Source organism: Phyllobates terribilis, unplaced genomic scaffold (genome assembly GCF_046119375.1).
Source record: "Phyllobates terribilis strain yellow unplaced genomic scaffold, ASM4611937v1 Scaffold_10__3_contigs__length_209671492, whole genome shotgun sequence".
In the NCBI taxonomy this organism is placed as follows: domain Eukaryota; kingdom Metazoa; phylum Chordata; class Amphibia; order Anura; family Dendrobatidae; genus Phyllobates; species Phyllobates terribilis.
In genome coordinates, this window is record NW_027362770.1 from 146,422,637 (window position 1) to 146,553,624 (window position 130,988).

General features: G+C 49.6%; 2 protein-coding genes and 2 long non-coding RNA genes across 4 annotated transcripts; 2 read left to right on the forward strand and 2 right to left on the reverse strand.

Moving 5' to 3' along the window:
* The first annotated feature begins 35,023 nt into the window (after positions 1-35,023).
* Positions 35,024-39,686, forward strand: LOC141164529 (gastrotropin-like). The gene is made up of 4 exons (XM_073649889.1): positions 35,024-35,183; positions 35,534-35,706; positions 38,098-38,187; positions 39,571-39,686. The coding sequence occupies exons 1-4, from the start codon at positions 35,117-35,119 to the stop codon at positions 39,622-39,624; spliced, it is 384 nt and encodes a 127-aa protein (XP_073505990.1). The 5' UTR covers positions 35,024-35,116; the 3' UTR covers positions 39,625-39,686.
* LOC141164530 (uncharacterized) lies at positions 35,066-41,279 on the reverse strand. Its single transcript, XR_012250924.1, has 3 exons — positions 41,180-41,279; positions 40,769-40,896; positions 35,066-35,236 (listed from the first exon to the last, which is right to left on the reverse strand). It is a non-coding gene; the product is annotated as an uncharacterized lncRNA (long non-coding RNA).
* Positions 41,280-47,544: 6,265 nt separating this feature from the next.
* On the forward strand, positions 47,545-50,629 carry LOC141164528 (gastrotropin-like). Its single transcript, XM_073649888.1, has 4 exons — positions 47,545-47,706; positions 48,469-48,641; positions 49,458-49,547; positions 50,510-50,629. Exons 1-4 carry the CDS (start codon positions 47,640-47,642, stop codon positions 50,561-50,563), a joined length of 384 nt encoding a protein of 127 aa, XP_073505989.1. The 5' UTR covers positions 47,545-47,639; the 3' UTR covers positions 50,564-50,629.
* On the reverse strand, positions 48,479-89,445 carry LOC141164531 (uncharacterized). The gene is made up of 3 exons (XR_012250925.1): positions 89,353-89,445; positions 48,860-48,925; positions 48,479-48,726 (listed from the first exon to the last, which is right to left on the reverse strand). It is a non-coding gene; the product is annotated as an uncharacterized lncRNA (long non-coding RNA).
* Between the last annotated feature and the right edge of the window lie 41,543 nt (positions 89,446-130,988).

A 130,988-nucleotide genomic window follows, 5' to 3' on the forward strand; every position in this document is an offset into this window, starting at 1 on the left:
TCCAGCCCCTGGTCTTCAGCTACTGCTCCTACAGAGCTCCTGCTGTTTCTCTCCCTGTGTCTGGAACTGTCTCCAGGCTCTGACTCCTCTCTCTAATCCCGCCCCAGACCCAGTTTATAAGGGCAGATTCCTCCCCTCCCAGGTCTGGGCAGGAAGTGTTGCATGCTTAAGGGCTCCTGACCAGAGAAACCTCCCACTTGCTCTCAGACGTAATATTTCTATTACTGTGGTAACCAGACCCCTGGGGTGCCACACATAAACAGTAATATCTCTTGGAATTTGCAATTTCGGGTTAAAGAAAAATATTTTCAAACTTTGTAAAATTCCTTTCCTTGACCCATGATCAGAAATATTTTTTTTAATCCTGCTGCTGAAAGGGGTATTCCCAGATTTGAACATTGCCTTTCTGAGAATGGGGTTTAACTAATTCCATCATTCCCATAAACAATTAATGACGTCAAGGTGGAGCATATGCACCTCCATGACGGGGCACCCAGTAAATTTGTCCCACTAAGCATAACAAGTTGTATTACAAATGAAACAAGCACCACTCTGTAAATGTGTAGGCTTTTAGCCAGGAGATGGATGTTTGATAAATATAAGGTTTAGGGTCCCATCAAAGAAAGGTCACATTGTTGCAGCTGATGGGCTCTCATGAATTGACCAATTTATGCGCTAAGTATCTTCATTTTTACATTTTTATAAGTATATTCTATACAGCAGTAATGCAGTCCAAATGTCATATAGTCAATGTTTGCATACATCTTAGCACTTACAGAGTGCTGCTGTATGCTTTATTTTGTATGTTATGCAGTCACAGAAGCTTGCACCTGTTCACACTTGCTTTATTCTGTTCGAAGGTGCTGATCAATTTTTTGTAGCTATAGAAAATATGTCTTGTTTAGACTAGCCATGTCAAATACCACTTTTAGAGTGATGTATTGGAGGCATGTACCCTGATCAAGACCCCTTTGCTCAGCTAGCTATATTCAAGCAGCTAAAAATTGTAATAATTCATATATAGGTATTCTAAAACAATGGGTTCTTGCAGTTACAGTACGTCTGCTTTCCAGCAGGTTTTGGGTGGCTTTGGCAGTGTTCTGGAGATTTGCCAACTTTTCCACGAGCTCAGGAGGTCTCCCCTTTTTCCGGGAGCCTCACAGACTTTCCAGGAGGGACTGCAAGTATGATTTAGGTATCACTTTGAGAGGTGATGTTACAAGCATGCCACCTAAGTTCAGATAGGGGCGAGACCGGTTACATGAATTCGTTGGAATCCTGGGGGAACCAATACTCAGGGCGACAATAGGCTGCAGGTTCTCTCAGGCACACAATAGAGTCAATTGCTGACCAGACACATCTGACAAGAGTCTTCATAAACGGTAGAACAGTAACATGTAATGAGGCACGGCCCGTGCAGTGCAAATGTCTCTTTGAGCAACAGGCTCCAGTAATAACAGTACAGTCTCCTTTGCAGCACAGCAGTACACAGTCTATTATCCGGTAGCACAGTACAGCACAGTTTTAATGCATACACAACCACAGGCTTTTCCTTCACAAGCACTCAATAGTACACAGCATTCTTTATCCTGCATGGAGATGGAGGGGGGGGTGTGATGAGGGAGATGATCTCTATGACAGGCTTCCTTCCAGTCCTTATCTTCCTGGCTGATCATACTCCACACTGTTAGCTCAGGGAGTCTAACTGACCTGTGTTTAGCTTCCCTCCTGACCTGAATTCTGTTCCTGTGAGATACAGATCATACACCACCTTTCTCTTTGGCTCTGGCCAGACAGTAAACAACTTCCCCACAATCCCCCTGGGGCTCTGCTAAAACACTGCCCTTCTCCTGTGACTGTGTTAACCCCTCTAGTTGCTGGATGCTTCTAAAGCAACAGCACTACTTCTGCATGTCACACTCTGCAACATCACTACTTCTGCATGTCACAGTGATACCACAGCATGGGATTTTGCTTTTAAGAGAAATATTATGCCACCAGTGCTGACCACACAGATGATTGTTTGGAAACCTGTGGAATATATAAATTGCAGGGCAGGTTTTCTACAAATTGTGATAGGGTTCATTTTATATTTCCTGGTGATCTAGGGCAGTTCTAGAGCAGCGAAGAGTTCAATGGTAAATTCAAGTTGCTTCTATAATTGTCCACTTTTCTCCTCTATAGCAAAGTACAACTGTGAGCAGGAGGCAAATATCAAGAAGAAATGATTACGCAGCATCAGTCTACATGTAGAAAGAGCTAACATACAGGACTATTAAAGGAGACAGCAGTACCGAAGAGCATGGGGGACCAGTAGGTCACCTGTCATAAAATTGGAGTGGGGTTTACATAAGTCCCTGCTCTTAAATTGGTGTTCCAAGGTAGACCCAGGGGTTTACTGGGAAGGGTAGGTTGTTCCAGAAGGGTTTTGGGAGGAGATTAAACATCCCCAGAAATGTTGGCAACTATTTGGTAGGTGATTTTTTTTTTAAGACCACCATAAACCCATTTTTAAAGTGATAAAAAGTAGTGGTCAATACTGTTAAAATATAGGGGGTTATTAGAAGTAGCTTTGAAGTTTCGTAGCATGTTTGAACATACCTGCACTGTCTTTTGTAGACAGAGGTGTCAATTTACACCCAAGGGCCTCAAAACAAATTCTGTAACATGCCCCCATATATCAGGTGGCATTTATAATGCTAGTTAGTCACTGTGGTCAGTCATAGTGATGAGCGAGCACTAAAATGCTTGGGTACTTGTTGCTCGGGTCGAGCACATTGGAATACTCGGATGCTCGACCCGAGCAACGAGCCCAATGTAAGTCTATGGGAAACGCGAGCATTTTTTAGGTGGCTTTCCCCGGCGGTCTGCAGAGGGCCTAAAAATTGCCCAAATCGATGGGGACTATGCTCAAATTACATGGGAACAGCATGGGGAAGACCCCTGGAAGCATTTCTGACTCCCAGGTCACTGCTGTCAACAACGCTGTCAGAGTATTACGCCACTTTTACGGACTCACAATAAAACATACAAAACAAAAGCAAAATGGATTTTCCTGGGAATTATGTTAAGGAACATCCTTTCCAGGGTAATGACTTGTATATAAGGCAAAATAAATAACCAAAACCAAAAATACTCCTCCACACCTTGGGCTATATTCACACGTAGCATTTTTGATGCATTTTTGCACTTTTGCATCGCTTTCAACAAAGACGAATGCATTCACTGGGAGATGTCATTTTAACATTTTACAACCTTATCTGGCCATGTGGTGTGTGACACATCATCAGACACATACATACAGTGCTGAAAAGACATGGGAACAGCATGGGGAAGACCCCTGGAAGCATCTCTGATTCTCAGGTCACTGCCTAAAAGTGTGCTCATCATAAGTGATCCTTGGCGCATGCAAAGATGCCTCCCGCCATGCACCTGTTGTTGCAGACTTGCAACAATCACCATCCACGTCCTTGTCCCAGTGCAGCATTCAGTTGTCCCTAACCCATTTCTTGGAATGCAAGCGCAAGTATGCAGCCAGCCACCCACCCTCCCACAGGCTGCAGTACTGTCCTGCCAAATTTTTGACAGCTGTTTGCACTTGAAATGTGGCCTTTTAGGCTCGTGGAGACAGAAGCTGTCCACAATCTTATGGCGCAGGCGACCGGGTATCCATACTCGGTCCCCAGACGCCACTACTTTTCCCAGTATCGTCTCTGCCTTCCACAAGCACGGGTCCCGCAACATTACCCGTGCCCTCCCCAGTGCACTTACTGGGAAGGACCGCCTAACCACAAACACGTGGACAGGTGAATGTGGCCAGGGACGGTACAGAGCCAGTCCACAGCTTTTTTGCTGAGTTGTATTTAACTCGGTGAAAGGACTGGCATAGAGGGAAACCATATCTACCCTGGGTGTCATTTCTCCCAGGAAGTCTTCTAATGCAGCCTGTTGCAGAAGCAATGGCAGCCCGTCCAACATCAACTCGCACTTGTCGGTGGTGCTTTGACACACACACATCTTTCTTTGCGCATTTAATTTTATGACTACAGAGTTGGGCAATGGCCTGATCTGCAATGCAGTTTGAGAAATAACTTGCATAAGCACGTCCGATCCACATTAAAAAAGCAGCCATAGTGTCCGGGAACCTTCCCCCACACTTTTCTTAGCCAGGGCTGTTTAATCTCCTCCCAAAACCCTTCTGGAACAACCTACCCTTCCCAGTAAACCCCCGGGTCTACCTTGGAATACCAATTTAAGAGCAGGGACTTATGTAAACCCCACTCCAATTTAGGACAGTTGACCTACTGGTCCCCCATGCTCTTCGGTACTGCTGTCTCCTTTAATAGTCCTGTATGTTAGCTCTTTCTACATGTAGACTGATGCTGCGTAATCATTTCTTCTTGATATTTGCCTCCTGCTCACAGTTGTACTTTGCTATAGAGGAGAAAAGTGGACAATTATAGGGATGCCCTGGACAGACCCACCAGAAAACCGGAGACTCCTCCAGTGGGCCCTGGCTTCTCCTTCAGGAGAGTTCATAGTGCCAAGGTGAGGCCATGATGATGATAGAGACCACCATCTGCTTAGTTTTCTGTTACTTGGAATGCAAGCGCAAGTATGCAGCCAGCCACCCACCCGCCCACTCACGGGCCGCAATACTAAACTGCCAGATTTCTGGGCAGATGCTTGCACTTGAAATGTGGCCTTTTAGGCTCATGGAGACGGAAGCTGTCCACAATCTTATGGCGCCGGCGACCAGGTATCCATACTCGGTCCCCAGACGCCACTATTTTTCCCGGTATAGAGGAGAAAAGTGGACAATTATAGGGATGCCCTGGACAGACCCACCAGAAAACCGGAGACTCCTCCTGTGGGCCCTGGCTTCTCCTTCAGGAGAGTTCATAGTGCCAAGGTGAGGCCATGATGATGATAGAGACCACCATCTGCTTAGTTTTCTGTTACTTGGAATGCAAGCGCAAGTATGCAGCCAGCCACCCACCCGCCCACTCACGGGCCGCAATACTAAACTGCCAGATTTCTGGGCAGCTGCTTGCACTTGAAATGTGGCCTTTTAGGCTCGTGGAGACGGAAGCTGTCCACAATCTTATGGCGCCGGCGACCAGGTATCCATACTCGGTCCCCAGACGCCACTATTTTTCCCGGTATTGTCTCTGCCTTCCACAAGCACGGGTCCCACAACATTACCCGTGCCCTCTCCAGTGCACTTACTTGGAAGGACCGCCTACCCACAAACACGTGGACTGGTGAATGTGGCCAGGGACGGTACGGAGTCAGTCTACAGCTTTTTTTGCTGAGAGTTGTATTTAGCTCGGTGAAAGGACTGCATAGAGGGAAACCATATCTACTCTGGGTGTCATTTCTCCCAGGATGTCCTCTAATGCAGCTTGTTGCAGAAGCAATGGCAGCCCATCCAACATCAACTCGCACTTGTCGGTGGTGCTTTGACACACAGACATTTTTCTTTGCGCATTTAATTTCATGACTACAGAGTGTTTAGTGATTAGTGATCCCACTGTACCATGAGCCGAGGAGTGACTGGAGGGGCGTAACTAAGTATCAACCCGATCCGACCAACTAAGGAGGAACCGAGCAGAGGGACCAGGTGCTACTCCAGGTCAGACCCCGGTCACAGCTGTTGACCCACACCAGGGAATGCAGGAACAGGCAGGTTAGACTGGCATGTAGACAGGTGGGTACTGGTAAACACGGCTGGTATGCAGACAGGTGCATATTGAGAGGCTCAGCTGGTATGCACACAGGTGGGCACTGGCAGGCATGGCTGGCGTGCAGACAGGTGGGCATAGGCAGGCACGACTGACATGCAGAGAGGCGGGTACTGGCAGGTAGAAACGCAGGCAAGATAGGAACCTGTACAGACTGGGACACAGGAACGGAGCAGCAGGTGCGGTAGAAGAGGAGAGCAGAGCAAAACCCGCAGATGCAGTAGACAAGCTGAGCAGAGCAAAACCCGCAGATGCGGTAGACAAGCTGAGCAGAGCAAAACCCGCAGATGCGGTAGACAAGCTGAGCAGAGCAAAACCCGCAGATGCGGTAGACAAGCTGAGCAGAGCAAAACCCGCAGATGTGGTAGACAAGCTGAGCAGAGCAAAACCCGCAGATGTGGTAGACAAGCTGAGCAGAGCAAAACCCGCAGATGCGGTAGACAAGCTGAGCAAAGCAAAACCCGCAGATGCGGTAGACAAGCTGAGCAGAGCAAAACCCGCAGATGCGGTAGACAAGCTGAGCAGAGCAAAACCCGCAGATGCGGTAGACAAGCTGAGCAGAGCAAAACCCGCAGATGCGGTAGACAAGCTGAGCAGAGCAAAACCCGCAGATGCGGTAGACAAGCTGAGCAGAGCAAAACCCGCAGATGCGGTAGGACAAGCTGAGCAGAGCAAAACCCGCAGATGCGGTAGACAAGCTGAGCAGAGCAAAACCCGCAGATGCAGTAGACAAGCTGAGCAGAGCAAAACCCGCAGATGCGGTAGACAAGCTGAGCAGAGCAAAACCCGCAGATGCGGTAGACAAGCTGAGCAGAGCAAAACCCGCAGACGTGGTAGACAAGCTGAGCAGAGCAAAACCCGCAGATGCGGTCGACAAGCTGAGCAGAGCAAAACCCGCAGATGCGGTCGACAAGCTGAGCAGAGCAAAACCCGCAGATGCGGTAGACAAGCTGAGCAGAGTAAAACCCGCAGATGCGGTAAACAAGCTGAGCAGAGCAAAACCCGCAGATGCGGTAGACAAGCTGAGCAGAGAAAAACCCGCAGATGCGGTAGACAAGCTGAGCAGAGCAAAACCCGCAGATGCGGTAGACAAGCTGAGCAGAGCAAAACCCGCAGATGCGGTAGACAAGCTGAGCAGAGCAAAACCCGCAGATGCGGTAGACAAGCTGAGCAGAGCAAAACCCGCAGACGTGGTAGACAAGCAGAGCAGAGCAAAACCCGCAGATGCGGTAGACAAGCAGAGCAGAGCAAAACCCGCAGATGCGGTAGACAAGCTGAGCAGAGCAAAACCCGCAGATGCGGTAGACAAGCTGAGCAGAGCAAAACCCGCAGATGCGGTAGACAAGCTGAGCAGAGCAAAACCCGCAGATGTGGTAGACAAGCTGAGCAGAGCAAAACCGCAAGCGCGGTGAGCAAGCAGATCGGAGCAAAATCGCAGGCGCGGTGAACAAGCAGAGCGGAGCAAAACCGCAGGCGCGGTGAACAAGCAGAGCGGAGCAAAACCGCAGGCGCGGTGAACAAGCAGAGCGGAGCAAAACCGCAGGTGCGGTGAACAAGCAGAGCGGAGCAAAACCGCAGGCGCGGTGAACAAGCAGAGCGGAGCAAAACCGCAGGCGCGGTGAGCAAGCAGAGTGGAGCAAAACTGCCGGAGTGGTGAACAAACAGAGCAGAACAGAGCAGAAAGTGAAGGCAGACAGGACAGTGCTCTGTTCACATGGAACAGACTGGAAAATACAGGAAGATGGTTAAAACACAGGAGGTAAATACGGAGGAAGGGAAAGGGGACAAGCAGAACCAGATACACACAAGGTACTTACAATGAAGTAGCGAGTGGACACAAAACTCACAAACAGAAGTACTGAGACAACGAGTTGGAGTTAGGTGCAAGTTCAGACACTGCAGGCAAAGGGAAGGTACGGACATAGAGACAAACAAGTAACGGGCTAGGACACTGTTCAGACAGGAACTGAACCGGGAATAATATACAGGAACGAGCCTGGGAACTCAGCCCCCAGGGTGGCGGAAACAGACTAGAAGTCAGAGATACAGGTAGTGGCCTTGGGTACTCGGCCCCTAGGGTGGCGGAAACAGAGTCAGGACAGGACCTGACAACTAACAGTTGCACAGAACACAGACTGTAAGAAAGTGTTGCTCAGGCACCTCCCACTGGGTGGAGGGGGTTTAAGTATCCAGTGACTCACAGCAATAGGCTGGGGATACATTAGAACTGTGCACACAGTAGCTATAAGAAACAAGCAGAAAGCCGCGCCGACGCAGTAAGCAATCGGACAAGAGACATGGACAGAGCAGGTACTGGAGCTAAGAGTGAAGCATGGACTGACAGGTAAGATTGCGGTCTGGCATAGTGAGAGGTGGTGCACTATGCAAGCACACCGCCAGGGATGTTACACAGAGTTGGGCAATGGCCTGATCTGCAATGCGGTTTGAGAAATAACATGCATAAGCACGTCCGATCCGCATTAAAAAAGCAGCCATAGAGTGTCCAGGAACCTTCCCCCACACTTTTCTTAGCCAGGACTGCTTCTCGGAAGGGTTGGACAGTCCCACCAGAGAATCCTCTGGTGTGCCTTGGCTTCTATCTCAGGAGAGTTCATGACAGCTCTAACTTTGCAGCTGCTATGGGGCTCTTGAGCGGGGGAGAAAGGTGAGCCCTCAGAATCAAATCTTCTGGTGGGCACAATGTTTTTTAATCTGAAACAGCTTCTCAGTGGAAGTTGTATTTCTCCACAGCCATATTTTTTTGCTCGGTGAAAGGACTGGCATAGAGGGAAACCGTATCTACTGCGGCTGTCATTTCTCCGTCACCAGCTTCCGCCCATTGTCACACACGACCATGCCTGGCTGTATGTTCAGCGGTGAGAGCCACAAATCAGGCTGCTGTGTTACAGCTTTCAACAACTCTGCAGCGCTGAGTGGTTTGTCACCTAAGTATTAAGCATGTTATCTTCAGCACAGCCTGTTGCCGCTTGGCCAAGGCAGTGCTGCAGTGCTGTCAGCTTGTGACTGATGTGGTCATTTCGGAGATGGAGGAGGAGGTGCAGGAGCTGAACAATGTGATTACATTGAGGTTAAATTGATGACGCTGTTTTTTATACTAAAGAAAGATCCTATTGTTTTGGAGGTTTTTTACGTTATTTTTTAAGACTAATGCATTCACCGGGAAATGTCATTTTAACATTTTACAACCTTATCTGGCAATGTGGTGTGTGACACATCATCAGACACATCCTGTTTTATTTATGATGGAGGGACTCTGAAAGTCATAAAGCCTATTTTTATAGGGCCATCAGACGGCCCTTACTATTCTTAAAAGGCCAGCAGTCGGCCTTCGCTATTAGAGAGCCATCAGCCGGCTATGCTTTGTTGTTCCCATTATTAATAAGTGGGTCTCCTATACTGTTATTGCGTATCCAGTGACTGCAAGGGCTGCCAAAAATTTGGACGCAACCCAATACCCCTTTGAAGAGACGTAGAGGAGGGTCTCAGTAAAAAAAATGTTAAAGGAGCGGGTCTCCTATAGTGGTAATGCCCATGCTGTGACTGCAAGGGCTGCCAAAATTTGAGAAAAACCCCACTAAGAATTTAAAGACACATAGAGCAGGGCCACAGTAACGACAAATTCCCATTAGAAAGGAGAGAGTCTGCTATACAGTTATAGGGTATGCAGTGAGTCCAACGGCTGACCAATTTTAGGAAAAACCCCTCTAAGAATTTAAAGACACATAGAGCAGGGCCACAGTAACAAGAACGACATGTTCCCATTAGAAAGGAGAGGGTCTGCTATACAGTTATAGGGTATGCAGTGAGTCCAACGGCTGACCAATTTTAGGAAAAACCCCACTAAGAATTTAAAGACACATAGAGCAGGGCCACAGTAACGACAAATTCTCATTAGAAAGGAGAGGGTCTCCCATAGTTTTGGCCTATGCAGTGAATGCAAGGGCTGCCAAAAATTGGGGGGTATGCCAATGCCCCTTGGAAGAGACTTAGAGGGCCTCATAAAAAAATGTTCCCATTAGAAAGGAGCGGGTCTCCTATACTTGGAATGCCCATGCACTAAGTATATGGGCTAACGAACATTTACCCCTGGGGGGTATACATGAACATACTGTATATATATTTTTTTTTACGGGCATCATAAACACCCTTTAAAAAAATGATGTGGGTGTTGTATCACGGACCACGGTCACACTGGTGATATGGTGATGGAGGATGAGAATGAGGAGAAGGAGGAGGACAAGAGCAAATAACCAAAATCAGGAAGCGTATACCCATGTGTGGCTGTGAAGAGGTGCATGGGAATACACCTCCCAAAAAAGACACTGGATTTGAGTTTATGTTACGTTGCTATCATTCGGTGGTGTTGAGAAGTCTGGCCCAATCCAGCCCTTGTTCATTTTTATAAGAGTCAGCCTGTCAGCATTTTCAGTTGACAGGCGGATGCGCTTATCAGTTATAATTCCACCAGCGGCACTAAAAACCCGCTCAGATAAAACGCTGGCGGCAGGGCAGGCCAGGACCTCCAAGGTGTAGAGAGTCAGTTCATTCCACGTATCCAGCTTGGATACCCAATAATTAAAAGGCACAGAGGAATCACGGAGGACGTTGGTACGGTCGACAAGGTACTCTCTCAGTATCTTCCCCAACTTTACACTCCTTGTGAGAGTACCCCGCACTTCAGGGCCTGTGCGATGGAAGAGTCTGAGAAAACTGTCCCAGAACTTTGACAGTGTTCCCCTGCCTCTGCTGGATTGCATTTGTGTCTCTCTCTCCTGTACTCCTTGGTTGTCCAACGAACTGTGACCTCTGCTGCCAGCTTTTTCAGATGGTATGACAGTAGTGCAGGTAGTACCATCTATAGCGCATGAAACTAGCTCCTGTTCTTCCTCCTCCTCCTCCTCTTCCTCATTGTCACCCAATCCATGTTGGGATGAGATGAGGCTGGGCTGTGTGTAATCACCCTGTATGGTTCCTTGCTCCATCTCATCGTGCTCCGCCTGCAATGTATCCTCTTTGATTGTGAGCAGAGAGCATTTCAGAAGACGGAGAAGCGGGATGGTGACGCTAATTATATGCGTCATCGCCGCTCACGATCTTGGTGGAGTCCTCAAAGTTTTGGAGGATGGTACATATGTCTGACATCCATGTCCACTCCTGAGGTCTTATGTGTGGAGTCTGAACTGAATACCGATGGCCTTGATGCTGGTACTCAACAACTGCCCTCTTCTGCTCACAAATCCTTCCCAACATCTGCAGTGTAGAGTTCCAATGCGTGGGGACATCACATACCAGTCTGTGAGCCGGAAGCTGCAAACGCTGCTGAAACACGGCAAGGGAGGCGGGAGCTGTAGGTGACTTTCTAAAATGGGCACACAGGCGGCGTACTTTAACAAGCAGATCCGGCAGCTCCGGGTAGGATTTGAGAAACCGCTGAACCACGAGGTTAAGCACATGGGCCAAGCATGGTACGTGTATGAGCTCGCCTCGCCTCAGAGCCGCCACCAGGTTCCGGCCATTGTCACACACGACCATGCCTGGCTGTAGGTTCAGCGGTGTGAGCCACAGATCTGCCTGCTCTTTCTGAGCTGTCCACAACTCTTCAGCATTGTGTGGTTTGTCACCTAAGCATATTAGCTTCAGCACAGCCTGTTGCCTCTTGGCCGAGGCAGTGCTGCAGTGCTTCCAGCTTGTAACTGATGTGGTCATTTCGGAGATGGAGGCTGAAGGGGAGGAGGAGGCGGAGGATGAGATGCAGGAGCTGTAGACCGTGGGGGCAACCCTGATTGACCTAGGGCCTGCAATCCTCGGCGTCGGGAGGACGTCTTCCGTCCCAAGGTCCGACTGGGTCCCGGCTTCCACTATGTTAACCCAGTGTGCCGTCAGCGAGATGTACTGTCCCTGCCCACAAGCACTTGTCCATGTGTCCGTGGTTAGGTGGACTTTCCCGGTAACTGCGTTGTTGAGGGCACCGCTAATGATTTGGGACACGTGCTTGTGTCATGCGGGGATGGCACACCGGGAGAAATAGTGGCGGCTGGGGGCCAAGTACCGAGGGACGGCCGCCGCCATCAGGTTGTGTAATGCTTCCATTTCCATGAGCCTAAAAGGCAACATTTTGAGCGCAAGCAGTCGTGAAATGTGGGAATTTAGTACTGTGGCCTGTGGGGAGTTGGCTGCGTATTTGCGCTTGCGTTCCATGGACTGGGGTATGGACAACTGAACGCTGCGCTGGGACAAGGACATGCTTCCTGATGCTACTACTTGAGAGTGTGCAATGACAGGTGCAGGGCAGGAGGCATCTTCGCATGCACCATGGACAGGGGATTGGCTTGCATGCACAACAGCGGAAGAAGCAATGGTGTAACCCGCAGACACTGTTCCTGGACCCTGGGGTTCGGCCTACAAAGTCGGGTGCTTTGCTGCCATGTGCCTGATCATGCTGGTGGTGGTCTGGCTGATCGTTTTGCCACCCCTGCTGATGCTGGCCTGGCAGGTGGTGCAAATGGCCTTTTTGGGGTTATCGGCAGAGTCTTTAAAAAATAACCAGACTCGGGAAGACCTAACAGTTGTACTGGCAACTTCCTTCGTGTTGGCGTTACGGGGAACGGTTGCCTGCCTTCTTTCTGTGGCCACCACACTGCTTCTTCCTGACTGTTGGGGTGCTCTGCCTCCCTCCCGCTGTGTGCTGCTGTCCTCACTCTGCATGTCCTCCTGCCAGGTTGGGTCAGTTACTATATCATCCACCACCTCGTCTTCCACTTCCACACTCTGGTCCTCCTCCTGACTTTCTGGCAATTGTGTCTCATCATCATCCTCCTCTTGGGACACTTTCCCACCGTCGCCTTCGTGTGGCTGCTCAAATATTTGGGCATCGCTACATGCGATCTCCTCTTGCCCCGCTTCAAGTGGACCGGGCGAGAAGCCCGAATCTATAAATGGGAAAGTAAAGAGCTCTTCGGAATGTCCAAGTGTGGGATCAGTTGTCTCTGGGCACTCGGCATGGTGGGAGAAAGGAGGTTCAGGGTGAGGAATATGCGGTCCAGACTCACAGCTACTGAGACTTGACCGTGTGGAAGACAAGGTGGTGGTGGTGGTGGCTATGTGACTGGAAGCATTATCTCCTATCCAACCAATAACCTTTTGACACTGCTCTGTGTTCAATAGTGGTGTTCTGCATTCCCCTATTAATTGGGACAGGAAGGTCGAGCGAGAAGATGTGGGTGTTTGTTGTGGCACAATTTCAGCTTGCCCACAGCCTCGGCCTCTGCATGCACCATCATCACCATCACGTCCAGTTCCCCATCCCTTGCCACGTGCCTTGCCCATTTTAAATGTAGGACAATATCTTCCACGCTTACGGCAAATGACTGAATTTGGAGCGAACTTATATGTGATCCATGTGACGGATAAACCATAGTTTTAAATACCTGGCCTGTAGGTAACTATTTTGAACAGCAAACTGGTGTCAATTGCTTCACTGACACACTGAAGGAAATTTTTAATGGAGGCCAGAAATGGCAGTATTTTCAGAAAACGTATATGTGATCCGTGTGACGGAGAAAACACAGTTTTAAATACCTGGCCTGTAGGTAACTATTTTGAACAGCAAACCGATGTCAAAAACTTTGCTGACACACTGAAAAAAAAAATTAATGGAGGCCAGAAATGGCAGTATTTTCAGAAGACATATATGTGATCCGTGTGACGGAGAAAACACAGTTTTAAATAGCTGGATTTCTAGCGCTGTAATATGGAAAGGACCTGGCTGTATTCTGCAGTGCCAACAAGCAAATGGCGCAGAAAAACGGTGTTCTCTGGATTGCTTTTTAAGCAAATAATGAGGATTAAGATCCAAAAAAAAGGATTCCTGGTCCCTGAGACCTGGGCCTTTGTATAGAAATATCTAACGGCAGCAGAAGGCAGAATTGGAATGGAACCTCTTGTGCTATATGCACTGGAGTCTGCTATATACACTGCCTGCCTGATATCTCTGCAGATGGATTAGTCCTCAGAAGGACTGTTAGTTTAGATGGATATGTGTCTCTAATATAGTTTGGTACACCTACACTAACTAGAAACAAGCGAATCTCTCCCTAGCTCAGCAGCAGCTCTCCCTACACTGTCTGATTCCGGAGTGACTGTGACGAGCATGGCGGCCCCAGGTCTGATATAAACCTGATAACGCTGTGCGGCCAGCCAATCACTGTAATGCCACAACCAACATGGCTGCGGCGTTACAGTGAGTAGCAGGCAATCCCTGCATGTTGATTGGCTCTCTAAAGAGCGCCAAAGATGCAGGGAGGAGACCCGAGCTCCCGCCGAGCAACCCCGGAAATACTCGGCGAGCGCCGAGCATATCGAGCAGTGAGATGCTCGGGCGAGCACTGAGCAGTAGCGAACATGCTCACTCATCACTAGTTAGTCACTATGGGCTGTGCATAATAGTACATGGATGGACTATGGGCTGTGTATTATACTACGTGGAAGACTATGGGCTGTGCATTATAATACATGGATGACTATGAGCTGTGCATTATACTACATGGATGACTATGGGCTGTGCATTATACTAGATGGATGACTATGGGCTGCACATTATACTACATGGATGTCTATGGGCTGTGCATTATACTACATGGAAGACTATTGGCTGTGCATTATACTACATGGATGACTATGAGCTGTGCATTATACTAGATGGATGACTATGGGCTGCACATTATACTACATGGATGTCTATGGGCTGTGCATTATACTACATGGAAGACTATTGGCTGTGCATTATACTACATGGATGTCTATGGGCTGTGCATTATACTACATGGATGACTATGGGCTGTGCATTATACTACATGGATGACTACGGGCTGTGCATTATACTATATGGATGACTATGTGCTGTGCATTATACTACATGGATGACTATGGGCTGTGCATTATACTACATATATAACTATGGGCTGTGCATTATACTATATGGATGACTATGGGCTGTGCATTATACTATATGGATGACTATGGGCTGTGCATTATAATACATGGATGACTATGGGCTGTGCGTTATACTATATGGATGACTATGGGCTGCACATTATACTACATGGATGACTATGGGCTGTGCATTATACTACATGGAAGACTATTGGCTGTGCATTATACTACATGGATGTCTATGGGCTGTGCATTATACTACATGGATGACTACGGGCTGTGCATTATACTACATGTATGACTATGGGCTGTGCATTATACTACATATATAACTATGGGCTGTGCATTATACTATATGGATGACTATGGGCTGTGCATTATACTACATGGATGACTATGGGCTGTGCATTATACTAGATGGATGACTATGGTCTGCACATTATACTACATGGATATCTATGGGCTGTGCATTATACTACATGGAAGACTATGGGCTGTGCATTATACTACACGGATGTCTATGGGCTGTGCATTATACTACATGGGAGACTATGGGATGTGCATTATACTACATGGATGTCTATGGGCTGTGCATTACACTAGATGGATGACTATGGGCTGCACATTATACTACATGGATGACTATGAGCTGTGCATTATACTACATGGGAGACTATGGGATGTGCATTATACTACATGGATGTCTATGGGCTGTGCATTATACTACATGGATGACTACGGGCTGTGCATTATACTACATGTATAACTATGGGCTGTGCATTATAATACATGGATGACTATGGGCTATACATTATACTACATGGATGACCATGAGCTGTGCATTATACTATATGGATGACTATGGGCTGTGCATTATACTACATGGATGACTATGGGCTGTGCATTATACTACATGTATAACTATGGGCTGTGCATTATAATACATGGATGACTATGGGCTGTGTATTATACTACGTGGAAGACTATGGGCTGTGCATTATACTACATGGATGACTATGGGCTGTGCATTATACTAGATGGATGACTATGGGCTGCACATTATACTACATGGATGTCTATGGGATGTGCATTATACTACATGGATGACTACGGGCTGTGCATTATACTACATGGATGTCTATGGGTTGTGCATTATACTATATGGATGACTATGGACTGTGCATTATACTATATGGAGGGCTATAGGCTGTGCATTATACTACATGGATGACTATGGGCTGTGCATTATACTACATGGATGACTTTGGGCTGCGCATTGTACTTTATGGATGACTATGGGCTGTGCATTATACTACATGGATGACTATGGGCTGTGCATTATACTACATGGATGATTATGGGCTGTTCATTATACTACTTGGATGACTATGGGCTGTGCATTAATCTACATGGATGACTATGGGCTGTGCATTATACTACATGGATGACTATGGGATGTGCATTATACTACATGGATGATTATGGGCTGTTCATTATACTACTTGGATGACTATGGGCTGTGCATTAATCTACATGGATGACTATGGGCTGTGCATTATACTACATGGATGACTATGGGCTGTGCATTATACTACATGGATGATTATGGGCTGTTCATTATACTACTTGGATGACTATGGGCTGTGCATTAATCTACATGGATGACTATGGGCTGTGCATTATACTACATGGATGACTATGGGCTGTGCATTATACTTTATGGATGACTATGGGCTGTGCATTATACTACATGGATGACTATGGGCTGTGCATTATGTTATATGGATGATTATGGGCTGTACATTATTATACATGATTGACTATGAGCTGTGCATTATACTACATGGATGACTATGGGCTGTGCATTATACTACATGGATGACTATGGGCTGTGCATTATGTTATATGGATGATTATGGGCTGTACATTATTATACATGATTGACTATGAGCTGTGCATTATACTACATGGATGACTATGGACTGTGCATTATACTACATGGATGACTATGGGCTGTGCATTATGTTATATGGATGATTATGGGCTGTACATTATTATACATGATTGACTATGAGCTGTGCATTATACTACATGGATGACTATGGGCTGTGCATTATACTACATGGATGACTATGGGCTGTGCATTATGTTATATGGATGATTATGGGCTGTACATTATTATACATGATTGACTATGAGCTGTGCATTATACTACATGTATGACTATGGGCTGTGCATTATACTACATGGATGACTATGGGCTGTGCATTATACTACATGGATTAATATGTAGTGCTGAAATCTTTGGCAATGTACTATACCTATACTTCTCTGTGGTATCTGTGCATCATGATTCGTGATATGTGTTATAGGGGCCCACTGAGACGCTTCGCCCGGGGCCCACGAAAACCTGGAGCCAGTCCTGCCAGTGATTTCCTTTATGGCTAAGGGGCCTCTAGGGCTCCACAGGCACAAGGGACCCCTGTGTGTAACCCCCTAGATCTACTGTCCTATTGTCTGGATATGAAGAGCTTCATCTGACTTGTTACTTTGTAACAAAGTTTCTCCATTACTGTTTAGTTACTTTATCTCAGATGTATTACTGTCATGGTTATTATTTTATTTTAGATAATCATTAACCTTCTTTCTTTACATGACCGTCTGAATAATGAGTGATTCATTTTCACTACAGAAATGTTTAATGGCAACGACTGTAATTATAGAGAACTTGCATAGTTCACCTTCGGCCCATCTACCCGCATTGGGTTGGTCTTATTTGGATAAGTGTGGATACGTGCACCTGTCTGCTGGCGTATAACAGCAATGGAAAAAAAAGATAAGGAAATATTGATTAGTATATTTCATTAGGATCCTATGAAAGAACAAAGGTCTCTGCTTCCTGGGAGATTAGATGTAACTATTGACAATGGGCTGAAAGCCAACATAGCACAATCTATAGGGGTTTCTCAGTATTATCAGCGTGAGACAAGGTGACCTTGGGCTCACAGCTGTCTAGCTAAGGGTCTCTGAAAGGATACTCTCTGCCACAGCCTACCCAACCTAATTGCAACTTGTGGCATAGGATTAACGCTGCGCTTCGGGGGGTCCTCATGGCAGTCACAACCCTCCCTTTCATGGATACTAACTACCTGAACTATGAACGTTCCGGTAGATAAAATCCTTATGCCTGAATTTCATCACTGTGAGTTCATTTCACCTTCCACTTCTGGAGAAATCTGGTTCCTGACTGATAAGATCTCTGTTAACACAGCATTTTGTCTTATCTGATTTCGCAAGGTAGAACTGTTATAGAATATAATTTGGATTGGGGGCATAACTGTACTTGCCAACTTTTCAAAAATTGTCTTCCAGGAGATGAGGTCCTGCAACACAAGCTGACCATACCTCTTTCTATAGGCAATGCCTGTTTCCATGCCCCTTTCAAAGCCGATGAATGTCCCTGTGTGTGCCGGGGCTGAGATGAGCTCCAGAACAATGATTATGGTTAATAGAGAACTGCTTTCCAAAATTTACGAGAGGCTTTGGTGGTGCCCAGGAGATACTTCAACTCTTTCTGTAGTTTGGTAGGGTTTGTTTTTGCTCCTTGGACATTCCGGGTAGAGCTGGCAACTATGATGTAGCTATACACGGTGGAGAGATGGCATCCAGTGGATAAGGTGACCTAACGATCCCTCTGAGGATCCACCTCATAGATGACAATCAGTGGAGAACTGCTTTCCAAAAGTTCTGGGAGGCTTTGGTGGTGCTCAGGAGATTGTTCAACTCTTTCATTAGTCCAGGACAGTTTACTTTTGCCGTAGACATTCCAGTAAAGTTGACAAGTATGATATGGCTATAGGCGGTGCAGAGATGGCATCCAGTGCTTAAGGTGGTGCTATGATCCATTTGCATCATAAGAAGACACCAGTTTTTTAAATAGTACATGGAAGGTGTTGGAGCTTGGTATTAGGGGCAGGAGTATCACCAAGTTACATCTCTGTTGCCAATTTATTGTGAATTCTATGAATATAGATCCTTGAATTTAAGCAAACACTACGTTTAGTTATGGCAGCAAATAAAAGAGACCTATGCCTTAACTACTATGGCCAATATGTTCAACGTCAAAGGAATTGCATACTTTTAAAAAGGTTGTATAGGATTATAAAAATGTGGCTACTACCCACAGTGCCATCCTATTTTCAGGTTTTGTCTGGCTAGATCTTTTCAAATAAGCTCATCTCTATAAGACAAATCCTTTACCCTGACTAACATTATACAGCTGGCCATATAATCCCTATCTATCCATTTTTTAGTGGAGTTGCTCATTGCTTTATATTTCAGCATCTTAGTATTGTGTGCCGCTCAGGTAACACAGCAGTTAGACAGGACAAGAGACAGTTAAGCTATTCAACATACTCACACAAATGTGTGTCCTGTTCAGCTTTAAAATGTTGCTCTCATATCCATTTGCTCCATCCATGTTCTTTGCTGTTTTTGCTTAAATATACTGCCCTTCCACACATGCAATGGACTATTCACATCAGTCCCCCTCTCCTCTTCTTTCCAGTGTACAGCTCACAGGCTCTACTCACGTTCCTAAAACACTGAAAGCCATCCTCTTCCACCATAAAATGCAGAAGATGTTCTCACAAATCACTAAACCATCAGCTCATTCTCTTGATTTTCCTCTCAGTTGCAGGAATCATCTTTCCTAATACTGTTCCTCCTTGTACTAGTGAAATTAGCTCCTTTCTTGGTGCACACAGAAACCCTGATAATCTAATTAACATTTTCTGCATGTTTTATCATGTCTCTTTTAATTGTGCCCTCTGAAACTCACAGTCAGCATGTAACAACCATCTCTACAGCCAAGACTTTTTTCCTTTCAAGCTCTATTAACCTTCTGGCTCTCACTGAAGCCTGTATTTGACAATTGGACACCGCCTAAACTGTAGCTCTCTCGTGAGGTGGGCTACATTTTTCTCAGAATCCCAGACCTGAGAACAGACATAGTGAAGGTGTTGGTCTGGCATCTTTCATTAAAATGTGCTTTTCATGTTATCCCCCCCCCCCAGTAACTTCACTTATGTTCTCCTCTTTTGAGGTACATGGCGTTAAACTTTTCCACCCCTTCTCCCTGCGAGTGATGGTTGTATACTTCCGTCGGGGCCAATGACACCAGTTCATGGATCACTTTGCCATCTGGCTTCCACACTTTTTAACATGTGACATTCACACTCTCATCATAGGGGACTTTAACATCCATATTGATATAATTCATTTTCCTGATCTGCCACTTGTCTCTTGGCATTTCACAGCTTTCTTACTCTCCCACACATGGAGATGGCAATACTCTGGATGTGATCTTCTCCTGGCTCTGCTCAGTGCATGATTTTACTAACTCCCCACTCCCACTTGCTGATCGCAACCTTTTTTCTTTCTCTATTAAGATTTGTTGCCCCCACTCAGGACACCCCCAGATACTGCAAATTTAGAAATCTACATGCCCATCAATACCCAGCAACTTATGCCTTTTCATGTCCTGACTTAGATTTGATACATTATAATAAGACACTGGAATGAAGGGGTACCCCTACATGCAGAATGATCCTGCACAGATGGCGGCAACCCTGGCATACGGTTTGCCAGCGGTGCTCCATGTGTAACGAACATCTGTAGCAGGGGCGGACATATCATTGGTGCAACCTGTGCAGCCACACAGGGGCCCAAGAGGTAAGGGAGCCCATTTATACCTCCAAAGCAGGTGCAATTTTGCACTATTAGGAGGTCTTGGGCTGCAAAGGGCCCATATATGGTTCTTCCGCAGGAGCCCTTTTCTGTCTGTGTCTGCCAGTGGTCCGTAGAGAAAATCAAAATCACTTTTCACTGAAGACTTCATCCATTATAAGATTTTGCTTACAGAAACATATAACTCTGCCATTTATCTTCCCAAACAAGCCTAATTCACCACCCTCATCACCTCATTTTCTAAAAATCAAAAATGACTCTTTGACACTTTTCAATCTTTACTTAGTCCTAAAGTGCAGGCTCTGATCAAAAACCTCAGCGCTGATGATCTGGCCAATTATTTCAATGAAAATAATTGACAATATCCAATAGGAAATAATACCCCAATCCCCCAATATCCTGGATCCTGCTCTCCCACAATTCATCAAGTTCACTTTCCGTCCTTGAACCAGTCATAGAAGAAGAAGTTACCAAGGCTACTCAGCTCTTCTCACCCTACTACCTGCACTATTGACCCTCTTCTCTCACATCTCCTTCAGTCCCTTTACCTTTTTGTCACTGTCCACCTGAGATACTGTATTTACCCTCTCTTTTTCATCTGGAATCTTTCCCTCCTCCTTCAAACATGCCATCATAACCCCTTTACTAAAAAAAAATAATTTTCGATGATCTGCTAATTACAGATCTGCTAATAACCTCCTCTTCATCTCTAAACTGCTGGAACACTTGGTCCAGTCTTGTCTTATCCACTAACTCTCAGATAACGCTATTTATAATCCAGTTTCCGTGACTTATTCTCTACAGGAATTGCACTTACTAAAGTCTCTAACGGTCCACTCACAGAAAAATCGAATGGCCATCACTCCCTGCTGATTCTCCTGGATCTCTCGGCAGCTTTTGATACTGTGGACCACCAGCTCCTCCTCACTATGCTCCATTCTATCGGCCACAAGGATATCAGTCTATAGCACACAAACTCTGGCCCGCGGACCAAATCTAGCCAGCAGCGTGATTATATTTGGCCCGCGACGCCTGCACCGCCCCCCCATTATACTGTATGGAGGACTATGTTGGGCCCTTACACTGTATGGAGGACTATGTGGGGCCCTTACACTGTATGGAGGACTATGTGGGGCCATTATACTGTATGGAGGACTATGTGGGGCCATTATTCAGTATGGAGGTTTATGTGGGGCCCATTATTCTGTATGGAGCACTATGTGGGGCCATTCTACTGTATGGAGGACTATGTGGGGCCATTATACTGTATGGAGGACTATGTGGGCCCATTATACTATATGGAGGACTATGTGGGGCTCATTATACTGTATGGAGGACTATGTGGGGCCATTATTCAGTATGGAGGTTTATGTGGGCCCATTATTCTGTATGGAGCACTATGTGGGGCCATTCTACTGTATGGAGGACTATGTGGGGCCATTATACTGTATGGAGGACTATGTGGGGCCATTATTCAGTATGGAGGTTTATGTGGGGCCCATTATTCTGTATGGAGCACTATGTGGGGCCATTCTACTGTATGGAGGACTATGTGGGGCCATTATACTGTATGGAGGACTATGTGGGCCCATTATACTATATGGAGGACTATGTGGGGCTCATTATACTGTATGGAGGACTATGTGGGGCCATTATTCAGTATGGAGGACTATATGGACCCATTATTCTGTATGGAGCACTATGTGGGGCCATTCTACTGTATGGAGGACTATGTGGTGCCATTATACTGTATGGAGGACTATGTAGGCCTATTATACTGTATATAACACACCCTCTTTTCCCACAGGAAATTGATCCCCCAAAAAAGATTTTGTACGAGTATATTGTTTAACCATAAAATAAACGTTATTGTATCAAAAAATAAATTAAAAACTGTAAAATGCAGTGCTTCACAGAAAAGGAGGGCAAATATTAACATGCACAATTGTAAAAAATACTAGATAAATACCTTTGAAAAAACCTAGGAGTCTGAACTGAAACGTAACTTGATGTGCATGCAAAATGTAAATGCATGTTCACATAAGGCCACTAGACAGAAAAAAACCAAAGACAAGCAAAATGCCCAAGTACCTGGAAGTAAATGGATAAATCGCACAGTGCATAAAAATATGTGAATATGTGGCCTTATGTGAACATGCATTTACATTTTGCATGCACATCAATTTACGTTTCAGTTCAGACTCCCAGGTTTTTCTTTGTAGTTTAGTGTGCTTCAGTGCATATAAGGGTGTGGCCGCCCTTTGTCTGAGCTGAAAGGTACATTCTGCCTCTCAGGTCCATGCTTCTACTAGGCGTTCAGTCTCTCTGCCCTTATCCATATGTATGTCACTTGACAAATGGTAAGGTTTTAATATTAAAGTTAGGACTGTCCCATAAGGGTTGCCGTGACGTGGCGGGATGGCTTTTACATTATTTTGATCAAAATTTATGTTAACTAAATACCCTTTTTATTTATCATTATTTTTATGCACTGTCGATTTATCCATTTACTTCCAGGTACTTGGGTATGTTGCTTGTCTTTGGTTTTTCTCTAGATAAATACTTATCAAAAAGTGGAATATTTGATATGAAAAAATGCAATGATAAACATATTAGTCTGTTTTCATTTATTCCTGTATTTATACAGGTAGTGCTTAATTTTCAATACATTTTCTATTATATGCACATAACATGTGATCCAGCCACAATTTGGGTTTGTGCTCATCCAATAGGTTACCATGTTCAAATATATTTTTTAATTCATTTTATTGCAATGGCATACCATTTTTTGGGATTGTTGAACAGCCAATCATGATTGCATTTTTTCATATCAAATATTCGACTTTTTGATAAGGTATTTATCTAGTATTTTTTACAATTGTGCATGTTAATATTTGCCTTCCTTTTCTGTGAAGCACTGTATTTTACAGTTTTTAATTTATTTTTTGATACAATAAAGTTTATTTTATGGTTCAACAATATACTCGTACAAAATCTTTTTTTGGGGATCAATTTCCTCTGGAAAAAGAGGGTGTGTTATGTTATGATTGAGTTTACGATCAGACCTATTATATAGGATGCCATTATACTGTATGGAGGACTATGTGGGGCCCACTATTCTGTATGGAGGACTATGTGGGCCCCATTAAACTGTATGGAGGACTATGTGGGGCCATTGTACTGTATGGAGGACTATGTGAGCCCCATTATACTGTATGGAGGACTATGTGGGACCCTTATACTGTATGGAGGACTATGTGGGGCCATTATACTGTATGGAGGACTATGTGGGTCCCATTATACTATATGGAGGACAGTGTGGGGCCATTATTCTGTATGGAGGACTATGTGGGTCTCATTATACTGTATGGAGGACTATGTGTTGCCCATTTTACTGTATGGAGGGCTATGTGGGCCCCATTATACTGTATGGAGGACTGTGTGGGGCCATTATTCTGTATGGAGGACTATGTGGGGCCCATTATACTGTATGGAGGGCTATGTGGGCCCCATTATACTGTATGGAGGACTATGTGGGGCCATTATTCTGTATGGAGGACTATGTGTGGCCCATTATACTGTATGGAAGGCTATGTGGGCCCCATTATACTGTATGGAGGACTATGTGGGCCCCATTATTCTCTATGGAGGACTGTGTGGGGCCACTATTCTGTATGGGGGACTATGTGGGGCCATAATACTGTATGGAAGACTATTTATTTTTTGATACAATAAAGTTTATTTTATGGTTCAACAATATACTCGTACAAAATCTTTTTTTGGGGATCAATTTCTTCTGGAAAAAGAGGGTGTGTTATGTTATGATTGAGTTTACAATCAGAATTATTATATAGGATGCCATTGGTGGAATTCTGTAGTTACTATTATACTGTATGGGGGACTATGTGGGGCCCATTATACTGTATGGGGGACTATGTGGGGCCCATTATACTGTATGGGTGACTATGTGGGGCCCATTATACTGCATGGGGGACTATGTGGGGCCATAATACTGTATGGAAGACTTTGTGGGACTATTATACTGTATGGAGGACTATGTGGGGCCCATTATATTGTATGGAGGACTATGTGGGGCCCATTATACTGTATGGAGGACTATGTCTGGCATATTATACTGTATGGAGCACAATGTGGGGTCTATTATACTGTATGGAGCACAATGTGGGGCCATAATACTGTATGGAAGGCTATGTGGGACTATTATATTGTATGGGGGACTATGTGGTCCCATTATGCAGTATTTACATAAAGTTGAAAAATTTCATATTTAAGGTAAGTGGAAGTTTCTGTTTAAGAGTCTCTTGCATCATACTGTACCACCATTTGTAGACTGCACCCCCACGTAACTGAAAGATCTGGCACTTAATGCCAAAAATGTGAGATGAAGAAAATGCATGTAATACATAATAAAGAGAAAAAAAATGTTGCACATTGTTCTATTTTAATAGATGTTTTTTTTTCCTGTAGACAGAAGACTCCAGCGATGAGAACAGTTTATCCATCTTTACACTCCCGCTTGATTGCAGGTCACAGACCTTGTGAAATAAAACTGAACTTTTCGGCAATTAAAAGTCCTATGTCTGAATGTATCTGACTTCAGCAAGTTCATTCCACTTTGGAATAATTAAGGCTCTGAAAGATAAAAAGAAAGATCAGTGTTATCTCTGTTCCTTATCTTATCTGATTTTCTAGCACAAAAGTATAATGTGCACCACCATGCAACAAGTTATCACCTATCCACTGGAAAGATTCCCCCCCATAAATCACCGGAACGGGGGTGTCAACAGATAAGTGATCATTCATGGAACTGATGCCCTATGCAATCTCTGTGGGACTGATAGAAATTACAGAACACAACGCTAAGCTTTTTCCAACAGTCGCGTAGAAATCAAACTGAGCATCAATGAACATGTACCGTCACCTCTCTATTAATACTAGGAACCCAGACCACTGTTCTTGTCATAAATGAGGGTCTGATAGGTTGGACCTTCACTAAACTTCCAAGGACCAGAAAATGAGGAGGTAGTGTGACACTCACTTGACAACATATAGGGAAAAGCTGGCACACTGCTAGTAGAAGAGTTTGTACCTGAGGAAAGGACTGTAGTCATGTAATACTGTAGCGTAAATCTCAGCAATGAAATGAGAAGAGTAGAAATTCTTGCTGAAAAAGTAGTTTATTGTGATCTGGCACCAAAGAAAAGACAGACGTTCGTCCAACGTTTCAACCGACAAATGGTCTTTCAGCATATGACTGCCCACCAAATGGAGAGCTCGTCTACAGATGTCCTTGAGAAAGACCATTTGTTGGTCAAAACATTGGACAAACGTCTGTCTTTTATTTGGTGCCAGATCAGAATAAACTACTTTTGCAGCAATAATTTCTATACTTTTCATTTTGGTGCTGGGGTTTACTCACGTGACCAAAGCGGACCATACACAGAACACAGTACAGACATAGTAATATATATAGCCAAGCTGTATCTGAGACTGAAGCCCAGCCAAAAGCCAGACACACCCATGAGTGCATGGACACCACTGTATCAGATGCCACAGTAAATCAGCTACAGTTTTTGTTGACCGATCCTAAGGATAGACCATCAATTTTAAATCCCCCAAAAAATTTTGAAATGAAATATTTTTTAGCGAAAAATAAAACAAAGCTAAACACAAAAAGTTGAATTTCTTTCTTTCTTCCTCCCTCTAACTCCCAATTTTTTTCCTTCCTTTCTCTATCATCTCTATCTCTACATTCTTTCCTCCTTTCTTTTTTCTTCCTTCTATACTTCCTTTCTTCCTCTTTTCTTTTTTTCACATTTCTTCCTTATCGCTTCCTCCCTTCCTTCCTGCCCTCCTTTCCTCCTTTCTCCTTAAATTTTCCTCATTCTTTCCTTCTTCTCCTCCCCTTATTACTTTCCCACCTTCTTTAAAACCTTCTTTTCTTTTTTCTTTTCTTTCCATGTTTAATTCACCAGGTCTCCCATTCATCTTCCTTCTTTTCTTGCTTCTTCCTTTTCTCCACTTTCCTTACTTCTTCCCTTTTGCCTCCATCCTTCCTTTCACCTTTCCCTCCCTCCCTTCCCTCCATCCTTCCTTCCTTCCTTCCACTTTTCCCTACCTTCCCACCATCCTTCCTTCCTTCTCTTTTTCCTCCTTTCCCTTCCTTCCTCTGCTACCTCCCTTCCTTCCGTCTTTCCTATTCTTTAATTTACTCTTAATTCTATTTCTGAGTTCCTTCCTTCCTCTCTTTTTTCCCAACCACATGTTCATATTACATGCTTCAATGTTCCAATGGTTTATTTAAGAAAGAAAGTTTCATACGAGAAAGTAATAAGAGACTTCTCATCACTGCTGACTGGCTGAGATTGCTCATCGATGGGAGCTATCACATATAACCCTTCACTCCAATCAGCATTTTATAGGGTAGTGGGTATATAAGTGCACCCCTTGGTTCACCATTGGTGACAGTACTGTGAGATGCACCCCTTGGTTCACCATTGGTGGCAGTACTGTGAGATGCACCCTTTGATTCACCATTGGTGGCAGTACTGTGAGATGCACCCTTTGATTCACCATTGGTAGCAGTACTGTGAAGAGCACCCCTTGGTTCACCATTGGAGGCAGTACTGTGAGGTGCACCCCTTGGTTCACCATTGGTAGCAATACTGTGAGGTGCACCCCTTGGTTCACCATTGGTAGCAGTACTGTGAAGAGCACCCCTTGGTTCACCATTGGAGGCAGTACTGTGAGGTGCACCCCTTAGTTTACCATTGGTATTAGCACTGTGAGGAGCACCCCTTGGTTCACCATTGGTGGCAGTGCTGTGAGGAGCACCCCTTAGTTTACCATTGGTATTAGTACTGTGAGGTACACCCCTTGGTTCACCATTGGTGGCAGTATTGTGAGGTGCATCCCTTGGTTCACCATTGGTGGCAGTACTGTGAGGAGCACTCCTTGGTTCACCATTGGTGGCAGTATTGTGAGGTACATCCCTTGGTTCACCATTGGTGGCAGTACTGTGCGGAGCACCCCTTGTTTCACCATTGATGGCAGTACTGTGAGGTGCACCCCTTGTTTCACCATTGGTGGCAGTACTGTGAGGTGCACTCCTTGGTTCACCATTGGTGGCAGTACTGTGAGGTGCACCCCTTGGTTCACCATTGGTGGCAGTGCTGTGAGGAGCACCCCTTAGTTTACCATTGGTATTAGTACTGTGAGGTACACCCCTTGGTTCACCATTGGTGGCAGTATTGTGAGGTGCATCCCTTGGTTCACCATTGGTGGCAGTACTGTGAGGAGCACTCCTTGGTTCACCATTGGTGGCAGTATTGTGAGGTACATCCCTTGGTTCACCATTGGTGGCAGTACTGTGCGGAGCACCCCTTGTTTCACCATTGATGGCAGTACTGTGAGGTGCACCCCTTGTTTCACCATTGGTGGCAGTACTGTGAGGTGCACCCCTTGGTTCACCATTGGTATTAGTACTGTGAGGAGCACCCCTTGGTTCACCATTGGTGGCAGTGCTGTGAGGTGCATCCCTTGGTTCACCATTGGAGGCAGTACTGTGAGGCTCATATCTTGATTCACCATTGGTAGCAGTCCTGTGAGGTGCATCCCTTGGTTCACCATTGGTGGTAGTACTGTAAGGTGCACCCCTTCATTCTCCAATGGTGGCAGTACTGTGAGGCGCCTACCTTGATTCACCATTGGTAGCAGTACTGTGAGGTGCATCCCTTGGTTCACCATTGGTGGTAGTACTGTGAGGTGCACCCCTTCGTTCGCCATCGGTGGCAGTACTGTGAGGAGCATCCCTTGTTTCACCATTGGTGGCAGTACTGTGAAGTGCACCCCTTGTTTCACCATTGGTGGCAGTACTGTGAGGTGCACCCCTTGGTTCACCATTGGTGGCAGTACTGTGAGGTACACCCCTTGGTTCACCATTGGTGGCAGTACTGTGAGGTACACCCCTTGGTTCACCATTGGTAGCAGTACTGTGAGGTGCACCCCTTGGTTCACCATTGGTGGCAGTACTGTGATGTGCACCCCTTGGTTCACCATTGGTATTAGTACTGTGAGGAGCATCCCTTGGTTCACCATTGGTGGCAGTGCTGTGAGGTGCATCCCTTGGTTTACCATTGGAGGCAGTACTGTGAGGCGCATATCTTGATTCACCATTGGTAGCAGTACTGTGAGGTGCATCCCTTGGTTCACCATTGGTGGTAGTACTGTGAGGTGCACCCCTTCGTTCACCATTGGTGGCAGTACTGTGAGGTGCCTACCTTGATTCACCATTGGTAGCAGTACTGTGAGGTGCATCCCTTGGTTCACCATTGGTGGTAGTACTGTGAGATGCACCCCTTCGTTCGCCATTGGTGGCAGTACTGTGAGGAGCATCCCTTGTTTCACCATTGGCGGGAGTACTGTGAAGTGCACCCCTTGTTTCACCATTGGTGGCAGTACTGTGAGGTGCACCCCTTGGTTCACCATTGGTGGCAGTACTGTGAGGTACACCCCTTGGTTCACCATTGGTGGCAGTACTGTGAGGTGCACCCCTTGGTTCACCATTGGTATTAGTACTGTGAGGAGCACCCCTTGGTTCACCATTGGTGGCAGTACTGTGAGGTGCATCCCTTGGTTCACCATTGGTGGCAGTACTGTGAGGTGCATCCCTTGATTCACCATTGGTAGCAGTACTGTGAGGTGCATCCCTTGGTTCACTATTGGTGGTAGTACTGTGAGGTGCACCCCTTCGTTCACCATTGGTGGCAGTACTGTGAGGCGCCTAACTTGATTCACCATTGGTAGAAGTACTGTGAGGTGCTTCCCTTGGTTCACCATTGGTGGCAGTACTGTGAGGTGCACCCCTTGGTTCACCATTGGTATTAGTACTGTGAGGAGCACCCCTTGGTTCACCATTGGTGGCAGTGCTGTGAGGTGCATCCCTTGGTTTACCATTGGAGGCAGTACTGTGAGGCGCATATCTTGATTCACCATTGGTAGCAGTACTGTGAGGTGCATCCCTTGGTTCACCATTGGTGGTAGTACTGTGAGGTGCACCCCTTCGTTCACCATTGGTGGCAGTACTGTGAGGTGCCTACCTTGATTCACCATTGGTAGCAGTACTGTGAGGTGCATCCCTTGGTTCACCATTGGTGGTAGTACTGTGAGGTGCACCCCTTCGTTCGCCATTGGTGGCAGTACTGTGAGGAGCATCCCTTGTTTCACCATTGGCGGGAGTACTGTGAAGTGCACCCCTTGTTTCACCATTGGTGGCAGTACTGTGAGGTGCACCCCTTGGTTCACCATTGGTGGCAGTACTGTGAGGTACACCCCTTGGTTCACCATTGGTGGCAGTACTGTGAGGTGCACCCCTTGGTTCACCATTGGTATTAGTACTGTGAGGAGCACCCCTTGGTTCACCATTGGTGGCAGTACTGTGAGGTGCATCCCTTGGTTCACCATTGGTGGCAGTACTGTGAGGTGCATCCCTTGATTCACCATTGGTAGCAGTACTGTGAGGTGCATCCCTTGGTTCACTATTGGTGGTAGTACTGTGAGGTGCACCCCTTCGTTCACCATTGGTGGCAGTACTGTGAGGCGTCTACCTTGATTCACCATTGGTAGAAGTACTGTGAGGTGCTTCCCTTGGTTCACCATTGGTGGCAGTACTGTGAGGTGCACCCCTTCGTTCGCCATTGGTGGCAGTACTGTGAGGAGCATCCCTTGTTTCACCATTGGTGGCAGTACTGTGAAGTGCACCCCTTGTTTCACCATTGGTGGCAGTACTGTGAGGTGCACCCCTTGGTTCACCATTGGTGGCAGTACTGTGAGGTACACCCCTTGGTTCACCATTGGTGGCAGTACTGTGAGGTGCACCCCTTGGTTCACCATTGGTATTAGTACTGTGAGGAGCACACCTTGGTTCACCATTGGTGTCAGTACTGTGAGGTGCATCCCTTGGTTCACCATTGGTGGCAGTACTGTGAGGCGCATACCTTGATTCACCATTGGTAGCAGTACTGTGAGGTGCATCCCTTGGTTCACCATTGGTGGTAGTACTGTGAGGTGCACCCCTTGGTTCACTGTTGGTAGCAGTACTGTGAGGTGCATCCCTTGGTTCACCATTGGTGGTAGTTCTGTGAGGTGCACCCCTTCGTTAATCATTGGTAGCAGTACTATGAGGAGCAGCACCCCTTGGTTCACCATTGATGGCAGTACTGTGAGGTGCACCCCTTGGTTCACCATTGGTAGCAGTACTGTGAGCAGCACCCCTTGGTTCACCATTGGTAACAGTACTGTGAGGAGCACTCCTTGGATCACCATTGGTGACAGTACTGTGAGGTGCACCCCTTCGTTCACCATTGGTAGCAGTACTGTGAGCAGTACCCCTTGGTTCACCATTGGTGGCAGTACTGTGAGGCGCACACCTTGGTTCATCATTGGTGGCAGTACTGTGAGGTGCATCCCTTTGTTCACCATTGGTAGCAGTACTGTGAGGTGCATCCCTTGGTTCACCATTGGTGGTAGTACTGTGAGGTGCATCCCTTCGTTCACCATTGGTGGCAGTACTGTGAGCAGCACCCCTTGGTTCACCATTGGTGGCAGTACTGTGAGGAGCACTCCCTTGGTTCACCATTGGTGACAGTACTGTGAGGTGCACCCTTTCGTTCACCATTGGTAGCAGTACTGTGAGCAGCACCCCTTGGTTCACCATTGGTAGCAGTACTGTGCGGAGCACTCCTTGATTCACCATTGGTGACAGTACTGTGAGGTGCACCCCTTGGTTCACCATTGGTAGCAGTACTGTGAGCAGCACCCCTTGGTTCACCATTGGTGGCAGTACTGTGAGGCGCACACCTTGGTTCATCATTGGTGGCAGTACTGTGAGGTGCATCCCTTTGTTCACCAATGGTGGTCGTACTGTGAGGTGCATCCCTTGGTTCACCATTGGTAGCAGTACTGTGAGGAGCACTCCTTGGTTCACCATTGGTGACAGTACTGTGAGGTGCCCTCCTTCGTTCACCATTGGTGGCAGTACTGTGAGCAGCACCCCTTGGTTCACCATTGGTGGCAGTACTGTGAGGCGCATACCTTGATTCACCATTGGTAGCAGTACTGTGAGGTGCATCCCTTGGTCCACCATTGGTGGTAGTACTGTGAGGTGCACCCCTTCGTTCACCATTGGTGACAGTACTGTGAGCAGCACCCCTTGGTTCACCATTGGTGGAAGTACTGTGAGGAGCACTCCTTTGTTCACCATTGGTGACAGTACTGTGAGGTGCACCCCTTCGTTCACCATTGGTGGCAGTACTGTGAGGCGCACCCCTTGGTTCACCATTGGTAGCAGTACTGTGAGGAGCACTCCTTGGTTCACCATTGATGACAGTACTGTGAGGTGCACCCCTTCATTCACCATTGGTAGCAGTAATGTGAGGAGCACTCCTTGGTTCACCATTGGTGGCAGTACTGTGAGGAGCACTCCTTGGTTCACCATTGATGACAGTACTGTGAGGTGCACCCCTTGGTTCACCATTGGTGGCAGTACTGTGAGGTGCACCACTTGGTTCACCATTGGTGGCAGTACTGTGAGGTGCACCACTTGGTTCACCATTGGTGGCAGTACGGTGAGGTGCACTCCTTGGTTCACCATTGGTAGCAGTACTGTGAGCAGCACCCCTTGGTTCACCATTGGTAGCAGTACTGTGAGGAGCACCCCTTGGTTCACCATTGGTGGCAGTACTGTGAGCTGCACCACTTGGTTCACCATTGGTGGCAGTACTGTGAGGTGCACCACTTGGTTCACCATTGGTGGCAGTACGGTGAGGTGCATCCCTTGGTTCACCATTGGTGGTAGTACTGTGAGGTGCACCCCTTTGTTCACCATTGGTGGTAGTACTGTGAGGTGCATCCCTTGGTTCACCATTGGTAGCAGTACTGTGAGGAGCACTCCTTGGTTCACCATTGGTGACAGTACTGTGAGGTGCCCCCCTTCGTTCACCATTGGTAGCAGTACTGTGAGCAGCACCCCTTGGTTCACCATTGGTGGCTGTAGTGTGAGGCGCATGCCTTGATTCACCATTGGTAGCAGTACTGTGAGGTGCATCCCTTGGTTCACCATTGGTGGTAGTACTGTGAGGTGCACCCCTTCGTTCACCATTGGTGGCAGTACTGTGAGCAGCACCCCTTGGTTCACCATTGGTGGAAGTACTGTGAGGAGCACTCCTTTGTTCAACATTGGTGACAGTACTGTGAGGTGCACCCCTTCGTTCACCATTGGTGGCAGTACTGTGAGGCGCACCCCTTCGTTCACCATTGGTGGCAGTACGGTGAGGTGCACTCCTTGGTTCACCATTGGTGGCAGTACTGTGAGGTGCACCCCTTGGTTCACCACTGGTGGCAGTACGGTGAGGTGCACCCCTTGGTTCACCATTGGTAGCAGTACCATGAGGTGCACTCCTTGGTTCACCATTGGTGGCAGTACTGTGAGGTGCACACCTTGATTTATCACTGGTGGCAGTACTGTGAGGTGCACCTCTTGGTTCACCATTGGTGGCAGTACTGTGAGGAGCACACCTTGGTTAACCATTGGTGGCCGTAATGTGAGGAGCACCCTTTGATTCACCACTGGTGGCAATACGGTGAGGTGCACTCCTTGGTTCACCATTGGTGGCAGTACTGTGAGGTGCACATCTTGGTTCACCACTCGTGACAGTACTGTGAGGTGCACCCCTTAGTTCACCATTGGTGGCAGTACTATGAGGAGCACCCCTTGGTTCACCACTGGTGGCAGTACGGTGAGGTGCACCCCTTGGTTCACCATTGGTGGCAATACTGTGAGGAGCACTCCTTGGTTCAACACTGGTGCCAGTACTGTGAGGAGCACCCCTTGGTTCACCACTGGTGGCAGTATGGTGAGGTGCACCCTTTGGTTCACCATTGGTCGCAGTACTGTGAGGTGCACTTCTTGGTTCACCATTGGTGGCAGTACTGTGAGGAGTACCCCTTGGTTCACCACTGGTGGCAGTACGGTGAGGTGCACCCTTTTGTTCACCATTGGTCGCAGTACGGTGAGGTGCCCTTCTTGGTTCACCATTGATGGCAGTACTGTGAGGTGCACCACCTCCAAGTGATAAGTAGTCTGTAGGCAAATTAATTAAAATTATTTTGGTGTTTTTGAATTGTGCATTTTGGAAATGGGTTTACCATAAGTGTTTTCTATTCCAGTTGTATGAAGTCTTAAAGTGACCCTTTCACATTCAGTAATGTCTGCCCTACATGTACCATGTTATAGAGGATGAGGAGTTGAGAAGATTGCTGAATATTTTAGTGAGAAACTATGAAAGATGTCAGCTGATGTGTAAAAAAAAAAATATACAAACTGCAGGGTTTTTTAAGGAATAAACTAAGGCATACTCATCTGCTCTTACCCCAATGGATCCAGCCCAGACCACTCTGTAACGGGACCGTAGGCATTGACATCCCATTCTTTTGCCACTCAGCTTCCTACGCCTGTGATTGGTTACAGAGGTCAGGTGGCTGGATGTTTCTCTGATGTCTTACCATTCTAGTCAACTGGCTGCAGCCTATCAATGACCTCAGCAGTCAGATGACCAAAGTATGGTACACCAAAAGGTCTTCCAAAAGGGAAGCCCCAAAAGGTCCCATATGTGATGACCAATACTATTAAAGACCTGTGATAGTTGGGACCCTTTTGGAGATTTTGCACTGAAGCCAACAAGTGTAGAGTAACACCATTGAATGCGAGAAAATCTTCTTCAAAAGGGCCTATCTCATGTAGACAAACCCTTTTTATGTAAAAGTCCCAGTGATCAGTTGATCATTACAAGTCCCGGCCAGCATCTCTAATCCCCTATGATCTTCTAATATGGGGTGAAGTGGTTGGTAATGCATTTAGGGACGAGCATGCAGAAACTTGGATAGACCAAGCAATCCATCGTGAACCTAGCTTTGAACCTCAAGTGCAATATTTCTACCAATCTGGGTGATTAGGCACCTGTTAAATTTAAGGTGACCCACTTAAAAAGTTGAACATTTTTATTATGCAAATTGCCTCTTCAGAGAAAAAGAGGACTTGTACTCTATAGCGCCACCTATTGGAAGTAGCAATCCTACAAGTCACAATCAACCCTTTAACAAGTCGTGCAATATGACTTAGAATAAAATTTTTATCCTAACATTTTTATTATAAATCATGGACTAGATATGTACTACATTGTTTCTTTTATCACCGTATGTCATTATTCCTTCTATGCTCATACATTTCACAGTACCTTTAGCATTTACAGGGTATAGCAACTATATTAGTTATCATCCCAAATCACATTATCAGCGCCTAATCACTGACAACCAGGTCACCAGATAATGAAGCTCAATTTACATGTCCATGGTTGGAGCTGAGTTGTTTGAACCTGGTTTTCCCCACAGGTCACTAACACTGATTTATCAGTGATTTATCTGTTTGATATACTCTACATTACTCAATTCTTAGATGAAGAAAGATAATTTTGATGGGAAGAGTGCCTTTATCAGTCTTCATGAGGTATATAAAGAGGAGCTAACAGACGTACATTACTCACTGCTCTTCTCCTTCCCAGTCTCCAGTGGACCTTCTCTGCCGCTCCAACCTCACCATGGCCTTCTCTGGAAAATATGAAGTTGAATCCCAAGAGAACTATGAATCATTCATGAAACTTATCGGTGAGTCTTTTCATTCCATTTTCTGATGTAGAAATATTTTTAGAAACCTATATCTGTAAGAAAATTTAAGGGAAGGTGTTTGAAGAAGTTCAACACAGGAGGTCTTGGTGAGGCAAGACAAAATGGTCGGTCAACCTGGTCTTCAAGTTTATTGATGCCTCTTTAAATCCCTTAACAAAAGTTTAGTTTTGCTATTTTTCCCTACGATCGCTATTTTTAGTTAAATATAGGCAATACTATATTGATTTTTACAACTTTTCAACCAAAATTGACAATTTTGGCTTCATCTATACAACCCAAAGATTTGGATAAATACTGCTTTTGTCTAACCAAGTATTCTTTCTTCCTAGGCATCCCCGAAGCCCAAATTGAAAAGGGAAAGAGTTTTAAATATACCACCGAAGTAGTCCAAAATGGAAACGAGTTCACCTGGTCTCAGATCTACCCAGGACACACAACCACCAATAAGTTTGTTGTTGGCCAAGAATCCGACATGCAGACTATGGGCGGCAAGCAGTTTAAGGTAATGAATTGTTCACCAGCTAAACTCACTTATGTATTCTCATTGTACAGTTCTTTAATTTATAGGGACTTTATACAGTAGATGATGTTATGATGACTTTTTCTTATATATATATTTTCTGAGAACATACACAGAATTCTTGGCCAAGCCATAAAGTTATCAGCCCCATACTGAGCATGAACGCAAGAAGTGTCCATCAGCTCAACTTCCAAGTAGCTTCCATGCGTGAAACACGTTGAAACAGTAGAAGTGAAATTTTCACCTCTATTGGTCTTCTTAAAGAGTTGGAGAGATACTTATAAGGAGTTGAAGGAAAGCTCTGGAACTGAATTCTACTGCTTGTACCTTAATTAACTTTGTTTTAGAATATTTAGGTGACCTTGCTTGCAAAATAAGCCGATTATCCATTAGACCAGTGAATATACTGTATGTTATTGGAGCTATCAGGACCTTTAGTAGGATATTTTATGTCTATGGCCAGTTTAAAAGGGTTGACCAAACCAGATGACCCCTTTAAAGATACAGCCACCAGGGTCTTGGCTAATCTCCATGAATCCAATTTTATTTACACCATACAATCAGGTATATTGCATTGCACTTATTCTAATGAATGGACAACCAAGCATTACACCAATAGTTGTCTCCGTAAGTGATGACTAAGGAAAAATTGACTGTGTCTTCTGTCTTTTACTATTGAACATCCTGACCACCACCCATGTTGAGTTTCTTATTCTTTGTCTGCATTATTACTTTTTGTTATGTGACCTCATATATAACTGCATGTGACAGCAATGTAAGTTTATGTCCATATACTGTGAGGTCAGAAGTGCATGGTGAGATTTTAGTGTATGATGTTCCTGTGCATTGATATGCAGATGTCATTATCCCTGTACTGCTGACATCACTGTTTGTATAATTCCTGTGCTGTAACATCACCGAGTAGATTAACTCTGTACTTTGACATCACTGTGCTATAACTTTGTGTGTATTGCCCTAATATTGTGACATCACTGTGTGTATTGCCCTAATATTGTGATAGCACTGTGTGCATTATCCCAATATTGTGAAATCACTGTGTGCATTACAATAATATTGTGATATGACTGTGTGCATTACCGTAATATTGTAATATCATGGTGTGCATGTTCCTAATATTGTGACATCATGGTGAGCATTTCCCTAATATTGGGATATCACTGTGTGCATTATCCCAATATTGTGATATCATTGTGTGCATTTCCCTAATATTGTGATATCACTGTGTGCATTACCCAAATATTGTGATATCACTGTGTGCACTTCCCTAATATTGTGATATCACGGTGTGCACTTCCCTAATATTGTGATATCACTGTGTGCACTTCCCTAATATTGTGATATCACTGTGTGCACTTCCCTAATATTGTCATATGACTGTGTGCATTACCCAAATATTGTGATATCACTGTGTCCATTACCCTAATATTGTGATATCATGGTGTGCACTTCCCTAATATTGTGATATCACTGTGTGCATTACCATAATATTGTGATATGACTGTGTGCATTATCCTGATATTGTGATATCACGGTGTGCATTTCCCTAATATTGTGATATCACTGTGTGCATTACCCTAATATTGTGATATGACTGTGTAAATTATCCTGATATTGTGATCTCACGATGTGCATTTCCCTAATATTGTGATATCACTGTGTCCATTACCCTAATATTGTGATATCATGGTGTGTACTTCCCTAATATTGTGATATCACTGTGTGCATTACCATAATATTGTGATATGACTGTGTCCATTACCCTAATATTGTGATATCATGGTGTGCATTTCCCTAATATTGTGATATCACTGTGTGCATTACCCTAATATTGTGATATGACTGTGTAAATTATCCTGATATTGTGATCTCACGATGTGCATTTCCCTAATATTGTGATATCACTGTGTGCATTTCCCTAATATTGTGATATCACTGTGTGCATTACCCTAATATTGTGATATTACTGTGTGCATTACCCTAATCTTGTCATATCACTGTGTGCATTTAATGGCTTTTCACTACCTTAACGGTGCTATAAACCTTAAGTATCTCAGGAGTTGTTTCATCCCATCTCCCAATACACGAGCACACTCGTTTCCTTTGAAGGTAAATGTGTTTTCAAAGGAGAAAGGAGATTGAGCTGCTGCCAGACTCCTCCGGCATTGGTTTATCTCCCATGTTAACAAAAAGATCAGGCATTCATTTTCAATATGCTCCATCCTTCTCTCCTTCTCCATAGACACAGGGGGTTCGCATACACCTAGCATTATCATCTGGTCTCATCAAAATTGATGGGTTTGTCTAATGCGTATGGTACAACTTTCATTATTTTATTTTTTTAACTCTTTACAGACAACTGTGAAATGGGAAGGTGATAAGATAGCTGTGGATTTCCCTAATTACCATCACACTTCCGAGATTGCGGGTGGGAAGCTTGTTGAGGTAAGCTTCTTCTAAGTGAAAATAAAATAAGGTGAATAAGAAATATGCAAAATGTCATATAATATCCAGTGCCAAAACCACAATCCTGTTTTTTTTCCACTTCCTGTGGTCTTCAAGATCGCTGCGTTATCTCATTTTATTCTTTTAGGTTCTTTAGTATGTGGCCTAACTTTATGCTTTGATTGTGCATAGAGTATATTGTATCATAAGAGACAATTAGGAATTTTCAGAAATAAGATATATATATTGGTATGAGTGTTGACCCTCAGAACGAGTTAGTCTAGGTCTTGACCTCTAAGGGTCACATTTTCCATTTATGGGAATGGAACTTGTGGGTGGGTTCAGATGTGAACTCTGGGGCCTCACAGAGTGTCCATGTGCGTTCTACTACTTCCCCAATTCCCCAGTGGAACAGGCGGCCACGAGAGGTGGCGAGTTCTCCTTCAATGGAAGTCTTCAAACAGAGGCTGGACAGACATCTGTCTGAGATGGTTTAGTGAATCCTGCATTGAGCAGGGGGTTGGACACGATGACCCTGGAGGTCCCTCCAACTGTAACATTCTATGATTCCATGAGAACATTCTAGGATTCCATTTTGTCACTAATTTAACTATAACCCACAATGTTATGTGTATCGAGGGTTGTGTAACTTAAAGCGATTGAGCCCAATGCAAAATCTGTAACAGCCCTCCCCCTACTATCCGCCATTATAGCATTAGTGCCCAAGGTGTCAGATGAGTCAGTCTTTGTTCCCCATACCCTGTAGAGCCAATGTGAGACTTCTACCTCTGCACCCCATATAGGGAAGCCACTGTTGCCTTGTCACCATGCAGGTCCATAATCAATACTTATTTCTTAAAACACCCCAGTGAATAAACTTACTTAGCCCATAACCAAAGTGGAGAAAATAATTTATGTATAGGCTAACCCCAATCGCGGCTGCACAGTCAACACATACTGTAGAGCTCAGAATAGGAGCCACATATAGATTATCCCTCCAGTGACAGTAATAAAGAGCCTTGATTTATATGTCTGGAGTAGATAAATGATGCTTCAAAATAAACAAATGGAACACCATATCCAAGTACATTGCAACAAATCATTTCCAAGACTGAAATAAAACTTTTCAAAGTTAAGAGTAAAAATCTATTTAATTTTCTTGGAGAGTAGTACTCTTCTATGACCAGCAGGTGGCTCTGTTGTAACTCTTGCTTTAAGACATGAATAGCGTCACTTATTCTGCTATTCTTCTGTAAGTTTAGGGAAAGTAGAATAGAAAAAATATATATATTTTTTTAGAAAAGATAAAGAGCTGATTGTTTTCACTGTGACTTTACTATAATACTCATTTCCATGTTCCTCTAATCTACTTTTATTTTACAGACCTCAGTGAGCGGAGGAATCACCTTCAAGAGGATCAGTAAGAAAGTGGCATAAACTCAAGATTTCCACTTGCTCCTCCTATAGCTTTCAAATAATAAAGATGATTTGCATGAAAATTTGTCTATTTCCTTTTATTTCGGCATAAGTAAAAAGAAAAACAGCAACATAAATGAACTAGAGCATTTTTACTAATATAAAGTATTTGCCACAAACTTGTAGAGCTCAACTTGTTTCTACCACAAAGGGGCTATATATGTAGTGCGGATGTAGAAGAACACATTGAGCCTAGAGACTTATGGGACCCCAAAACTTTTCTGACATATTTTGGCACTGATTTTATAAATAGCCTAAGCTGTGACAGATTTCGCATTAGCACCAGGAGCTTTAAGAGTTTTTCCCATTTTTAGAAGTTATCACTAGGGATGAGTAGATCCGTAGAAGTTTGGGTTCTGGGATAGGACCCGAACTTTATTCCATAGTTCAGTTCGGGTACCAGAACCATACAGGAGCTTGAACCAGAACCTGAACACCATTGAAAACTACGAGGACCCGAATTCTCTCCCTCTCTCTCTCTGCAACGGACTTCCCCGTTACTCTGAACATTGCAACGGATTTCCGGAAGAAGTCCATGTTCAGCGTTTGGCACCCGACACTAACTGTCCAGTACGAACCCCGAACATATAAGTTCCGGTTCACTCATCTCTAGTTATCACTAATCCATGGGATAAGTGAAAACTTTCTGATCAGGAGGGATCCAATCGCTGGGGCCCTCACAGAACCGAAAAACAGGGCTTTGCTGTTCCCCATGTGAATGATGAGGTAGTAATATCTGCTCTTTCCAGTTTCTATGGGACAATGAATGAAGTAGCAGGGCACATTTCCGGCCATTGCTCCATTCAGATGAGGCTCTGTAGGATCAGTGAGGGTCCCAGCAATCGGCCCCCCAAGATCAGCAAGTTATCACCTATACCATAGATAGATGATAACTTCTAAAGATGGGAATAAACCTTTAAGTTATGCCTTTTTAAGGCAGTAATGTTATATAAAAAAGGCCAAACAAAACTTTTGGTAATACTCTACTATAGGGGTCTAGAACCTGTGGCTCTTCAGCTATTTGGAAACTTCAACCAATAATTATTTGCTTTACCCCCATGTATGAAAAAAAAATAGAATTCAGTATTCATTGTATGTAAATTACCCAAGAAGAGTCATGTGGGCGGTCTCAGACTCCTGAAGAGTCATGCAGTCCTGACCTGATTGATGACAAGCTCATATGGCACTTTTTTCTTGGACATCATCCAACAGTCATCTTCACCCTTAACAAGTCTTTGTTACATATCAAATAGATAGTTAGAGATAAATAGATAGATAATAGATAGATAGATAGACATAGATAATAGATAGATGATAGATAGATAATAGATATTAGATAGATAATAGATAGATAGATAATAGATGATAGATAGATAATAGATAGATAATAGATGATAGAAAGATAATAGATAGATGATAGCTAGCTAGATAATAGATAGATATGAGGATAGATAGATAGATAGATAGATAGATAGATAGATAGATAGATAGATAGATATTTTCATTCTTTCTCTACCTGCTTCTTCTTGTGTCTGAGGTTAATGACAGGTAATAAAAGATCAGACGGCCTGGTCATAGTTGAGTCTGCCTTTATATGACAGCTGATCTGCAGATTGCTGAACAAGATAAGAGAATAAAACCTGTATCCTAGATAAGAACATGTATTACGACATGTGTGATAATGGTAATTTCAGAAATCAGATAACATAAATTCAGGCTCAGGCAAAAGGTATATTTATTTTTTAGTTTGAAATGTGAATTAAGTAATGTCTATGATGCGCCCCTGGGCCTGCTGCGTCGCGCGGCATCGCGCGCACGGGGAAGCTTACCCGGATCCGGATCAGATGGGGGTAGTAGTCTCGTGGCGGTGACCCGATCCGTGCCCAGGGAGTCAAACTGAGTGGCAGCGTTTAGCAGTAGATGTTAGAAATGTTCGACTACGCCACCCGTTGATTGCGGCTATGAGGCCGCCGCTGCAGGGCAGACCGCTGAGGCCGGTGATATGGTTATGCAGCGTAGATGGTATAACCCCCAACGGGAGGGGTATGGCCTCAGGGCAGCAGATGAGGATGATAGTGGTAGTGATGGTGCAGCAAGGAAGCTCAGAGACGTGTGGTGCAGTTTCAAGGCTTTTACTCACAGGTGTTGCTCCGGTCACTTCGGCCAAGAGTGACCACCCGAGCCGTGCTGCGTCCACCAGGTGCGGGACTCGGCCAACTCCCAGGCAGTTCCGGAGCGTGGTCCTGAGCTCCCCTCTCTTCCTTCCTACTGGCCGTCCTCACCAGGGACCCACCTATGTCCGGCTCCCTCGGGCCTTTTGGTGGCGAAACCTTTCTCGGCTTCCCTGACCCTATGCGTGGTATGCCTTCCGGGTGGATATGGTGAGGGGTCGCGCCAAAGCTTATCCACGACCTCCGGTTCCTGGCTAAGGATGATTAGCCTCTGCCAGTTTGGGATCCGGTACCCTTTTCTGCCAACCCTTCACCCGTCTTAGTTCACTTGTGGGATCTCAGGGTTCCCTCTGCTTGCGTCTCTGGGCCTTTCACTGGGTCTTAGTTCTTCTTCCTCTTTCTCTGCGCTTCAGGCCTGGCCCTGGAGCTGGGCCCAGCCGGAGCCACAGTTCCCTGTCAGCCCTCTCTGGCTGAACTCTCCCTCAGCTTCTCCCCAGGCTCAACACTCTGTCTCAAGATGGTGCCCACCTCTTATACTCCCTCTGACACCCGAGCCCAGGTGACTAGCACCCAATGGGCTCCTTCCTATGCCCAGAGTCCCTCCCCTGACTGCTCCTACACTACTGGGATGTTCCTCCCCCCCTCCCACTCCAGCCAGGGACAGACGCTGTCGTACCTGCACATCTACCTAGTGGGAGTACCGTTGTTCTGTCCCCCGGAAATGGGATGAGTGTAGTGCATGTAGCTAACTGAGCTCAGTCCCACACTCCATCCTTACCCGGGAGTGGAATACCACACCTCTGGTTTGAGGTGCAATACCCCTGTAGCAGCCGAGTCCTCGGGGTGCTACATTCCCCCCTGGTAAATCACAGCACGTCCTCGGGCTGTAAAAGAATAAAACAAAACATACAAAATTTTTATTTTTTTTTTAAAATATACACTAACATGTAAAACATTATAAAAACATTATCGGAAGATATAACATTACAGGTAACTTTTTAGATTACTATCTTAGCAGCATAAACTTTTGATATAAAACTTTTCCATATAAAGCATTCTTGTTCCTCCGGCCACGGTGCAACTTGTGACCGGGTAAAGTGCAACAGTCACTAGTAGAAAAACAGTTCTTTATAAAACCAGAAGGGGGCGCTTTAGGAAGCGCAACTATTTACAGGGTATGGCCGCTCTCAGTCCTCGGCCAGTGGGGAATAGGGGAATGGCTGCTCACAGTCCTCAGCCTGGTAAGGGATAGGGGCACACAGGAAACAGTTCCTTTAAACAGTTCCACACTAGTCCCAACGGGGACCACACTCTGATTAGCAGCATGTCAAGTACCCTTACGGGTAACTATTTACAGTACTTTATTTGGGCTACTTCCCTTCAGTAGCGGTGTCTTCTCCTTGTCTCCTCCTGAGGATAGTCTTCAGACCCGTCCGGGTCCTCTTGATCTTCCTCCCACTGTAACTCCTCCTCAGTCAGCCGGTGCACGTGAAGGGCGTACGGTCCCTTGGCACACTGATGCCGGGTGAAGGTGACCACATCACCCGGATAGAGATCACGTCCGCGGTGCCCGTCCGGGCTGGTATGTTGTGCGAAAAGATCTGCGCCCAGGGGTGGCACTGTGGAGGTAGAGGGCGCCGTAGGGGCGGCAGCGCCCGGGGGTACTCGGCCTTGCGACCAAGCCGGGGGAATTCTGTTCTGTAATAGGGATGGCACCATTGAGGCAGAGGGCGCTGGAGGGGCAGCGGCGCCCGGGTTCACCAGGCCTTGCGACCAGGCCGGGGGCGCTTTGGAGGTAGAGGGCGCTGTTGGAGCAGCGGCGCCCTGGTTCACTAGGCCTTGCGACCAGGCCGGTGGCACTTCCTGTTTCGCCGCGCTCAGGGTCAAGGGGCGTGGCGCGGAAGGGGGTGTGACCGCGGCTCCTGCCGCTTGAGGCCTAGTTGGGAGCAGTGGCGGCGCGGCAACGGGCACGGTGAGTAGGACTTCGGGCTCTGCGACGGGGAGCTGGGGCAGGCTTACGGCTACTGGGCTCGGGGTAATGACGTCCCCATTACCTGCTTCCATCCTTGCAGCTCCCTCCGCGGCGTCGTCTCCGGCCTTCGTCCCTCCTGCACTATCCTCAGAGGCGGACATGCTCCTCGTTGCGGTTGGCTGTGGCAGTGAAGCTCTCCTCCGTATCCGACATCCTCCTCCCCCCTAGTGGACCGTGGCCTACCTTGCGCTGATCCTCTTCCGTAGGCCGCGGCTCCGCAGTGGATCGTCAGGGTTGAGGACCTTCCGTCGCGCTCCTGTGACGTCGGCGTCTGCTGGGCTCCTTCCAGGACCTTACGCAACGTCCTGACGTGAGGCGGGGCTTCAGTTCTCGCGCGCTTTCAGAGTCCACGCCCCTCTTCTTCCCGCGCGGCGTCTTCAAGATGGCGTCCAACGGCGGGAAAACTCCACGGATGGCGGGAAGAAGGCAGAAGATGGCGCCGGATGGCGGGAAAACTTCACGGATGGCGGGAAGAAGGCAGAAGATGGCGCCGGATGGCGGGAATCTTCACCACAGGTAAGTTTAACAGTCTTTTTCAGGCACGCAGTACCCGGTGGTTGCGGGCACGAGATCCTGCCGACTACGCCAAAGGTGACGCGCCCCTGGGCCTGCTGCGTCGCGCGGCATCGCGCGCACGGTGAAGCTTACCCGGATCCGGATCAGATGGGGGTAGTAGTCTCGTGGCGGTGACCCGATCCGTGCCCAGGGAGTCAAACTGAGTGGCAGCGTTTAGCAGTAGATGTTAGAAATGTTCGACTATGCCACCCGTTGATTGCGGCTATGAGGCCGCCGCTGCAGGGCAGACCGCTGAGGCCGGTGATATGGTTATGCAGCGTAGATGGTATAACCCCCAACGGGAGGGGTATGGCCTCAGGGCAGCAGATGAGGATGATAGTGGTAGTGATGGTGCAGCAAGGAAGCTCAGAGACGTGTGGTGCAGTTTCAAGGCTTTTACTCACAGGTGTTGCTCCGGTCACTTCGGCCAAGAGTGACCACCCGAGCCGTGCTGCGTCCACCAGGTGCGGGACTCGGCCAACTCCCAGGCAGTTCCGGAGCGTGGTCCTGAGCTCCCCTCTCTTCCTTCCTACTGGCCGTCCTCACCAATGACCCACCTATGTCCGGCTCCCTCGGGCCTTTTGGTGGCGAAACCTTTCTCGGCTTCCCTGACCCTATGCGTGGTATGCCTTCCGGGTTGATATGGTGAGGGGTCGCGCCAAAGCTTATCCACGACCTCCGGTTCCTGGCTAAGGATGATTAGCCTCTGCCAGTTTGGGATCCGGTACCCTTTTCTGCCAACCCTTCACCCGTCTTAGTTCACTTGTGGGATCTCAGGGTTCCCTCTGCTTGCGTCTCTGGGCCTTTCACTGGGTCTTAGTTCTTCTTCCTCTTTCTCTGCGCTTCAGGCCTGGCCCTGGAGCTGGGCCCAGCCGGAGCCACAGCTCCCTGTCAGCCCTCTCTGGCTGAACTCTCCCTCAGCTTCTCCCCAGGCTCAACACTCTGTCTCAAGATGGTGCCCACCTCTTATACTCCCTCTGACACCCGAGCCCAGGTGACTAGCACCCAATGGGCTCCTTCCTATGCCCAGAGTCCCTCCCCTGACTGCTCCTACACTACTGGGATGTTCCTCCCCCCCTCCCACTCCAGCCAGGGACAGACGCTGTCGTACCTGCACATCTACCTAGTGGGAGTACCGTTGTTCTGTCCCCCAGAAATGGGATGAGTGTAGTGCATGCAGCTAACTGAGCTCAGTCCCACACTCCATCCTTACCCGGGAGTGGAATACCACACCTCTGGTTTGAGGTGCAATACCCCTGTAGCAGCCGAGTCCTCGGGGTGCTACATCTACATTTGATTTGCTCTGCATCGTATCTTCATCCATTACTTTCCAGTATGGTGGACAATGGTGGACAACCTGGTACAATGGTGTAGGACCAGATATTGGTTTTAATAAGAACAGTGCAATACTTAGTTTTCTCTATGGTGCCACAGTGACTGTTGTAGAAATGAACACTTACTGCTAGGTTCTTCTATGGATTACTCTTTATCCATAGTTGGGACACCCTGTGAGCGGCTTATTTTCAGGCACTTTCTTAGGCTATGTGCCCACGTTGCGGACCTGAAGCATATTTTTTACGCTTCTCCCTGGCGGGAAAATCGCATGCGGATATTACATGCGGTTTTCCCGCCAGGTAGAAGCGTTTGTGAGGCGTCTTTGCATGCATTTCCGCATGCGGGTTATCAAGCACTTCTCCAAGCATCACTTGGAAAAGTGCTTGACAACTTGTTCAGAATGGTAAAAAATAAAAAAATAAACTTTATACTCACCTTCTGATGCATTCTCTGCCCCGTCCGGAGTCTTGAGCGGCTCACGCTGTTGTGTGCAGGACCTGCGGTGACGTCATTGAGTCATGTGGTGGGTCACATGACTCAATGACGTGGCAGGTCCTTCAGACAACAGCGCGACGGAGGGAAAACATCAGAAGATAAGTATAAACTTTATTTTATTCTTTTTTTTACAGGTTCTTTGGTACCCAGGTCTGGAGGAGAGTCTCCTCTCCTCCAGACTTGGGTACCATCCGCACATTGATTCCGCTGCGCTTCCGCAAAATTAATGAACATGCTGCGGATTTTTGACTGCAGCATATACGCTGCGTAAAAATCCGCAGCATGGGCATTGACATTGCGGAATGCCATTGGGGACCATGGGGTGCGGATCTACATGCGTTTTTCAAGCGTTTACGCTGCGGAAATTCCGCAGCATATACGCTTGAAAAATGCTACGTGGGCACACAGCCTTAGACTTCAGTCCTTAACTTTTGATACCTTCATAAGTGTGACCCAAACTACACAATAGGCACACAGAAAAAGCAAAATCTAGTGTGAACCCTTGAAAAGGGTTCTTCAATTTGGACAAATAATTAGCTGATAATTTTGACAAGAAGATGATCCAAAGTTTGGAACCCCCCAGTGATCAGCTCTAGTTGGTGGGGAACACTGACATTAAAGGCCAACAAACACATCAGACTAACCTCCGTCAAACCCTAGATGTTAGGGTAGATAAAAATTTGGCTTATTGGATCCCTTTGTTGTCAGTGGGATAAGCCACTGATGGTGGAGTCTGATAGTGGCTCTCTCGTAGAGAGCATAGGAGTGCCTTGCAAAGTATGGAGGAGTTAAGAGAGATAGTTGCCGGCCGAACGATCGGCCAAACCATCATTCGACTGACAGCTATCTATTGCTTTTTGAGTCCTTAAGGATAACATTTTCTTACGGCGCCACCACAGCAGAAGTTAAGTAATACATAAGATCATTCAAATTAATAGATTGTCTATGTAATTCAGGACAGGGTGGGTCCTCCAGAGCAAGAGACGCTCTTTGTAACCGCTCTCCACTCTGGGTCCCTAGAATAATGTAATAAAGTAAATGGGTTTTCTAAAATAAAAAATTCATCTGTTTGTCTCCATTGCACAAAATGTATGAAAACTAAACATCATTTCTGTCTAGTTGGATAAATTATAACCACAGTAATCAAATATACATAAGACAGTAAAATTCCACTGCCTCCTTAGTTGATTGTTTTACAGCCTTTCGAACCTCACTCTTACCTAGAGGTCAATAACACTCATTTATCAGATTACACAAATGGGTGATGTCAGAAGATCCTTGTGAAGGCAGGGCCACAGAGTATTAGGAATATAAGGAGGAATCTCGAGCCCTTCAGAACTTTCTGTTGGGTCCATTCTAAGGTCTGTACCTGCAGCAGTCACATCACCATGGCTTTCTCTGGAAAATATGAGGTGGAATCCCAGGAGAACTATGATGCCTTCATGAAACTCATTGGTGAGTTATCACAGATATATTTATTACTGTTACACTTTTTTTTATGATGTTTTGGTACCTGTCCTGGAAAATATCCCATAATGGCCAAATTACAACACATGTATATCTACAGGTAAGTGTGAAACCTCTTTTAGATGGCCACCCAAAACTGTGTTTAATAGACAGAGATAGCATTGGGCTTCTCTGAAAACCCAATCTTGTTCTTAAATTGTTTGGTCAATTTTGGTCAAAGCTACTGTCATTGTTTATGTCCAATTCAACAGATAGGTTGATGATGGAACCATCTATGGTGGCCAAATTTGCAATCAATGAAAAGGAGATCTTCTAACATGTCGATTCATTTCCTTTCAAACGTGTCCTCCAATCTTTTCATTTTTTCAAAGAAATGTATTAAACCCCCACACCATTTAGCAGGGGCTATGAGAATGAGAAATTTAGAATTGATGCCATCAACCCATTGCTTAAAAAAACATTTCTTCTTCGACTTGTAAAGCATAACATTTTGTGCATCCCCTCTAGTGACATTAATCCTTCTTATGGATATTGTATTGCATTAAAGTGGTTTACCCAATGGGATCGCCCACCTTTAGGGATTTTTTTTTAACTTAAAGGCAAAAATAATTTTTGCTATTGGGTTTAATCACAAATTTTTCACCGTTTGCCTTCTATAGTCTCTGTGTTGCATTGTCTATTGCTAGTTCTGAGGGTCTGACGGGAGAGTTTGTAACACTTATTTAAATATTTGAATTATTTTTGTGATAGGAATTCCCGATGAGCAAATTGAAAAAGGAAGAAATTATAATTACACTGCAGAAGTTGTCCAAAATGGAAATGACTTTACATGGTCACAGATCTATCCAGGATTTACACTCACCAATAAATTCAGCGTTGACCAAGAGTCAGATCTAGAAACAATGGGTGGCAAGAAGTTTAAGGTAAGTCAACAATGGTTGGGTTTGAATTAGTTCTTGACTGAGTTCTTGAAGGACTGATAGAGAATAATTTTTCAACCTCATAAACCTAGTCAAGGGATGTGCAAAAAAAAAAAAACAGGAGCAATCAAATGTATGTGGTTGAATGGTCTTTAGCTTCTCAAAAATACCAAAGTTAACAAACTACAATAAAAATGTTGAACTGGCTAAGAATAATTTACCTTTTCATGCACTCGAGGTTGGAGTATGGGTCATCCCAATTGAGAAGGAATCACTTCCAGGGTTGTCTATATAGTACAACAAAAAGTTGAGGATCACTTTTCAACTTTTCAATTTAATACAAGTATCATTTTTTTATGTTTGCATTATATTCATGCTATATACAGTATGGGAATTGTAAAGCTGTTGTCCCAACTAGACAACCTTCTTGAAAAGTGGGTGTTGTTGAGTTCTCGAGAAAGTGAAGTGTTCATTGTACCCACTCTCGGATGTGATTCAGTTTTCACAACCCACTCGATCAGCTCTTAATACCTTTATGGGACAAAGGTTGTCCAGATGGGCTTATCCATAGAGTTTACACAGGTAGTAAACTGACCCAGGGCATTGCACCCCATGGGGTCGAAAGGCCCATCTGCCACATAAAAAAGACACCATTATTACATATGGCACATGGTAGGAGGGGGCCTTTCTATAAATTTTGCACTAGGACCTAAGAAAGTCAAGGTGTATCTATAGTTAGCATATTTATTATATTTATTTGTCTATTCTTGATGTTGTTTATCAAGTCTGGGAAACTAAAAAGAAACATTTTCAATTTAGGCAACTGTTCGACAGGAAGGTGGTAAACTGGTTGTGGACTTCCCCAAGTACAGTCACTCTTCGGAGATTGTTGGAGGGAAATTAGTGGAGGTAAGGCTACGGTAGATAACATTCGACATCGTATCTCTTATCTATCCCCAGACATGGTGATATCTTATCATTTTTTTTCCGATATGTAATGACTACCAGATGGCTGTTGTCACAGACAATAAATGATATATGGTTGGGTGCATCATAAATGAGATAACCTCATGACAATATTAATGGGAACACCCACCCATAGGGAGTTTCGTGCCTTAAGCCAGCAGTACACATGAGATGGCTGTCGGCTAAATGGAGCTTTGGTTGCTCGTTCCGCTGGGCAGCCATCTTGGCCGTCTCTCCCATACACAGGAGCACTCACTCGGCCTTGCGTTCATGTGTTCTCCATGAGACATCTCTCGACACAGCTTATCTACGGGGGAGAACAAAAGGATCTGCAGTCTGAAATCGGACATTTAACAAAAGGATCTGCAGTCTGAAATCGGACATTTAACAAAAGGATCTGCAGTCTGAAATCGGACATTTCATGGCCGAAAAAGGGTATTCCCATCTCCAAGATCCTATCCCAATATGTAGTAGTTATAATAATAATAACATTAACAAATACCTCCAATTAGAAATGTACTATAGTTCTTCTGATTGGCTATGTCTCTTACCTTGTGTGCAGGACATTGCTGTAGCTTAGGTGTCCATGGTTACGACCACTCATCTAGTGACAGATGGTTAGTTAGTGGTTGTAACCATGGATACCTAAGCTTTTGCAATGCCCTGCACACGGGGTAAGCGACATAGCGAATCAGAAGAACTATACTACATTTACTAATATGATCATTATTACACCTACTACATATTGAGATAGGATCTTGGAGATGGGGATACCCCTTCAACTTTAATTCCTCTTCATTCACTTATAGCAAGCAGATATCTTGTAAGTTGTATATGGTATTGAAATGTAAAGTATATTACTCAGAGCCTATTAACTTAATTTTTATTTTTTTTTTCCCTCGTAGACATCAGTTGCTGGAGGACTTACATTTAAGAGAATTAGCAAGAAGGTGGCATAAAGTGGTGGAGCCCAATGTGTCTGAGGAGCCATTTTTTAAAAGCAAATAAACCATTTTATTAATGAATGACTTCTGTATTTATCTCGCTGCACATTACTATGTTTAGGCCTCATTACAGGGCTGTGGTATAGCTCTGTAAAACTTTGTTTCCCATAGCAACCAATCAGAGCTCAGCTTTTATTTTCCCAGTGCTGTTTAAAAAATGAAACCTGCGCTGTGATTGGTTGCTATGGGAAACACAGTTTTTCTTATAGATAGTTTAGATAGACGAAGGCCATTGTTTCAAGGGGACGATAACTAGTTTAGACCATACAGTATTGAGGTGCCATATGTCAGCACTTAGATTGTTAAATTCAGCTCTAATTGGACTACATTACCTGCCTAGATATAAAAAGTAAATGATGTGTTTGCCTGGCTTAAAGGGGTTGTCCATAACTTGTTAAAATGGCCAGAAAGCAAGGCTGTATTAAAATAAAAAATAAAATTATACTAACCCAGTAAAATGGCTGATAATCAGGCATAGTCACTCCGGAGTTTCCACCTATTCTGCATGATGATATTCTAATTATCTTCAGGTAACCAAAGCAGCCGATCAATGGCCTTGACAGTAATGGTAGCATGATCAGGACATGACCACTGAATCCAATGATTGGCTGGAGTAGTCACCTGAGTGTAATCAGAATGTCATGAATATACCAGTTGAGTATAGGTTATTTTGAAGCATCCCCATGTTTTTTAGACACTTGAAAAATCTTAAACAACCCTTTTAAGAGCTCCTGGTATTTCAGCTGTACTACAGACTCTATAACCTGAGACCATTATATATTCAGCTGTACTACAGGCTCTATAATGGCCTCAGCTTCTAGCTATCTGAAAGTGGTCAAAGAGTAGAGCTAATTGATTAGAGAGACTACTAGTGAGGAATTCTGCGCTATGGAAGTGGAAATTGCAGGATAGAAGCAGGATAGAAACTGTGATGATATATTAGCTACTAAAAACCTCAGTGCTCTGTATACAAACATACCAGCCTTTAATACTGGAAAAAAACACAGAGCTAACATCCAGCCTACATTACTGGGAGAGACACTCAGAGCTCACATCCAGCCTATGTTATTAGGAGAGACTCATAGAGCTCACATCCAACCTATATTACTTGGAGAAACACACAGAGCTGACATCCAACCTATATAACTGGGAGACACAGAGCTCACATCCAGCCTATATAACTGGGAGACACACACAGAGCTCACACCCAGCCTATATTACTGGAGGAGACACAAAGAGCTCACATCCAGCCTATATTACTGGAGGAGACACGAAGAGCTCACATTCAATCTATATTACTGGGAGAGAGACACAGAGCTCATTTCCAGCCTATATTAGTGGAGAGACACACAGAGATTATATTCAGCCTATATAACTGGCGAGACACAAAGAGCTCACTTTTATCCTGTATTACTAGGAGCGAAACACAGAGCTCACATCCAGCCTATATTACTGGGAGAGACACACAGAGCTCACATCCAGCCTATGTTAATGGGAGACACACATACAAAGCTCATATCCAGCCTATATTACTAGAGGAGACGCAAAGAGCTCACACCCAGCCTATATTACTGGAGGAGACACATAGAGCTCACATCCAGCCTATATTACAGGGAGAGACACACAGAGCTCACATCCAGCCTATATTACTGGGAGACACACACACAAAGCTCACATCCAGCCTATATTACTGGAGGAGACACAAAGAGCTCACATTCAACCTATTTTACTGGGAGAGACACAGATAGCTTACTTCCATCCTATATTACTGGAGACACACAGAGCTCGTATCTAATATGTATTACTGGGAAAGGCGCACAGAATTCACATCCAGCCTATATTAATGGAAGAGACACACAGAATTCAAATTCAGTCTATATTACTTGGAGAGACACACAGAGCTCACTTTCAGCCTATGTTACTGGGAAAGACACACAGAGCTTATTTCCAACATGTATTTCTGGGAGAAACACACAGAGCTCAAACCAACCCAACATGTATTACTTGAGAGAGACACACATAGCTTACATCTAGCCTGTATTACTAGGAAAGACACACATACCTCACATCTACTATATAATTGTCTTATCCCGTCTGTCTGTCTGTCTGTCTGTCTGTCTGTCTATCTGTCTGTCTATCTGTCTGTCTGTCTGTCTGTCTGTCTGTCTGTCCTGGAAATCCCGCGTCGCTCATTGGTCCGGCAGCGGCCAATCAGCGCCGCGGGATTTCTGAAAAAAGATGGCGGCCGTTAGCGGCTCATTTGGCGGACGGAGGTCAGCGGCGATGCAGCGGGGAGATGAGCGGCGCTAGCAGCACAACTACCCCGACCGGCGCCGCTAACCTCCATGCGGCTAACGTCGGAAGATCAGCCGCTTGGCCCGCTGATCTCCCGACAGCAAGTGTGAACGGAGGACCGGGGAGCGGCGCCGCCGGTCGGGATGCTTCTGCTGCGAGCAGCCGCTCATCTCCCGGCTTCTCACAGCAGAAGGAGCCGCAAAGGCAGCGCCGCCCCCGGTCCTCGCTAATACGGAGCCGCACAAGCAGCGCCGCTCCCGGGCCCACACTAATACGACGCTGATTGGTCGCGGTGGCCGGCCGCGACCAATCAGCGAGATGGGGGGCAAATTTAAACACCGCTCTGCTGATTGGTCGCGGTGGCCACCGCGACCTATGAGCGAGATGGGCGGCAAATTTAAATGCCGCTCTGCTGATTGGTCGCGGTGGCCGGCCGACCACGACCAATCAGCGAGATGGGCGGCAAATGTAAACGACCAATCAGCGATTTTGGTGCCAATTTGAAACACCGCTCTGCTGATTGGTCACGGTCGCCGTCCGCGACCAATAAGCAGTATTGGCGCCAAATTTAAACCCCGCTCTGCTGATTAGTCGCGGTCTCCGGCCGCGACCAATCAGCAATATTGGTGCCAAATTTAAACACCGCTCTGCTGATTGGTCTCGGTCGCCGGCCGCGACCAATCAGCAGTATTGGCACCAAATTTAAACCTTGCTCTGCTGATTAGTCGCAACCACCGGCCGTGACCAATCAGCGATATTGGCGCCATATTTAAACACCGCTCTGCTCATTGGTCGCGGTTACCGGTCACGAATAACCAGCATTATTGGCGACAAATTTAAACACCGCTCTGCTGATTAGTCGCGGCTGTGACCAATCACCATTATTGGCGCCAAATTTAAATAACGCTCTGCTGATTGGTTGCGACCGCTGGCCGCGACCAATCAGCATTATTGGCGCCAAATTTAAACTCCGCTCTGCTGATTAGTCGCGACCGCCGGCTGTGACCAATCTGCGATATAGGCGCCAAATTTTAACACCGCTTTGCTAATTGGTCGCGGTTGCCGGCCTCGACCAATCAGCGATTTTGGCGCCAAATTTAAATACCGCTCTGCTGCTTGCGCCCGGTCGGCCGCATACCTATTCTAGAATACCCGATGCGTTAGAATCGGGCCACCATCTAGTTTAGACTATATTATTGGGAGAGACACTCAGAGCTCACATTCAGCCTATTTTACTGGGAGAGATATACAAAGTGCTCACATCTATAAATATAATCGTCTTATCCCGTCTGTCTGTCTGTCCAGGAAATCCCGCGTCGCTCATTGGTCCGGCAGCGGCCAATCAGCGCCGCGGGATTTCTGAAAAAAAATGGCGGCCGTTAGCGGCTCATCGGCGGGACGGAGTTCAGCGGCGATGCAGCCGGGAGATGACCGGCGCGAGGCGCTCATCTCCCGACCACCGGCGACGCTGACCTCCATGCGGCTAGGGTGTCAAGGGAGGACCGGGGAGCGGCGCTGCGGGTCGGGATACTTCTGCTGCAAGCGCCCGCTCATGTCCCGGGTTCTCGCAGCAGAAGTAGCCGCACAGGCAGCGGCGCTGACCTCCATGCGGCTAGGGTGTGAAGGGAGGACCGGGGAGCGGCGCTGCGGGTCTGGATACTTCTGCTGCGAGCGCCCGCTCATGTCCCGGGTTCTCGCAGCGGAAGTAGCCGCACAGGCAGTGGCGCTGATGTCCATGCGGCTAGGGTGTCAAGGGAGGACCGGGGAGCGGCGCTGCGGGTCGGGATACTTCTGCTGCGAGCGCCCGCTCATGTCCCGGGTTCTCGCAGCGGAAGTAGCCGCACAGGCAGCGCCGCTCCCCGGTCCTCACCAATATGATTCCGCTCCCCGGTCCTCACCAATACGATTCGCTGATAGGTCGCGATCTCTCGCCGCGACCAATCACTGATCTTGGCCCAAAAGTTAAACACCGCTGTGCTGATTGGTCGCGGCCGCTGCCCACGACCAATCACTGATTTGGGCGCCACATTTAAATATCGGCCGCGACCAATCAGCACAGCGGTGTTTAAATGTGTCTGCAAGATCGGTGATTAGTCGCGGACGCTATTTAAATGTGGCGCCCAAATCGGTGATTGGTCGCGGGCAGCGTCTGCGACCAATCAGCACAGCAGTGTTTAAATGTGGCGGCCAAATCGGTGATTGGTCGCGGGCAGCGTCCGCGACCAATCAGCACAGCGGTGTTTAACTTTTGCGCCAAGATTGGTGATTGGTCGCGGCCGCCATTTAAATGTAGCGCTCAAATCGGTGATTGTTCGCGGGCAGGGTCCGCGACCAATCAGCACAGCAGTGTTTAAATGTGGCGCCCAAATCGGTGATTGGTCACGGGCAGGGTCCGCGACCAATCAGCACAGCAGTGTTTAAATGTGGCGCCAAGATCGGTGATTGGTCGCGGCCGATATTTAAATGTGGCACCCAAATCGGTGATTGGTCGCGGGCAGCGCCCGCGACCAATCAGCGATTTTGAACACAAATGTTCGGACCTTAGTAACACCATGCGGCTAGTGTCGGGAGATCAGCGGCTAGGGTGTCAAGGGAGGACTGGGGAGCGGCGCTGCGGGTCGGGATACTTCTGCTGCGAGTAGTCGCTCATGTCCCGGCTTCTCGCAGCGGAAGTAGCCGCATAGGCAGTGGCGCTCCCCGGTCCTCACCAATACGATTCCGCTCCCCGGTCCTCACCAATACGATTCGCTGATTGGTCGCGGTCTCCGGATCCGACCAATCACCAATCTTGGCGCCACATTTAAACACTGCTGTGCTGATTGGTCGCGGACGTCAGCCACGACCAATCAGCGAGATTGGCGCCAAATTTAAACAACGCTCTGCTGATTGGTCGCAGTTGCCGGCCGCGACTAATCACCATTATTGGCGCCAAATTTAAACCCCGCTCTGCCGATTGGTCGCGGTTGCCGGCCGTGACCAATCAGCAGTATTGCCGCCAAATTTAAACACAGCTCTGCTGATTGGTCGCGGTTGCCGGCCGCGACCAATCAGCATTATTGGCTCCAAATTTAAACCCCGCTCTGCTGATTGGTCGCGGTTGCCGGCCGCGACTAATCAACATTGTTGGCGCCAAATTGCCGGCCGCGACTAATCAGCATTATTGCCGCCAAATTTAAACACCGCTCTGCTGAATGGTCGCGACTGCCGGCCGCAACCAATCAGCGTTATTGGCGCCAAATTTAAACCCCGCTCTGCTGATTGGTCACGTTCGCTGGCCGCGACCAATCAGCATTATTGGCGCCAAATTTAAACCCCGCTCTACTGATTAGTCGCGACTGCCGGCCGTGACCAATCAGCGATATAGTCGCCAAATTTAAACCCCGCTCTGCTGATTGGTCGTGGTTGCCGGCCGCGACCAATCACCGATTTTGGCGCCAAATTTAAACACGCTCTCCAGTCCTCGGCAACCGCGACCAATTAGCGATTTGGGCGCCAAATTTAAACACCGCTCTGCTGATTGCGCCCGGTCTGCTGCATACATATTCTAGAATACCCGATGCGTTAGAATTGGGCCACCATCTAGTCTAGCTTATATTAATGGGAGAGACACACATTATTCACTTTCAGCCTGTATTACTTTGAGAGACACACAGAGCTCAAATGCAACATGTATTTCTGGGAGAAACACACAGAGCTCATATTCAACCTATATTACTGGGAGAGACACACAGAGCTCACATCCAACATGTATTACCTGGAGAAACACACGGAGCTCACATCTAGCCTGTATTATTATGAAAGACATATAGACCTCACATTCAGCCTATGTTACTGAGAGAGATACTCAAACCTCAAATTCAGCCTGGAAGAAATACAAAGCGCTCACATCCAGGCTATATTAATGGGTGAGACACACAGAATTCACTTTCAGCTTGCATTAATTGGAGAGACACACAAAGCTCAAATCCAAAATGTATTTCTGGGAGAAGCACACAGAGCTGAACCCCAACATGTATTACTTGGAGAGACATACAGAGCTTACATCCAACATGTATGACTAGAAGAGACACACTAAGCTCAAATCCAACATTTATTACTGGGAGAGACACACAGAGCTCAAACCCAACATGTATTACTCGGAGAGACATACAGAGCTTACATCCAACATGTATTACTGGGAGAGACACACAGAGCTCAAATACAACATGTATTACTGGGGGAAACACCTAGAGCTCAAACCCAACATATATTACTAGGAGAGACACATAGAGCTCAAATCCAACATGTATTACTGGGAGAGACACATACAGTTCACATCTAGCCTAAATTACTGGGAAAGACACATGACGCGCCCCTGGGCCTGTGTCGCGCTGCGTTGCGCACGCGGGAGCTTACCCGGATCTGTTGAGGGTTGTAGTCTCGTGGCGGTGACCCGGTCCGTGCCCAGGGAGTCAAACTGGACGGCAGTAGATGTAGTACGACTACGCCACCCGTTGAATGCAGCTTATGGAGCTGCCGCTACAGGACAGTCCGCTGAGGCCGGTGGATGGATGGTGCAGCGGGGATGGTATAACCCCCAACGGGAGGGGTATGGCCTCAGGGCAGCCGACGTGGATGATGGGGGTAGCAGGAACCACTCAGAGACGGTGCGGTGTAATTCAGGGTCTTTACTGGTAACAACGATAGACCCTCCCGGAGTACTTGCTAGCGAACGGGGCCTGGTCAGTCCTTGAGCAGATGGGATCTCCCCTGGCCAGGCGGAGTTGTAGGCCTCCCAAACTGACTGTACTCTTCTGGCTACCTTGCTAGAAGCGGATATAAGTAGCCCACGTCCCTGAGTGTACCGTGTGGTGCTCACCCGTATGGCCGGTGACTCGGGGCCTTCTAATGGCTTCCGCTCCACGATGGCGGTGCTGGTCCCACGCGTGTGACCGTGCCTTCGGGCTTCTTGGCCAGAGGACCTGAAATCCCCTGCCTGACGGATTCTGCTGCTGGGTAGGAATTAGTCCCCACAGCCTCGGACTCCGGGTCCGGTAAGAAATCTTCTCAGTCAGGGCGAGCTCTGCAGCTGCCAGCCCCTGAATCGTAGTAGTATTGCTCCCACTGAGCTTCTGCTGTTTCTTCCTATGCTGCTTCTTGTCTCTACTCTCCTTGACTCCTAACCCTGCTTCAGCCCCGGGTTTATATAGGGGAAGTTCTTCCCCTCCCAAGACTGGGCAGGAGGTGTGGCATGCACAGGATCCCTGACCAAAGGACCTCCCACCTGCTCTCAGACATAACATCTCTATCACTGTGGCAACCAGACCCCTGGGGTGTCACATTCCCCCCTAGTGAAATTTAGTACTCCGGGACTAAACATATTTTAGAAAAACATAACAAGATAAAAACAATAATAATACAATAAGAAAAACATATAAAGATGGTTACGGCATGTCCGTAACCGGGTGCAGTCTTTGAAGAAAAGCAAGGTGTCCATTTCACCAAAACAGGGAGATGTAACCAGGTAGGGATCTGTCCTACCCCGAGTCCTTAACAGTCTCTAGTCCATCCTGGGTTACGCTCCAACTATGTACAAGGATTCCCGGTAAATCCACCAAGGATTCCTAAAAGTAACTGGAAACACAAAATTATACACAAGCAACAATACACAGGTAAACATAAAGAAAACAATTTATACACTTCAAATCCTCCACCGTGCGGGTAACTGGCCTCTAGTGGCCCTAGTGGACCTACGGAGCTGACTGCCTAGCCCTGAACTACAGGGTGTAGGAGCTGTCAAGGGTAAACTGGGCAGCTGTCTACCGGCTCTTTGGCTCACTAGGGATATGGCAGGCTCACTGCAAGCAGAGGGTTGATCCTCCTGGTCTGCGGGTGTGGGGTCTTCTGCCTCCTGGACCGGCTGTTCTTCCAGCTCTACCTGTTGCTCCGTAGGTGCTTGGGATGCTGGTTGGAGGAAGGTGAGTACGGGTACCACAACTGCACCATTGACTTGAGTCCAAGACCGAGGGAAGTCCCCGAGCACAGTACTAACCATATCTTCCCTTTCCTCTACGGGTCGATGGTCTTCTTGTTCCTCTTCAGGGTTCCTCAGTTGTTCGGGACACTTCTTCAGGTGGTCCCGGGATACAATAGCTGTGGTTTCCCCTCCGTCTTTACTGATGGTACAAACCTTCGGGTTCTCGTGGCTTGAGGGCAGTACGGTGTACGGGTCCTTTTCCCACTGGTCGTCCAACTTGTGGAGCCGTCTCTTCCTCTTCAAGACCTGCTCTCCGGGTACCAGGGGAACAGCGGGAGCATACTGGTTGTAAGTTTTCTCTTGTCTTTCCCTAGCCTGACAGAGACTTCGCTCCACGCTCTCCTGTACTCTCCGGTACTGCTGCTGCCTCTCGGTGTCCCAGTCTGTTTCTGGTGAAGTGTCCTCGGGTGTCAGGACTCCCATTTCCAGGTCAACAGGTAACTTACCAGGTCTTGCCCTCATTAGGTAAGCCGGGGTACAGTTGGTGGAACCTACCGGGATGTGGTTGTATAGGTCCACCAGATCGGGCAACTTCTCAGGCCACAGACTGCGTTCTTCCAGGGGCAACGTTTTTAAAAGATCCATTACCACCTGGTTCATTTTCTCACAAAGTCCATTAGTTTGCGGATGGTAGGGTGTCGTCCTTATCTTCCGGCAGCCATACAGATTGCAGAATTCCTGGAAGACCTCCGCTTCAAAGGCAGGTCCCTGGTCCGTCAGCACTTGGTCCGGGTACCCGTGTGGACGGCAAAAGTGCTGCTGGAAGGCTCTAGCTGCTGTTTGAGCCGTTAAGTCCTTGACGGGGACGACAACCAAGAACCGGGAGTAATGATCCACGATGGTTAACGCGTAGACGTAGCCACTTCTGCTTGGGGTCAGTTTTACATGATCCAAGGCTACCAGTTCCAACCGTTGCCGGGTGACGATGGACTGCAGGGGAGTCTTCTGGCTGGCACGGTCCTTCCTTCTCAGGTTGCACGGGCCACAGTCTCTGCACCACTTCTCAATGGTTCCCCTCATGCCTACCCAGTGGAATCGCTCGCGCAGCAGGAACTCCAGCTTCTTCCACCCGAAGTGTCCAGCTCCGTCGTGGTATGCCTCCATCACCATGGCTGCGTCTCTTCGTGGCACCACTACTTGCCAGAGTAGCTCATGCGTCCGGGAGTTAACCATTCTGCGGCACAACTTCCCCTTGTAAAGGAACAGTCGACTCTTCTCTGCCCATAGTTGTTTGGCTTCCTCCGGAGCGTCTGGTTCAAGGCAAGCCTCCGGGCGAGTCAGCATCTCCTTCACCAGTTGGACGGCAGGGTCGCTGTCTTGCGTTTCCGCCCAGTTGTAGTGAGGTAAGGGGTTCAACGTAGCAGCCTGCTTACTCCTTACCCGGTGGGAATACTGGATGGTCCCATGACGGTGGAACGCAGGGAGTTCAACTTCTTCCAGTCCCTCCGGATCTTCTCCTTCGTCCGGCAGGTTGGGCATCCTGGACAGGGCATCCGCGTTGGTATTGGAGCGTCCGGCCCGGTATTTGATTGTGAATTCGTAGTTGGACAGACGGGCCATCCACCTCTGCTCCAGGGCACCGAGTCTTGCCGTGTCCAGGTGTATCAACGGGTTGTTATCCGTGTACACGGTGAACCGGGAAGAAGCGAGATAATGCTTAAAGCGCTCGGTGACTGCCCATACTACGGCCAGGAACTCTAGCTTAAATGAGCTGTAATTCTCGGGGTTCCTTTCGGTGGGTCGCAGTTTTCGGCTGGCGTAGGCGATTACTCGTTCCTTCCCCTGCTGGATCTGGGACAGTACGGCTCTTAGCCCGATGTTACTGGCGTCGGTGTAGAGGATAAAGGGCTGGCTATAATCCGGGTACGCCAGGATTTCGTCCCCCGTGAGGGCCATCTTCAGCTGGCGGAAGGACTCTTCTTCCAGCTCCTCCCATTTGAAGGGCGGCTTCTGGTTCTTGGCCTTCCGGGACTGGCCTATCAGGAGGTCCTGCATAGGTGCTGCCTTTTTGGTGAAACCGGGAATAAACCTTCGGTAGTAGCCTACCAACCCGAGGAACTGCCGCACTTCTTTTACGCTGGAGGGGCTTGGCCATTCCTTAATTGCGGTGATCTTATCAGGGTCGGGAGCCACTCCGTCAGCGCTCACCACGTGTCCCAGGTACTGCACCTTTGGTTTCAGGAGGTGACACTTGGAGGGTTTCACCTTTAGGCCGTAACTCGCCAGAGCTTCGAACACTTCCGCCAGGTGTTTCAGGTGGTCCTCATACGTCTTAGAATATACGATGACATCGTCCAGGTACAACAGGACCGTCTCGAAGTTTCTGTGGCCCAGACAACACTCCATTAGTCGTTGGAAGGTTCCTGGTGCGTTGCAGAGTCCGAACGGCATGCAGGTGAACTCGCTAAGTCCCATCGGGGTGGTGAATGCGGTCTTCTCCCGGTCCGCCTCTGCTACAGGAACCTGTCAGTACCCGCTAGTGAGATCCAAGGTAGAGAAGAAGTTAGCAGATCTTAAAGCAGCCAATGACTCCTCTATCCTTGGTAAGGGGTACGCATCCTTGTGTGTGATACGGTTGATTTTCCGGTAATCTACACACATCCTCATGGTGTTGTCTTTTTTTCTGACTAAGACTAGTGGAGCTGCCCAGGGGCTACAGCTATCCCTGATCACCCCAGCCTCCTTCATGTCTCTAAGCATCCCCTTGGCGTGTTGGTAGTGGGCAGGGGGTACGGGTCGATACCTCTCTTTTATAGGAGGATGGTCTCCCGTGGGGATGTGGTGTTCTACCCCCTTGACTCGCCCGAAGTCTAACGGGTGTTTACTGAACACTCTCTCGTACTCCTGAACCACCCGATAGACTCCTTGTTTCTGGTGTGAGGGAGTGGAGTCAGTACCCAGATGTAGTTGCTGACACCAGTCCTCCATGTTTTTCTTAGAGCCGTTACCTTCCTCCGGGTGAGATGGAGGCAAGGGTTCCACAGATTGTATAGAATTTTGGTTAATGGTATATAATCTGGCTAGCGTGGCATACCGGGGCAGGTACACTTCCCTCTCCCCGATATTTATTATGCGAACGGGCACCCTCCCATGGCGTACATCAACCACCCCCCGTGCTGTCAAAATGGTGGGCCTACTGTCCGAGTAAACTGGTTCTACCATTGCCTGGTAATCTCTACCTCTCAGACCAATAGCTGCCCGGCACCAAATCATCATTTCACTTTTTGGGGGCATGGCAATAGGAAAAGGGTCACACATTCTTACGCTACCAATCTCACCGCCGGAGAGTTCCACCTGTTGCCGTCGCATCAGTGCCCGGATCTCTTTCTGGAGCACTCGCTGCTCGCCGGAGCTGGCGTTCTTGGCAACCTGCTGTAAAAGGAAAATCACCTCTGCAAGACAATTTTCAATTACATTAGTTCCTAGAGTTATTTTTGGGTGACTCTCATGTTTGTAAATATCTACAATGATCAGTCCCTGTGCTGCCAGTTCGACTCTACCGATTTTGATGGTCACCTCTTTAAATCCGATCTGTGGCACGGGCTGGCCATTGCTGGCGATGATACTCAAGTCGTCGTCAGGGTAGCGGGTAATATCCGAGTCATTCCAGTACTGCTTAAAGAGCACGTACGGGATGGTGGTGACCTGTGACCCGGTGTCCAGTAGGGTACTCATGGGAATGCCATCCAGTACCACAGGCAAGACTGGACGTCCTCCCACATATCTGTCGTGCCAGTTCGATGGGCCTGGTGATCTTTTTCCTGGGGGTTGGCCCTCTACCCCAGGTTGTGCCCGTTTAAAGAACAGTACCTTGCCATATGTCCAGGTTGATTGCAGCGGCGGCAGATGGGTCGTCCGTCCTCGCTGTATCGGTCACTGGGTCTTCCTCTGGCCGGTGGGGTCCTCCTTGGTCGACGCCACGGGATATCCTCCGGTCCGGATGCCAGCTGGACCTTCCCTGGGGTGGAAGCCTGTAAAGACTGCACAGTTCGGGTTAGCGCAGCAACGCTCTTAGCTAGCTCTTGGACCTGATGGTGTAGGTCTGGAGCCGGGTCATTGTCCAAAGCCTGCGCATCAGCTCCCACAGGCCCTGCCGACAAGGGCGCCGCCTCCTGGTGGTAAGTGATAGCAGGGCGCTTGTGGGTCACAACGCCACCCGGTGCCGGTTCTCGGAGCACCCGGATGGCTCTGTCCTTGAACTGTGCAAAGCCCAGATGGGGATCCTGTAAGGCCATTGCCCGCAACTGGGTTCGGTGGGTATTACAATACAGTCCCTCTATAAACTGTTCGGTCAACAGCCTGTCCTCGTTTCCCACTCCATCAGGGTCGGTCTGCTTAATGGCCCTCAGGGCCTCTTGTAGGTTTAGTGCATAGTCCCTTATACTCTCATGCGCTCGCTGCTTGCACCCGTAGAATCTAAGCTTAATCTCGGCTGAGGTGCGGGTATCAAAGGTGTCCTTCAGCCGGGTTAGTATCCCTGCGACAGTCTTCCTCCCAGGTGGCCAGGATTTTACTTCCCTTTTGGCTGCCCCGGTTAGTTGGGCCACCAGGATGCTCACTTTTTGCTCTTCTGTGAGGGGGTACACCTGGAAGAGGCTATCCAGCTTTTCTCTAAAGTCATGCAGGGTATGTGACTCCCCTGAGTACTGGGGTAGCCAAGCTGCTCCCGGGATATAGGGCATGGTGAAGGGCATCACTGCAGCAGCGGTAGCGCTGGCGGGGGTTGAGGCAGTGAAGCTCTCCTCCATATCCGACATCTTCCTCCCCCCTAGTGGACCGTGGCCTACCTTGCGATGATCCTCTTCCATAGGCCGCGGCTCCGCAGTGGATCGTCAGGGTTGAGGACCTTCCGTCGCGCTCCTGTGACGTCGGCGTCTGCTGGGCTCCTTCCAGGACCTTACGCAACGTCCGGACGTGAGGCGGGGCTTCAGTTCTCGCGCGCTTTCGGAGTCCACGCCCCTCTTCTTCCCGCGCGGCGTCCTCAAGATGGCGTCCAATGGCGGGAAAACTCCACGGATGGTGGGAAGAAGGCAGAAGATGGCGCCGGATGGCGGGAAACTTCACCGATGGCGGGAAGAAGGCTGAAGATGGCGCCGGATGGCGGGAATCTTCACCACAGGTAAGTTTGAAAAGTCTCTTTTTCAGGCACGCAGTACCCGGTGGTTGCGGGCATGAAATCCTGCCGACTACGCCAAAGTTGACGCGCCCCTGGGCCTGTGTCGCGCTGCGTTGCGCACGCGGGAGCTTACCCGGAGCCAGATCTGTTGAGGGTTGTAGTCTCGTGGCGGTGACCCGGTCCGTGCCCAGGGAGTCAAACTGGACGGCAGTAGATGTAGTACGACTACGCCACCCGTTGAATGCAGCTTATGGAGCTGCCGCTGCAGGACAGTCCGCTGAGGCCGGTGGATGGATGGTGCAGCGGGGATGGTATAACCCCCAACGGGAGGGGTATGGCCTCAGGGCAGCCGACGTGGATGATGGGGGTAGCAGGAACCACTCAGAGACGGTGCGGTGTAATTCAGGGTCTTTACTGGTAACAACGATAGACCCTCCCGGAGTACTTGCTAGCGAACGGGGCCTGGTCAGTCCTTGAGCAGATGGGATCTCCCCTGGCCAGGCGGAGTTGTAGGCCTCCCAAACTGACTGTACTCTTCTGGCTACCTTGCTAGAAGCGGATATAAGTAGCCCACGTCCCTGAGTGTACCGTGTGGTGCTCACCCGTATGGCCGGTGACTCGGGGCCTTCTAATGGCTTCCGCTCCATGATGGCGGTGCTGGTCCCACGCGTGTGACCGTGCCTTCGGGCTTCTTGGCCAGAGGACCTGAAATCCCCTGCCTGACGGATTCTGCTGCTGGGTAGGAATTAGTCCCCACAGCCTCGGACTCCGGGTCCGGTAAGAAATCTTCTCAGTCAGGGCGAGCTCTGCAGCTGCCAGCCCCTGACTCGTAGTAGTATTGCTCCCACTGAGCTTCTGCTGTTTCTTCCTATGCTGCTTCTTGTCTCTACTCTCCTTGACTCCTAACCCTGCTTCAGCCCGGGTTTATATAGGGGAAGTTCTTCCCCTCCCAAGACTGGGCAGGAGGTGTGGCATGCACAGGATCCCTGACCAAAGGACCTCCCACCTGCTCTCAGACATAACATCTCTATCACTGTGGCAACCAGACCCCTGGGGTGTCACACACACATAGCTCACATTCAGCCTGTATTACAAGGAAAGACACTCTCAGAAAAGGAAAACTCTGAAACTTGGATTAGGCAGCAAAATACTTATCAGGGGGTCTGAAAATGAATGAAGATACTTCTTTTCTAATCGTGAACATAGAGAACATCTATGGAAGGTGCACATCACCCTGCACCTTTCTATTCCTGACATATGGCCAAGTACATAATTACATTTATACAAGATAACGTGTATATAAGTGTCAGTAACTGATCACTTGGGTGGGTTCATTACTAGATAAAGAGATATTTACTCTCTAATGTACCTTAGCCATGTTACAAGAATTCAGAACATCTGTTGTGGTCAAAGTTCAAACTCACGTACTCTTCTAGAACTGTAGGTTTACTACTTTAATCAATGGGCTTCAATCGATTTCAGTCTCACGAATCGAGTTAGAAGTTATGGGGGAGTGGGGATTGTAGTACCTGGAGCCCACCATTGAGAAGTTCACAAGAGATCGCTTCATTTCAGCAAGTGGAAAGTGGGGTGGATCACACGTGGTACATGCATGCCTTGTAATAAATGTTATTTTTTGAGTTTGGCTTAGAAACATTGGCCCTAACCGGTCATCCCCCTATATCACATTAGAAGAACTAGTATTATATATTAACTAGATGGTGGCCCGATTCTAATGCATCAGGTATTCTAGAATAGGTATGCGGCCGACCGGGCGCAATCAGCAGAGCGGTGTTTAAATTTGGCGCCAAAATCGCTCATTGGTCGAGGCCGGCAACCGCGACCAATCAGCAAAGCGGTGTTAAAATTTGGCGCCTATATCGCAGATTGGTCACGGCCGGCGGTCGCGACTAATCAGCAGAGCGGGGTTTAAATTTGGCGCCAATAATGCTGATTGGTCGCGGCCAGCGAACGCGACCATTCAGCAGAGCGGGGTTTAAATTTGGTGGCAATAATGCTAATTGTTTGTGGCCGGCGGTCGCGACCAATCAGCAGAGCGGTATTTAAATTTGGCGCCAATAATGGTGATTGGTCACGGCCACGACCAATCAGCAGAGCAGTGTTTAAATTTGTCGCCAATAATGCTGGTTATTCGTAACATAGTAACATAGTTTTTAATGTTGAAGGAAGACTAAGTCCATCTAGTTCAACCCATAGCCTAACTTGTTGATCTAGAGGAAGGCAAAAAAAACCCATGTGGCAAACACTAAGCTCCACATTGGGGAAAAAAATTCCTTCCCGACTCCATACGACAATCAGACTAGTTCCCTGGATCAACGCCCTATCAAGGAATCTAGTATTTATAACCTGTAATATTATACTTTTCAAGAAAGGCATCCATGCCCTTCTTAAATTTTAGTAGTGAATCACTCATTACAACATCATGCGGCAGAGAGTTCCATAGTCTCACTGCTCTTACAGTAAAGAATCCGCGTCTGTGATTATGATTAAACCTTCTTTCCTCCAGACGTAGAAGATGCCCCCTTGTCCCCGTCTCAGGCCTAAGAGTAAAAAGATCAGTAAAAGGTCTTTGTACTGTCCCCTCATATACTTGTACATAGTAATAAGATCACCCCTAAGCCTTAGTTTTTCTACAGTAAATAACCCCAAGTGTAATTGACTCGCCCCCTGGGCAGTGGGGCACCCGGAACTGGGCAATAGGGAGACGATGGGGGTAGTAGTGGCGACCCGGTCCCGTGGCTCAGGGTGGTCAGACCGGTGGCAGTCTTTTAGATGTTTTAGATAATGTCCGACTACGCCACCCGTGGATTGCGGTTATTAGGAACCGCCGCTGCAGGGCAGACCGCTGGGGCCGATGATGTGTGCAGCTGGGATGGTGTGACTCCCCACGGGAAGAGTGCGGCCCCAGGGCAGTGTAGTGGATGGTGGGAGTGATGGTGGTGAGAGTCCCAGTACCGGTAGTGCCGGAGGAGTGAAAAAGCACACAGACAACGTACTGCAGTCCAGGGTCTTTACTCACGGTTAATATCCAAGTCACTTCTGCAGGGAATGACTGCCCGAGCCGTGCTGCGTCCACCAGGTGAGGGGCTCGGTCAACTCCCAGACAGCTCAGGAGTATGGCTCAAGACCCCCTTTTGTCCTTTCTCTGGCCTGCCTCACCAGTGACCCACTTTTGTCCAGCTACCGCGGACTTGTGCGGTTAAACGTGGGCCCCGTCCTCCGCTGTCCTATATGGTGCCTTCCTAGCAGGTTTGATGAGGTGTTGCACCAATAAATGATCACGACCTCCGGTCTTTGGCTGAGGGTTGTTTCTCCTCCACCAACTTGGGATCCGGTACCCTTAATCTGCCTGACCCTTGACCCTGGATTCTCGTGGGTTCTTAGGGTCCCTTCCACCTTCTTGTTCCTGAGCCCTTCTGTTTCTTCCTCTCTTTCTTTGCTGTTCCTTTCTGTTTCTGTTCCTTTCTGTTCTTGTTCCTTTCTGTTCCTGGCCCTCTCCTCAGGCCTACCTCATGGAGCTGGGCCCAGACTGAGCCACAGCTCCCTGTCAGCCCTCTCCGGCCGAACTCCTCTCTCTTCTCCTCCTGCTTGAACTGACCCAGAACTAAGATGGTGCCCACCTTTTATACCTCCCTCTAGAAACATGAGCCCAGGTGACCAGCAACCAATGGGCTCCTTCCTACGCTCAGGAACCAACCCCTATCTGCCCCTACAGCACTGGGTGTTCCACCCCCCTCCCCACTCCAGACAGGGACATGGTCGGTCGTGCCTGCACTTCTGTCTAGTGGGAGCACCGTTGAGCTGTCCCTCAGAAATGGGGTGTGTGTGCTGTATGCAGCTAACTGAGCCCTGGTCCATACTCCATCCTTACCCGGGAGTGGAATACCACACCTCTGGCAGAGGTGCAATACCCCTGTAGCGGCCGAGCCCTCGGGGCGCTACATAATAACCTGTCTTGGTATTGCAGACCCCCCAGTCCTCTAATAACCTTGGTCGCTCTTCTCTGCACCCGCTCTAGTTCAGCTATGTCTTTCTTATACACTGGAGACCAAAACTGTACACAGTATTCTAAGTGTGGTCGCACTAATGACTTGTATAGAGGTAAAATTATGTTCTCCTCATGAGCATCTATGCCTCTTTTAATGCATCCCATTATTTTATTTGCCTTTGCAGCAGCAGCCTGACACTGGCCACCAAACGTGAGCTTGTTGTCCACCAATACACCCAGGTCTTTTTCAGTTACAGTTTTGCCCAGTGTTTTACAATTAAGCATATAATTATACATTTTATTTCCTCTGCCCAAGTGCATTACCTTACATTTATCCCCATTAAAGCTCATTTGCCATTTATCAGCCCAAGCTTCTAGATTACATAGATCCTCCTGTATTATAAATTTGTCCTCCTCTGTATTGATTACCCTGCAGAGTTTAGTGTCATCTGCAAATATTGAAATACTACTCTGTATGCCCCCTACAAGGTCATTAATAAATATGTTAAAAAGAAGCGGGCCCAATACTGACCCCTGTGGTACCCCACTGTTAACTGAGACCCAGACTGAGTGTGTTCCATTAATAACCACCCTTTGTTTCCTATCAATGAGCCAATTCTTAACCCACATACATATATTTTCCCCTATCCCCATTGTTCTCATTTTATGTATCAACCTTTTGTGTGGAACCGTATCAAAAGCTTTTGAAAAGTCCATATACACAACATCCACTGCATTTCCTTGGTCCAGTCCAGAACTTGCCTCCTCATAAAAACTGATCAGATTAGTTTGACAGGAACGGTCCCTTGTAAACCCATGTTGATATTGGGTCATGAGGTTATTCTTCTTCAGATACTCTAGTATAGCATCTCTTAGGAAACCCTCCAGGATTTTACCCACAGTAGAGGTTAAGCTTACTGGCCTATAATTTCCAAGTTCAGTTTTTGTCCCCTTTTTGAATATTGGCTCCACATTTGCTATACGCCAGTCCTGTGGTACAGACCCTGTTATTATGGAATCTTTAAAGATTAAAAATAATGGTCTATCTATGACGTTACTTAATTCCTGCAGTACTCGCGGGTGTATCCCATCTGGGCCCAGGGATTTGTCAACTTTAGTGATTTTTAGACGCCGCCGTACTTCCTGCTAGGTTAAGCAAGTGACATTTAATGGAGAATTTTTGTTATCACTAATCATGTTTTCTGTCATGCGATTTTCTTGTGTAAATACAGTTGAAAAAAAATTAGCATATTGGCTTTTTCCTCATCCTCATCCACCATTTCACCCAGACTATTTTTAAGGGGGCCAACACTATCATTTTTTAGTTTTTTACCATTTATGCAGTTAAAGAATATTTTGGGGTTATATTTACTTTCTCTGGCAATGATTCTCTCTGCCTCAATCTTTGCTGCCTTGATTTGTTTTTTACATAATTTATTTAATTTTCTATATTTATTTAATGCCTCATCACTACCTACTTGCTTTAGCTCTCTAAATGCTTTCTTTTTGTCACTTATTGCGCCCCTTACAGCTCTATTTAGCCATAGTGGTTTCCTCCTATTTCTAGCATGTTTATTCCCAAGGGGTATATATTGTGCACAGGTCCTATTCAGGATGTTAATAAATGTCTCCCATTTGCTTTGTGTAGCTTTATGTCTCAGGATATCGTCCCAGTTTATTGCACTAAGATCATCTCTTAACCGTTGGAAATTTGCCTTCCTGAAGTTTAGTGTCCTTGTAACCCCTCTACTACTTATCTTATTACTTGAAAACTTATTATTTTGTGATCACTATTACCCAAGTGACCCCCAACTCGTATATTTGATATGCGGTCTGGCCTATTGGTTAATATTAGGTCTAGCAGTGCCCCCCTTCTTGTTGGGTCCTGAACCAGTTGTGAAAGGTAATTGTCTCTCATAGTTGTCAAAAACCTATTTCCTTTGCTTGAACTACATGTTTCTGTCCCCCAATGTATTTCAGGGTAGTTGAAGTCTCCCATAATAATGACTTCTCCTTGAGTCGCTGCTTCATCTATTTGCTTTACAAGGATATTCTCCGCTACTTCCATTATTTTTGGAGACTTATAACAAACCCCTATCAGTAATTTATTATTTTTTCCCCCTCCCCTTATCTCCACCCACAGGGACTCTACATTTTGATTAGATTCAGATATATCCTCCCGCAAGACAGGTTTTAAGGATGATTTTACATATAAACACCCCCCCCCCTCACTTGTTTGTACGGTCATTTCTGAACAGACTATAGCCCTGTAAATTAACTGCCCAGTCATAGCTCTCGTCCAGCCACATCTCAGATATCCCTACCATGTCATAATTATTTTCCAACAAAATTAATTCTAATTCCTCCATTTTGTTGGTGAGGCGTCTGGCATTAGTGTACATGCATTTTATGTATCTCTCTGTACCTCTATTCCTTCTTACTTTATTGACTGTTCTAACCCCACCCCCAATTTCTTTATTTGTGCCCAGGCCACTATCTGCACTATCTTCCCCACCTATAAAATGAATACCCACCCCCAATCCCTAGTTTAAACACTCCTCCAACCTTCTAGCCATTTTCTCCCCCAGCACAGCTGCACCCTCCCCATTAAGGTGCAGCCAGTCCCTAGCGTAGAGTCTGTAGCCAACTAAGAAGTCGGCCCAGTTCTCCAGGAACCCAAATCCCTCCTTCCTACACCAGTTCTTGAGCCACTTATTTATCTCCCTAATCTCCCGTTGCCTCTCTGGCATGGCACGTGGTACCGGTAGTATTTCAGAGAATACCACCTTGGAGGTCCTTGCTTTCAGCTTGCAGCCTAATTCCCTGAAATCAGCTTTAAGGACCTTCCACCTACCTCTAACTTTGTCATTTGTGCCAATGTGCACCATGACCGCTGGGTCCTCACCAGCCCCTCCCAGTAATCTGTCAACCCGATCAGCGATGTGCCGGACTCGAGCGCCAGGTAGGCAGCACACTGTTCGACGATCCCTGTCTTTGTGACAGATTGCCCTATCTGTTCCCCTAATAATTGAGTCCCCCACTACCAGCACCTGCCTGGCCTGCCCTACTCTCCTATTTCCCTCTTTACTGGAGCTGACACTCCTCTGGCTTTCAGGGGACATGCCTTGCTGCAGTAGTGCTACCCCTGTACCGTCACTCCCCTCATCTGCCAACTTTGCAAACTTATTGGGGTGTGCCAGATCAGGACTAGCCTCCCTGGCACTCTTCCCTCTACCACCCCTTCTAACTGTCACCCAACTAGCGACCTCACTGTCCTGCAGCTCCCGACTACCACCCTCCCCCACATCTACCCCAGTGAGCTGCTGCTCAGTGAGCAGCAGACTCCTTTCCATATTGTCAATGGATCTCAGTGTTGCCAGCTGCTCATTTAGATCCAGTATCTGGGCTTCCAAACACACAACGTGCACACATCTCGCGCAGCAGTAAGCAACCTCGACCGGCTGTTCAAGGAATACATACATGTGGCAAGATGTACACTGGATAGCATTGTCAATAATGGAGCTCATTTCCTAATGGGGATTGCAATATACAGAATGTTAAGTAAAAAGAAAAGTAAAGAATTAATGAAATACAGTCAGCAATTCAGTCCAAAGTCCTCCCTTCCAAACTCCCTGAATACAAAGTCACTGAAAAACAAGTCACACACTTACTATCGTTCGCACTTATGCTCCGGACACACGCAGCTCGTTCACACTCGCAAACTAAGAGATTTAAAGAGGTTTTTTTTTTTTTTTTTTTTCCAGCAATGCACCCTTCACCTCAATGCACTTCCAAAGGACTGGATGCCCAACCAGATGCCCCTTATAAACCCTTAATTATGACCCCTTCCCCTTAATTAACCCCTTGTGAGTAAAGCTACACCTCAGGATTTTAGTGCAATGTAGTTTACCCTTAAATACACAGGTAGTAAACTAAGAAACTGTAAAACTGTAATGAGAAAATAGGTTCTAAAAAGCCCAATAAATCTAAACAGGTAGAAAAGCACGCAGCAGGTCACAATGCAGCACTCACCGCAATTCACACAGGTATTTTCTGCAGGATTCCCAATAGCTCTTCACTGAAAAACAAGTCACACACTTAATTCGTGACCGGTAACCGCGACCAATGAGCAGAGCTTTGTTTAAATTTGGCGCCAATCTCGCTGATTGGTCGAGTCTGCCGTCCGCGACCAATCAGCAGAGCATTGTTTAAATTTGGCGCCAATCTTGCTGATTGGTCGCGTCTGCCGTCTGCGACCAATCAGCCGAGCGTTGCTTAAATTTGGCGCCAATCTCCCTGATTGGTCGCGTCTGCCGTCCGCGACCAATCAGCAGAGCGTTGTTTAAATTTTGCGCCAAAATCGCTGATTGGTCGCGGCTGGCGGTCGCGACCAATCAGCAGAGCGGGGTTTAAATTTGGCGGCAATAATGCTGATTGGTCGCGGCTGGCATCCGCGACCAATCAGCACAGCAGTGTTTAAATGTGGCGCCAAAATCGCTGATTGGTCGCGGGCAGCGGCCGCGACCAATCAGCACAGCGGTGTTTAATTTTAGCGTCAAGATCACTGATTGGTCGGGTGCGGAGACCGCGACCAATCAGCGAATCGTATTGCTGAGGACCGGGGAGCGCCGCTGCCTGTACCGCTACTTCCGCTGCGAGAAGCCGGGACATGAGCGACTGCTCGCAGCAAAAGTATCCCGACCCGCAGCGCCTCTCCCCGGTCCTCCCTTGACACCCTAGCCGCTGATCTCCCGACAGTAGCCGCATGGTGTTACTAAGGTCCTGACATTTGTGTTCAAAATAGCTGATTGGTCGCGGGCGCTGCCCGCGATTAATCACTGATTTGGGCGCCACATTTAAATAGCGTCCGCGACCAATCAGCACAGCGGTGTTTAAATATGTCTGCAAGATCGGTGATTGATCGAGTCCGCTATTTAAATGTGGCACCCAAATCGGTGATTGGTCGCGGGCAGCGTCCGCAACCAATCAGCACAGCAGTGTTTAAATGTGGCGCCCAAATCGGTGATTGGTCGGGGGCAGCGTCCGCGACCAATCAGCACAGCGGTGTTTAACTTTTGCGGCAAGATCAGTGATTGGTCGCGACCGAAGATCACCAATTTGGCGACCAATCACCAATTTGTGCGCCACATTTAAATAGCGGCCAATCATCACAGCAGTGTTTAAATGTGGCGCCAAAATCGCTGATTGGTCGCAGGCAGCGGCCGCGACCAATCAGCACAGCGGTGTTTAAATGTGGCGGCCAAATCGGTGATTGGTCGCGGCGAGAGATCGCGACCAATCATCGTATCGTATTGCTGAGGACCGGGGAGCGCCCCTGCCTGTGCGGCTACTTCCGCTGCGAGAACACGGGACATGAGCGGGCACTCGCAGCAGAAGTATCCCGCTCCGCAGCGCTGCTCCCCGGTCCTCCCTTGACACCCTAGCCGCATGGAGGTCAGCGTCGCCGGCGGTCGGGAGATGAGCGCCTCGCGACGGTCATCTCCCGGCTGTATTGCAGCTGAGTTCCGTCCCGCAGATGAGCCGCTAACGGCCGCCATCTTTTTTCAGAAATCCCGCGGCGCTGATTGGCCGCTGCCGGACCAATGAGTGATGCGAGATTTCCTGGACAGACAGACAGACAGAAAGACAGACAGACAGACCGGATAAGACGATTATATGTATAGATGCCACATGATAGTTGGGGGGCGCTGTTACTGATTATCAATTTGCGCTCAGGAAGTTAAAGGGGTTGTCCACTGCTCAGACAACACCTTCTGAATCCCCATGTTTCCCCCCAGTAAAATAATAACACTTATACTCGCCTCCGGTGCCAGTGCTTTTCCAGCTGTGTCGGCACTGGCTCTCCCAAGGCTCGTGACATTGCTATGTCATGCAATCCCTGCGTCTAATCAGCAGTGGCTTCACTCTCCTCTCCTACAGACATAATGAACATTAGGAGGATGTGAGAAAAGAGCAGACGCTCTCATTTCCTCTGGATGTCTTGATTTGTCTGGAGGAGGGGAGAATAAAGCCATCGCTGAATGGCCGTAGGGATAATGTGTCACCCTGGCCTGGATGCCACAAAGTGTAATTAAAGCTGCGTCTGAGAGCAAGGGGGAGGTTCTCTAGTCAGGGGAACATTAGCATCCAATGCCTCCTGTCTCAGGCCAGTAGGGGGAGCAGGCTGCCCCTATAAAAGCTGGTACTGGGGGCAGGGTTAGAGAGAACTTGATGGCCTGTCTCAGCACTGAGACTTGTCCCAGAGCAGAGCAGGGACAGACAGTTGCACTGCACCTAAGAGGAAGTGTGGCAGGAGGAGAGCCACAAGCCAGAGACAAGAGGCGAAGCAAGCCTGTCTTGGCAGATAAGAGACTGACTTTACCAGACTTTGGTGTCTGAGGCTGGGAGGATTCTACATCCTCTAGCAGAGAACCAGTCCGCAAGGGACTGTATATCCCTTGGCCTAAGAAGCCTGGAGGCCCTGCCACAACCGAAGGGACCAGTAAAGCCGTACAAGGCTGGGAGCAGAAAGGAACCCACGTCGCAGGCCATACAGGCGAGAATACACGGAAAACTCGGAAACGTGGGCTGTTACCCTATAACGAGGAGATAGCCAGAAGGAGAGCAGAAAGCATGGTAGGCCTACACCCTCACCCTGACCAGGGCCAATTTCCCAGTTCCTCTCAGACATCCAGGTCCCCTCCTAGCTGGGACTGTTTGTGGGTCAATTTACCTGTTCTAGTAAAGACCCTGGACTGCAACCTGTTGTCTGTGTGCTCCTTGCTCCTCCAGCACTATTAACACTGGGACTCTCACTACCATCACTCCCACCATCCATTATACTGCCCTGGGGCCGCACTCTTCCCGTGGGGAGTCACACTACCCTAGCTGCACACCTCATCAGCCCCAGCGGTCTGCATGCAGCGGCGGTTCCTAATAACCGCAATCCACGGGTGGCGTAGTCGGACATTATCAGCAGAACGTAGCAGACTACCATTGGCCTGACCACCCTGAGCCACGGAACCGGGTCGCCACTACTACCCCCATCGTCTCCCTATTGCCCGGATCCGAGTGCCCCACGGCCCAGGGGGCGAGTCAGCTTTGGCGTAGTCGGCAGGATTTCGTGCCCGCAATCACCGGGTACTGCGTGCCTTCTAAAGACTGTCATACCTGCCGTGGTGAAGGTTCCCGCGATCCGGAGCCGTTTCCCGCCATCTTCAGTCGGTTCCCGCCATCTTCAGCTGTTTTCCCGCCATCCGAAGTCGTTTTCCCGCCGTCGGACACCATCTTCAGGACGCCGCGCGGGAAGAAGAGGGGCGTGGACGTCAAATCCGCGCGAGATCCGAAGCTCCGCCCCACGCACCGACGCTGCGCAAAGTCCTGGAAGGGAGAGAGAGCGACGCCAGGTCCTCGTCCATAGCAGCAGCAGCGGAGCCGCGGCCTACAGAAGAGGATCGTCGGAAGGTAGGCCACGCTTAACTAGGGGGGAGGAAGATGTCGGACACAGAGGCGCCCACTACCACCAACGCAGCTGCAGCAGCGGTGATGCCCTTTTCCCTGCCCTACATCGCTGGAGCGGCCTGGCTGCCCAAGTACTCAGGGGAGCCCCATGCCCTAACTGACTTTAAGGAAAGGCTGTACAGTTTGTTCCAGGTTTACCCCCTGACAGAGGAACAGACGGTCAGCATACTAACAGGGCAGTTAACTGGCGCAGCCCAAAGGGAGGTAAAATCATGGCCCACTGACGAGAAAAGGACTGTGAAGGGTATTCTGGCCCGGCTGCGGGATACCTTTGACACACGTACCTCCGCTGAGATTAAAATTAGGTTCTATGGATGTAAGCAGCGGGCACAGGACAGCATCAGAGACTATGCCCTAAATCTGCAGGAAGCCTTGAGGGCTATTCAACAAACTGACCCTGGCAGTGTGCAGGAAACGGATAAGCTGTTAGAACCTTGCTGTTAGGTTTTTTTTCCTTTGCTGGTCACATGACCTTGTTGGCCTATTTAATCCTGCTCCGCCCTTCTGGCTTTGCTGGACTTCATTGTATATCTACTTTCTAGCTAGCCTGTGCTCTGTGTCTTGCTCTGTTAGTTTGCTTGGTTTACTGACCTCTATGTTCTTTTTATTTTGTTTGTTCGTCTGTCTGCTACTATTTCTGTTAGGAGGTGTCCCATATTCCTCCCAGTCCTTAGTACTTGTAGGGATTCCTCCCCCACATCTATAGGTCTTTGTACAGACTAGCTTAGGACTTTAGCAGGTCTGATCGCAGGATCAGGTTCCCTGTTACATCGTAGGGATTCAGCTGAGTTCTATCGTAGGGACAGATCTCCTCTCTTTCCTTAGCTCTGGTAGCAGAACATAACATAAGCTGCTAACAGAACAATTCATAGAAGGTCTGCTGTCTAGCGCCCACAGGGCCCAACTGCGCCTCATGTTCTTTCAGAACCCCGACCTGACCTTTGCCCAATTTAAGGACCGGGCCATAAGGGTGCTCCATGAATCCGCAACCGGTGGCGCTATAAACCCCCGGCGCCCTGCTCTCACCTACCACCAGGAGGCGGCGCCCTCCTCTATGGACCCCGTGTGGGCTGATGCACAGGCCCTGAACCAAGCCCCGTCGAAAGACCTGCACCACCAAGTCCAGGAGCTGACCAGGAGCGTCACGACGTTGACCAGGACCGTCCAGGCGTTGCAAGTGGACCCGGCAAGACCCATCGAGCTGGCTTCAAGTCCGGAGAATGTCCCGTGGCGTCGACAGAGGAGGATCCCGTCATTCCGAGGGAGGCCCACAGACCGCTACGCAGAGGATGGACAGCCCATTTGCCGTCGATGCAACCAGCCCGGACACATTTCCAGGTACTGTAATTTAAACGGGTCCAACCTGGGGCAGAGGGCCAACCCCCAGGCATAAGATCACCAGGCCCTTACAATTTGCGTAATAAGTACGTTGGGGGGCGCCCGGTTTTACCCGTGGTGCTGGACGGTATCCCCATGAGCGCCTTGCTGGATACTGGGTCACAAGTAACCACTATCCCTTATGTACTTTTTAAGCAGTATTGGACTGATGCTGATATCACACGGTATCCAGACAGTAACTTGCGCATCATCGCCAGTAATGGCTTACCCGTGCCGCAGATGGGGTTCAAGGAGATGACCATTAAAATTGGTAAAGTTGAACTGCCGGCACAGGGAGTAATTATTGTGGACATTGACCGTCGTGAAAGTCACCCTAAAATAACTGTGGGTACTAACGTAATTGAAAATTGTCTTTCAGAGGTAATTGTAATCTTACAACAGGTGGCGGTGAATGCTAGTTCCAGCCAACAGAGAGTCCTCAACAAGGAGATAAAAGCCCTGATGAGACGGCAGCAGGTAGAACTGTCTGGTGGTGAGATCGGTAGCGTAAGACTGAGTGACCCATTCCCCATTTCCATGCCTCCCAAAAGTGAAATGATGATCTGGTGTCGGACTGCAATCGGGTTGAGAGGTAGAGACTACCAAGCCATGGTAGAACCCGTGTACTCAGACAGCAGGCCCATCATTTTTACAGCCCGGGGTGTGGTTGATGTCCGTCATGGGAGGGTGCCCGTCCGCATCCTCAACATTGGGGAGAGGGAAGTACACTTACCCAGGTACGCTACACTCGCCAAACTGTTTGTTGTCGAACACAAAGCTATCAGGGCCGTGGAACCCTTGCCTCCATCTCCTCAGGCGGAGGGTAATGGCTCCCAGAAACAAAAGGAGGACTGGTGCCAGAAACTCCATGTGGGTGCTGACTCCACTCCCCTGCACCAAAAACAAGGAGTCTACCGGGTGGTACAGGAGTACGAGAGAGTCTTTAGTAAGCACCCGCTAGACTTCGGCAGAGTAAAGGGGATAGAACACCACATCCCCACAGGGAGCCACCCACCGATAAAAGAAAGACACAGACCTGTACCCCCTGCACATTATCAGAACGCAAAGGGCATGCTAAGAGAAATGAAAGAAGCTGGGGTCATTAGAGATAGCTGTAGCCCCTGGGCAGCCCCCTTGGTTCTGGTGAAAAAGAAAGACGGCACCATGAGAATGTGCGTGGACTATAGACAAATCAACCGTATCACCCACAAAGACGCATATCCGCTGCCTAGAATAGAGGAGTCTTTAGCCGCACTAAAATCTGCTAACTTCTTTTCTACTTTGGACCTTACTAGCGGGTACTGGCAGGTTCCTGTGGCAGAGGCTGACAAGGAGAAGACCGCCTTCACCACCCCGATGGGACTGAGTGAGTTCAACTGTATGCCTTTCGGGCTCTGCAACGCACCAGGGACCTTCCAGCAGCTGATGGAATGCTGTCTAGGGCACCGAAACTTCGAGACGGTCCTCCTTTACCTGGACGACGTGATCGTCTATTCGAAGACCTACGAGGACCATCTCAAGCACCTGGCCGAGGTGTTCGAAGCCCTGGCAGGCTATGGCCTGAAGGTGAAACCATCGAAGTGTCACCTGCTGAAACCAAAGGTCCAGTACCTAGGGCACGTGGTAAGTGCGGAAGGAGTAGCCCCCGACCCTGACAAGGTCACGGCAATCAAGAGCTGGCCAAGCCCCTCGAACATCAAAGAGGTGAGACAGTTTCTCGGGTTGGTAGGCTACTACCGAAGGTTCATCCCCGATTTCACTAAGATGGCAGCTCCTATGCAGGACCTCCTGATCGGACAGTCTAAGTCCAGAAGTCAAAAGCCACCCTTCAAGTGGGATAAACCGGAAGAGGAGTCCTTCCGCCAGTTGAAGATGGCCCTCACGGGGGATGAGATCCTGACCTACCCTGATTATGGCCAGCCTTTTATTCTCCACACAGACGCCAGTAATGTGGGACTGGGAGCCGTACTGTTCCAGAACCAACAGGGCAGAGAAAGGGTGATAACGTACGCCAGCCGGAAGCTGAGGCCCACCGAGAGGAACCCGGAGAATTACAGCTCCTTCAAGCTAGAATTCTTGGCAGTGGTGTGGGCCATGACGGAACGCTTCAAGCATTACCTGGCCTCCGCAAAGTTCACCGTGTACACGGACAACAACCCGTTGACACACCTGGACAATGCGAGACTGGGTGCCCTAGAACAGCGGTGGATGGCCCGTCTCTCCAACTATGACTTCGTGATCAAGTACCGGGCCGGCAAAACCAATGCCAACGCTGATGCCCTATCGAGGATGCCTCACTTACCTGAAGGTGACGAAGACCCAGAAGAGCTGGAGGAGGTAGAACTCCCCGCGTTTCACTGGTATGGAGCCGCTCAATACTCCCACGGCGTGAAGGAGGAGGATCTAACAACCGTGATGATCAATCCCCTACCTCACCACAGCTGGGCCGAGACCCAAGATAGTGACCCTGCCATCCGCCTGGTGAAAGATCTGCTGACCCAGGAAGACGTCCGCATGGATCCGGATGCTCCAGAGGAAGCCAAGCAGCTGTGGAAGGAGAAGAGCAAGCTGTTCCTCTACGAAGGCAAGTTGTGCAGAAGGATTGTCAACCACCGGACGCACGAGCTGACCTGGCAAGTCGTGGTCCCAAGGCGGGATGCAGCTATGGTCCTGGGGGCTTACCATGACAGAGCGGGACACTTCGGTTGGAAGAAACTGGAGTTCCTGCTAAGAGGAAGGTTCTTTTGGGTCGGCATGAGAGGAGCTGTAGAAAAGTGGTGCAGAGACTGTGGCCCTTGTCACCTGAGGAGGAAGGACCGCACCAGCCAGAAGACACCCTTGAGGCCCATCGTCACCACGCAGCCTCTTGAGCTGGTAGCTCTGGACCACGTCAAATTGGCTCCAAGCCGGTCTGGATACATCTATGCCCTGACAATCGTGGACCACTATTCTCGTTTTCTAGTGGTGGTCCCGGTAAAGGACTTGACAGCCCAAACAGCGGCCAGAGCCTTCCAGCAATATTTCTGCCGCCCACACGGGTATCCGGAACAGGTCCTGACAGACCAGGGTCCAGCGTTCGAGGCTGAAATCTTCCAGGAGTTCTGCAACCTCTATGGCTGTAAGAAGATTCGTACAACGCCTTACCACCCACAAACCAATGGGATGTGTGAGAAAATGAACAACATAGTCATTGATCTCCTAAAGACGTTGCCCCTGGAGGAACGCAGCCTGTGGCCAGAAAAACTGATAGACTTATACAATCATATCCCGGTGAATGCTACAAACTGCACCCCGGCTTACCTGATGCGAGCCAGACCAGGTAAGCTACCCGTAGACCTGGAGATGGGAGTCCTGATGCCTGAGGACACCTCCCCGGATGCGGACTGGGATACGGAAAGGCAACTGCAGTACAAGAAGGTACAGGAGAGTGTGGAGAAGAGCCTGGCCCAGGTGAGAGAGAGGCAAGAAAAACTCTTCAACCAACACGCCCCTGCTGGTCCCCTAGAACCTGGTGAGCAAGTCCTGAAGCGGAAGAGAAGGCTACATAAGTTGGACGACCAGTGGGAAAGGGAACCCTACACCGTACTGCAGTCTGATCACGACAACCCGAAGGTGTGCGTGATCACCAAGGATGGAGGAGAAACCACTAGTACCGTCTCGAGACCACCTAAAAAGATGCCCCGAGCAACTCCATAGTGCAGAAGAGGATCAGAGTGACCTTGAACCCGCAGAGGACAAGGAAGAAATGATCAGCACCGTTCTCGGAGAGTTCCCTCAGTCCTGGACTCGCATAAATGATGCCATAGTGGAACCCGTCCTGCATTTCCTGCAACCGGCACAGCAACAACCAACACCAGAGCCGGAAGGTGAAGAGGAGCAAGCGGTTCCAGAGGCAGAAGAGCCTGTACCAGCAGCCCAGGAGAGTCAACCCTCTGCTGACAGTGAGCCTGCCATGCCTGCGGTAAGCCAAAGGACCCGCAGACAGCTGCCTGCCCTACCTGTACACCCAGCTGGTAGCTGCACCCTTAACGCTAGTGGGGAAAGCCAGGTCAGTCCACCACCAGACAGTGGGTTAAGGAGGTCAACCAGGAGCACAAAGGGGCAGATACCCGCTCGCTGGAAAATATAGAGCGCGCAAAAATTGTAAATAACCCTGTTGCCAAATGTTGAATTGTTTGCCAAAGTTACATGCATGTTTGGTAATTCTGTGTTTCAGTTTCTTGCAGCTACCGTAAGGACTCAAAGGTTATGGACTTTTTATAACCGGGACCTTGTATGGACTGCGTTCGGAGCCTAACCCAGGAATGAACTAAGACTGTAAAGGACTTGGGGTAGGACAGACCCCCACCTGGTTAAGGCTCCCAGTTGTATTGGTGATATGGACACCCGGTCACAGGCCACACTGTGACCTTAAGAACTCAATTTGTGCGGCACTTTCCTGATAATGTTTTATAGTTATGCATATTGTCTTTGTGCATTGTTTAGTCCCGGAGTACTAAATTTCACTAGGGGGGAATGTGTCACCCTGGCCTGGATGCCACAAAGTGTAATTAAAGCTGTGTCTGAGAGCAAGGGGGAGGTTCTCTAGTCAAGGGAACATTAGCATGCAATGCCTCCTGTCTCAGGCCAGTAGGGGGAGCAGGCTGCCCCTATAAAAGCTGGTACTGGGGGCAGGGTTAGAGAGAACTTGATGGCCTGTCTCAGCACTGAGACTTGTCCCAGAGCAGAGCAGGGACAGACAGTTGCACTGCACCTAAGAGGAAGTGTGGCAGGAGGAGAGCCACAAGCCAGAGACAAGAGGCGAAGCAAGCCTGTCTTGGCAGATAAGAGACTGACTTTACCAGACTTTGGTGTCTGAGGCTGGGAGGATTCTACATCCTTCAGCAGAGAACCAGTCCGCAAGGGACTGTATATCTCTTGGCCTAAGAAGCCTGGAGGCCCTGCCACAACCGAAGGGACCAGTAAAGCCGTACAAGGCTGGGAGCAGAAAGGAACCCACGTCGCAGGCCATACAGGCGAGAATACACGGAAAGCTCGGAAACGTGGGCTGTTACCCTATAACGAGGAGATAGCCAGAAGGAGCGTAGAAAGCACGGTAGGCCTACACCCTCACCCTGACCAGGGCCAATTTCCCCGTTCCTCTCAGACATCCAGGTCCCCTCCTAGCTGGGACTGTTTGTGGGTCAATTTACCTGTTCTAGTAAAGACCCTGGACTGCAACCTGTTGTCTGTGTGCTCCTTGCTCCTCCAGCACTATTAACACTGGGACTCTCACTACCATCACTCCCACCATCCATTATACTGCCCTGGGGCCGCACTCTTCCCGTGGGGAGTCACACTACCCTAGCTGCACACCTCATCAGCCCCAGCGGTCTGCATGCAGCGGCGGTTCCTAATAACCGCAATCCACGGGTGGCGTAGTCGGACATTATCAGCAGAACGTAGCAGACTACCATTGGCCTGACCACCCTGAGCCACGGAACCGGGTCGCCACTACTACCCCCATCGTCTCCCTATTGCCCGGATCCGAGTGCCCCACGGCCCAGGGGTCGAGTCAATTGCGTGACATAACAATGTCACGTGAGCCCTAGGAGAGCCAGTGCCAACACTACTAGAACAGCACTGGCACTGGAGGTGAGTATAAGTGTTATTATTTTATGGGGTGAAAACACAGGGATTCACAAGGGGATGTCTAAGTAGTGGTCAACCCCTTTAAGTTTATGACTCTTAAAGGAGTTGGCCAAAAGAATATTTATAAAGACACTTAAATTAGTAAGTCATACATCTTCAGTTATATGCTTCAGTCCTAAGTCCCAGCAGGTCATCTTCTAGTTTGTGACAGCTTTTCCTGTGTCGGCACATCACATGGCTATGTGTGTGAAAAAGGATGACTCATTTTAATAACACTTTTCTCTATATCACCGCCAATTTATAGACAGAAAAGGAGACTGGCTAAGCAATTGATATAAGCAGTTATCCAGTCCCCTGCACACACATCACTGGTGATATGCATATAAACTGGAAGAAAACCTGATTTGACCCAAACCAGAGTTTGTAGCTAAAGATCAGTGCACCAATAAGATGTGAACTACATTAGTAAGATGAATAATTAAATGCATGGCTTAGTAGTTATAAATAAAAATCTATCACTTTCCATAATTATGTAATTTTTACTTGGTGAAGATAACGCGCCCCCTAGGACCGTGGGGTACTCGCCACTGGGTCGGTCGGTTACTTGGGATTGTCATGGGGGCGTGACCGGGTCCAGGGCCCTAGGCGGTCATTAAAAGCAAGGACTGTTTGTTTAGGGGAAAAGATTTGTGACGCCACCAGTGGTATGCGGCTATAGGTGGCCGCCACTGCTAAAAGAGACCGCTGGGGCCGTTCGTGACGCAGCTGGGATGGATTTGCTCCCCACTGGTAGAGCGGGGCCCCAGGGCTAGCAGTACAGTTTATGTAGGGGATTGTGGATGCTGGGGTGCAGGACTGAGGGTGCAGATAATGACCAGACGACACAGGAATGGTGGTTTCCTCTACCTTTACTTGAGGTTTGATGGTGTAGACTGGGGCACTGGTAACAGAAGGTAATGGAGATCCGGGCAGCCTAGAAGCAATTTGGGATCCACCTCGCCAGGTGGGGCTGTAGGCCTTCCTTCTGCGCTGTCCTCTTTGGCCCTGCTGCCTAAAGCTATGCTGCAGCCCTCTTTGCTGAGTAAACATTTAATCCTCGCCCGTACGGCAGGCATCTCGAGCCTTTTTCAGGCATCGCTCCTTTGTGGCGGCGCCAGGCTCTAGTATGCTGCTGGGCTGCCGGGTGTTTGGTGGGGCCAGGAGACCTGCAGTCTCCTGCCCTCCGGACCTAGCTGCTGGGACTTGAGTACCCGGTTTCTGGCGCTTTTCTCTGGGGCGAGCTTGGTCACAGCTCCCCTCCCCAGGTTCTCCCTCGTCGCTCTCCTGTCTCCAACTGACTTTTCTCTATCCAACCGACTTTTCTAAACCCCCCCTCCAGGCTCCAATTTAAAAGGAAAGCTCCCCTGAAACCGGGTTAGAGCTCCCCCTTCTGGTCTGGAGCCAGGAAATGTGTTGGATGCCGGTGTTACCTGATAAAGGGACCCCTCCTTGCTTCTAGGCATGGCATCACCCCGTGTGAGGGAGGCAATGCAAATGTGACAACCGGACTCCTGGGGTGCCACATTCCCCCCTAGTTAAATTCAGTACTCCTGGACTGAGGACACCTTTAGAGTTAAACAATTAACAACAATAACGATTCATATTACCAAAAATTTACAAAGTCTCAAAAAGGCAAAAATTACAGAACATCAAAAAAACAAACAAAAATTGGGAGCAGTCATTGCGACGCTTATTGTTTATGCCGATATCTGGGAATTGTCTTTTTCCAGGCACCTGAAGGTTGGTTGATGGGAACCGCCTTAACCCACTTCGTGTATCGTCCCTGGGCGTGGCTTCAGGGCACTCTGTCGGTGGGCCTGGTTTTTGGCCATGCCTTTGGTATATTTTCAAGGCTAACAATTAACTTTACTCAATATTGTTCTGTCCACATCTAGTCCTGTGGTCCATTTGTCCATAAATATGATAACCATATATACTCACGATTGCTTAAAAGTTCTTACAAGAAGTCTTTGTAGGCTCTCATGCTTAACGGTTGCAATTATATGCTATACACTATTATCTTATTACACTTTAGTCCCTATAACGGGCAGGGAGCTGGCCTCTGGTTCTATGGGTTGATCGACGCAGTACAGTTATTGCTAATGACCTACCCGGGTCTTTAGTGTCTACTGCTGGTGTGGTGGGTGCATTATTCACTGCGCTACTTGTGGACCTACGTAGTACTGGTATACCAGATTGACTTCTGCGAACTCCTATACTCACCATGGGACTGACAGATTCACTGCTAGCAGGGGGTAGATTCACTTGTTTCACTGCGGTTGTGGCATCTGTTGCTGGGACCGTCTGGTCTCTCAGCTGTTCTAGAGTCTCTGCAGCTTCTGGTAAGGCTACTTGGGGAAGGTCAGAACAGGTACCACGATTGCTTGGTTCGCCTGCGTCCAAGACCGGGGAAATTCTCCAAGGATGGTTTGGACTGTCTCTTCCACACTTTCTGTGTGCTGGGGGCTGTTTTGGTCTTCCTCTTGGTGTCTCAATTGATCAGGGCATATCTTTAGGTGGTCTCTTGAGACTGCCGCCGAAGCCTCTCCTCCATTTTTACTGATGAGGCATACCTTGGTGTTGTCGAAGTTTGAAGGTAAGATGGTGTATGGCTCAACCTCCCACTGATCATCTAATTTGTGAACTCATCTCTTCCTTTTGAGTACCTGTTCTCCAGGTGACAAGGGAACTGCAGGTGCGTGCTGATTATAAGTTCTTTCCTGCCTCTGTCTCGCCTGGGACAAACTTCTCTCTACACATTCTTGTGTGACGCCCAGCTGCGCTTGGTATCACAGATCCTAGAAGAGTGCATTGATGGATTCCTCCACAAGAGACCCCCATAAACATTCACACATCTCCACCTTCCACCTCAGACCAGCAGAGGGAGCCCGTTAGGGATATAAATAGGGAAGGTGGAGTTGGTAGCTCAGTTAGTCTGGAGTCGACAGAGAGCCAAGTCTGTTGAGAGAGTTCCTGCAGTAGAGAAGTCTGAGAGAGGTCAGTCTGCAGTGGAGCACGGTCCAGACTCAGTTGTAGCTCAGAATAGTGAGCTTTAGGTGTGCCGGCGCCATAAGATCGGTGAAGCGCGGCAAGCTGCCGTTAGTGTGTATAGCCTAGTGAGGGCCCGAGTAGGCCGAAGGCGAGTGGAGAGTTAGTACATAGGGGGCAGAGGAGCTTAACCAGCTTACCCCGAAGCAGTTACCGGACACCGGGTCCGAGCTTACTGGGATCTCTATGACCCAGTAAGGCATAACCGGAATCCCTGGAGAACTACAAGTCCCAGGATCGCTAAAGTGCTGATATGTAACAGAGCCAGGAGACACATAGGCCCCGCAAGCTGAGGAGCTTGTATTCCAAGAAAAGGCCCTACCACAAGGTCAGCCAGCGCAGGACAGAGATAAAGTAAGGCCTAGCTCCAGGCAGGTCAGAAACTTACTGTGCAGAGGCAAGTAACAGGAGGCCCTACACCCGCTCATTGGGGAGGATCCTGATATGCACCCTTCACCCTACAGTGCTCCGGGACGTGGCTGAATTTCCATCAGTAAAAGGTACTGAAGTGACTATCGTGTCTGTCCCTGTTCTTGCTCTGACCCGGCTGGGTCTCACCTGTCCTGCATCCCCCTCTCCGCACGCTGCCCTGAGGCCCAGCTCCACCTGTGGGGAGCTAGACCATCGAGCTGCCTTATCATCGGCCTCAGTGGACTGCGCAGCGCTGGTGATTCTCACCAGAAGCCACAGGTGGCGTCACAAACTTTCATAAAACTTAACAAACAATTCCCTTTTAAAAGCTGACCCCAGGGTACGGGCCCGGGAGCCGACCACCGCGACATCCCCAAGGCCAGGCAAAGGCCCGGGTACCGAGTCATCCCCATCCCCTGGGCTAGTCACTTGCACCTTGCGGTATTGTTGCTGCCACTCCGTATCCCAGTCTACATCTGGTGATGTTGTCTCAGGTGTTAAAACTCCCATGTCTAAGTCAATGGGTAACTTGCCAGGTCTTGCCCTCATCAGGTAGGTGGGTGTACAGTTGGTGGAGTTCACTGGGATGTGGTTATGTAGGTCTACCAAATCCGGTAACTTCTCTGGCCACAGGCTACGCTCTTCAAGGGGCAGCGTCTTCAACAGGTTTATTACTACCTGGTTCATTTTCTCGCATAACCCGTTGGTCTGGGGATGATACGGCGTCGTCCTTATTTTCTTGCAGCCGTACAAGTTACAGAATTCTTGAAACACTTCTGCTTCAAAGGCTGTGCCTTGGTCGGTAAGTACTCGTTCAGTGTAACCGTGCGGGTGACAAAAGTGTTGTTGTCGCTTTGGCTGCGGTCTTAGCCGTCTGATCCTTCACTGGCACTACTACCAGGAACCGGGAGTAGTGGTCTACTATGGTGAGAGTGTAGACATAACCTGCCCAGCTTGGGGCTAGCTTCACGTGGTCCAAGGCTACCAGTTCAAGTGGTTGTTTGGTGACTATGGGCTGCAGGGGAGCCCGCTGGCTATTACGGTCTTTCCGTCTCAGGTTGCATGGACCACATTCTCGACACCATCTCTCGATTGCTTTCCTCATGCCAACCCAGTAGAATCGCTCACGTAGCAGGACTTCCAACTTCTTCCACCCGAAGTGTCCTGCTTCATCGTGGTACACCTCTCTAAGACCATTAGCGCATCCCGCTTCGGGAATACCACCTGCCAGACCAGTTCGTGTGTTCGGGAGTTGATGCTTCTCCGACACAGCTTTCCCTTGTAGATGAACAGCTTGCCCTTCTTCTTCCACAACTGGGTGCGAGTCAGCTTGTGTCAGCAACTCCTTTACTAGGTGGACAGCCGGGTCGCTATCCTGCGTCTCTGCCCATCCATGGTGGGGCAATGGGTTAAATGTGGCCTCTCTGTTGGCAGAGAGCTTGTCCCTCACACAGTGGGAGCACTGGGTCACCCCGTGATGATGGAAAGCCGGTAGCTCTATCTCCTCCAGCTCTTCCGGGTCTTTTCCCCCATCTGGCAACTTGGGCATCCTGGACAGCGCATCAGCATTAGCGTTTTTATGCCCCGCCTGATACTTGATGGTAAACTCGTAGTTGGACAGCCGGGCCATCCATCGCTGCTCCAGCGCACCTAGCTTCGCCGTTTCAAGGTGGGTCAGTGGATTATTGTCTGTGAAAATGGTAAACTTCACTGAAGCCAGGTAGTGTATGAGGCGCTCTGTTACAGCCCAGACTATGGCTAAAAACTCCAACTTGAAGGAACTATAGTTGTCGGGGTTCCTTTCTGTGGGATGGAGCTTCCTGCTGGCATAGGCAATCGCTCCCAATCCCACATTGCTGGCATCCGTATAGAGTATAAAGGGTTGGCCATAGTCGGGGTAGGCCAGGACTTTGTCTCCCGTAAGAGCCACCTTCAGTCGAGTGAAGGATTCTTCTTCTTTTTTACCCCACATGAACGGAGGATTCGGGTTCTTGGCCTTCTTGGACTGGCCCACTAAGAGGTCCTGCATGGGTGCCGCTATCTTGGTGAAACCCTTGAGGAATCTCCTGTAGTAGCCTATCAGCCCGAGGAACTGCCGCACTTGCTTGATAGTGGAGGGACTTGGCCAGTCCTTTATCACAGTGACTTTTTCAGGTTCTGGTGCTACAACTTCGGTGCTTACCACATGGCCTAGGTACTGTACCTTGGGCTTCAACAGGTGGCACTTGGATGGCTTTACTTTCAGACCAAAACCGGATAAGGCCTCGAACACCTCGGTCAGATGCTCCAGGTGGTCTTCATACATCTTTGAGTAGACGATTACGTCGTCCAGGTACAGCAGAACAGTTTCGAAGTTTTTGTGTCCTAGGCAACACTCCATTAACCGCTGGAATGTTCCCGGGGTGTTGCAGAGCCCGAATGGCATGCAGTTGAACTCGCAGAGGCCCATTGGTGTCGTAAACGCGGTTTTCTCTCTGTCCGCCTCTGCCACGGGAACCTGCCAATACCCACTGGTGAGATCTAAAGTGGAGAAATAGTTAGCGGATCTCAGTGCAGCTAATGATTCCTCAATTCTGGGTAATGGGTTGGCGTCCTTATGTGTAATGCGGTTAATCTGCTTATAAACAACACACATCCTCATTGTACCATCTTTCTTTTTAACGAGGACTAATGGAGCTGCCCAGGGGCTACAACTATCTCTGATCACCCCAGCCTTCTTCATCTCCCTTAACATTCCCTTGGCACATTGATAGTGAGCTGGGGGTACAGGCCGGTACCTCTCTTTAATGGGCGGATGATCTCCTGTGGGGATATGATGTTGGACCCCTTTTACCTGCCCAAAGTCTAGTGGGTGTTTGCTAAAGACTCGCTCATATTCTTGGACCACCCGGTACACCCCATGCTTTTAGTCAGTCAGTGCCTGCTTGTAGCTTCTGACACCAATCCTCCATCTGCCCCTTGGAGCCATTGTCGTCTGACTGTTCGGACGGAGGCAAGGGTTCCACTGCCTTTATTGCATTGTTTCTGACAGTGAACAGCTTAGCAAGGGTGGCATACCGGGGTAAATGGACTTCTTTCTCCCCACAATTCAGGATGCATATTGGTACTCTCCCCTTGCGGACATCGACTACCCCCCTGGCTGTCAAGATGGTGGGCCTACTATCAGAGTACATGGGTTCTACCAGGGCCTGATAATCTTGACCCCTGAGACCTATTGCTGCCCAACACCATATTAACATTTCACTCCTAGGGGGTATTGCAATGGGTAATGGATCACTCACTCTGACACTGCCGACTTCTCCACCAGACAGCTCTACCTGCTGTCTCTGCATCAGGACTTTGATCTCTTTCTGCAGAACTCGCTGCTGACTAAAACTGGCAGTCTCTGCGACCTGTTGCAACAAAACAATAATTTCTCCAAGACAATTCTCTATAACATTGGTGCCTAAGGTTATCATAGGATGACTTTCTCGGCGATCAATATCTACAATAATCAACCCTTGCGATGGCAATTCTACTCGGCCAACGTTTATGGTCACCTCTTTATACCCCACCTGAGGCAAGGGCTGACCATTGCTGGCAAAGATGTTAAAGTGTTCATCTAGACTGTGGGTAATGTCTGAATCAGCCTAGTATCGTTTAAAAAGGATAAATGGCATTGTTGTCACCTGGGAACCAGTGTCCAGTAACGCGTTCATCGGGTTGCCAGAGGCGGCAGATGGGTTGTCCGTTCTGGTCATAGCGATTGCTGTCTCTCCCTCTGGTCGGTGGAATTCTTCTCTGCCGTCGCCACGGGACGTCATCTGGACTGGAAGCCAGCTGGATTCTTTCCTTTGGAGACACATGCATGGCCTGCACGGTTTTATTTAGTGTAGCCACACTTTTGGTCAGCTCCTGGACCTGAAGGCGTAGGTCTGCAGAGGAGTCATTATCTAGGGTCTGCGCGTCAGCCTCCACAGGTGCCAGGGAAAAGGACGCCGCCTCCTAGTGGTATGTGATAGCTGGGCGCCGGAGGGGTTCAGTGCCACTTGGGGTTGATTCTCGCAGCACCGGGATGGCCCGGTCTTTAAATTGCGCAAAGTTTAGATCAGGGTTTTGCAGAGCCATAATGCGCAGCTGTGTCTGATGAGCGTTAGACAGCAGCCCCTCAATATACTTTTCGGTTAGCAATCTGTCCTCGTCTCGCACACTGTTGGGGTCTACCTGTTTGATGGCCCACAGCGCCTCCTGCAGGTTTAGAGCATAGTCCCGTACACTGTCCTGCACCCTTTCTTTGCACCCGTAGAACTTCAACTTCATTTTAATCTCCGCTGCTGTGGCCAGAATTTGCTTAACAGTTCTTTTGTCCCTGCCCGGCCAGGACCTCACCTCTCTCTGGGCTGCACCGATTAGGTGGCCTATAAGGATGCTGACTTTTTGCTCCTCAGACAGGGGTACACTTTGAACAAGCTGTGCAGGCTCTGCTCAAATTCGCTCAGGGTGTGCGACTCCCCTGAGTACTGAGGCAACCACGTCACCCCTGGGATATATGGCATGGATAAAGGCATTACAGTTGCTGCGGCTGCGCCCACAGCTGGATCCTCTTCTAAGTTGGGCATCTTCCTCCCTGGCTGGCGTACCAGTATGCTGTTCTGCGGGCGAGAAGGATCGCTTACCCAGCGGTTCGGGGCCACCTGCTTCCCCTCGGCTGACATCAAATGACGTGATTATACAGTTCAGCAAAGTCTATGGCACACAGTACTTGGTTATACCGGGCTACGACAATCCTGTTTGTGACGCCAAAGATGACGTGCCCACTGGGGCCGTGGAGTACTCGCCACTGGGTCGGTCGGTTCCTTGGGATTGTCACGGGGGCGTGACCCGGTCCGGGGCCCTAGGCGGTCATTAAAAAGAAAGGACTGTTTGTTTAGGGGAAAAGTTTCCTGACGTCACCAGTGGTATGCGGCTATAGGTGGCCGCCGCTGCTGAAAGAGACCGCTGGGGCCATTGGTGATGCAGCTGGGATGGATTTGCTTCCCACTGGTAGAGGGGGGCCCCAGGGCTATTGGTATGGTTTATGTAGGGGGGCTGTGGATGTTGGGGTACAGGACTGCTCCGGGCTCTAGTATGTTGCTGAGCCGCCGGGTCTTTGGTGGGGCCAGGAGACCTGCAGTCTCCTGCCCTCCGGATCTAGCTGCCGAGACTTCAATACCCGAACAACCACGGACTTCGGTGTCCGGTTTCTGGCGCTTTTCTCTGGGGCGAGCTTGGTCACAGCTCCCCTCCCCAGGTTCTCCCTCGTCGCTCTCCTGTCTCCAACTGACTTTTCTCACTCCAACTGACTTTTCTAAACCCCTGCCTCCATTCTCCAATTTAAAGGGGAAGCTCCCCTGAAACTGGGTTAGTTCTCCCCATTCTGGTCTGGAGCCAGGAAATGTGTTGGATGCTGGTGTTACCTGATAAGGGGACCCCTACTTGCTTCTATGACTCGCCCCCTGGGCCGTGGGGTACTCGGTAGCCGGGCCGGTCGGTGCTAGGGGATGTCACAGTGGCAGTGACCCGGTCCGTGACCCAGGGCGGTCAATAAAAGGGGGATAAAGTAATAGGGTAATGAAGTTTTTAAAGTTAATGTTCGTGACGCCACCTGTGGTATGCGGCTATATGGGGCCGCCGCTGCTGTGCAGATCCTCTGGAGCTGGTGGTGACGCAGCAGAGTTGGTTCAGCTCTCCACAGGCAGAGCTTAGCCTCAGGGCAGGATATAGTGATGCTATGAAGTAGATGTTGCTCGTGCTGTGTAGTGCAGGGCTGGTGATGGAGCAGCAACAATTCTAGGACACAGTGGGGTGCAGTCTTCAAGATTTTACTCACAGTTATCACGCTGCTCCAGGTTACAACTGTCAGCTTATAACCTCCCATGCCGTCCTGTGTTCACCAAGGAAGGGGTTCAGCAGCACTCAGATATTTCAGGAGTACTTAAACAGAACCCCGTTCTATGTTCCTTCCTTGGTCATCTTCATGCGCTGGCTCTCACCCTCCTGCCCTGTGCCTCACAATCAGTGTCCCAAGTCAGTAGCGTCGGATCTTGTCGGGCGACGTGCTGTCCCCTGAACCCTATGCGGCCACCTTTTCGGCCATATAATTGTGGTAGTTGGCAGCTGCACCTTGAAAGTACAGTAGCCTCCGGTTAACTAGCTGAGCCTGATTCTTCTCCACTAGTTTAGGGGCCGGTCCCCTCTGCGGCCTGATCCCTCCACGTCCGTGTAGATTCGGGCGCACGGGTGGCATCCGCTCTCGCCGTGTCCCTGGGATCCCCTCTGTCTCTGGAGCCTTCCCTCTGCTCCCGTCCTCTTCTCTCAGTCTTTCCTCCTGGACCTGTCAGCCTGGGCCCTGCTCCTTTCTCCATTCCTCCTGAGCAGAGCTCCCAACTCTCTCTCCTCTGACTGATCTCATTCACTCTGGTGGTTCTAGATGGTTCCCTTCTTTCTTATACTCCTTCTGAAGGTTCTCCCCTGATCTACTTCCTCCACCCACACCCACTACATGGTTCCCCCTCTCTCGGTTCCCCCCCTTCCAACCAGAGACAGGGCTCAGCACTGTACGCATGCATCTTGCCCTACCTGCTGGTCTGGAATGGTGTAGTGTTGGATGCAGGTGGGTGGGTCCCGGGTAGTACCCCAACCTTACCTGAGAGTGAGGTACCACACCTCTGGGTGAGATGCAGTACCTCTGTGGCGACTGAACCCGCAGGGGTGTCACATACCCCCCTGGTAAAACACAGCACGTCCGCGGGCTGCAACAGAGTAAAACAAATGTTAAGACATACAAAAATTTTTAGAATGCATTCACTTAGAAGAACAATATACAATCTTTTTCTTCCCTTTATGGGAGGCACATTTTCTTAAAGGTTTCAGGTTTCTATTAGCATATAAAACATTATAAAAGCACTTTTAATAACATTCTTCATACTCTTAAAACATTTTTCATAATAAACACATTTTCTGCAAACTACAGTGAGATCTGTAACCGGGCATCCATCTCACTGGAGAAGATGCAATTTGATGGACCCGCCGAAAACCCTCAACGTAGGCCCTGGGCGTGGCCGCAGGGCATAACTGATCCAGTTGTTGGACCATGTCTTCGGCCACGCCAAACGGGTTTTTGTTCGGTGGTCATGATAAAACCAACAAGAAGCACTTTAAGAAGTGCAAACTATTTATAACTAGATGGTGGCCCGATTCTAACGCATCGGGTATTCTAGAATATGTATGCGGCCGACCGGGCGCAATCAGCAGAGCGGTGTTTAAATTTGCCGCATGGAGGTCAGCGGCGCCGCCGGTCGGGGTACTTCTGCTGCAAGCAGCCGGGTGATGACCAGCTAGCGCCGGTCAACTCCCAGCTGCATCGCCGCTAACCTCTGTGCAGAGCGGTGTTTAAATTTGGCGCCATTATCGCTGATTGGTCGCGGCCGTGACCAATTAGCAGAGCGGTGTTTAAATTTGGCGCCAATATCGCTGATTGGTCGCGGCCGTGACCAATTAGAAGAGCGGTGTTTAAATTTGGCGCCAATATCGCTGATTGGTCGCGGCCGTGACCAATTAGCAGAGCGGTGTTTAAATTTGGCGCCAGTATCGCTCATTGGTCGCGGCCGCAACCAATCAGCAGATCGGTGTTTAAATTTGGCGCCAATATCGCTGATTGGTCGCGGCCGCGACCAATCAGCAGAGCGGTATTTAAATTTGGCGCCAATATCGCTGATTGGTCGAGGCCGCGACCAATCAGCGAACCCTGTTACTGAGGACCGGAGAGCGTGTTTAAATTTGGCACCAAAATTGCTGATTGGTCGCGACCAATCAGCAGAGCGGTGTTAAAATTTGGCGACAATATCGCTGATCAGCGGATCGTATTAGTGAGGACCGGGGAGCGGCACTGCCTGTGCGGGTACTTCCGTTGTGAGCAGCTGGGAGATGAGCAGCTGCTCGCAGCAGAAGTATCCCGACCGGCGGCGCCGCTCCCCGGTCCTCCCTTCACACTTGCCGTCGGGAGATCAGTGGCCCTAGCCGCTGATCTCCCGACGGTAGCTGCATGGAGATCAGCGGCGCCGCCGGTCGGGGTAGTTCATCTCACGGCTGCATCGCTGCTGACCTCCGTGCGGCAGATGAGATGCTAACAGCTAACATCTTTTTCTGAAATCCCACGTCGCTGATTGGTCCGGCCGCGGCCAATCAGCGACGCGGGATTTCCTGGACAGAAGGACAGACAGACGGGATAAGACGATTATATATACAGTACAGACCAAAAGTTTGGACACACCTTCTCATTTAAAGATTTTGCTGTATTTTCATGACTTTGAAAATTGTACATTCACACTGAAGGCATCAAAACTATGAATTAACACATGTGCAATTATATACTTAACAAAAAAGTGTGAAACAACTGAAAATATGTCTTATATTCTAGGTTCTTCAAAGTAGCCACCTTTTGCTTTGATGACTGCTTTGCACATTCTTGGCATTCTCTTGATGAGCTTCAAGAGGTAGTCACTGGAAATGGTCTTCCAACAATCTTGAAGGAGTTCCCAGAGATGCTTAGCACTTGTTGGCCCTTTTGCCTTCACTCTGCGGTCCAGCTCACCCCAAACCATCTCGATTGGGTTCAGGTCTGGTGACTGTGGAGGCCAGGTCATCTGGCGTAGCACCCCATTACTCTCCTTCTTGCTCAAAAAGCCCTTACACAGCCTGGAGGTGTGTTTGGGGTCATTGTCCTGTTGAAAAATAAATGATGGTCAAACTAAATGCAAACCGCATGGAATAGCATGCCGCTGCAAGATGCTGTGGTAGCCATGCTGGTTCAGTATGCCTTCAATTTTGAATAAATCCCTAACAGTGTCACCAGCAAAGCACCCTCACACTATCACACCTCCTCCTCCATGCTTCACTGTGGGAACCAGGCATGTAGAGTCCATCCGTTCACCTTTTCTGTGTCGTACAAAGACACGGTGGTTGGAACCAAAGATCTCAAATTTGGACTCATCAGACCAAAGCACAGATTTCCACTGGTCTAATGTCCATTCCTTGTGTTCTTTAGTACAAAGAAGTCTCTTCTGCTTGTTGCCTGTCCTTAGCAGTGGTTTCCTAGCAGCTATTTTACCATGAAGGCCTGCTGCGCAAAGTCTCCTCTTAACAGTTGTTGTAGAGATGTGTCTGCTGCTAGAACTCTGGGTGGCATTGACCTGGTCTCTAATCTGAGCTGCTGTTAACCTGCGATTTCTGAGGCTGGTGACTCGGATAAACTTATCCTCAGAAGCAGAGGTGACTCTTGGTCTTCCTTTCCTGGGGCGGTCCTCATGTGAGCCAGTTTCTTTGTAGCAATTGATGGTTTTTGCAACTGCACTTTCAAAATTTGCCCAATTTTTCGGACTGACTGACCTTCATTTCTTAAAGTAATGATGGCCACTCGTTTTTCTTTACTTAGCTTCTTTTTTCTTGCCATAATACAAATTCTAACAGTCTATTCAGTAGGACTATCAGCTGTCTATCCACCAGACTTCTGCACAACACAACTGATGGTCCCAATCCCATTTATAAGGGAAGAAATCCCACTTATTAAACATGACAGGGCACTACTTTGAAGTGAAAACCATTACCGGTGACTACCTTTTGAAGATCATCAAGAGAATGTCACGGGTGTGTCGCCACGAAGATCGTCACGATTACACAGCCTGACTTCTCACAGCTGAGTTTTTGGTGTTTTGTGTTTTTCGACAGTGAGGGAGTTAACTCTCTCTCTCTGTGCTAGACGAGGTCCAGCCTCGCCCAGCTGCAATCAATGCTGCAGTAGTGGGACTCCTTCAAATGCCTGCCGGTCTGTTAGGGAAGTGTCGGTGAAAGCATTTCATACAGAAAAACAGTGCGGATCGTGGTATTTTGGAGTTCTGAGCTAAGTGTATTTGGTGTGGTTTTTCCCTTCCTTGCTTTATCATTTATCTCCTTTCCCGTTGGTGTTCCCTCTGTAGTTGTGGTGTAGTTTTTGTATGCAAGGTGGTTTTTTGGTTTGACCCTTGTACTGTCTCGTTCGTCTAAGTACTGAGTGTTGGCATATTATTTCCTGTCCCCTATTGTTGTGATCGGGGTCCTTCTCAGGACTAGATTACTGAGGTGCAGGGATCCTCAGGAGGTAGGGGTTACGCTGGCGGTCTGGACCTCTGTACCTTTAACAGTACCTCCAGGTAGAGGGATTAGTCAGGGCCCCAGCTTAGGGTCAGCTTAGGCCCCTGACCTCCTGTACGCAGAGTCAGTGTGACATTTTCACCGACCCACTAAGATTCTCTCCAGCTACCATGGATCCAGTAGCCAGTCTAGCTCGGCAGTTGCAGAGTTTGTCCATGGAGCTGGCGGACGTTAGGTCCAAGGTTTTGTATCCCCAGGAGCAAGCCGGACCAGAACCTAAAGTAGCTCTCCCTGACAGGTTCACTGGGGGCGGGACAAGTTTTTTGTTTTCCGGGAGGCATGCAAGTTGTACTTTCGGCTGCGGCCTCGGTCGTCGGGGAGTGAAGAACAAAGGGTGGGAATTGTCACCTTGCTCCTACAAGGGGACCCACAATCTTGGGCGTTCTCTCTTCCCCCAGGCTCCCCGGCTCTCCAGTCAGTGGATAGGTTTTTTGCAGCTCTGGGTCTCGTATATGATGACCCGGATCGGATCTCCCTTGCTGAATCTAAGTTACGTAGGATCCAGCAGGGAGATCGTCCGGCGGAGGAATTCTGTTCGGAGTTCCGTAGGTGGGCCACGGACACCCAGTGGAATGACCCGGCTCTTAGGAGCCAGTTTTGTCAAGGTTTATCCGACAAATTAAAGGATGTGTTGGCTCAGTATGACCCTCCCGCGTCACTGGAAGCCGCTATGGCCCTTGCTATCCGCATTGACAGATGTCTTCGGGAGAGGTGCGGGGCAACTCCGCCCCCTGTGATGACTCCACCTTCTACAAGGGTTCCTTATATGGAGGGTCCCCTGGTCAGTCCAGAGGAGTCTATGCAATTAGGAGGGACATCATTTCGGGGGAGGGGACCGGTGGTGCGCCATAAGACAGGAAGGTGTTTCTTCTGCGGGAGAAAGGGACATTTTATTGGGGGTTGTCCATCCCGTCCCTTGCAGAGTGAAGAGTTGTCGGAAAACTGTTGATCCCAGGTTGTGTGGTGGACGGCAATCTGGGAGTAGGTATTTCGTCCCTAGGTTCATCTCAGTTTCTCGTACCGGCGGAGGTGGTGGTGGGTACGAGAACTGAGAGGATATCTGTTCTTCTGGATAGTGGGGCCGGGGCTAATCTGGTGGACGCTCGGTTTGCCCGGGTTCAAGGTATGCGATTGAGTGAGTTGGCTAAACCCATCCCCATATTCTCGATCGATGCCAGGCCCCTCGGTCAGGGAAGTTTTTTGCAAGCTGTGCATAACGTAAAACTTCAAGTGGGGGCGATACATAAAGAACTGTTGTCTTGCTACGTGTTGGAGGGTCTTCCCACTCCTATAGTGTTGGGCCTTCCTTGGTTAACTAAGCATAACCCGGTTATTAATTGGCAATCTAGAGAGATAAGCCAATGGAGTAAATTCTGTAATAAAAACTGCATGAATACGGTCATCGGTGCGGTTACTCCTAGGGTCTTACCTCCATTTCTGGCGGACTTTGAGGATGTATTCTCAGAGAAAGGGTGTCAGGAACTACCTCCTCATCGCGAGTATGACTGTTCTGTAAAACTGCTCCCTGAGGCCAAGTTACCTAAAGCTAGGTTGTATAACCTTTCTGGTCCTGAGAGGCAGGCCATGAAGGATTATATTTCTGAAAGTCTGGCTAAGGGGCATATTAGACCTTCATCTTCACCGGTGGCCGCGGGGTTCTTCTTTGTGAAGAAGAAAGATGGAGGTCTACGCCCTTGCCTGGATTTCTGTGAACTTAATCGGATTACGGTCCGAGATCCGTATACGCTCCCACTTATTCCCGATCTCTTTAATCAGATCGTGGGCGCCAAATGGTTCTCTAAGTTGGATCTCAGGGGGGCGTACAATCTGATTAGGATGAAGGAGGGGGATGAGTGGAAGACGGCGTTTAACACTCCGGAGGGGCATTATGAGAACCTTGTCATGCCATTCGGTCTGACTAATGCCCCGGCGGTGTTCCAACACTTTGTTAATGACATTTTTCGCCGCCTGGTGGGACAGTTTGTTGTCATATATCTGGATGATATCTTAATTTACTCGCCGGATCTGGTGTCTCATCAGGAGCACGTTAGGCAGGTGTTACAGATCTTGCGGGATAATAAACTGTATGCCAAATGGGAAAAGTGTGTGTTCGCCGTACAGGAACTCCAGTTTTTAGGCTTCCTGGTTTCAGCGTCCGGTTTTCGTATGGACCCTGGGAAAGTGCGGGCAGTTCTTGAGTGGGATCTGCCAGAGAATCTTAAGGCACTACAACGTTTCCTGGGGTTTGCTAATTATTACCGGAAGTTCATTCGTAATTTCTCGTCCATGGTTAAACCTCTCACAGACATGACAAAAAAGGGGACGGATTTTTCTAGGTGGTCTGACAAGGCTTGTCAAGCTTTCTCCTCCTTGAAAAAATGTTTTGCCTCGGCACCCATACTCATTCAACCTGATGCGTCACAGCCATTCATTGTAGAGGTAGACGCTTCCGAGGTAGGGGTGGGAGCAGTATTGTCACAAGGTTCGTCCCCTGGTAAGTGGCATCCGTGCGCCTTTTTCTCTAAAAAATTGTCGTCCGCTGAGAGGAATTACGATGTCGGCAATAGGGAACTCTTGGCCATTAAGTTAGCTTTTGAGGAGTGGCGCCATTTTTTAGAGGGGGCAGTCCATCCGGTCACCGTCATCACCGATCACAAGAACCTGCTATATCTGGAGTCCGCAAAACGTCTGAATCCCAGACAAGCTAGGTGGTCATTGTTTTTTACCAGGTTTAATTTTGTCGTTACATATCGTCCTGGGTCAAAAAATGTAAAGGCGGATGCCTTATCTCGTAGTTTCCCTGGGGCCGGGAATACGGACGACCCGGTTCCTATCCTTCAGGAGGGGGTGGTGGTTTCGGCAGTATGCTCTGAGCTTGAGGAGGAGGTATTGGAGGCTCAGAGGGACGCCCCTGTTGGACCTCCAGGGAAACTGTTTGTTCCAGATCAGTTGCGACAAAAGGTGATCGAGGCACACCATAACTCAGTTTTTGCAGGACACCCAGGGAGTAAAGCAACGGTGGATCTCCTCTCGCGTCGGTTTTTGTGGCCTAACTTACATAGGGAGGTGGTAACTTTTGTCGCGTCCTGTGGGGTTTGTGCGCGCTCTAAGACCTCACATACCCGTCCGTCTGGGGCACTCTTACCTTTGAAGATCCCGGAGCGTCCTTGGACTTATCTGTCTATGGACTTTATTACGGACCTCCCGTCGTCTTCGGGTAAAACGGTTATACTCGTTGTAGTGGACAGGTTCAGCAAAATGGCACATTTTATCGCTCTTCCTGCTCTTCCTAATGCTAAAACTCTTGCGCAGGTGTTCATTGGGGAGATTGTGAGGCTTCACGGGGTACCCTCCGATGTGGTGTCAGATCGGGGGTTTCAGTTTGTGTCCAAATTCTGGAAGGCATTTTGTACACGGCGGGGGATGCATTTATCATTCTCATCGGCTTTTCATCCTCAGACCAATGGTCAGACGGAACGTATGAACCAGAGCTTGGAGACATATCTCCGGTGTTTTGTGTCAGAGAACCAGGAGGACTGGGCTTCTTTCTTACCTCTGGCAGAGTTTGCTGTTAATAATAGGCGGAGCGAGTCCACTGGTAAGTCCCCGTTTTTTGGGGCATATGGTTTTCACCCCCAGTTTTGTACTTTCAGTAGGGGGGGCTCTTCGGGGGTTCCTGAGGAGGAACGATTTTCCTCATCACTCGCTTCAGTATGGAGAGGGGTGCTGAAGAATCTGAATACTATGGGGAACCGATACAAACATATGGCTGATAGGAGGAGAGTGTCTGGTCCAGACCTAAGTGTGAACGATCGGGTATGGTTGTCTACCAGGAATATAAAACTTAAGGTTCCCTCCTGGAAACTGGGTCCCAGGTTCATCGGGCCGTACAGGATCAGTTCTATAATTAATTCGGTGGCATTCCGTCTTGACCTTCCCCCTACGTTTAAAATTCACAACGTGTTCCACAGATCGTTGCTTAAGAGGTATGTGGCGCCAGTGATACCGTCACCTTTACCTCCCCCTCCAGTGGTGGTCAATGGTAACTTGGAGTTCCAGGTATCGAAGGTCATCGATTCACGCTTTAATCGCCGGTCCCTTCAGTACCTGGTTCATTGTAAGGGGTATGGTCTTGAGGAGAGGATGTGGGTTCCTGCGTCGGATATTAACGCAGACCGATTAGTTCGGGCCTTCCACACGACTCACCCGGATAAACCTGGCCCTGAGGGTCCGGAGGCCCCTCGTAGAAGGGGGGGTACTGTCACGGGTGTGTCGCCACGAAGATCGTCACGATTACACAGCCTGACTTCTCGCAGCTGAGTTTTTGGTGTTTTGTGTTTCTCGGCAGTGAGGGAGTTAACGCTCTCTCTCTGTGCTAGACGAGGTCCAGCCTCGCCCAGCTGCAATCAATGCTGCAGTAGTGGGACTCCTTCAAATGCTTGCCGGTCTGTTAGGGAAGTGTCGGTGAAAGCATTTCATACAGACAAACAGAGCGGATCGTGGTATTTTGGAGTTCTGAGCTAAGTGTATTTGGTGTGGTTTTTCCCTTCCTTGCTTTATCATTTATCTCCTTTCCCGTTGGTGTTCCCTCTGTAGTTGTGGTGTAGTTTTTGTATGCAAGGTGGCTTTTTGGTTTGACCCTTGTACTGTCTCGTTCGTCTAAGTACTGAGTGTTGGCATATTATTTCCTGTCCCCTATTGTTGTGATCGGGGTCCTTCTCAGGACTAGATTACTGAGGTGCAGGGATCCTCAGGAGGTAGGGGTTACGCTGGCGGCCTGGACCTCTGTACCTTTAACAGTACCTCCAGGTAGAGGGATTAGTCAGGGCCCCAGCTTAGGGTCAGCTTAGGCCCCTGACCTCCTGTATGCAGAGTCAGTGTGACAGAGAATGCCAAGAGTGTGCAAAGCAGTCATCAAAGCAAAAGGTGGCTACTTTGAAGAACCTAGAATATAAGACATATTTTCAGTTGTTTCACACTTTTTTGTTAAGTAAATAATTCCACATGTGTTAATTCATAGTTTTGATGCTTTCAGTGTGAATGTACAATTTTCAAAGTCATGAAAATACTGAAAAATCTTTAAATGAGAAGGTGTGTCCAAACTTTTGGTCTGTAATGTATTAGATGGAAAGTTTTTGGGTAGATCACCGTCCTCAACCACAATGTCTTTTTCATTTAACCGGGTAACTGTATAAAACTTTTCTTTAAACATTTTCACACTGGAATTACACTAATAGTCTAATACCCTTCCGGGTAACTATTTACACACACATAACTTTTTCTTTAAACTGAACAGTTCAACAGTGGTGCTCCCTCTGGGGAATCACCTGTCCTCCATAGGCTGGCCCAGCCGGGTCGTCAGCCTCGGATGGCAGAGCCATGTCCTCCTCCTCCTACACTGTGTGCACATGGAGAGCATACCATCCACGCTCTCCATTATGCGGGGTGTAGGTAACCCTGTCACCAGGGTATAGGTCCCGGCCCGGGTGTCCCTGCTGGAGATGGGACTCCACGTCGCGCCGGTTCACAAAGAAGTCCTTTGCCAACTGTGGCTCCCATATGAAGCCCCACCCAGCTTCCAGGTCAAATTTCACCACAGTACCCTCAGCGCGTGGACTGGGTGTGGCAGATTCGGTCTTGCGGGCCCGGGTTTTGGCTTCCATGTTGCGGGCCTCCATCCTTTCCCTCCTCTCCTGTCGCTCCTTATGCTCAGCTGCCAGCTTCCGGAGCTCCCGCTCGCAGTACTCCTCCCTTCTGAGGGCCTCAGCTTGGGTCTCCCCCGGGAACCCCATGAGATCACCCTCCGGGTTATCCCACTGGTACTACTCCCCTTCTTTTGTACAGGTGACTGGGGCCGCAGCCGTGGGTTGTAGAAGGGCTACCTGCTGATCCTCATACTTTGCGGACCAGTCCCACGTGGGGCACCCGTACTCCAATTCGGGTGTGGGGGTAGGGGGTTTCTGTAGGGGGCCCAGAAGCAGGTTTGCGTTGCAGGCTCCCGGGGCAGGGGGTTCCTGTAAGGGGCCCAGGAGCAGGTCAGCGCTGTCAGCGCCCGGGGCAGGGGTGTCGCCGTTACCTGCTCCTGCGGCCGCTCTTGCACTGCTTGTCGCCTCCAGGTCCAGGAGAGGCTCCGCTGGGGCTCGGGCGCTGCTGGTGGAACGCAACGCGGACTGCTGCCGGGTCATCAGCTCCTCCAGCAGTTCATCCTTCCAGATTACAACGGCAGACTGCTGGGCCTCCTCAATCCGCCGGCCCAGCTCCTGTACCTCATCGCGGAGGAAGCCAGTATCCTCCAGGGACAGCTTAGTGAGGACTCCCTCCAGGTTGAGGGATGATGCGGTAGGCTGCAGGCCACGGGCCGGAGTCTGAGGCTTGTCTCCTTCCATCGTGCCAGCCGGGTGCGGTCTGTCTGCACTGCTGGAGGCCCCACCCTGTCTCTCAGGTTTTTCTTCTCCTCTCCCCTTTCTGGGGCAGTTCTATGATGCGCCCCCTGGGCCGTGGGGTACTCGGTGGCGGGCCGGTCGGTGCAGGGGATGTCACAGTGGCAGTGACCCGGTCCGTGACCCAGGGCGGTCAATAAAAGGGGATTATTGAAAGGGGATTATAGTTTTTATATAATATTCGTGACACCACCTGTGGTATGCGGCTATATGGAGCCGCCGCTGCGGTGCAGATTCTCTGGGGCTGTTGGTAATGCAGCAGAGTTGGTTCAGCTCTCCACAGGTAGAGCTAAGCTCCAGGGTGGTGCAGTGATGATTAATGAGGTAGATGTTGCTGTGCAGTGTAGTGCAGGAGATGGCGCAGATAATAATTCTAGGAAACAGTGGCGTGCAGTCTTCAAGATTTACTCACAGTTGTTGCACTCCAGGTTACCAGGACCAGGGTAACCTCCCACGCCGTCCTGTGTGTACCAAGGCAGGGGTTCAGCAAACTCCCAGGTGTTTCAAGAGTACGTAACGGGACCCCATTCTGTGTGCCTTCCTCGGTCGTCTTCCTTCACTGGCTCTCACCCTCCTGCCCTGCGCCTCGCAATCAGTGTCCCAAGCCAGTAGCCTCGGATCTTGTCGGGCGACGTGCAGTCCCCTGGACCCTATGCTGCTGACGCGCCCCCTGGGCCTGTGCTGTGCGGGGGATACCCGGAGCCGGATCGCTGGGGGTTGTAGTCCTCCATGGCTGTGACCCGGTCCGTGCCCAGGGCGGTCAAACCAGTGGCAGTCTTAGTGTAATAACAAATGTCCGACTACGCCACCCGTGGATTGCGGTCAGTGGGGACCGCCGCTGCGCTGCAGACCGCTGAGGCTGATGTTGTATGCGCAGCCAAGTATGGGATAACTCCCCACGGGAGAAGTATTGCCTCAGGGCAGCTAGTGTGGATGATGGGAGTGATGGTGTGAGCGTCCCAGTACTGATGGTGCTGGTGCGGCGATGAAACACAGAGACGTTTGGTGCAGTTCAGGGTCTTTACTGATGGTATAACGCAGACCTTCCCGGGAGTACTGGCTAGCAGTAGAGGCCTGGTCAGTCTGAGAGCTAGAAGGATCTCCCCCTGGCCAGGTGGAGTTGTAGGCCTCCCCGTCTATCTGCACTCTTTCCTGGCTACCTTGCTGTGTGCGGGTAGAAGTAGCCCACGTCCCTGAGTATACCGTGTGGTGCTCACCCGTATGGCCGGTGACTTGGGGCCTTCCGTTAGCCTCCGCTTCACAATAGCGGTGCTGGTCCCTTGCTTGTGACCGTGCCTCCGGGCTTCTATGGCCAGAGGACATGGAATCCCCTGCCGGTTGGATTCTGCTGCTGGACCTGGATGTCCCCACAGCCTCGGACTCCGTGTCCGGGTTTAGTGTCTTCAGCCAAGGCGAGCTTTCTAGCTTCCAGCCTCTGGCACTCGCTCCTGCTCCTACAGAGCTCCTAGTTCTTGCTTTCCCTGTGTCTGCTGTCCTCCAGACCTGACTGCGTCTCTGTCTGGGACTTCACTCTGACTCTCCTAATCCCGCCCCAGACCCAGTTTATAAGGGCAGATTCCTCCCCTCCCAGGTCTGGGTGGGCGGTGTTGCATGCTTAGGGCTCCTGACCAGAGAAACCTCCCACTTGCTCTCAGACATAATATTTCTATTACTGTGGCAACCAGACCCCAGGGGTGCCACACTGCCACCTTTTCAGCGATATAATTGTGGTAGTTGGCAGCTGCACCTTGAAAGTACAGTAGCCTCCGGTTATCTAGCTGAGCCTGATTCTTCTCCACTAGTTTAGGGGCCGGTCCCCTCTGCGGCCTGATCCCTCCACGTCCGTGTAGATTCGGGCGCACGGGTGGCATCCGCTCTCGCCGTGTCCCTGGGATCCCCTCTGTCTCTGGAGCCTTCCCTCTGCTCCCGTCCTCTTCTCTCAGTCTTTCCTCCTGGACCTGTCAGCCTGGGCCCTGCTCCTTTCTCCATTCCTCCTGAGCAGAGCTCCCAACTCTCTCTCCTCTGACTGATCTCATTCACTCTGGTGGTTCTAGATGGTTCCCTTCTTTCTTATACTCCTTCTGAAGGTTCTCCCCTGATCTACTTCCTCCACCCACACCCACTACATGGTTCCCCCTCTCTCGGTTCCCCCCCTTCCAACCAGAGACAGGGCTCAGCACTGTACGCATGCATCTTGCCCTACCTGCTGGTCTGGAATGGTGTAGTGTTGGATGCAGGTGGGTGGGTCCCGGGTAGTACCCCAACCTTACCTGAGAGTGAGGTACCACACCTCTGGGTGAGATGCAGTACCTCTGTGGCGACTGAACCCGCAGGGGTGTCACATACCCCCCTGGTAAAACACAGCACGTCCGCGGGCTGCAACAGAGTAAAACAAATGTTAAGACATACAAAAATTTTTAGAATGCATTCACTTAGAAGAACAATATACAATCTTTTTCTTCCCTTTATGGGAGGCACATTTTCTTAAAGGTTTCAGGTTTCTATTAGCATATAAAACATTATAAAAGCACTTTTAATAACATTCTTCATACTCTTAAAACATTTTTTATAATAAACACATTTTCTGCAAACTACAGTGAGATCTGTAACCGGGCATCCATCTCACTGGAGAAGATGCAATTTGATGGACCCGCCGAAAACCCTCAACGTAGGTCCTGGGCGTGGCCGCAGGGCATAACTGATCCAGTTGTTGGACCATGTCTTCGGCCACGCCAAACGGGTTTTTGTTCGGTGGTCATGATAAAACCAACAAGAAGCACTTTAAGAAGTGCAAACTATTTATAACTAGATGGTGGCCCGATTCTAACGCATCGGGTATTCTAGAATATGTATGCGGCCGACCGGGCGCAATCAGCAGAGCGGTGTTTAAATTTGCCGCATGGAGGTCAGCGGCGCCGCCGGTCGGGGTACTTCTGCTGTAAGCAGCCGGGTGATGACCAGCTAGCGCCGGTCAACTCCCGGCTGCATCGCCGCTAACCTCTGTGCAGAGCGGTGTTTAAATTTGGCGCCATTATCGCTGATTGGTCGCGGCCGTGACCAATTAGCAGAGCGGTGTTTAAATTTGGCGCCAATATCGCTGATTGGTCGCGGCCGTGACCAATTAGAAGAGCGGTGTTTAAATTTGGCGCCAATATCGCTGATTGGTCGCGGCCGTGACCAATTAGCAGAGCGGTGTTTAAATTTGGCGCCAGTATCGCTCATTGGTCGCGGCCGCAACCAATCAGCAGATCGGTGTTTAAATTTGGCGCCAATATCGCTGATTGGTCGCGGCCGCGACCAATCAGCAGAGCGGTATTTAAATTTGGCGCCAATATCGCTGATTGGTCGCGGCCGCGACCAATCAGCGAACCCTGTTACTGAGGACCGGAGAGCGTGTTTAAATTTGGCACCAAAATTGCTGATTGGTCGCGACCAATCAGCAGAGCGGTGTTAAAATTTGGCGACAATATCGCTGATCAGCGGATCGTATTAGTGAGGACCGGGGAGCGGCACTGCCTGTGCGGGTACTTCCGCTGTGAGCAGCTGGGAGATGAGCAGCTGCTCGCAGCAGAAGTATCCCGACCGGCGGCGCCGCTCCCCGGTCCTCCCTTCACACTTGCCGTCGGGAGATCAGTGGCCCTAGCCGCTGATCTCCCGACGGTAGCTGCATGGAGATCAGCGGCGCCGCCGGTCGGGGTAGTTCATCTCACGGCTGCATTGCTGCTGACCTCCGTGCGGCAGATGAGATGCTAACAGCTAACATCTTTTTCTGAAATCCCGCGTCGCTGATTGGTCCGGCCGCGGCCAATCAGCGACGCGGGATTTCCTGGACAGAAGGACAGACAGACGGGATAAGACGATTATATATACAGTACAGACCAAAAGTTTGGACACACCTTCTCATTTAAAGATTTTGCTGTATTTTCATGACTTTGAAAATTGTACATTCACACTGAAGGCATCAAAACTATGAATTAACACATGTGCAATTATATACTTAACAAAAAAGTGTGAAACAACTGAAAATATGTCTTATATTCTAGGTTCTTCAAAGTAGCCACCTTTTGCTTTGATGACTGCTTTGCACATTCTTGGCATTCTCTTGATGAGCTTCAAGAGGTAGTCACTGGAAATGGTCTTCCAACAATCTTGAAGGAGTTCCCAGAGATGCTTAGCACTTGTTGGCCCTTTTGCCTTCACTCTGCGGTCCAGCTCACCCCAAACCATCTCGATTGGGTTCAGGTCTGGTGACTGTGGAGGCCAGGTCATCTGGCGTAGCACCCCATTACTCTCCTTCTTGCTCAAAAAGCCCTTACACAGCCTGGAGGTGTGTTTGGGGTCATTGTCCTGTTGAAAAATAAATGATGGTCAAACTAAATGCAAACCGCATGGAATAGCATGCCGCTGCAAGATGCTGTGGTAGCCATGCTGGTTCAGTATGCCTTCAATTTTGAATAAATCCCTAACAGTGTCACCAGCAAAGCACCCTCACACTATCACACCTCCTCCTCCATGCTTCACTGTGGGAACCAGGCATGTAGAGTCCATCCGTTCACCTTTTCTGTGTCGTACAAAGACACGGTGGTTGGAACCAAAGATCTCAAATTTGGACTCATCAGACCAAAGCACAGATTTCCACTGGTCTAATGTCCATTCCTTGTGTTCTTTAGTACAAAGAAGTCTCTTCTGCTTGTTGCCTGTCCTTAGCAGTGGTTTCCTAGCAGCTATTTTACCATGAAGGCCTGCTGCGCAAAGTCTCCTCTTAACAGTTGTTGTAGAGATGTGTCTGCTGCTAGAACTCTGGGTGGCATTGACCTGGTCTCTAATCTGAGCTGCTGTTAACCTGCGATTTCTGAGGCTGGTGACTCGGATAAACTTATCCTCAGAAGCAGAGGTGACTCTTGGTCTTCCTTTCCTGGGGCGGTCCTCATGTGAGCCAGTTTCTTTGTAGCAATTGATGGTTTTTGCAACTGCACTTTCAAAATTTGCCCAATTTTTCGGACTGACTGACCTTCATTTCTTAAAGTAATGATGGCCACTAGTTTTTCTTTACTTAGCTTCTTTTTTCTTGCCATAATACAAATTCTAACAGTCTATTCAGTAGGACTATCAGCTGTCTATCCACCAGACTTCTGCACAACACAACTGATGGTCCCAACCCCATTTATAAGGGAAGAAATCCCACTTATTAAACATGACAGGGCACTACTTTGAAGTGAAAACCATTACCGGTGACTACCTTTTGAAGATCATCAAGAGAATGTCACGGGTGTGTCGCCACGAAGATCGTCACGATTACACAGCCTGACTTCTCGCAGCTGAGTTTGTGGTGTTTTGTGTTTTTCGGCAGTGAGGGAGTTAACTCTCTCTCTCTGTGCTAGACGAGGTCCAGCCTCGCCCAGCTGCAATCAATGCTGCAGTAGTGGGACTCCTTCAAATGCCTGCCGGTCTGTTAGGGAAGTGTCGGTGAAAGCATTTCATACAGAAAAACAGTGCGGATCGTGGTATTTTGGAGTTCTGAGCTAAGTGTATTTGGTGTGGTTTTTCCCTTCCTTGCTTTATCATTTATCTCCTTTCCCGTTGGTGTTCCCTCTGTAGTTGTGGTGTAGTTTTTGTATGCAAGGTGGTTTTTTGGTTTGACCCTTGTACTGTCTCGTTCGTCTAAGTACTGAGTGTTGGCATATTATTTCCTGTCCCCTATTGTTGTGATCGGGGTCCTTCTCAGGACTAGATTACTGAGGTGCAGGGATCCTCAGGAGGTAGGGGTTACGCTGGCGGTCTGGACCTCTGTACCTTTAACAGTACCTCCAGGTAGAGGGATTAGTCAGGGCCCCAGCTTAGGGTCAGCTTAGGCCCCTGACCTCCTGTACGCAGAGTCAGTGTGACATTTTCACCGACCCACTAAGATTCTCTCCAGCTACCATGGATCCAGTAGCCAGTCTAGCTCGGCAGTTGCAGAGTTTGTCCATGGAGCTGGCGGACGTTAGGTCCAAGGTTTTGTATCCCCAGGAGCAAGCCGGACCAGAACCTAAAGTAGCTCTCCCTGACAGGTTCACTGGGGGGCGGGACAAGTTTTTTGTTTTCCGGGAGGCATGCAAGTTGTACTTTCGGCTGCGGCCTCGGTCGTCGGGGAGTGAAGAACAAAGGGTGGGAATTGTCACCTTGCTCCTACAAGGGGACCCACAATCTTGGGCGTTCTCTCTTCCCCCAGGCTCCCCGGCTCTCCAGTCAGTGGATAGGTTTTTTGCAGCTCTGGGTCTCGTATATGATGACCCGGATCGGATCTCCCTTGCTGAATCTAAGTTACGTAGGATCCAGCAGGGAGATCGTCCGGCGGAGGAATTCTGTTCGGAGTTCCGTAGGTGGGCCACGGACACCCAGTGGAATGACCCGGCTCTTAGGAGCCAGTTTTGTCAAGGTTTATCCGACAAATTAAAGGATGTGTTGGCTCAGTATGACCCTCCCGCGTCACTGGAAGCCGCTATGGCCCTTGCTATCCGCATTGACAGATGGCTTCGGGAGAGGTGCGGGGCAACTCCGCCCCCTGTGATGACTCCACCTTCTACAAGGGTTCCTTATATGGAGGGTCCCCTGGTCAGTCCAGAGGAGTCTATGCAATTAGGAGGGACATCATTTCGGGGGAGGGGACCGGTGGTGCGCCATAAGACAGGAAGGTGTTTCTTCTGCGGGAGAAAGGGACATTTTATTGGGGGCTGTCCATCCCGTCCCTTGCAGAGTGAAGAGTTGTCGGAAAACTGTTGATCCCAGGTTGTGTGGTGGACGGCAATCTGGGAGTAGGTATTTCGTCCCTAGGTTCATCTCAGTTTCTCGTACCGGCGGAGGTGGTGGTGGGTACGAGAACTGAGAGGATATCTGTTCTTCTGGATAGTGGGGCCGGGGCTAATCTGGTGGACGCTCGGTTTGCCCGGGTTCAAGGTATGCGATTGAGTGAGTTGGCTAAACCCATCCCCATATTCTCGATCGATGCCAGGCCCCTCGGTCAGGGAAGTTTTTTGCAAGCTGTGCATAACGTAAAACTTCAAGTGGGGGCGATACATAAAGAACTGTTGTCTTGCTACGTGTTGGAGGGTCTTCCCACTCCTATAGTGTTGGGCCTTCCTTGGTTAACTAAGCATAACCCGGTTATTAATTGGCAATCTAGAGAGATAAGCCAATGGAGTAAATTCTGTAATAAAAACTGCATGAATACGGTCATCGGTGCGGTTACTCCTAGGGTCTTACCTCCATTTCTGGCGGACTTTGAGGATGTATTCTCAGAGAAAGGGTGTCAGGAACTACCTCCTCATCGCGAGTATGACTGTTCTGTAAAACTGCTCCCTGAGGCCAAGTTACCTAAAGCTAGGTTGTATAACCTTTCTGGTCCTGAGAGGCAGGCCATGAAGGATTATATTTCTGAAAGTCTGGCTAAGGGGCATATTAGACCTTCATCTTCACCGGTGGCCGCGGGGTTCTTCTTTGTGAAGAAGAAAGATGGAGGTCTACGCCCTTGCCTGGATTTCTGTGAACTTAATCGGATTACGGTCCGAGATCCGTATCCGCTCCCACTTATTCCCGATCTCTTTAATCAGATCGTGGGCGCCAAATGGTTCTCTAAGTTGGATCTCAGGGGGGCGTACAATCTGATTAGGATGAAGGAGGGGGATGAGTGGAAGACGGCGTTTAACACTCCGGAGGGGCATTATGAGAACCTTGTCATGCCATTCGGTCTGACTAATGCCCCGGCGGTGTTCCAACACTTTGTTAATGACATTTTTCGCCGCCTGGTGGGACAGTTTGTTGTCATATATCTGGATGATATCTTAATTTACTCGCCGGATCTGGTGTCTCATCAGGAGCACGTTAGGCAGGTGTTACAGATCTTGCGGGATAATAAACTGTATGCCAAATGGGAAAAGTGTGTGTTCGCCGTACAGGAACTCCAGTTTTTAGGCTTCCTGGTTTCAGCGTCCGGTTTTCGTATGGACCCTGGGAAAGTGCGGGCAGTTCTTGAGTGGGATCTGCCAGAGAATCTTAAGGCACTACAACGTTTCCTGGGGTTTGCTAATTATTACCGGAAGTTCATTCGTAATTTCTCGTCCATGGTTAAACCTCTCACAGACATGACAAAAAAGGGGACGGATTTTTCTAGGTGGTCTGACAAGGCTTGTCAAGCTTTCTCCTCCTTGAAAAAATGTTTTGCCTCGGCACCCATACTCATTCAACCTGATGCGTCACAGCCATTCATTGTAGAGGTAGACGCTTCCGAGGTAGGGGTGGGAGCAGTATTGTCACAAGGTTCGTCCCCTGGTAAGTGGCATCCGTGCGCCTTTTTCTCTAAAAAATTGTCGTCCGCTGAGAGGAATTACGATGTCGGCAATAGGGAACTCTTGGCCATTAAGTTAGCTTTTGAGGAGTGGCGCCATTTTTTAGAGGGGGCAGTCCATCCGGTCACCGTCATCACCGATCACAAGAACCTGCTATATCTGGAGTCCGCAAAACGTCTGAATCCCAGACAAGCTAGGTGGTCATTGTTTTTTACCAGGTTTAATTTTGTCATTACATATCGTCCTGGGTCAAAAAATATAAAGGCGGATGCCTTATCTCGTAGTTTCCCTGGGGCCGGGAATACGGACGACCCGGTTCCTATCCTTCAGGAGGGGGTGGTGGTTTCGGCAGTATGCTCTGAGCTTGAGGAGGAGGTATTGGAGGCTCAGAGGGACGCCCCTGTTGGACCTCCAGGGAAACTGTTTGTTCCAGATCAGTTGCGACAAAAGGTGATCGAGGCACACCATAACTCAGTTTTTGCAGGACACCCAGGGAGTAAAGCAACGGTGGATCTCCTCTCGCGTCGGTTTTTGTGGCCTAACTTACATAGGGAGGTGGTAACTTTTGTCGCGTCCTGTGGGGTTTGTGCGCGCTCTAAGACCTCACATACCCGTCCGTCTGGGGCCCTCTTACCTTTGAAGATCCCGGAGCGTCCTTGGACTTATCTGTCTATGGACTTTATTACGGACCTCCCGCCGTCTTCGGGTAAAACGGTTATACTCGTTGTAGTGGACAGGTTCAGCAAGATGGCACATTTTATCGCTCTTCCTGCTCTTCCTAATGCTAAAACTCTTGCGCAGGTGTTCATTGGGGAGATTGTGAGGCTTCACGGGGTACCCGCCGATGTGGTGTCAGATCGGGGGTTTCAGTTTGTGTCCAAATTCTGGAAGGCATTTTGTACACGGCGGGGGATGCATTTATCATTCTCATCGGCTTTTCATCCTCAGACCAATGGTCAGACGGAACGTATGAACCAGAGCTTGGAGACATATCTCCGGTGTTTTGTGTCAGAGAACCAGGAGGACTGGGCTTCTTTCTTACCTCTGGCAGAGTTTGCTGTTAATAATAGGCGGAGCGAGTCCACTGGTAAGTCCCCGTTTTTTGGGGCATATGGTTTTCACCCCCAGTTTTGTACTTTCAGTAGGGGGGGCTCTTCGGGGGTTCCTGAGGAGGAACGATTTTCCTCATCACTCGCTTCAGTATGGAGAGGGGTGCTGAAGAATCTGAATACTATGGGGAACCGATACAAACATATGGCTGATAGGAGGAGAGTGTCTGGTCCAGACCTAAGTGTGAACGATCGGGTATGGTTGTCTACCAGGAATATAAAACTTAAGGTTCCCTCCTGGAAACTGGGTCCCAGGTTCATCGGGCCGTACAGGATCAGTTCTATAATTAATTCGGTGGCATTCCGTCTTGACCTTCCCCCTACGTTTAAAATTCACAACGTGTTCCACAGATCGTTGCTTAAGAGGTATGTGGCGCCAGTGATACCGTCACCTTTACCTCCCCCTCCAGTGGTGGTCAATGGTAACTTGGAGTTCCAGGTATCGAAGGTCATCGATTCACGCTTTAATCGCCGGTCCCTTCAGTACCTGGTTCATTGTAAGGGGTATGGTCTTGAGGAGAGGATGTGGGTTCCTGCGTCGGATATTAACGCAGACCGATTAGTTCGGGCCTTCCACACGACTCACCCGGATAAACCTGGCCCTGAGGGTCCGGAGGCCCCTCGTAGAAGGGGGGGTACTGTCACGGGTGTGTCGCCACGAAGATCGTCACGATTACACAGCCTGACTTCTCGCAGCTGAGTTTTTGGTGTTTTGTGTTTCTCGGCAGTGAGGGAGTTAACGCTCTCTCTCTGTGCTAGACGAGGTCCAGCCTCGCCCAGCTGCAATCAATGCTGCAGTAGTGGGACTCCTTCAAATGCTTGCCGGTCTGTTAGGGAAGTGTCGGTGAAAGCATTTCATACAGACAAACAGAGCGGATCGTGGTATTTTGGAGTTCTGAGCTAAGTGTATTTGGTGTGGTTTTTCCCTTCCTTGCTTTATCATTTATCTCCTTTCCCGTTGGTGTTCCCTCTGTAGTTGTGGTGTAGTTTTTGTATGCAAGGTGGTTTTTTGGTTTGACCCTTGTACTGTCTCGTTCGTCTAAGTACTGAGTGTTGGCATATTATTTCCTGTCCCCTATTGTTGTGATCGGGGTCCTTCTCAGGACTAGATTACTGAGGTGCAGGGATCCTCAGGAGGTAGGGGTTACGCTGGCGGCCTGGACCTCTGTACCTTTAACAGTACCTCCAGGTAGAGGGATTAGTCAGGGCCCCAGCTTAGGGTCAGCTTAGGCCCCTGACCTCCTGTATGCAGAGTCAGTGTGACAGAGAATGCCAAGAGTGTGCAAAGCAGTCATCAAAGCAAAAGGTGGCTACTTTGAAGAACCTAGAATATAAGACATATTTTCAGTTGTTTCACACTTTTTTGTTAAGTAAATAATTCCACATGTGTTAATTCATAGTTTTGATGCCTTCAGTGTGAATGTACAATTTTCAAAGTCATGAAAATACTGAAAAATCTTTAAATGAGAAGGTGTGTCCAAACTTTTGGTCTGTAATGTATTAGATGGAAAGTTTTTGGGTAGATCACCGTCCTCAACCACAATGTCTTTTTCATTTAACCGGGTAACTGTATAAAACTTTTCTTTAAACATTTTCACACTGGAATTACACTAATAGTCTAATACCCTTCCGGGTAACTATTTACACACACATAACTTTTTCTTTAAACTGAACAGTTCAACAGTGGTGCTCCCTCTGGGGAATCACCTGTCCTCCATAGGCTGGCCCAGCCGGGTCGTCAGCCTCGGATGGCAGAGCCATGTCCTCCTCCTCCTACACTGTGTGCACATGGAGAGCATACCATCCACGCTCTCCCTTATGCGGGGTGTAGGTAACCCTGTCACCAGGGTATAGGTCCCGGCCCGGGTGTCCCTGCTGGAGATGGGACTCCACGTCGCGCCGGTTCACAAAGAAGTCCTTTGCCAACTGTGGCTCCCATATGAAGCCCCACCCAGCTTCCAGGTCAAATTTCACCACAGTCCCCTCAGCGCGTGGACTGGGTGTGGCAGATTCGGTCTTGCGGGCCCGGGTTTTGGCTTCCATGTTGCGGGCCTCCATCCTTTCCCTCCTCTCCTGTCGTTCCTTACGCTCAGCTGCCAGCTTCCGGAGCTCCCGCTCGCAGTACTCCTCCCTTCTGAGGGCCTCAGCTTGGGTCTCCCCCGGGAACCCCATGAGATCACCCTCCGGGTTATCCCACTGGTACTCCTCCCCTTCTTTTGTACAGGTGACTGGGGCCGCAGCCGTGGGTTGTAGAAGGGCTACCTGCTGATCTTCATACTTTGCGGACCAGTCCCACGTGGGGCACCCGTACTCCAATTCGGGTGTGGGGGTAGGGGGTTTCTGTAGGGGGCCCAGAAGCAGGTTTGCGTTGCAGGCTCCCGGGGCAGGGGGTTCCTGTAAGGGGCCCAGGAGCAGGTCAGCGCTGTCAGCGCCCGGGGCAGGGGTGTCGCCGTTACCTGCTCCTGCGGCCGCTCTTGCACTGCTTGTCGCCTCCAGGTCCAGGAGAGGCTCCGCTGGGGCTCGGGCGCTGCTGGTGGAACGCAACGCGGACTGCTGCCGGGTCATCAGCTCCTCCAGCAGTTCATCCTTCCAGATTACAACGGCAGACTGCTGGGCCTCCTCAATCCGCCGGCCCAGCTCCTGTACCTCATCGCGGAGGAAGCCAGTATCCTCCAGGGACAGCTTAGTGAGGACTCCCTCCAGGTTGAGGGATGATGCGGTAGGCTGCAGGCCACGGGCCGGAGTCTGAGGCTTGTCTCCTTCCATCGTGCCAGCCGGGTGCGGTCTGTCTGCACTGCTGGAGGCCCCACCCTGTCTCTCAGGTTTTTCTTCTCCTCTACCCTTTCTGGGGCAGTTCTATGATGCGCCCCCTGGGCCGTGGGGTACTCGGTGCCGGGCCGGTCGGTGCAGGGGATGTCACAGTGGCAGTGACCCGGTCTGTGACCCAGGGCGGTCAATAAAAGGGGATTATTGAAAGGGGATTATAGTTTTTGTAACATACCTGGCGGCGTCCTTGCATGGTGGTCCATCTCCCACTGTGCAAGAGGGCGCACTTGATCTCCTGTCCAGAATGTCTCTCTGGCTTCCCTCCATGCTGTCTGTTTGTGTCTGTTTCTGCTGCTTAAGGGCGGCGCCCGATCACTTCCTGCCTTTTGTACCTGCTGTGGGTCACACCCCTTGTGCGTCCTCAGCCTATTGCTGTCTGTCACTTGGTATATAGCTCAGCAGCTCCCTTCTATCCCGGCCTGAGCATGCTGTTATGCACACGCCCGGGCTAAGCGGCGTGTGCGTGTGATTGGTAGTGATTCCACTGGACCGTGCCGGAGAGTGAATGCCTGGAGGGGCGTGACTAAGTATTCACCCGATCCGACCAGGGTCGCACGACGGCATACGACGCCAGTGCACCAAGGAGGAACCGAGCAGAGGGACCAGGTGCTACTCCAGGACAGACCCCGGACACGGCTGTTGACCCACACAGGGAAATACAGGAACAGGCTGGTAGGCTGGCACACAGACTGGAGGGTATAGGCAGGCACGACTGGTATGCAGGCAGGCGGGTATGCAGGCAGGGGGGTAAAGGCAAGCACAGCTAGAGTGCAGACAGGGAGGCACTAGCAGGTAGGAACACAGGCGGGATAGGACCCAGTACACACCGGGACTCAGGAACAATACAGGCAGAGGGTTACAGGCAAGCACAGCTAGAGTGCAGACAAGGCTGAGCAGGGAGGACAGGGCTCTGTTCACACGGAACAGACAGGAAGGGAAAGACAGAGCCAGATACTCACACAGTACTTGCAGAGACAACAAGCAGGAGTTAGGTACGAGTTCAGACTCTGCAGAAAAAGGAAGGGAACGGACATAGAGGCAAAACAGGTAAAGGACAGGAGAGAGTTCAGACTGGAACTGAGTGTACGGAGGAGACCGACACTGCAGAGGGATACAGGAGCGGGTCTGGGAATACGGCCCCCAGAGAGGCGGAACGAACAGGCAAGGAGCGTGTTCAGACAAGACAGACCAGACACAGGAGCGGGTCTAGGAAATCGGCCACTAGAAGGCGAGAGGAACAGGCTAGGAGCGTGTTCAGACAGGACAGACAAGAGAACACAGAAAGGAGTCAGTTCAGACACGGGAGCTGATACCGCAAAGCAGGAGACATACAGGACTCAGTTCAGACACGGGAGCTGATACCGCATAGCAGGAGACATACAGGACTCAGTTCAGACACGGGAACTGATACAAAAAGCAGGAGACAAGAGACGGGGCCTGAGCATAGTGTTTCCTTCAGTGTGTGCTTGCACTCTGAAGGTGCCAGGTCCCGTCTCTTGTCTCCTGCTTTTTGTATCAGTTCCCGTGTCTGAACTGAGTCCTGTATGTCTCCTGCTTTGCGGTATCAGCTCCCGTGTCTGAACTGAGTCCTGTATGTCTCCTGCTTTGCGGTATCAGCTCCCGTGTCTGAACTGACTCCTTTCTGTGTTCTCTTGTCTGTCCTGTCTGAACACGCTCCTAGCCTGTTCCTCTCGCCTTCTAGTGGCCGATTTCCTAGACCCGCTCCTGTGTCTGGTCTGTCTTGTCTGAACACGCTCCTTGCCTGTTCGTTCCGCCTCTCTGGGGGCCGTATTCCCAGACCCGCTCCTGTATCCCTCTGCAGTGTCGGTCTCCTCCGTACACTCAGTTCCAGTCTGAACTCTCTCCTGTCCTTTACCTGTTTTGCCTCTATGTCCGTTCCCTTCCTTTTTCTGCAGAGTCTGAACTCGTACCTAACTCCTGCTTGTTGTCTCTGCAAGTACTGTGTGAGTATCTGGCTCTGTCTTTCCCTTCCTGTCTGTTCCGTGTGAACAGAGCCCTGTCCTCCCTGCTCAGCCTTGTCTGCACTCTAGCTGTGCTTGCCTGTAACCCTCTGCCTGTATTGTTCCTGAGTCCCGGTGTGTACTGGGTCCTATCCCGCCTGTGTTCCTACCTGCTAGTGCCTCCCTGTCTGCACTCTAGCTGTGCTTGCCTTTACCCCCCTGCCTGCATACCCGCCTGCCTGCATACCAGTCGTGCCTGCCTATACCCTCCAGTCTGTGTGCCAGCCTACCAGCCTGTTCCTGTATTTCCCTGTGTGGGTCAACAGCCGTGTCCGGGGTCTGTCCTGGAGTAGCACCTGGTCCCTCTGCTCGGTTCCTCCTTGGTGCACTGGCGTCGTATGCCGTCGTGCGACCCTGGTCGGATCGGGTGAATACTTAGTCACGCCCCTCCAGGCATTCACTCTCCGGCACGGTCCAGTGGAATCACTACCAATCACACGCACACGCCGCTTAGCCCGGGCGTGTGCATAACAGTTTTTATATAATATTCGTGACACCACCTGTGGTATGCGGCTATATGGAGCCGCCGCTGCGGTGCAGATTCTCTGGGGCTGTTGGTAATGCAGCAGAGTTGGTTCAGCTCTCCACAGGTAAAGCTAAGCTCCAGGGTGGTGCAGTGATGATTAATGAGGTAGATGTTGCTGTGCAGTGTAGTGCAGGAGATGGCGCAGATAATAATTCTAGGAAACAGTGGGGTGCAGTCTTCAAGGTTTACTCACAGTTGTTGCACTCCAGGTTACCAGGACCAGGGTAACCTCCCACGCCGTCCTGTGTGTACCAAGGCAGGGGTTCAGCAAACTCCCAGGTGTTTCAAGAGTACGTAACGGGACCCCATTCTGTGTGCCTTCCTCGGTCGTCTTCCTTCACTGGCTCTCACCCTCCTGCCCTGCGCCTCGCAATCAGTGTCCCAAGCCAGTAGCCTCGGATCTTGTCGGGCGACGTGCAGTCCCCTGGACCCTATGCTGCTGACGCGCCCCCTGGGCCTGTGCTGTGCGGGGGATACCCGGAGCCGGATCGCTGGGGGTTGTAGTCCTCCATGGCTGTGACCCGGTCCGTGCCCAGGGCGGTCAAACCAGTGGCAGTCTTAGTGTAATAACAAATGTCCGACTACGCCACCCGTGGATTGCGGTCAGTGGGGACCGCCGCTGCGCTGCAGACCGCTGAGGTTGATGTTGTATGCGCAGCCAAGTATGGGATAACTCCCCACGGGAGAAGTATTGCCTCAGGGCAGCTAGTGTGGATGATGGGAGTGATGGTGTGAGCGTCCCAGTACTGATGGTGCTGGTGCGGCGATGAAACACAGAGACGTTTGGTGCAGTTCAGGGTCTTTACTGATGGTATAACGCAGACCTTCCCGGGAGTACTGGCTAGCAGTAGAGGCCTGGTCAGTCTGAGAGCTAGAAGGATCTCCCCCTGGCCAGGTGGAGTTGTAGGCCTCCCCGTCTATCTGCACTCTTTCCTGGCTACCTTGCTGTGTGCGGGTAGAAGTAGCCCACGTCCCTGAGTATACCGTGTGGTGCTCACCCGTATGGCCGGTGACTTGGGGCCTTCCGTTAGCCTCCGCTTCACAATAGCGGTGCTGGTCCCTTGCTTGTGACCGTGCCTCCGGGCTTCTATGGCCAGAGGACATGGAATCCCCTGCCGGTTGGATTCTGCTGCTGGACCTGGATGTCCCCACAGCCTCGGACTCCGTGTCCAGGTTTAGTGTCTTCAGCCAAGGCGAGCTTTCTAGCTTCCAGCCTCTGGCACTCGCTCCTGCTCCTACAGAGCTCCTAGTTCTTGCTTTCCCTGTGTCTGCTGTCCTCCAGACCTGACTGCGTCTCTGTCTGGGACTTCACTCTGACTCTCCTAATCCCGCCCCAGACCCAGTTTATAAGGGCAGATTCCTCCCCTCCCAGGTCTGGGTGGGCGGTGTTGCATGCTTAGGGCTCCTGACCAGAGAAACCTCCCACTTGCTCTCAGACATAATATTTCTATTACTGTGGCAACCAGACCCCAGGGGTGCCACACTGCCACCTTTTCAGCGATATAAGTGTGGTAGTTGGCAGCTGCACCTTGAAAGTACAGTAGCCTCCGGTTATCTAGCTGAGCCTGATTCTTCTCCACTAGTTTAGGGGCCGGTCCCCTCTGCGGCCTGATCCCTCCACGTCCGTCTAGATTCGGGCGCACGGGTGGCATCCGCACTCGACGTGCCCCTGGGATCCCCTCTGTCTCTGGAGCCTTCCCTCTGCTCCAGTCCTCTTCTCTCAGTCTTTCCTCCTGGACCTGTCAGCCTGGGCCCTGCTCCTTTCTCCACTCCTCCTGAGCAGAGCTCCTCCAGAGCTCCTGCTCCCAACTCTCTCTCCTCTGACTGATCTCATTCACTCTGACTGGTTCTAGATGGTTCCCTTCTTTCTTATACTCCTTCTGAAGGTTCTCCCCTGATCTACTTCCTCCACCCACACCCACTACATGGTTCCCCCTCTCTCGGTTCCCCCCACCCCAAAGAGACAGGGCTCAGCACTGTACGCATGCATCTTGCCCTTCCTGCTGGTCTGGAATGGTGTAGTGTTGAATGCAGGTGGGTGGGTCCCGGGTAGTACCCCATCCTTACCTGAGAGTGGGGTACCACACCTCTGGGTGAGATGCAGTACCTCTGTGGCGCCACACTTCTAGGCATGGCATCACCTCCTGTGAGGGAGGCAATGCCAATGTGGCAACCAGACTCCTGGGGTGCCACATAAATGCCACTGTTCTCCTGAATCCGGTGATGTTTTTCTTTTGTTTCTGCGCCTCTCTGTTCTTGAGATATGGCCTCCTCTTTCCTGTTTATAAATAAGTTTACCCTTTTTAATCAACTGGGTTTGGCCCTCAAAAAGAAGCCCACGAAGAAGAGTTGCTGACCACACCCACTTTGTAAAAAAGACTGGAGTAATATACAAGGAAGAGGAGGCCTAATCTCAGGAACAGAAAGACACAGGAACAAAAGAAATGCAACGCCGGATTCAGGAGAACAGCGGTATTTATATCAGGTGAAGAAATTACATATTTATGGCAGATGACAGGTGCACTTTAAATTCAATATATTTTATCTAGAAAACCCAATTTAGTCCTTTCATAAGGTCTTGTCTCTTTAAAACAATTTAACCCATTCATGACATATGACGTCAAATTATGTCATGTGCCGGCTCCCTGATTTTGATTTTGTAGGCTTGTAAGCTGAGTCGCATCTTTCTCAGCACATGATGGCTGATTTAATCTGCCATCATGTGCCTTTAACAGCCATGGGTGGAGCTTGCCCACTGCTGTTAACCTGTTAAATCCTGTTGTCAATCTCTGACAGCGTCATTTACGGTAACACGTGCCGACAGGGGCACGTGTCGTTCCACGTCCCATCATGGTGCCTGTGATCACATGACCTGATCGTTGGACGCCGATGGATTGTCATGAGAGCCAGGGTTCTGCTGAAGACCCCTGATTCTCTTGTGAAAGCCAGCTTGTGGCTGGCATTCATAGGATATTGTGATTTTATCTAGAGTGGGTACGGAAAGTATTCAGACCCCTTTAAATTTTTCACTCTTTGTTTCATTGCAGCCATTTGGTAAATTCTAAAAAGTTCATTTTTTTTCTCATTAAAGTACACTCTGCACCCCATCTTCACTGAAAAAAAAACAGAAATGTAGAAATTTTTGCATATTTATTAAAAAAGAAAAACTGAAATATCACATGGTCATAAGTATTCAGACCTTTTCAGAGGTGGATTAAGAGTAGTAAGGGCCCCGAGCAGTTTAGAAGGTGCGGGCCCCCCCCACACACACACACTTGATGTATCACATGTCACATGATCCCCTGTTATAGATCATGTGATAGTTCACGTGAAATTAATTTGGCACAATATTAATTATAATAATTTTTTTTAGGCTGTGTGCCCACTATGCGTTTTTTAAGCAATTCCGCTGCAGAAACGCTTAAAAAACGCTTGGTAGAAGGTCTGCCATGTTCCCCAACGATAATCCGCATGTGCACACGCTGCGGAAATTTCCGCTGCGGATTATCATTGCGGAAAAATCCACAGCACTACCAATTATTTTGCGGAAGCGCTGTGTTTTCGCCGCCATTGACTTGCATTGGAACGCATGTAATCCGCATCACTGCATCTGTACATGCGGATTCCATGTGTTTCAATGTGCGGATGGTACCCGGGTGTGGAGGACAGGAGACTCTCCTCTGGACCCGGGTACCATAGAAACTGTAAAAAAAAGAATAAAATAAAAAATAAATATCATACTTACCTTCTGATGGCCCCCGGTGTCTTTATCCGATGCGTCCTGGCTTGCCGGCAGCTCGCGATGTTCTGAAAAGGACCTAACGTGACATCATTTAGTCATGTGACAGGTCACGCGACCGCCGACGTCAGCAGGCCATCAGAAGGTAAGTATATATTTTTTTTAAATTTTTTACCATTCTTTTACGGCCACACTATATAAATCCATGCTAGTTGCATGGATTTATATAGTGTGACCAAGTTGTCAAGCACTTTCCAAGTGATGCTAAAATCGCTTGGAAAGCGCTTGTCAACCCGCATGCAGAAATGCATGTGAAGAACACTTCACTTCCGCTTGTCCCTGGCAGGAAAAACGCATGTAAAATCCGCATGCGTTTTTTCCGCCAGGGAGATGCAGAAACGCTCAAAAAAAATCTGGAGTATTTCTGCATCGTGGGCACATAGCCTTACATTAATTGTATGATTCAATATTGAGCACAAGTAGCCATCTATATACAGCGGGAGGCCGCACGTAGCCATCTATACACAGCGGGAGGCCGCACAGCGCCATCTATACACAGCGGGAGGCCGCACGTAGCCATCTATACACAGCGGAAGGCCGCACGGCGCCATCTACACACAGCAGGAGGCCGCATGCAGCCATCTATATACAGCGGGAGGCCGCACGTAGCCATCTACACACAGCAGGAGGCCACATGTAGGCATCTATACACAGCGGGAGGCCTCACGTAGCCATCTATACACAGCGGGAGGCCGCACGTCGCCATCTATACACAGCAGGAGGCTGCACGGCGCCCCCCCCAGAGACAGCGGGAGGCCGCACGCAGTCACGCACACACAAACATATACTGTACATACACGCATAAACACATTTGAAAAACAAAAATACATATAAACAGACATCACACAATGATATCTGCCTGCACACACACACACACTCAATCACACACTCAGTCAATCACACACACACTCTCACACACACACTCTCACACACACTCACTATCCCCCGGCTCCAGCCCTCCTGCTCCTCTCCGGTGCAGCAGTGTAGGCTGGGCGCGCACTGCGTGACGTCACAGCTAGGAGACACGGCCGCGCACAGGGCCGTGTCTCCTAACTGTGACGCGGTCGGGCCAGCACAGGGAAGTTAACAGCTGCAGTGCTGGCCCGGCTGAAGAAGTAGTGGCCGTGCGCCGCTGCTGGGGTAGCAGTCCGGGAGGCCCCCCGCCACTGTCTGCCGCTATGTGCCGCGGCGCCACACATATAATGAGGGCAATCTGGCCATAAACACACCAGAGCCCCGGGCCCCCTGGAGGCCCGGGGCCCCGGGCAGTAGCCCAGATTGCCCTCATTATAATCCATCTATGGACCCTTTGCTCAGACACTCATATTTAAGTCACATGCTGTCCATTTCCTTGTGATCCTCCTTGAGATGGTTCTACTCCTTCAATGGAGTCCAGCTGTGCTTAATTAAACTGATATGACTTGATTTGGATAGGTACACACCTGTCTATATAAGACCTCACAGCTCACAGTGCATGTCAGACCAAATGAGAATCATGAGCTCAAAGGAACTGCCCAAGGAGCTCAGAGACAGAATTGTGGCAAGGCACAGATCTGGCCAAGGTTACAAAAGAATTTCTGCATTACTCAAGGTTCCTAAGAGCACAGTGGCCTCCATACTCCTTAAATGAAAAAAGTTTGGGACCACCAGAAGTCTTCCTAGACCTGGCCATCCAGCCAAACTGAGAAATCGTGGGAGAAGAGTCTTGTTGAGAGAGGTAAAGAAGAACCCCAAGATCACTGTGGCTGAGCTCCAGAGATGCAGTAGGGAGATGGGAGAAAGTTCCACAAAGTCAACTATCACTGCAGCCCTCCACCAGTCGGGCCTTTATGGCAGAGTGGCCCAACGGAAGCCTCTCCTCAGTGCAAGACATATGAAAACCCACATAGAGTTTTCTCAAAAACACATGAAGGACTTCCAGACTATGAGAAATAAGATTCTCAGGTCTGATGAGACAAAGATAGAACTTTTTAGTGATAATTCTAAGCGGTATATGTGGAGAAAACCAGGCATTGCCCAATACAATCCCAACAGTGAAACATGTTGGTGGCAGCATCATGCTATGGGGGTGTTTTTCAGCTGCAGGGACAGGACCACTGGTTGCAATTGAAGGAAACATGAAAGCGGCCAAGTACAGAGAAATATCCTGGATGATACCTCTTGGCTTCAGAACAACTCTGTGACCATTCTTGACTGGCCCAGCCAGAGCCCTGACCTAAACCCAATTGAGCATCTCTGGAGAGACCTGAAAATGGCTGTCCACCAACGTTCACCATCCAACCTGACGGAACTGGAGAGGATCTGCAAGGAAGAATGGCAGAGGATCCCCAAATCCAGGTGTGAAAAACTTGTTGCATCATTCCCAAAAAGACTCATGACTGTACTAGCTCAAAAGGGTGCTTCTACTCAACTAGATGGTGGCCCGATTCTAACGCATCGAGTATTCTAGAATATGTATGCGGCAGACCGGACGCAATCAGCAGAGCGGTGTTTAAATTTGGCGCCAAAATCGCTGATTGGTCGCAGCCGGCAACCGCGACCAATTAGCAAAGCGGTGTTTAAATTTGGCGGCAATAACGGTGATTGGTCGCAGGCGGCGGCCGCGACCAATCAGCAAACCGTGTTAGTGAGGACTGGAGAGCGTGTTTAAATTTGGTGCCAAAATCGCTGATTGGTCGCGGCCGGCAACCGCGACCAATCAGCAAAGCGGTGTTTAAATTTGGCGACTATATCGCTGATTGGTCACGGCCGGCGGTCGCGACTAATCAGCAGAGCGGGGTTTAAATTTGGCACTAATAATGGTGATTGGTCACGGCCGGGACCATTCAGCAGAGCGGTGTTTAAATTTGGCGGCAATAATGCTGATTAGTCGCGGCCGGCAATTTGACGCCAACAATGCTGATTAGCGGCGGCCGGCAACCGCGACCAATCAGCAGAGCGGGGTTTAAATTTGGCACCAAAATCGCTGATTGGTGGCGGCCGGCAACCGCGACCAATTAGCAAAGCGGTGTTTAAATTTGGCGGCAATATCGTTGATTGGTCGGAGGCGGCGGCCGCGACCAATCAGCAAACAGTGTTAGTGAGGACTAGAGAGCGTGTTTAAATTTGGCGCCAAAATCGCTGATTGGTCACGGCCGGCGGTCGCGACTAATCAGCAGAGCGGAGTTTAAATTTGGCGCCAATAATGCTGATTGGTAGCGGCCAGCGAACGTGACCAATCAGCAGAGCGGGGTTTAAATTTGGCGCCAATAATGCTGATTGGTTGCGGCCGGCGGTCACGACCAATCAGCAGAGCGGTGTTTAAATTTGGCGCCAATAATGGTGATTGGTCACGGCCGGGATCATTCAGCAGAGCGGTGTTTAAATTTGGCGGCAATAATGCTGATTGGTCGCGGCCGGCAATTTGGCGCCAACAATGCTGATTAGCCGCGGCCGGCAACCGCGACCAATCAGCAGAGTGGAGTTTAAATTTGGCGCCAATAATGCTGATTGGTCGGGGCCGGCGACTGCGACCAATCAGCAGAGCGGTGTTTAAATTTGGCGCCAATACTGCTGATTGGTCGCGGCCGGCAACCGCGACCATTCAGCAGAGCGGGGTTTAAATTTGGCGCCAATAATGCTGATTAGTCGCGGCCGGCAACCGCGACCATTCAGCAGAGCGGGGTTTAAATTTGGCGCCAATAATGCTGATTAGTCGCGGCCGGCAACCGCGACCAATCAGCAGAGCGGGGTTTAAATTTGGTGCCAATACTGCTGATTGGTCTCGGTTGCTGGCCGCGACCAATCAGCAGAGCGGGGTTTAAATTTTGCGCCAATACTGCTGATTGGTCGCGGCCGCCGACCGCGACCAATTAGCAGAGCGGTGTTTAAATTTGGCGCCAATACTGCTGATTGGTCTCGGCCGGCGACCGCGACCAATCAGCAGAGCGGGGTTTAAATTTGGCGCTAAAAATGCTGATTGGTCGCGACGTGCGACCGCGACCAATCAGCAGAGCGTGGTTTAAACTTGGCGCCAATAATGCTGATTGGTGTTTATATTTGGCGCCACAATCGCTGATTGGTCGCGGGCGGCGGCTGCGGCCAATCAGCAGTGCAGCGTTTACATTTGCCGCCCATATCGCTGATTGGTCGCGGGCGGCGGCTGCGGCCAATCAGCGACCGGTGTTACTGAGAACGGGGAGTGGCATTGATGTGCGGGTACTTTCGGTGTGAGTAGCCGGGAGATCAACGGCTAGCGCCGGTCATCTCCCGGCTTCATCGCCGCTGACTTCCATGCGGCTACTGTGAAGGGAGGACCGGGGAGCGAGGCCGCCGGTCGTGGTACTTGTGCTGCGTGCAGCCAGGAGAAGAGCGGCTGGCACCGCTCATCTCTCGGCTGCGTCGCCGCTGATCTCCCGACGGTGGCCTGAGTGTTTAAAATCCGGCGCCAATTCGCGGACGTGCTGTGGCAGTCGCTGATTGGTCGCGCCCAGCCGACTACGATCGATCAGCGAACCGTGTTACTGAGTACTGGAGAGCGAGTTTAAATTTGCCGCCCATATCGCTGATTGGTCGCGGCCGGCCTCCGCGACCAATCAGCAGAGCGGGGTTTAAATTTGACGCCAATACTGCTGATTAGTCGCGGCCGGTATCCACGACGAATTAGCAGAGCGGGGTTTAAATTTGGCCCCAAAATCGCTGATTGGTCGCGGCCGGCGGCCTCGCCCAATCAGCTGATCGTTGTTTAAATTTGGCGCCAATCTCGCTGATTGGTTGCGGTCGGCTGGCAGCAACCAATCAGCAGAGCGTTGTTTAAAATTTTGCGCCAATCTCGCTGATTGGTCGCAGTCGGCTGGCAGCCGCGACCAATCAGCAGAGCGTTATTTAAATTTGGCGCCAATAATGCTGATTGGTTGCGGCCAGCGACCGCGAGGAATCAGCATAGCGGTGTTTAAATTTGGCGCCAATCTCTCTGATTGGTCGTGGGCAGCGTCCGCGACCAATCAGCACAGCAGTGTTTAAATTTGTCGGCACGATCGCTGATTGGTCGCGGGCAGCGTCCGCGACCAATCAGCACAGCAGTGTTTAAATGTGGCGCCAAGATCGCAGATTGGTCGCGGGCAGCGTCCGCGACCAATCAGCACAGCAGTGTTTAAATGTGGCGCCAAGATCACAGATTGGTCGCGGGCAGCGTCCGCGACCAATCAGCACAGCAGTGTTGAAAATGTGTCGGCAAGATCGCTGATTGGTCGCGGGCAGCGTCCGCGACCAATCAGCACAGCAGTGTTTAAATGTGTCGGCCAGATCGCTGATTGGTCGCGGGCACCGTCCGTGACCAATCAGCACATCAGTGTTTAAATGTGGCTCCAAGATTGCTGATTGGTCGCGGGCAGCGTCCGCGACCAATCAGCACAGCAGTGTTTAAATGTGGCGCTAAGATCGGTGATTGGTCACGGCCGCTATTTAAATGTGGCGCCCAAATCGGTGAATGGTCGGGCATCGGCCGCGACCAGTCAGCACAGCGGTGTTTAACTTTTGAGCCAAGATCACTGATTGGTAGCGGCCGGAGACCGCGACCAATCAGCGAATCGTATTGGTGAGGACCGGGAAGCGGAATCGTATTAGTGAGGACCGGGGAGTGGCGCAGCCTGTGCGGCTACTTCCGCTGCGAGAGGCCGGGAGATGAGCGACTGGTCGCAGTAGAAGTATGCCGACCCGCAGCGCTGCTCCCCGGTCCTCCCTTGACACCCTAGCCTCATGAATGTCAGCGCCGCTGCCTGTGCGGCTACTTCCGCTGCGAGAAGCCGGGAGATGAGCAGCTGCTCGCAGCAGAAGTATCCCGACCCACAGCGCCGCTCCTCGGTCCTCCCTTCACACCCTAGCCGCATGGAGGTCAGCGGCGCCGGAGGTCGAGGTCCTTCTGCTGCTACCGGCCGGGAGATGATGGCCTCGTGACAGTCATCTCCCAGCTGCATCTCCGTCCCGCAGATGAGCCGCTAACGGCCACCATCTTTTTTCTGAAATCCCGCGTCGCTGATTGGCCGCTGCCGGACCAATGAGCGACGCGGGATTTCCTGGACAGACAGACAAACAGACAGACAGACAGGATAAGACAATTATCTACTATATAATTGTCTTAACCCGTCTGTCTGTCTGTCTGTCTGTCCAGGAAATCCCACGTCGCTCATTGGTCCGGCAGCGGCCAATCAGCGCCGCGGGATTTCAGAAAAAAGATGGCGGCCGTTAGTGGCTCATCTGCGGGACGGAGCTCAGTGGCGTTGCAGCCGGGAGATGAGCGCCGCGAGGCGCTCATCTCCCGGCCGGTACCAGCAGAAGGACCCCGACCGCCGGACTCATCTGCGGGACAGAGATGCAGCCAGGAGATGAGCGGCGCGAGGTGCTCATGTCCCGGCCGGTAGCAGCGGAAGGACCGCCGGCGTCGCTGACCTCCATGCGGAAGGGAGGACCGGGGAGCGGAGTTGCGGGTCAGGATACTTCTGCTGCGAGCGCCCGCTCATGTCCCGGGTTATCGCAGCGGAAGTAGCCGCACAGGCAGCGCCGCTCCCCGGTCCTCACCAAGACGATTCGATGATTGGTCGCGGTCTTCGGACCCGACCAATCACTGATCTTAGCGCAAAAGTTAAATACCGCTGTGCTGATTGGTCGCGGACGCTGCCCGCGACCAATCACCGATTTGTGCGCCAAATTTAAATATCGGCCGCGACCAATCAGCACAGTAGTGGTTAACTTTAGCCGCAAGATCAGTGATTGGTCACGGGCCAAGACCGCGACCAATCACCGATTTGTGCGGCACATTTAAATAGCGGCCGCGACCAATTGGATGTCAGCGCCGCTCCCCTGTCCTCCCTTCACACCCTTGCCGCATGGATGTCAGCGGCGCCATCCGCGACCAATCAGCGAGATTGGCGCCAAATTTAAACAACGCTCTGCTGATTGGTCGAGGCCGGCGACCGCGACCAATCAGCAGAGCGATGCAGAGCGGGGTTTAAATTTGGCCCCAAAGTCGCTGATTAGTCGCGTCTGATGGCTGCAACCAATCAGCAGAGCGTTGTTTAAATTTTGCGCCAAAATCGCTGATTGGTCGCTGCCGGCGGCCGGCGACCAATCATCGATTTTGGTGCCAAATTTAAACCACGCTCTGTATCGCTCTGCTGATTGGTCGCGGTCGGCGGCCGCGACCAATCAGCAGTATTGGCGCCAAATTTAAACACCGCTCTGCTGATTGGTCGCGACTAATCAGCGATTTTGGTGCCAAATTTAAACACGCTCTCCAGTCCTCACTAACACGGCTCGCAGATTGGTCGCGGCCGCTGCCCGCGACCAATCACCGATATTGCCGCCAAATTTAAACACCGCTTTGCTGATTGGTCGCGGTTGCCTAACGCGACCAATCAGCGATTTGGGCGCCAAATTTAAATGCCGCTCTGCTAATTGCACCCCGTCGGCCGCATACCTATTCTAGAATACCCGATGCGTTCGAATCGGGCCACCATCTAGTATCTACTATATAATTGTCTTATCCTGTCTATCTGTCTGTCTGTCTTTCTGTCTGTCTGTCCTGGAAATCTCGCGCCGCTCATTGGTCCGGCAGCGGCCAATCAGCGCCGCGGGATTTCTGAAAAAAGATGGCGGCCGTTAGCGCCTCATCTGCGAGACGGAGCTCAGCGGCGATGCAGCTGGGAGATGAGCGCCACGAGGCGCTCATCTCCCTGCCGGTACCAGCAGAAGGACCTCGACCGCCGGACCCATCTGCGGGACGGAGATGCAGCCAGGAGATGACCGGCGTGAGGCGCTCATGTCCCGGCCGGTAGCAGCGGAAGGACCGCCGGCGTCGCTGACCTCCATGCGGAAGGGAGGACCGGGGAGCGGCGCTGCGGGTCGGGATACTTCTGCTGCGAGCGCCCGCTCATGTCCCGGGTTCTCGCAGAGGAAGTATCCACACAGGCAGCGCCACTGACATCCATACGGCTAGGGTGTGAAGGGAGGACCGGGGAGCGGCGCTGACATCCATGCGGCTAGGGTGTGAAGGGAGGACCGGGGAGCGGCGCTGCGGGTCGGGATACTTCTGCTGCGAGCGCCCGCTCATGTCCCGGGTTCTCGCTGCGGAAGTATCCGTACAGGCAGCGCCATTGACATCCATGCGGCTAGGGTGTGAAGGGAGGACCGGGGAGCGGCGCTGACTTCCAATTGGTCGCGGCCGCTATTTAAATGTGCCGCACAAATCGGTGATTGGTCGCGGTCTTAGCCCGCGACCAATCACTGATCTTGCCGCAAAAGTTAAACACTACTGTGCTGATTGGTCGCGGACGCTGCCCGCGACCAATCACCGATTTGGGCACCAAATTTAAATATCGGCCGCGACCAATCACCGATCTTGGCTCCACATTTAAACACCGCTGTGCTGATTGGTCGCCGACGCTGGGCGCGACCAATCACCGATTTGTGCGGCACATTTAAATACCGGCCGCGGCCAATTGGATGTCAGCGCCGCTCCCCGGTCCTCCCTTCACACCCTAGCCGCATGGATGTCAGCGGCGCTGCCTGTGCGGATACTTCCGCAGCGAGAACCCGGGACATGAGCGGGCGCTCGCACCAGAAGTATCCCGACCCGCAGCGCCGCTCCCTGGTCCTCCCTTCACACCCTAGCAGCTGATGTCCCCACAGTATCCGCATGGTGTTGCAAAGGTCCAGACATTTGTGTTAAAAATCGCTGATTGGTCGCCGACGCTATTTAAATGTGGCGCCAAAATTGGTGATTGGTCGCGCCCAGCGTCGGCGATCAAACAGCGATTTTTAACACAAATGTCCGGACCTTTGTAACACCATGAGGATACTGTGGGGACATCAGCGGCTACGGTGTCAAGGGAGGACGGGGAGCGGCGCTGACATCCATGCGGCTAGGGTGTGAAGGGAGGACCGGGGAGCGGCGCTGCGGGTCGGGATACTTCTGCTGCAAGCGCCCGCTCATGTCCCGGGTTCTCGCTGCGGAAGTATCTGTACAGGCAGCGCCGCTGACATCCATGCGGCTAGGGTGTGAAGGGAGGACCGGGGAGCGGCGCTGACATCCAATTGGTCGCGGCCGCTATTTAAATGTGCCGCACAAATCGGTGATTGGTCGCGGTCTTGGCCCGCGACCAATCACTGATCTTGCCGCAAAAGTTAAACACTACTGTGCGGATTGGTCGCGGACGCTGCCCGCGACCAATCACCGATTTGGGCGCCAAATTTAAATATCGGCCGCGACCAATCACCGATCTTGGCTCCACATTTAAACACCGCTGTACTGATTGGTCGCGGACGCTATTTAAATGTGGCGCCAAAATCGGTGATTGGTCGCGCCCAGTGTCAGCGACCAATCAGCACAGCGGTGTTTAAATTTGGAGCCAAGATCGGTGATTGGTCGCGGCCGATATTTAAATTTGGCGCCCAAATCCGTGATTGGTCGCGGGCAGCGCCAGCGACCAATCAGCGATTCTTAACACAAATGTCCGGACCTTAGTAACACCATGCGGATACTGGGGGACATCAGCGTCTAGGGTGTGAAGGGAGGACCGGGGAGCGGCGCTGCAGGTCGGGATACTTCTGCTGCGAGCAGTCGCTCATCTCCCGGCTTCTCGCAGCAGAAGTAGCCGCACAGGCAGCGGCGCTCCCCGGTCCTCACTAATA

Bases quoted from the DNA above. Each gene is read 5' to 3' on its own strand.
- LOC141164528 (XM_073649888.1), top strand. From the start codon at position 47,640: ATGGCTTTCTCTGGAAAATATGAGGTGGAATCCCAGGAGAACTATGAT. The intron at 47,707-48,468 runs GTGAGTTATCAC...TTTTTGTGATAG, and splicing joins TGCCTTCATGAAACTCATTG to GAATTCCCGATGAGCAAATT. The intron at 48,642-49,457 runs GTAAGTCAACAA...TTTTCAATTTAG, and splicing joins TGGGTGGCAAGAAGTTTAAG to GCAACTGTTCGACAGGAAGG.
- LOC141164529 (XM_073649889.1), top strand. From the start codon at position 35,117: ATGGCCTTCTCTGGAAAATATGAAGTTGAATCCCAAGAGAACTATGAA. The intron at 35,184-35,533 runs GTGAGTCTTTTC...CTTTCTTCCTAG, and splicing joins ATCATTCATGAAACTTATCG to GCATCCCCGAAGCCCAAATT. The intron at 35,707-38,097 runs GTAATGAATTGT...AACTCTTTACAG, and splicing joins TGGGCGGCAAGCAGTTTAAG to ACAACTGTGAAATGGGAAGG.